Source organism: Tiliqua scincoides, chromosome 3, assembly GCF_035046505.1.
Source record: "Tiliqua scincoides isolate rTilSci1 chromosome 3, rTilSci1.hap2, whole genome shotgun sequence".
Classification (NCBI taxonomy): Eukaryota; Metazoa; Chordata; class Lepidosauria; order Squamata; family Scincidae; genus Tiliqua; species Tiliqua scincoides.
In genome coordinates this window covers 4,972,422-5,115,345 of record NC_089823.1, presented here as the reverse complement: position 1 = coordinate 5,115,345, position 142,924 = coordinate 4,972,422, and the positions used below count along the sequence as shown (strand labels likewise).

Here is a 142,924-nt window from a genome sequence, read left to right as displayed (position 1 = left end):
GGAAAGGCCACATGCCCAGGAAGGGAAGAAGAGGTACAGACAATTCGTTACTACGGACAGTTACCCTAGAAACAGAGCCACAGAACCCAGAAGAAGTTGCGCTCCTACAGCACACCTGTTACAGCACACCAAAGGGTTCCTTTGCTTGAAGGCAACTAATAGAAGGTTGTGTGAGATGCACATGAAGATGCACATGAAGTTGTGCTAGATGATCTCATGGGTTCCCACCCAAGACTCTGGGAGCCTGAGCTGATAGGGAAACACGAGCTTCTATTTGGGCCTATCCTGAGCCCAGGCAGAAGGATGTCCCCAAGATTGAGATCTGGAGGGCTGCATTTGATTACGCTCGTTCAACCTCAGCCCCAGCTCTGAAGTTCACATTTTCTGAGTTGTTTCCCCCATGGAGACATTTGCTTTTAATTAAAGGACGATATGTGAGCGCTACCAGAAATTTAATCCAGAGTCCAGTAGAAAGGACTTACTATATAAAACAGAGTTCTAAGGTAGCGATCCCTGCTCCTGATAACATTCATTCTCTCTGTAGTGATTTATAGGCCAGTAATGGAAACAGGGGATGAATTGGGCAGACCCCCCAACCCTCTCCTCCAATGTACACATACCACCACTATTGTCCCAAAGGCAAGAGGGACCAGCTGTGCCTTTGTCCACGTTTCTTCATCTCTGCAGACTGCAAAGCGCAGGATCATCTAATATCTGGGATCACCTCAGACCAAACTGTGGGGACTGTAAAGTTGCTTTGTGCTGCCCACTTCCCCGTGACAGAGGCAGTACCACAGCAGCTTTACAGAGTCCTTGTGAGGAGAGAATACTGGAGAGTGTCATTACTGGTCGTGAACCTCCAAGTTCAAAGTCAGTGTAACGCTGGATGTCAGTTGTGGAGGTGCAACAGCTAAAAGAGGGCTTTTGCCCTCAGGCAGTGGCATAGCTAGAGGGGGTGCAAAGCACTAAGTTTTGCAGGGAGCCTCACTGCGGTGCGCAAACAGCCCCTCCTGCTCCCCTTCAGAGCCATTCTGGGTGATGGGAGCAAAACAGAGGCGTATGCCTGACTCCAAAGGGGAGGGGGAGAGGTTGCTTGCACAACGGGTTCAGGTGCTTAAAAAACTTTGTGCTCCGCACCCCCTCTAGCTACACCACTGCCCTCAGGTGCTGCTTGTGGGTTTTCCCAGAGGCACCTGTGGGAAGCAGGCTGTTTGGGCTATTTGATCTGTATTTCAAGAGCTGTCTTCTCGCCCAGGAACCTGTCGAGGCCTTAAGGTTGCCTGGTTATGCCCCTCTTGAGATTCTCCCACCTAACTGTGCTCGTTTATGAGCACATGCTATGGCTAAACAGCAGGAAAAGCTCTTTACCAGAAGGACAACAACTTAATGATGGTCCAAGCTGGGCCAGCGATGCCTTTTTACCACCTCACCACTGCAACGTCCATGTTTGACTGGCGAAAAAGAACACGTTCTGAAGTGGGGGTGTGTGTGTTGAGGGAACAGTCTTGGGCCACACGTGGGGGGCTTTAAGGGTGGACGATGCTGCCTCACAAATGGGTGCTGTCTTGCTGATGACATTTGCTGGCAAGAGTGACCTTGGCACAAACACATGTGGTTGAAGGCAGTGTCTGTCACAAGTATGTGTCACCGGGGCAATCCATTATGGCTCTGGCTATCCTGGCTGAGGTAACGAACATGGCCGCCACTGCCTTGCCTGAGATTTTGGTGTCAACCCCCTAAAAATATTCAAGAATGATGTCTTCCCAACATAAGTCATCATTTTAGTTTCAGGCGTACGCACCGCAGCCTCTGCTTACGGAGATTTCGAATGCCTTCCTGAACCCTGGGCCCCGGGTAGCCTTTTGCCTCACTGCTGGCAGAGCATCAAAGGCAACAACCTACCTTGAAGTAGAACATTAAGAAGGAGCTACAAATGGACTTGAAAGAACAGGAGCCTGAGGCGGCAAACACTTTCTTGCAGCATCAATGAGTTCTTTGAAGTAATCCATATAATATGCTCCTAGATGGACTTAAAGGCTTTTAAAAAAAAAAATATTATTGCTCCTGAATCAAGTGAAGGGAAACTAATTGTTTGAGGCTTGTAATAATTACCTGCTGACCAAACGAAAAGACGAAAGAGAAAGGAGCCGAAGGAAGGATGGAGAAGCCGTGGACCGGGAATCGTTTTTCACTATTCTCCAGGAGAAATTTCAGGACTGCACCTTTTCCCCCTCGTCCCAAGCTGGCATTCCAGAAGTTCAAGAGGAGGCTTAGCAGAAAACAATAAGACTGCCTGGCCTATCTAGAGATAAAACATTCATTCCATTTCTAATTTTAGTCGACTCTTAGAATAACTCCAAGAGTATTTGAGTTATATTAGAGATGGGGGAGGGGGGAATGGTTGCACTAACTTGAATGGCAAGTTAAGCGTGACTAGCCCTTCTTTCTGGCTACACCTTAGACCTGTAACTCTTTTCTAGAAACCCTCTGTGGTGTCACCACTCTCTTTCCCCCTCTTTCCACAGACCCCAATTCAGTACCCACTTCTGCCACAGAACCAAAGGGCTTTCCCATAAGACGTGTTCCGCTGTCTCAGATCTGGTCCAGCAGGTCTATTGAATCCTGCATTGAGTTTCTCACCCTGACCAGCCCAATGTCCACATTCACTCACTGCCTCCATCATCCCTTCTCTCTCCTTATGGCTTGTTTTCACCATCACCTCTCTCCTCATCATCCCAATCATCTGTTGTCTCCTCACTACAGAAATTAATATTGGAGGCAGATGATCGCTGCTCTCAGGAGAATGAAAGTAGCATGAAACCGATCTGAAAGGAATCTGTATCCAAAAGTTATCCTCATACTTTCCTCAATGAATTTTGTCATCAGATGTTCTCTGGGTAGAGTCTGATTCTTGGATTATTTGCTGCATATTCTTCAAATATTTGTATTTATCCTGATATTTTCCTTCAATAATGAAGAATTCACGAATTCACAGCAGCAACTGTTACCCTGCACATGCCCAATCTCATCTGATCTCAGAAGCTAAGCAGGGTCAGGCCTGGTTAGTACTTGGATGGGAGACCGCCTAGGAATACCAGGTGCTGTAGGCTTATACCATAGTCTTCCGAGACTGAAGGTTGCCAACCATCTCCCTATACTGAACACTATCTCCCGAACTTGTCTGATCTCGGAAGCTAAGCAGGGTCAGGCCTGGTTAGTACTTGGATGGGAGACCGCCTGGGAATACTGGGTGCTGTAGGCTTATATCATGATCTCGGAAGCTAAGCAGGGTCAGGCCTGGTTAGTACTTGGATGGGAGACCGCCTGGGAATACCGGGTGCTGTAGGCTTATACCATAGTCTTTCGAGACTGAAGGTTGCCAACCAACAATGGAGAATTCACAACTGTTATTTGACCACAGTTTAGGGGTCGGCTACCCAAAGTCATCTGGCCTGCAAGGAGCTTGGCTGAGAGGCAAAGCCTCCCGCCCAATTTGCTGAAGAGAGAATGGCAGTTGCCTGGCAAGCACAGGGACTCCGCAAACCTGGGCAGAAGGAGCTGCCATTCCCTGCCTGGCAAACTGGGCAGGAGGCTCACCTCCCAAGCCAAGAGCCATGCAGCCGGTTGGCAATCCAAAGACATCATTGCTGAATTGCGGCCCCTTTGCTGAAAAGCCGAGGTTCCCAAACTGGAGCATCATGACTCCCCAGCCAGGAAAGCCCTGCCTCAGCCCCCTTAAGGGGCAGGACGATGGTAAAGGCAGTGATGCCCTTTTGTGAGAGGCAAAAGGGGTTTTATTTCGTTTTTTATTACCTGATGCAGCTCCAGCCTCCTGGTGGGTGTGGGGAGCCTGAAGACACTTCTGTAGAGCTCTCCAAGCTTCCAGACTGCCAAAAATAATTTTTAAAAGGCCATTTCCGGTTTCCAACGTGAAACTATCCCTTCATTTGAAAAATGTACGCATGGCCCTAATGTAATGGCGTTTAGCAGCCGACAACATTGTATAGATGGCATGTACAATACAGTGGCATAGCTAGATGGGGTGCAAAGCACTACGTTTTGCAGGGGGTCTCGCTGCAGCAGGCAAGTGGCCCCTTCCCCCAATGCCTTCGTTATGCTATCATGACCCGGAATGCTTCCGAAGGGGAGGGTCCACTTGTTTTGCCTCCGTTTTGCTCCCACCACCCAGAATGGTTCCAAAGGGGAGGGGACCTTTGCATGCTGTGGCGAGGCTCCCTGCAAAACTTAGTGCTTTGCACCCCCAATAGCTACGCCACTGGTGCATTATTTAGTAGCTCTCTAAAAAGCCATTTTCTGTCTCCAGCCTTGGACTGTACATTCTCTGAAGCAAGAGCTGTCTTTATAGCCTCACCCCAACCCTCCCCCTTGTTAGGTCAAACTAGGCAAGGTAGGTGGGAGCTCCGTGATCGGCTCTCCCACTTTTGTTGTTGTAATGGCAAAAACATGGGGTGGGGGAATGACTGATTTGATTATGGACCAAGCCACCCTTGCCAGTTTTTTTAAAAAAGATCAGGGGAGATCAAATGGTGGCTCTCCTGCTGTCCTGTCTTGTTTGGCCCTTTGTCATCATAAATGCTGTCATTTGCTGGCAAGTGAGATGCCAAAGGAGGAAAGAAGCAGGTTCACATCTGTGGCCAAAGCCTCCGATTCTCTCTTTGTAGTCCATGAAAGCTTCTATGCTACGGTAAATGCGTTTTATCTTCAAGGTGGTATCTTCCTCTCTTCCTCACGGCAACTGGTATTTCTTCTGCAGAGCTGTCATCCCGGAGAGCCTCCCAGTTCCAAGTTTAACGGCCTGCGAAAAAGCGCACAAATATGAGGCCAAATCGCTTCACACATCTGAAAGGCAGCCTCTGTCTGGGGCTGGAGAGAGGCAACTGTTTTAACAGCCACGCTGGCGCGATTAATGATGTGGGACGCGATCGACAAGGACTATCACAAGCCCTCCGAATCACCGGGGGCCACTTTGTTTTTACTATATATCTCATTTTTGAGAATTATGTTGTTTCTTCGGGTGAGAATTTAAGGAGGACAGAAAGATGTTGGGATGAATTTTCCGGAAGGTGGCTTGTTCCGACCAGCCTGCAAAACATAAAGATTGGGGCTAGGAGACCAAGGGAAAAGGTTGGTGTGTGGAGACTGAATTGTAAGTGTGCCCAGCAATATGTGAGACAGAGAAGGTGTGTTATATGGGATGGAAGTTAAGGTGGGCACTTTAATTCAGCGATTTCACAGGCCTACAAAATTGAGGGTCAGAAAAATTTTTCCCAAACTTTATGTTGGTTTGATATGATTTTGGGGTGCCGATTCCAAAAAAGGCATCTGTTTTGCCCTATCACGTCTAGTTTTGGAGATCTAGTATAGCCTCATTAGTGAATGGTTCGAGCAGCTTCCTCATGACAAAGCCATGCTGTAGGATGCCATTTGTTGAATCGGCACCCCAAATATACCCAGGAATTGGTGTAACGTTTAAGGAAGCAAAATGTATGTTGGCCTGGGTTTTCAATCTTTTTCATCTCATGGCACACTGTATTGGCAACCTTCAGTCTCGAAAGACTATGGTATCGCGCTCTGAAAGGTGGTTCTGGCACAGCGTCTAGTGTGGCTGAAAAGGCCAATCCGGGAGTGACAATCCCTTCCACACCGGGAGCAAGTGCAGTCTGTCCCTGGCCTGTCTCCCTGGCTATGGGCCTTCCTTCTTTGCCTCTTAGCCTCAGACTGTTGGCCAAGTGTCTCTTCAAACTGGGAAAGGCCATGCTGCACAGCCTGCCTCCAAGCGGGCCGCTCAGAGGCCAGGGTTTCCCACTTGTTGAGGTCCATCCCTAAGGCCTTCAGATCCCTCTTGCAGATGTCCTTGTATCGCAGCTGTGGTCTACCTGTAGGGCGCTTTCCTTGCACGAGTTCTCCATAGAGGAGATCCTTTGGGATCCAGCCATCATCCATTCTCACGACATGACCAAGCCAACGCAGGCGTCTCTGTTTCAGTAGTGAATACATGCTAGGGATTCCAGCACGTTCCAGGACTGTGTTGTTTGGAACTTTGTCCTGCCAGGTGATGCCGAGGATGCGTCGGAGGCAGCGCATGTGGAACGCGCTCAGTTTCCTCTCCTGTTGTGAGCGAAGAGTCCATGACTCGCTGCAGTACAGAAGTGTACTCAGGACGCAAGCTCTGTAGACCTGGATCTTGGTATGTTCCGTCAGCTTCTTGTTGGACCAGACTCTCTTTGTGAGTCTGGAAAACGTGGTAGCTGCTTTACCGATGCGCTTGTTTAGCTCGGTATCGAGAGAATGAGTGTCGGAGATCGTTGAGCCAAGGTACACAAAGTCATGGACAACCTCCAGTTCATGCTCAGAGATTGTAATGCAGGGAGGTGAGTCCACATCCTGAACCATGACCTGTGTTTTCTTCAGGCTGATTGTCAGTCCAAAATCTTGGCAGGCCTTGCTAAAACGATCCATGAGCTGCTGGAGCCCAGTGTGCATGGCACACTGAGAAGGTCCTAAAATGGTCAAGGTATACCATCAGTTTCTTGACAATTGAGAAGACACACCACACTGCCGGCCAGGGGCTCACATCCCCCAATGGCCCTACTAATATATGTCGGGCCCAAGCAATTTTTTCATTGGGGGATTCTAGGAAATTATAAAGGAAGCCAAACATCACAGATTCATAAAATATTTCCATGCTTTTTGGTAAATAAGTAAATTGGCAAGCACCTTAATTCTTCTCTTAAATTGCAGGCTTTTTTTTTTAATCCCACAGTTATCAGAGACCTAAAAGTTAGGTAATAAGGACAAGAGTAGCAGTGCAAGCCTAGCCAGGTTTTCTCAGAAGTAAATCCTACTGTGTTCAATGGGACTTGCTCCCAAGAAAGTAGCATAGGATTGCAGCCTAAGAGAATTATACTACTCCTAACAGATTCAAAATATGTACACGTTCAAGAAGCACAAGCTTGCTTGCGGGAAGAGCTTAAATCTAAAATATAAAAGGGAGCATTTTTATTGCCATTTTATAGGTGTTCAGAATTGGGATCGTGGCTGCCCAGTTTGTTAAATTTGCTTCATGATGTCATAGGTGCCAGCCAATCAGTGCTATGCCCAGCACTCCAACCCCCAGCACCAGCTCTCATTGAGCTTGATCCTGAGGAAGCTGCTTGACAGAGACATGGGACAGCTCCACCGTTCCAAAAATGTTTCATTTCTACTGGCTCTGCCTACTTTTCTACTCTTGAGTTAGCTACCAAAGGGGCAGCATCACCCCTTCCATCGCCATCAGAATGCCAGGAGGTTGCCAAGGAGATATCTGCTGATGGCAAAGACATCACCTCTATGTAGATGATAATATTAACTTCTCTCAGGTTTCCATCCCTTTGCACCCAGTCACAGCTGCATGCAATCATTTCCTGCTTCGAGGCACCATCACACACGGCGGCTTGGTCAACTTGCCCATCATCACATCATTTGTCAACGGACAATTTCTGACACCCGTCTTCATTAGCCAGCGTGACCGCAGGCCTCTTCTCACACCTGCTTCCCGCTGGTTTCCTCTGCACTGAAGGTGTCCTGTTTTTGGAAGGCGAAATGCTCATTTCCTTGTATCAATACTGGTCCTTTCTTGAGTTCCTGAGGCTGCCTGGTTTCCTCTTTCCCAGCTCGTGTTCCTGAGAAATGTCATCAGTACCCAATGCCTGCAAGGTGGTTGCTTTCGAGAAAGATCTCCAGGTCAGGCTGGGAGAGGCTCCTCCTTGAGACCCCAGAGAGTAGCTGCTAGTAAGAGTCGACAGTTCTGCCCCATATGCACAGCTGGCCCGTTCCTGAAGCCACCTGATGTGGGTTCCATCTGTGGCAGATTGCAAGGGGTCCGAAGGAGTGGCACATTCAGGGTGCCTTTCGCCATGAGTCTGCCGCTACTGCCACCTCTCTCTACACTGCAGCAAATGTGAGCCACCACGATCTGCTCCCCATTCACTTGAGCAGGAAGCGGATCATTAAGAACATAAGAACCGCCCCACTGGATCAGGCCATAGGCCCATCTAGTCCAGCTTCTTGTATCTCACATCGGCCCACCAAATGCCCCAAGGAGCACACCAGATAACAAGAGACCTCATCCTGGTGCCCTCCCTTGCATCTGGCATTCTGACATAGCCCATTTCTAAAATCAGGAGGTTGCACATACACATCATGGCTTGTACCCCGTAATGGATTTTTCCTCCAGAAACTTGTCCAATCCCCTTTTAAAGGCATCCAGGCTAGATGCCATCACCACATACTGTGGCAAGGAGTTCCACAGACCGACCACACGCTGAGTAAAGAAATATTTTCTTTTGTCTGTTCTAACTCTCCCAACACTCCATTTGAGTGGCTGTCCCCTGGTTCTGGTGTTATGTGAGAGTGTAAAGAGCATCTCCCTATCCACTCTGTCCATCCCCTGCATAATTTTGTATGTCTCAATCATGCCTCCCCTCAGGCGTCTCTTTTTTAGGCTGAAGAGGCCCAAACGCCGTAGCCTTTCCTCATAAGGAAGGTGCCCCAGCCCAGTAATCATCTTAGTCGCTCTCTTTTGCACCTTTTCCATTTCCACTATGTCTTTTTTGACATAGGATCATTTCCGTCCTGGCCGGGCTCCTTGCAGGCTGTCATCACACCCAGCATTTGAAACAGGAAGTCCTGCGTGTCTGGATTTGACAGCAGTGCATGAGGAGTGCTGGGGTGGGGCACAGAGGCGGTGAAGCAGAGACGTCATCAGGTGGTGTTCTAGGCTGAGCCACTCCTGCCTGTATGGACCAAGAGTCTGAGAATAATGCAGCTTTGTATAGTTTGACAACCTGAATAGCACTTAGAGTGTTGAACTAGGACTTGTGAAACTTGAGTTCAAATCCCCATTTGGACCCCCCACCCCACTTAGCTATCTCTCAGCTTACCTCCCCTCTTCTCATGTCAACCACATCACATCTCTCCTTAAATCCCTGCACTGTCTTCTGGTTCATTCCTGGATCTCGTCCTGACCTTCAGAGTCCTCCATGGCCTCCCTGCCTCTCAGCTCTCCTATCCTTCCACACTCCTGCCCAGGAACTTTGCTTTTCCAGTTCGACCGCCTTTTGCCATCTGAAGAAGTTGTACAGCTATAGAGGTGCAAAGCTCTAAATTTTGCAGGGAGCCTCAAATGGTTGGCAACCTTCAGTCTCGAAAGACTATGGTATAAGCCTACAGCACCCGGTATTCCCAGGCGGTCTCTCATCCAAGTACTAACCAGGCCTGACCCTGCTTAGCTTCCAAGATCAGACGAGATTGGGCATGTGCAGGGTAAATGCAGATAGGGAGCCTCACTGCCGCATACAAGTGGCTCCTCCCCTTTGGAGCCATCCTGGGCTGTGAGAGCAAAAGGCAACACTTCCATTTTGCTCTCACAGCCTGAGATGGCCTCAAAGGGCAGGGGCCACTTGCATGCTGCAGTAAGGCTCCCTGCAAATCTTAGAGCTTTGTACCCCCTCTAGCTATGCCACTGATCTGAAGGCCTCCCACTTTCTCCTTTCTCCCTTGTGCTTGGAACTACCTTCTGGAACACCTGTAAGATGCTTCCACATTGAAAAATCCCTTCTTGAAACCCACATTTTCTGTGAAGTCTTTGACACTACACCTCAGCCTCTGTTTCCTAAAAATATTATGTACCTGAAATAATTCATATGCTTCCCCTGTTTACACCTGCCTCCATTCCCCTTCACTGCCTTCTATTGTATCAGTTTCTGGATTGAAAGCTGCTTGGGGCAGAGCCCTATCCTATCCTATCACTGTATAAAACACTATGTACATTGAGGGTGCTATATAAATTCATCATCACCACAATGGGTGTAATGATAAAATGGGTGAAAAAATCTTGTATGCCACTTGAGATCCTTAGAGGAAGAATGGAGTGGAAATTTTAATGTTAGAAATAATGGTTAATTTTGTTGTCTTCCACACACGAACGGTATAGACTCCGGCATAACTCTCCATATGTTCCACTCGTGAGCCATGGCACTGAAAATAGATTCCTACAGTGAGCCCTGACCCAGAGCCAGATCCCAGACTCCCCCATAGTCATTAAAACGGGAACACTCGAAGGACGGAGAGTGAGAATGAGACTGACATTGCTTTGCATCTAGTTATAACTCAATGAGGCATCGAGGCTGGGTGCGAGAATGTGTGGGTGAAATTCCCCCCCCCCCCCGCCTTCGTGTTGCACAGGGGATCAGATTAGGAGGCTGTAACGGGCCCTTCTGGCCTTAAAAACACTTCACTATTTTGAGAAGGCTCTGGGAGTTTTCTCACCCACTTCAGAGGCTCTTCACCCAGCAGGTTGACTGCCATCTTGTAGATAAATCCACATTTCGAAAGGTGTCTGCGCAGTGTGCAATAGAAAATACAGGACAGAGATACATGGCACCCAGCCAGTAGACAACAAGGCTGAGCAACAAGGAGGGAGACCCTCGGAGACCCCTCCTCCGTTTTCCTGTTTTGCTTCCAGTTTTTAATTTGCAATGGTCTTTATATTCTTTATGATATATTCCTTCTGCAGCAGAGGTGAGGCTCATTCCCGAATGGGCAAGTGAGGCTGATGGCTTGTGACTGCCCAGAACTGCTCACTGACTCCGGTTTGGTTGGCAACCTTCAGTCTCAAAAGACTATGGTATAAGCCTACAGCACCCGGTATTCCCAGGCGGTCTCCCATCCAAGTACTAACCAGGCCTGACGCTGCTTAGCTTCCAAGATCAGACAAGATCAGGGATGTGCAGGGCAACAGGAGACTCACTTGACTCCGGAGCAAAGGGAAACAAAGAACCCTGGGAAATCTTCAAGGCTGGCTAATGTACTGTGGCAGAACCTTTCACGGCCAGAGCCCATGTTGCCAGATGCACCAACTGGCTATCCAAGTCACGTTCCTGCTCCTGCACCTCCCTGCCATGGTCCCAAAGGACAGGGGTACGGAAAGATGCTCTTTACACTCTCCCATAACACCAGAACCAGGGGACATCCACTAAAATTGAGTGTTGGGCGGGTTAGGACAGACAAAAGAAAATATTTCTCTACTCGGCATGTGGTTGGTCTGTGGAACTCCTTGCCACAGGATGTGGTGATGGCATCTGGCCTAGATGCCTTTAGAAGGGGATTGGACAAGTTTCTGGAGGAAAAATCCATTACGGGGTACCAGCCATGATGTGTATGCGCAACCTCCTGATCTTAGAAATGGGCTATGTCAGATGCAAGGCAGGGCACCAGGATGCAGGTCTCTTGTTAACTGGTGTGCTCCCTGGGGCGTTTGGTGGGCCTCTGTGAGATACAGGAAGCTGGACTAGATGGGCCTATGGCCTGATCCAGTGGGGCTGTTCTTATGTTCTTATGGGTCCAATCCGATTGCTACTGTCTCATTAGGGTTGATGACACTGTCGGTGTTGCATGTTGTTTGGCCCTGAAGAGTTTCTGGCTGGGAGAAGTTGTTTCTAGCAGCATGGGATGCTGGGCTGATGTTGCTCTGGGGTTCGTGTCGTCTGCCCGCCTGTGTGCTTTCTCCCAAGCAACCTGTGCATTTGGACAGACTGCGTTTATTTTTACAGGCCCCAGGACTCTCTCCTCCCATGGAAACGGATCCTGAAGAGCTGCCCGTGGAACCTCCTGCCACTGAGAGAGGTGGGGAGTACAAGGCATTCTAAACTCCGCATCACCCCAGGCTCACTCTGTGCTGGGAGGGCTCTGCGTTGAGGAAAGCCAGGAAGGAACTGCACTTCACTCTTCACAGGTGGTTAAGTGCTAAGAGTTGCTTGTTTTCTTTGGACATTTCTGTTCCGGGATCGGTAAGCGTCGCAACGAGGAACAGGAACTCGGCTGAAGGCCCGTGGTGCTCGCGGGGGATGGTTCATCATCAGAGACCACATCTTCCCTCTGATAAAACAGCACACGGAAGGAAGGGAAAAAGCTAAGAACCCCACTTCCAGAGGGGGCTGGTTGTGCAGGGGGAAGGCACTTGATGGAGTTTTAATTTATAGGGGCCTGGAAATGTTCTTGTTCATTTCAACCCAACCTTGCACGTTTTTGGCAGGCATCCGAATGTGCGAAAAGACACTGTTCTTTGGCAGCCTTTGGGGATGGCAGATCTATAACGAGACCCACCTAAGATGCTGAGATGCCTGAGGGTGGAGGGAGGCCTGGGATGTGGTCTGGTTATCAGCAGTTAACTCCTGCTGGAATCTGAAGGGTTTGGGTTAACTGAGTGCGAGAAGGCGCAAAGAGTGCCTGAGAACCATTTCAGTTTGAGAAGGTGCTGACAAAACAGCCCGGCCCAGAAGCAGACATCTGGATTTCCATGCGCTAAGCGAGAGGGACCCATCGGACACAACCACGTTTGCAGGGAAGGAAGTCACCCAAGGGCAGAGTGACGCCACTAATAGGAAGCCTCCCTTGCTCACTTTAAGCCTAGTTGACACGGGGGAAGTAAGGGCAGGCTGGGGGCCTGAAATTTGGGGGACTGAAGCCAGATGGAAGCTCTGGATGGGGAGTACCAGCTGAACATGGCTTGTTCAGTCCACATTCAACCTTTCCATGGCCATCAAATTCCACAGTGCCACTAGTTTGGTGATTCTTTTTATGATTTATTTTTATGAAAAGGCATCCCAGGAGGATGAAATTGGGAGCCGAGGCCAGTGGAATGTAGGGGTGGGGAGAGATGACTGCTTAACTTTTTCTCTTCTTGCGACGGTGCTTAGGAGATTAGGGGACGGAATAATGACTGAGTTGGGGCAGAGTGTAACGCTGTCTAGTGGGGTCACAGGATGGCCCTTGGCCAGTAATGAAAGATCTTGGCTATGCCTGGTTATTCACAGTGGAGCCTGATAGTTGTGGGAGTGTAAAAAAGGCAGAACCTTTTGAGACAAGAAGAAAGTAGCCTGTCCCCAAGGCCGGCCCAATCATGAGGCAAACTGAAACAGGCGTCTCAGGCAGCAAATTGGGGAGGGGCACCCACCTCTGTCCACTTACTTGCTTCTCCTCCTCTTCCCACTCCCTGGATGGGAAAACAAAGAGGGGGACAGGGAAGAAGGGGAAATGTGGAGCATTTGGGGCATTTGGTGGGCCACTATGAGATACAGGAAGCTGGACTAGATGGGCCTATGGCCTGATCCAGCGCGGCTGTTCTTCTGTTCTTATGGAGGGGAGAGCACTAGAGAGCAAGAGGAGGAATGGATGGAGCAGAATGCTCCATTCTGAATGAAGGAGGTCAGAAGAAAGGTAAGGGGTGGAGGGCCACCATCCCCACCCCATAGTTGGGAGTGCTGAAGGGCTCCCCTGACGTGGTGGCTAAAGACCCAACTGTACCACAAGACCTGACTGCACTGCACCACAAGACCTGCAACTGTACCACAAGACCTGACATCACTGCCCTAATGGTTCTGATGCCAAGTGGGAAGGGGTCTGCTTTCCCGGCATGTTGTGGCGCTTGTTGTACTTACCACGCCATCTACCCTCTGGCTGTGCTACTGATCAGCAACCAGGACAGGCTTCCCTGGGCAGGAAAGGGAAGGGAAAGGAGGAGGAGGAAGAGAAACCAGGCTAAAACCCATCCCCGGTGCTGACGTGGCGTTTGAGCTCTTGACAAGTGGATGACCGTGGAACGAATGAGGACACTTCTGCCAGGGGCTCGGTCAACTCACCTGACAGCCTGAACAATGAGGCATAATCTTTTCTATGGTGGACAAGAAAGATGAGCACACAACAGCTAATATTATAATGCAGTTGTACAAATCTATGGTAAGGCCACACCTGGAGTATTGCGTCCAGTTCTGGTCGCCGCATCTCAAAAAGAACATAGTGGAAACGGAAAAGGTGCAAAAGAGAGCGACTAAGATGATTACGGGGCTGGGGCACCTTCCTTATGAGGAAAGGCTATGGCGTTTGGGCCTCTTCAGCCTAGAAAAGATGCGCCTGAGGGGGAACATGATTGAGACATACAAAATTATGCAGGGGATGGACAGAGTGGATAGAGAGATGCTCTTTACACTCTCACATAACACCAGAACCAGGGGACATCCACTAAAATTGAGTGTTGGGCGGGTTAGGACAGACAAAAAAAATATTTCTTTAGTCAGCGTGTGGTTGGTCTGTGGAACTCCTTGCCACAGGATGTGGTGATGGCATCTGGCCTGGACGCCTTTAAAAGGGGATTGGACACGTTTCTGGAGCAAAAATCCATTACGGGTTACAAGCCATGATGTGCATGTACAACCTCCTGATTTTAGAAATGGGCTATGTCAGAATGCCAATGCAATGGAGGGCACCAGGATGTAGGTCTCTTGTTATCTGGTGTGCTCCCTGGGGCATTTGGTGGGCCGCTGTGAGATACAGGAAGCTGGACTAGATGGGCCTATGGCCTGATCCAGTGGGGCTGTTCTTATGCTCTTATGTTCTTACCAGGCAAGCGCAGGGGGCTGGGACAAAATGCCCCCTTCATGCTCCTCTAGTCACGGGCTGTTTGGCAAGTTGGCCATCTCATCAGAGTCCAGACAGGTTTGGTTGCAAATGCAGGTGGCTGGAGGATGCCCAGAGAGAGCAACGATGCCTGTCTCATTTGGAATGCCACAGCTTTTCAGTCCATTGACTTGGGGCTGAGTGAGAGACACGGAGGATGCCCAAGGGAAGGCAAAGACGGGTGAGTCAAGTGCAAAGAATTCCGCCACCTCCACTCTCATGCATCCTCTGTGGGGCTGCTGCTCTTTGGGCACTTCTATTGCTAGCTGATTGCCCAGTAAATTGGGCAGGCAAGAGCAGAGACTTCCCGTCATTAGAAGCAGAGAAAGCCAGTGGCATAGCTAGAGGGGGTGCAAAGCACTAAGTTTTTCAGGGAACCTCACCGCGGCGTGCAAGCAGCCCTTCCCCCTTCCCTTCAGAGCCATTCCGGGTAGGGGAGCAAAATGGAGGTGAATGCAACCTCCAAGCTATACCCTCTCTCCATCTCCACCTCAGCTCCCCACCCTCCAGCAGCTAATAGCCATTGACAGAACTATCCTCTATAATATGTCATCCCTTCATTTTCTTACTGCAAGGAACTGAGTCTAGAACTGTTTGCTTTTCACCAGCAGGTTGCTATGACTTTCTTGACAACCGTAGCCTGATCTTGTCTGGTCTCAGAAGCTAAGCAGGGTCAGGCCTGGTTAGTACTTGGATGGGAGACCGCCTGTGAATACCAGGTGCTGTAGGCTTATACCATAGTCTTTTGAGACTGAAGGTTGCCAGCCATCTCCCTATACTGAACATTATCTCCTGCTCTTGTCTGATCTCGGAAGCTAAGCAGGGTCAGGCCTGGTTAGTACTTGGATGGGAGACCGCCTGGGAATACCAGGTGCTGTAGGCTTATACCATAGTCTTTTGAGACTGAAGGTTGCCAGCCATCTCCCTATACTGAACATTATCTCCCGCTCTTGTCTGATCTCGGAAGCTAAGCAGGGTCAGGCCTGGTTAGTACTTGGATGGGAGACCGCCTGGGAATACCAGGTGCTGTAGGCTTATACCATCGTCTTTCGAGACTGAAGGTTGCCAGCCATCTCCCTATACTGAACATTATCTCCCGCTCTTGTCTGATCTCGGAAGCTAAACAGGGTCAGGCCTGGTTAGTACTTGGATGGGAGACCGCCTGGGAATACCAGGTGCTGTAGGCTTCTACCATAGTCTTTCGAGACTGAAGGTTGCCAACCACCAGCTGACTTCATAAACCGCAAGGCCCAGATTTTGCAGCTGGTTATCTATCAGACTGTAAATGCGCACACCTTTCCCAAAGCTTCCACAAAGAAGAGGAGGAAAAATGTTTCCAGCCTTTAGGTGCCAGCATCAGGCTTCCTGGTTCCCAGCCACTTTGGACCTGACCAGTGGTGCCAGTAGGGTTTGTGACACCCAATGTGGGAGGCCAGCATGTCATGCCCAGGATGGACCTCCTCTCATGTAGTGGGCAGAGCAATGCCCCAGGTAGTGGACCTGGAGAAGCAACCATTGCCCTGCCCCACTGGGTTTTTTTTTTGCCATAACTTTTGATAGAATAGGGTTATTTCAACTCGGTTTGTTTCACTGCATTCTGGATTAAATTACACATTGAATGATATACAACATGATGGTATTATTCGGAAGTTCCAAGATTTAAAAAATGTTGGCCAGTAGTGGTGTCACCCCCCCCACCAGTGCAAGTCACCTGGTGCGGCCTGCCCCCCCCACCCCTCTAGCAATGCCACTGGACCTAGGGAACAAGCCCCCCCACACACACACACAACAGTAAACTGACCACAGGATGTTCTGTATGCTCCAACTGTTTATGAAGGGCAGTCACCATCCCTGGTAGTGTCTCACAGTCTAGTGCCTGTCCCTGCAAAACCACTGTCCTTCTTTCTGCATTTAGGGCAGCGATTTTTGACATTTTTCTTCTCATGACACACTGACCTCTATGGTCTTTGCCGCTTGTGACATCACTTCCAGTTTCATGGCCACTCTTCTGAGTTCTGTAGCTTTGTTTCAAGGGCAACTGTCTGTTGTAACAAATTGTCCATCCCTAGCAGAGCAGGCAAAGGAAGAAGGATCGGAACACACACAGACTTGCTTGGGCTGGGTGTTGCGTGACCTAGGTTTACCGATGCCAGAATTTTGTCCAACTAGATGGTTGTGGATAGGGTTGCGGGGAGCCATACCTGCCTTCCGACCTGGTCAGCTAGGCTCGGATGACCAGTTGGCTAACACACACTATCCCAGCAGCTGAGCTGGCTGGAGCCTGTTGTTCATGGGGGACTGAAATGAGGAAGACAAGCAATCTATAAACCACCTGCAACGCTGCTGATTTCCGAGTGTCTCAGGAAGCTGCTTTCCTGTTTACATTGAGGCTTCCCTTAAGGGAAAGTAGGAGCCCCATCATCACATTTGCATTTTCCCATCTTCTACTTCTGATGCTGCAGAGGTGGACAGGATTTGGCAGGGCAGACATTGGGGGAATTCAACCCCAGTCTTGGACTTCACAACCTATGGCGTGCAGTCAACTTTGAACTTGGCATGGTGACAGATTCTTGCTGACACCTTCTGACCAAGCAAGCTACCCCTAAGTCCATAGGGGAGCCAGAGGGGGAGAAGAGGCTTTTCAAAGGGCAAGAGTCTCCTGCACTGCAGGACACAGACATGGTGGGATGACAGGAGAAAAAGCTGGACACCTTATTATGAACCCCCAGGGTTCGTAATTAACTCATCACCAGGATCAGATACTGCGAAGAGTGAACCCCAGTGACAGTTTTTAAGTTATGATAGATGATATGCTGGTGACAAACATGCCAGGGCCTTATTTTGGGTTTCTGCATTGCAGAAAAGAAAACAATCTGCACATTGTGGAGTTGCTTAGTCATTGCCTTCAGAGTTGCAACAAATCAGAGGAGAAATGGAAAGGAATTGTCAAAATTTGCTTGCAATGTTTTAATTTAATTTTTTTCTCCATCAGCAAAAGCTGTTTGGCTGACAGCTGAAGCCCCTGCTGCATCTCCAGAGTAGTTTTACAACCTTTGCCTCTGTTTTTTTTTTTTTTTTCCACATGTTTATACCGCCCTTCCTCCAAAGAGCTCAGGGTGGTGTACACAGCTGTTCTCCTCCTTTTGTCCTCACAACAACCTTGTGAGATAGGTGAGGCTAAGAGAAAATGACTGGCCCAAGGTCAACCAGGAAGCTTCATGGCTAAGGGGGGATTTGAACCTGGATCTTCCAGATCTAAGTCACCTCCCAAACCACTACGCTACCCTATCCCACTGCCCTGAATGGCTCTGAAGGGGAGGATCAGGGGCCACTTGCATGGCACATTCGGGCACCTACAAAATTTAGTGCTTTGCACCCCCGCTAGCTATGCCACTGAGTCCAGCTCTCTGGAGCAGCAGAGAACAAATCTTTGCCCTATCAGTGCCCACCCACCCCCCATTCAGCCTTTTCTTCTCCAAGCTAAACATACTGAATTTCCCCAACCTGATTTTCTAAGAATCCCTCCCCATTTTTGTTGCCCTTCTCTGAACCTGCTCTGCTTGGTCTGCATCCTTCAGACAGACCAAGTGTGATGCCAGAACTGGACACACACGGAACTCTAGACAAGGTCTGATCAGCATGGAATAAAGTGGAACCATGACTTCGCAGCTCGGAAGCTAAGGTTCTACTCCTGCAATCTGAAATGGCATGAGCCGTCTTTCCAGCCATATCACAGAAGCAGAGCGTGGGGAGCTCTGAGACTGAGCAGTGGGGAAGGAGATAAGGTGGTGATCAGACAGAAAGCATTTTGTAACAGGAAGGTCAGTGGCCGAGCAATCTGTGGTGAACACAAGATTGAGAGAGGAGCCAAAGCCAAGAGATAAGTTTATCTCTTCTCATATTTCAGCAAAAAAAGCCCAATTCCTTGTTTATGAGAATATGAATCTTTCCACATCTCCTTCCCTCTCTCTATGTTTAATATCAATGGCATAGCTAGAGGGGGTGCATGCAAAGCACTAAGTTTTGCAGGGAGCCTCACTTTGGTGTGCAAGCGGCCCCTCCCCTTCAGAGCATTCACCTCTGTTTTGCTCCCCCACCAGGAATGGTTCTGAAGGGGAGGGGCTGCTTGCACACCACGGTGAGGCTCCCTGCAAAACTTAGTGCTTTGCATGCACCCCCTCTAGCTATGCCACTGTGTGACACCTCCCAGCACTGTGTGCTATTCCTGGAACTTCTGGTTCAGAGACAGCGTTGCGAGGTTGCAAAGGATGGTAAGAAGCTCAGGGCAGGAAGGAGGACCTTTCCTAGCACATGAAAACTGTGTGCAGGAGCTCAGCTGGCTGGCCTGAGCCTCTTGCTGTCCTTTTCAGCCTTGCATCATGGTTTTGGTGCTGGCTAGTGGGCAGCCAAGGTCTACAGAGCTTGCGTCCTGAGTACACTTCTGTACTGCAGCGAGTCATGGACTCTTCGCTCACAACAGGAGAGGAAACTGAGCGCTTTCCACATGCGCTGCCTCCGACGCATCCTCGGCATCACCTGGCAGGACAAAGTTCCAAACAACACAGTCCTGGAACGTGCTGGAATCCCTAGCATGTATTCACTGCTGAAACAGAGACGCCTGCGTTGGCTTGGTCATGTCATGAGAATGGATGATGGCCGGATCCCAAAGGATCTCCTCTATGGAGAACTCGTGCAAGGAAAGCGCCCTACAGGTAGACCACAGCTGCGATACAAGGACATCTGCAAGAGGGATCTGAAGGCCTTAGGGATGGACCTCAACAAGTGGGAAACCCTGGCCTCTGAGCAGCCCGCTTGGAGGCAGGCTGTGCAGCATGGCCTTTCTCAGTTTGAAGAGACACTTTGCCAACAGTCTGAGGCTAAGAGGCAAAGAAAGAAGGCCCATAGCCAGGGAGACAGACCAGGGACAGACTGCACTTGCTGCCGGTGTGGAAGGGATTGTCACTCCCGGATTGGCCTTTTCAGCCACACTAGACGTTGTGCCAGAACCACCTTTCAGAGCGCGATACCAGAGTCTTTCGAGACTGAAGGTTGCCAATACAAATACAAAGTGGGCAGCCTGTCACACCCCAGGCCATCACAGTGCACAGTTTGATACATGTTAAATGCTGGTCTCTAAGTGCAGGCAGTAAGTACTGAGTTGCAGGATTGAGGTGCTGTTGAAGATGCTTTGGGTGGGGTGGGGGGCTGTGTGGACACACCTTCTCTTGATTAATTCCTTTGTGGTCTTATCCTGCCATGGGCACTTTTTCAAGTGGTGCTCCTCTTACATTTTGCTGGGCGGCAGTCCTTTTTCACCCCAGCAGTGCCTCTTTCATGGGATCAAATGGAATCATGCCACTCATCACAGGATGGGCTTCCTCTGCCTGCCCCAGTTCTGCTGCTTTCCTCCGGAGGCAGCAGGTGGCTTCATTCGGCTCCCTCCAAGGAAGAAGATTCTCAGAGAGGCAGCCTACCCACCCATTCAGCACTTCTAGGCAGGTGCCCTGAGCAGCAAGCTGCAGGGCCGGGTTTTGCACTGAATAAGGCACGAATGGCTGAGAAAACACTCTTTGGGTGCCCCAAACTGTTGGGGCTCACTTGGAGGCGAAGGGAAGACCTCCATTTGAAGAAGGTGGATGGCTGGATGCAGGAATGTGGGGCGCACGGGCGGAGGAGGCTTAACACCAAGATAACCCCTCTGTACCCAGATGGGATTCACTGAGAGAGCAAAACAGAAGTTTAACATTATGAGCAATATTTCTATATTAAATCCCCCTCCTTTACCCCCTACAATAGCTTGGTTCAGGAATAATTCAATCCATAAATCTTATCTGTGCTGACCTCCATTTTCAGCCTGCTTTAGGGCCCTTTTTTTTTTCCTAAAGCTCTGCCACATCTGGTAGAAATCTACGCCTGGGCTCACAGCTGCTCAAGGGGCTGATCCAAAACTTGGATAATAATTCAGAAAGCTTTTGAATCGAGTGGCCGCAGAGGCTCAAGTGCCCTCGGTCTGTTGGAATTCTAAACAAGCGGTTTTCTATCTTTGCCCATGTAGGAGGAATGCATGGGGGGGGAGGGTGGCACCCCCCCAACCTCCACACATGCAACCAATACTGTGATCATGGATGCATGTGTGGGGGCAGGAGCAATCTGACACCTCCATCCCCTGTTGTGACCTTCCCAGTGTGGGCCACTGTGGGAAACAGGATGTTGGACTAGATGGGCGTTTTGGTCTAATCCAGCAGGGATCTTCTTATGTTGGCTGCCTCCATAGGTTCGAACAAATTCATGGAGATTGAGGGATGGATCTAGTACAGGGATTCTCAAATTGTGGGCTCGGGACCCACCAGTGAGTCGTGACCAGGGTTACCAGATGTCTTCTTTTTCCAGGACATGTCCTCTTTTTTTAGCCTTGTGTCCTAGAAAAGAACTTAAATGTCTTCCCTTTCCCTGGGAGTGGCCCTTCAGGCAGCGCATAGCCTTCTTGGAATTAATGAATTATATGTAATAAAGTTTCAAATTTCATTAACAGTAATATAGTGTTCAAGTTAACCATATGAAATCCCTATAGAAGTGTCTTTAGCTTTTATTTGGTCATGTCCTACATTTTTCTTGGATGTCCTCCATTTTGGGCGTGCCCTGTCCTCTTTTGCAGTTATGACGTCTGATCACTCTGGTTGTGACCCAATTTTTCTGCTGCTACTGGGGGGGCACTGCTGCCCGATCACCATTATAACCACATCCCTTGGCATTTATAAATCAGGCAGCAGCCTCTAGGGCAGTGAATTTCAACCTTTTTCATGTGATGGCACACTGGCAAGGCACATATGTTACCCTTTCCTAAACTCCTGTAGCTCACCTTCAGACCATTTGTGGCACCCCAAAGTGATGCAGCTCACCGGTTGAAAATCGCTGCTCTAGGGTCTCTAAAAAGTTTGAGAACCACTGATCTATTAAGTACAGTCTCTCTCTCTCTCCTCCCCCCCCCCCCCCAAAAAAAAACCTGGTATTCACCTGACACAGAGGCAAGTCTGGACAGTCCCAGAGCAACTTTGGTTGCTTTTGCTCTCCAGCTTATACTGCAGGGCTAGGTCCAGCCCAAACCGGCCCCACTTATATTTGATATTTATCTTAAAACAGAATTATGCCCATGTAAGTCAGCAAATGTAGAAATCACTCAAAAGAGATATTTCCAGAGGGAATGAAATTTAACAACATGTTTGTGAAGGTAACTGTCTCTTTGAGAAACTCAAGCCTAGGGATATGCCAACTTTAGTGAATAAAGTCATCATGCTTAAGGAATAAAGACCATTTAAAATGAACTTGAAGCCCAGCTAGCACCAAGGAGAGCTTCATTCCCCTTTGGTAAACAGCAGCCAAGGCCAGGGTGGGAATGATCCAGGTCAGAACAGAGGGTAGGGTTCAAGCCCACTGATGTGGTCCTGATCAACTGGGGGGGGGGGGTGGTGGTGCTGAACCAGAAAATGGAAGTACAACATGGATCATTATATTCCAGGGTTCCCTCCCAAATATTCAGCTTTCATTTTAAAAGCTGCTTGGCTGTCATTCTTTCCCTTCTTGGGTAAATGGCTGGGGCAGAAGGAAGGGGAAATGCAGGAGTGGATGGCCCTGCATTGGGGGAGAGGGACAAAAGCCTGAGATCCCCATCCGAATTGCCTCCTTGACAGCTGCTGAAGCCTGCTTGGGCCAATGAAAGGCTTAATGTGTTCTTTTGCCCTTTGGGGGTCAAGTCGTCTGAGGTGGGGAGAAGAGCTTGGTGTGTAGTTGGTCTGTGGAACTCCTTGCCACAGGATGTGGTGATGGAATCTGGCCTGGATGCCTTTAAAAGGTGATTGGACAAATTTCTGGAGGAAAAATCAATCTTGATTTTAGAAATGGGTTATGTCAGAATGCTAGGTGCCAAGGGAGGGGGGGCACCAGGATGCAGGTCTCTTATGTGCTCCCTGGGGCATTTGATGGGCCACTGTGAGATACAGGAAGCTGGAATGGATGGGCCTATGGCCTGATCCAGTGGGGCTGTTCTTATGTTCTTAACTACAATTCCCAGGAGGCCTTGCAGGTCTCTTGTTATCTGATGTGCTCCCTGGGGCATTTGGTGGGCTGCTGTGAGATACAGGAAGCTGGAATGGATGGGCCTATGGCCTGATCCAGTGGGGCTGTTCTTATGTTCTTAACTACAATTTCCAGGAAGCCTTGCAGGTCTCTTGTTATCTGATGTGCTCCCTGGGGCATTTGGTGGGCCGCTGTGAGATACAGGAAGCTGGACTAGATGGGCCAATGTCCTGATCCAGCAGGGCTGTCCTTATGGTCTTACCTGCAACATTTCTGTCAGTCTGGCTGTTGCTAACAGCACAGGAGCTGAACCAGGCCAAAACAGTGGATGCCCTAAAACCTCATGCGTGCATGCGGTGGGTCTTTGGGCCCCCACCTCACAGCCCAAATCTACCTACATCCCTGGCAATGCAGTGGCCCCAGCGTGGGCTATGGTTGTACCCCACGGGGGATTTTCAGTTGCAGAAGGTCTCCTCTGCAGCATTTGTCACCTTTGAGAGGATGAACCCCAGCAGCTGCTATGGGTCAACTCAACCTATGCCTGTGATATCGCTGGCACAAGTCCATGTCGAACCATGCAGGTGGATCAGGCCTGGGAAAGGGGTACAGATGAGGTGTGCACCACTGCTGATCCCATCCCCCTCCTGGGCCTGATCCATCCACCCCTGCCCCATCTCCTCCCTGTTCTACCCCCCCCCCCATAACCCCCTCTCGCCCTCTCCTCGAGCGGGGCTTGCCTGCTCCAATAAGTCTCTGACAGTCCATCAGTGCATGTGACGTGACCTTCCCACTGGCACACTGGCTCCCTGCGCTGCCACAAAGTGCTTTATGGCACTTGTATGGCAGCCAATGCTGGCAGTATATGCGTTCCACCGGTGCTATAGGTTGGTAGGATTGGGCCATCAAGCGGTTTTCTCCAAAGCAAAGAGGGCTGCGACCGGACCGACTGAGCAGGTAAAGCCCTGGCCAAGCTGTCTGCGTATTTCACCCTGTGCAAGCAAGTTCTGGCACAGTAGCACCTTCACACCCCATTAATTACTTCAGCACCGGATTCGACTTGCAGGCTTGGAAAGAGGTGATAATAGGTCCCAATTAAAAGACCTCATCTTGCCTTTTCCGCTGCCAGTTTCCCTCAGAGCGACTGCAGCTTGACAGCTCCAGCCTGCCCCCCCAGGAGGTTATTTTTTCATTAAAAAGACACCCCCCCCCCACAAAGCCACATTTATGAAGCCCAACGTGAAACTCAGAGATTAGAAGAAGCAGATGCAGACAGCAGAGTTAAAACGGGAGCCTGGGTGCCATCCTGTCCCTGGACCCCACTTCCCAGGAGCAAAGAACCACTGACCAAGCAAGGTCGGTCACTTTTGCACAATACTTGTGCCAGAAAATGTGCTCCTCATTCAAGGGAGGGCTGCAAGAGAAGAGGAAGGAAAGCAACTTTCCTCTGGCAACGCCTCAGCCGCCAAACCTGCAATGGGGGGGGGGAGTCTGGATTACTCTGACAGATTACTGGGTCACTGTATACATTTCAGGTGGGCTCAAGGGGCAATCTTGCCAGAATCTGGAAAAGGAACCGAAAATGCAAACCCACAGCCCTGCACACTTTGTCTCACACTGGTCCTAGACAAAGGCTTGATGCACCATACAATCATAAAGCGGCATGCTCTCTTCCCACTTCCCCCAATGGTGGGATGTTCCAGGGGCAATGCTGCTCAGGTTTAATGAATGCCTTTGGAGGAAGGACTGCTGGAGAGCAGTGGTGTACTTAGACAGGGTGCCAAGCACTCAGTTTTGCAAGCACCTTAAAATGCCATGCAAGCAGCAACTCCCACCCCTTTGAAGCCATTCCGGTTGCCGGGAGCAAAACAGAGGTGTACACCTGGCTCCGAAGGGAAGGGGGAGGGGACTGCTTGCACAGGACATTCAGGCGCCTGCAAAACTTAGTGCTTTGCACCCCCTCTAGCTACACCACTGCTGGAGAATGATGTTGTCTGAGTGATGTTTGGGACACAGGTTGTGTCTATTGTCTTGTGTGCTCCCTGGGGCATTTGGTGGGCCGCTCTGAGAGACGGGAAGCTGGACTAGATGGGCCTCTTGCCTGATCCAGTGGGGCTCTTCTTATGTTCTTATGCCTTTGTAATATCTACAAATATGCAAGCAGAGCATCAGTGGAGGTAAACAGGAGGCATTCCTACAAAGCAGCCTACCTGCCCCTCACATCAGAGGCCTGGAGAGGGGCACTGCTTCCCGAAAGGGCTTTCGGCCAACATGCACGCACTCTCTCTTCCCCCCTTCCCAAGAAGCATTGAAGGGGGCTTATTCACTCTCTCTCCTGAGCACACTTCTTGAACTGCCTTTCATCAATTGCAGTTTTTACAACCTCGGGGTGTCCCTCGACCAATCCCCAACCTCACCAAGCCAAAGGACTTTGATTTAAATGGATCCCATCCCCTTTCTTCAGAAAGAAAGAAATCGGTTTCAAGTCGAGTGCCTTGGGCTTAGCCAGGCAGTGGCCCAGGCTGTCAGAGATGGGGAGAGTCGTGGCCCTTGGCCCCCAGCTTCCCCTGCTAGCCCAGCAGTGAAGGACCGACTGGAAAGTTGCCTGGGAAATCTCTCTGCTTCCAGCCAAGCCCGGAACCAGGGGGAACTCATAAATCATCTGGAAGTGAAGAGTTATGAGTTTCCTCAGACAAACACCACTAATTGCTGGGGAGGGGGGCAGTGTCGACTGTAAGCGTGAAGCCACAGAACATTCTGGGGCAGAGGGATGCAGGGACTGGAGGCCACAAAGGTGGGTTCGCATACGAGCCAAGTTACACACTTCCTATTTACTAGGAACAATTTTCTGCTACTTGCCCCTGACCCTATTTTGCCCCTATTGTTTTGCCTTTGTTACATTGTTGTTAGTGTTAAGTTGCCATCACTGTTCAGGGTCTCTAGAAAGTGTTTTTCAAAGTGTGCTCCTAGGAACCCTGGGGCCAGCAGCATAGCTAGAGGGGGAGCAAAGCACTAAGTTTTGCAGCGTGCAAGTGGCCCCTTCCCTTTGGGGCAACATGGAGGTGAAAGAACATAAGTCGTGTTCTGATGCATCTGATCAAAACTCAGCATCCTCTTTCCCACATTGGCCCTGATGGGTGGCCCGTAAGCTGGGCAAGAAGGCAGATACCTGCTCCCATGGTTGCTCCCCAGCAATTAGCATTCTGTGGCCAGCCACCTCTAGGAGTCCATTTAGTCATCATAAGAACATAAGAACAGCCCCACTGGATCAGGCCATAGGCCCACCTAGTCCAGCTTCCTGCATCTCACAGCGGCCCACCAAATGCCCCAGGGAGCACACCAGATAACAAGAAGACCTGCAAGGCTTCCTGGGAATCGTAGTTAAGAACATAAGAACAGCCCCACTGGGTCAGGCCATAGGCCCATCTAGTCCAGCTTCCTTTATCTCACAGCGGCCCACCAAATGCCCCAGGGAGCACACCAGATAACAAGAAGACCTGCAAGGCTTCCTGGGAATTGTAGTTAAGAACATAAGAACAGCCCCACTGGATCAGGCCATAGGCCCATCTAGTCCAGCTTCCTGTATCTCACAGCGGCCCACCAAATGCCCCAGGGAGTACACCAGATAACAAGAGACCTCATCCTGGTGCCCTCCCTTGCATCTGACACAGCCCATTTCTAAAATCAGGAGGTTGCGCATACACATCATGGCTTGTACCCCGTAATGGATTTTTCCTCCAGAAACTTGTCCAATCCCCTTTTAAAGGCATCCAGGCCAGATGCCATCACCACATCATGATTGATGGCCATTGATAGAGCTGATGCTCCAAAACAGGGGTGTCCAAACATTTTGGCAGGAGGGTCACATCATCTCTCTGACACTGTGTCGGGGGCCAGGAAAAAAGAGAATAAAGCTGCCTTGGGTGCCCTTCGGGGAGAAAGATGGAATACAAATCTAATAAATAAAATAAATAAATAAATTTACATTGAAAATTTGAATAAATTTACATAAATGAATGTATTAGAGATGGAACTTATGTGAATGAATAATGGTCTTGCAATAGCTCAAGACCTATAAAAGGCCTTGCACAAAGAAAGGTCAGCCTTTCCTTTGCTGCCACTGCTACATCACAGAGGTGAAACGGCAAGTAGTGGAGGGACAGTAGTGGAGGGACACCTCGTCCCACAGCTCAGGTGAGAGGTCCAACAGTCATCCTCACGTGGAGAGCAGTTGCATTGGGCCAGCACAGGCTCCAGCAAGTCTCCAGAGGGCCAGAAGCTCACTGGAGACTGGGGGCTCCCTGAGGGTCAGATTGGGAGCCCCCGAGGGCGACAAGTGGCCTCCGAGCCAGGGTTTGGGCACCCCTGTTCCAAAACATGCTTGCTGCCATAGTTGCCACCTATCACTTTCAGCCTCTACGCAGGCACCTCCAAGCAGAGAGCAGATGCACTCATCATCTTCGCGCTCATTTTTCCATGCATGCATGTACAAGACCTCTAAGGCACCCCATGGTGGGGCACAGCCTGTAGTTTCACATGCTGAGGTTCATCTTTAGTTATTTAAATAGGAGAGTTTCATAGTCCAGAGTGATTATGCTTTTCTCAGGTGTCTCCAAACTTTCTCTCTCTCTCACACGCACACCCTTTGCTTTGAAGCCAGTGCAGGACAAGCCACTAGAGAGTAAAGCAAAAACAGAAGAGCTTCAGCAGTGGATAGGAGTGAAGAGGAGGACGGGCACCTGAATCTGTGGGGCTGGACATGAGGTTGGGGCAGTCCTACAAGCAGCCCGCAGTGCTCTTTCTGTGAAATGCTAGGAGGTTTGGGCCTCACCCGAGGCAAAACTGTACCTAATGGAGACAAATAATCCACAAGGGAATAATCCTGGCTTGCACCTTCTTGCAAAAACACTCACTTGCAGTTTCCTTGTTTGGTTTTCATTTTCCCAGCATTGCCAGTTATGGATACTGTTTGATTTTGGAAGTTTAGCAGCTGGAGATGGGGCAGGACCAGAAATCCAGAGGAAGGAAGGAGGGATGTTGCATTTGGGACACAGACAAACAGGGCTCCCACTGAGAGCTTCCCCTTATTTCACGGTGACACGATAGCTAGGATTATGGCGCCACCTGATGGTCCTGGATGGTAAACACCCAGTTCACCAGCGTAGTGATAGATAGAATTGTGATCTTACATTCGCAGACAGTATGTTAGAGGGGATTCACACGTTAGCAGAAGTCTGTTTGATCCCAGTCATTCACCTTTTTCAAACCTGAGTTGTTGGCTACACAGTGCAGTTGCAGCAACAGCCTGTCCAGTGTGGACAAGGAAATTGCTTTTGGGTCACCAGATGGGAGAAGGCTCTGCCCAGTTGTCACTAGGGTTGAGTTTTCTTTGCTGCCGCCCTCACGTTCAGAAATGTCTTCACCCCTTTCTTTCTTTCTTCCTTCCTTCCTCTCTTTCCTTCTAAATCAAAAGTATTATTTTGTAAAAAGCCCTGTATGCTCATGTGTCCTTATAAACATCCCACCTCCATGGAACAGCAACGGTTGGTTGGCAACCTTCAGTCTTGAAAGACTATGGTATAAGCCTACAGCACCCAGTATTCCCAGGCAATCTCCCATCCAAGTACTAACCAGGCCTGACCCTGCTTAGCTTCCAAGATCAGGCATGAACAGCAACAACGGCTACTGTGAAGGCTACAGCCAGCCAGTGGCATAGTTAGAGGGGGTGCAAAGCACTAAGTTTTGCAAGGAGCCTCACCATGGCATGCAAGCAACCCCTCGCCCTTGGAGCCAGGCTTATGCCTCTGTTTTGCTTCCACTGCCCCGAATGGCTCCAAGGGCGAGGAAGAGGGGCTGCTTCCACAGCATGATGAGGCTTCCTGCAAAACTTGGTGCTTTGCACCCCCTCTAGCTAGGCCACTGCAGCCAGCCACCTTCAGCAGTGCCACAGCCACGACTCTGCACCTCCAGTTTTAAATCAGCAAACAGGTGTGCCTCCAAAACCATTTGCACAACTCTGCTTTCACTGTCGACACAGTCATGGGTCAATATGGACTTCCCCAAGATCCACCCATTGTGCTATGCTTGAGCGGCTCTGCCCGTTCTGAAGTGGAAGAGAGCCGGTGTCCGCCCTCCACACCTCAAGGACCTTCCCAGAAGTCCTAGCAACGGCCCCCAACTTCAACTGCAAATGGTGTCAAAGAATTACTGCCTGATTCTGGCTTGTGTAAAGTTGACGCTTCTGAACGGAACGGCTGGCAGACGCCGACAGAAAACCGATACAGTTGCAGCAGGGAAACCCAATCCAGCCTAACTGCAAAACCAGATTGCTGTGTACTTTGCAGGTGATTTAGCACAAGGTAGGAGAGCTTGGATGGGATTGCTGCAGCATTTCAAAAGATGGAAAGGCACTCCAGAGCTCCCGTAGTAGCTCCGAAAAAGGCTACTCAACAGAGGAAAGTAGCAGCTATGGTTGCAATGGCATAAAGCAGTCAAAGGAACATGGATTGGCCTTTATGCCTAACAGCCCAATCCTATTCATGTCTACTTAGAAGTCCCATTGAGTTCAATTGGGCTTGCTTCCACAACAGTGTGCATAGGATTGCAGCCTAAGGGCACAAGCCTAAGCGGGTCTACTCAGAAGTAAGTCCAACTGTATTCAATGGGGCTTACTCTCAGGAAAGTGTGCATAGGACTGTAGCCTCAGTGTCTCTTCTTCAAAAGGAGGGGTGGTCTTTGCCAATCTTTGCTCAGTTGTGCAGCCCTTTTGTGCCCTATGCAGCCTGGGGAACCCACCAGAGCAGCTTACATAAGAACAGCCCCACTGGATCAGGCCATAGGCCCATCTAGTCCAGCTTCCTGTATCTCACAGCAGCCCACCAAATGCCCCAGGGAGCACACCAGGTAACAAGAGACCTGCAAGGCTTCCTGGGAATTGTAGTTAAGAACATAAGAACAGCCCCACTGGATCAGGCCATAGGCTCATCTAGTCCAGCTTCCTGTATCTCACAGCGGCCCACCAAATGCCCCAGGGAGCACACCAGATAACAAGAGACCTGCAAGGCTTCCTGGGAATTGTAGTTAATAACATAAGAACAGCCCCACTGGATCAGGCCATAGGCCCATCTAGTCCAGCTTCCTGTATCTCACAGCGGCCCACCAAATGCCCCAGGGAGCGCACCAGATAACAAGAGACCTGCAAGGCATTCTGGGAATTGTAGTTAAGAACATAAGAACAGCCCCACTGGATCAGGCCATAGGCCCATCTAGTCCAGCTTCCTGTATCTCACAGCGGCCCACCAAATGACCCAGGGAGCAGCTTCTGAGAGGATCCAAAGAGTTGCTGTGCTGAGAAGACAGCAAGGAAGTTGGCTGCTGGGAGCTTCTTTCCCCACGTGCTGCTTTTTACAGGCCATTATTCTGATTTCACAGATATTTGCAAAAGCAGAAGCAAGAATGAACAGCCAGTAGTAAGCAGCACAAACAATCCACAACATGCAACACATCAGAGGAGACCAAACATTGTTTCTAACTCCATGCCTGTATTGATAAAGCCGTGATGACAGTTTTTCAGGCCTACACACTTGTTGGATAGAACTCTTCTGTCTCTCATACGAAAAGGACTTCACACCACGCCTAATTCACTTACATCACCTCAACATGATCACATGTATCTTGAGCTCCCTTTTTGCAAACTGTCAATGCACCCTTTTCTTTTACATTTAGGCTTTCCTTTATCACAGGGTGCACCTCTTTCATTTTGCGGCTACTTGGCACAAGTGCTTCCCCCTCCCTCCCCACAACCAATGTGGAGACTGGCCAACTGAAATGGCCCGTAGTCCACAAAAACATATGCTACAATACGTGCGCGATACTTTCAGCCAGTGCCATAAAACTCGCTCCCGTAACAGACAAATATGGCCACTGACCTGGAGGTTGGCAGGTCAGTGGGACACATTCTCCCTGGTGCTCTGTTTTGAGCATGGGAGCACTCCAAAGTAGGACCATCACCAACACCACCCCTGCAGTGATGATCACATGGTGGTCAGAAGCAGGGTGAGATCCAAAGCTCATTTCCAGGGAAAGAGACCATCTGGCCATGCCACAGATTCTCTTCCAGTGTGTTTTCCATTACAAATTCCTTTTTAAAAAAAAGGTTCAAAGTGTTACTGTTATGTTCCACTTTTATCGTTTGCCGCTTTGTGATTTCGTGAGCCTCCACGTGTAGTACGGTCTCCTCTGACACTTCATTCTGCTTGCATGTGAAGATCTGGCCTGCGAAGGGGGAAAGGAGAGATAAGGAGAAAGGAAAGAACAACTATCCCTTATTTTTAGCTGGTATGCGAGGATTATTCCACATGCTTTGGGGTCTTTCTGAAAAGCAGAGCATTTTGCCATAAGTGATGCAATAGATCTTATTTCTGGTCCACACTGTAGGGCTAATGTGACCTAATAGATGATATTTAAGCAGAGAGCTTGGAACACACTCTAGAGTGTAGATGAATCATCGATTGACTGGCCAAGGCACTTGTCCTCATGCTTTTCTAGCCAAGGTAAAATTGTAAACTGGGCAAAAGAGAAACTTTCACTGACAACTGGCATTGGACGTAATTTATGGGCGGCGATAAATATTTTAACACATCTTGCATGAGGCCCGCTGAGGGTTGTGCTAGGGCAGGAGTTTCTGGATCAAAGAGTTTAATTTCTGTTGGCCCGAATCCTCCACCTAGGAGACAAAAAATCAAGGGGCATCTCTGAAGAGCTTTGGCTGAGTGCAGCCCAGCAGGAGGGCTAGCAAATCCATCCAGCCCTGCGAGGCAAGCCAGGAGTCCTGACAGAGGAGTAGCTCACTGTGAAGGTATGAAAGTGAGAAGAGACACTTAAAGCATGTCAAGAAAGCTGCAAAAGTCCCAGTTTGAATTGCAATGGTTATTGGAAGGGCTGAGCTCACCTTCCACACCCCAATCCAGGAGTTTCTCATGGGGCTCTCCTTACCAATCATCACAACATTTTTGTCTTGCCCTTTCGCAAAGGGGATAAGAACAGGCCCCCTTCTCATGTACATCCTCGCATAGGTTAGGCTGAGAGTGATTGACCTAAGCAAGCTTCAGGGCTCAAAGGGGTCTTAGGTCTCTCCCCCACTCTATTGAAAAGAGGGGTGCAAATGTATGCATAGATGGTGACAGGTAACCCTTTTGGACCTGGTACGGCTGGCCGCCAACATGGCATATCCAGGGTTTCCTGGTAATTGGGTTCAGCCAAAGAGAGTCTGGTCCAACAAGAAGCTGACGGAACATACCAAGATCCAGGTCTACAAAGCTTGCGTCCTGAGTACACTTCTGTACTGCAGCGAGTCATGGACTCTCCGCTCACATCAGGAGAGGAAACTGAACGCTTTCCACATGCGCTGCCTCCGACACATTCTCGGCATCACCTGGCAGGACAAAGTTCCAAACAACACAGTCCTGGAACGAGCTGGAATCCCTAGCATGTATGCACTGCTGAAACAGAGACGCCTGCGTTGGCTCGGTCATGTCGTGAGAATGGATGATGGCCGGATCCCAAAGGATCTCCTCTATGGAGGACTTGTGCAAGGAAAGCGCCCTACAGGTAGACCACAGCTGCGATACAAGGACATCTGCAAGAGGGATCTGAAGGCCTTAGGAGTGGACATCAACAGGTGGGAAACCTTGGCCTCTGAGCGGCCCATTTGGAGGCAGGCTGTGCAGCATGGCCTTTCCCAGTTTGAAGAGACACTTTGCCAACAGTCTGAGGCAAAGAGGCAAAGAAGGAAGGCCCATAGCCAGGGAGACAGACCAGGGACAGACTGCACTTGCTCCCAGTGTGGAAGGGATTGTCACTCCTGAATTGGCCTTTTCAGCCACACTAGACGCTGTTCCAGAACCACCTTTCAGAGCGCGATACCATAGTCTTTCGAGACTGAAGGTTGCCAACATGGCATGGGTTCAGCCAAGGCTTGCAAAAAGGGCCCTATGGTGATGGTTCATAATTTAGAGATAGCCCTTATTAAGACAATGATGGACAAGCCCTAAGGTCACATGGGACTGTTAAAAGCAACTACTGCAGGACCAGCTCCAGGGTCAGCATCATTGAGCAAAGAGCCACTTCGGATGTCCCAGACCACATTGCCTTCATATGGTGGTGGCTTCATCTGAGTGCTTCTCTCGTAGCCCATCCAAATAGGAGGACCACCATTTGCCAAGGCCTCCCAAAAGCTGGAGCCGGCCTCAGGCAGCAGGATATATTCTTTCCCCCAGTCCCTTTCCATTTTCTTACTCATTCCTCCCACCCTCCCCCTGCCGGTTTTAACCATAGTTGGCACCAGTGTTGATTCTAACCAGTGTTCAACTTTGAAAAGCCCCAGCCAATATGGATATACAGAGCAAAAAACCTTTGAGCTATTCATTGTGTTGCTTTATCATCTCCATCCAGATTCCATGTGCATTCCTAGTTAGCGGTACATTTCCTCTGTAGGAATCTTGTAATACGAGATGCAGCCTAGCTGGACAAATAGACAAAAGAGGAGATACTGCTGAATATTAGTTGGGGGGGGGGGGGGAGAGAACAACAGTAGGGGAAGGCTGTTGCCTTGATTGTGAGCTTCCTAGAGGCATCTGGTTGGCATTGCTGGAAAGAAGGTGCTGGACTTGGGTCTCATCCAGCAGGACTTGCGCATCCCCAACATTACAGCCCCCTGTGACTTGAGTTTATATGAGCATGTATGGACCGCCCTCTTCTTCCTTCCTGTTCTAAACCCTGACCTCATTTGTTCACAATTTCCATGGATATATCAATGAGTGTTTGCCAGGCTAGCACAGTCAGCTCTGCTCATTCCTCCCTGCTGATAATTCCCAGGGCAGTACTGAGCAAAGCAACGGAAAAAAATGGACAAGGCTCTTCTCATTATCTCAGGAGCTTCCTGCAAAAGCCAGACTTGCTGACACTTGCTAGCTGTGCTCAGGCTCTCAGATATGACCCAGATGGTTGTCAAATGTCCGTGTGTCCTGATGCCTCCTGGGAACGCTGGGAAGAAATCGCCTGCAGACAGGGCCTCCGAGAGGAATTTTATCAGGGGGTACAAAGTTTTTTGGGCACCCCTTTGCAAAGGGGTGAAAGAGTGGGGGGTGGTGGTGAGGGGCAAGCAGAATGGAGGGCAGGTGGGGAGAAGGTGGAGACAGCTGGAAAAATCTTTGGAGCCCAGGTCTATCCACCCATGTGGCATCGGCAGCTGGGTACTGTAATACAGAAAAGCAAACACACTCCTAAGTCTCTCTAAAATCTTTTAAATATAGAGAATCGTGCAGAAAATTGGCCTCATCATATTTAGGCTCACACTAGAATGGAAAGTGTCCTACGCGTCCCAAAACTGAAGCAGCTGTAGTTCCACAGCTGTGTCCCTGAGCTCCTTTACTCTCCTTCATAGTAAGCAGATCTACAAGCCAAAGAGCTACTGGAGCAGGCCAGTTTCCTCCCAGATTTGACACTGTACTGAGGAGCGTCATGTATGCATTCCTTGGCCCAGCATATATGGTTTGCCAATAGCTGCAGCCACACGCTCTTGGTAGTACCCCCAATATCCCATGCAGGCAATACGTCTGAGTAGATAGGAAAACGTAAGGTCCCAGGAAATTTCTGGGCCCCCTCCTTGACCCTGTGCCTGGGTACAAATTACCCCCTTTACCCCCCTCTCCAAGGCCGTCTGCAGATGCCAAGCCCCACTGGCTTCTGTTAAAAACCAAGTGTCAGGATTTGTGCAGATTCTCATTCCTAATCCACCCTCTTGTTAAAGTGACTTACGAAAACGTTCCAAAATACGACTGCCAAACATTGACAGGCAAGCTGAAAAGATGGTGGGAATTGTGTTCTATACGAATGACAGGCTAGTACTGTCAGGTTTCCTCATCTGTGCACTTTCCTTGTGCAAATTCAAGCGTACACACTTGGCAACAAAAAAAGAGAGAAACATCAGTTTAAACCACTGCTGTCCAGCACTGCAACAGACACCAAGTGTGTACACCTGTGGGCCAGGCAAAAGTGGGTTCAATAGTGCATCCAGTTCCACCTGCTGTTTTACTTTTTAAGTACCTGCACCTGAGTGCAAGATGCGAGAATGAAGCTGCTGTTCCCTCAGTCATCTCAGTGCCCACCTCTCTCTCTCTCTCTCTCCCCCTCTCACAGGGACATTTTAGTTTCTAAAGAGACAGTGCATATTTTTTGAGATTTAAGTGTAAGTTTCACCAATACTCAGTTTTCACCTTACACACCCACTTCAGAACATAGCCCTCATGTAAGATGCTGCCTGGCTGCATCAGAGGAAGCGGTGAGAAAGCAAACTGTTTTGCCAGATTCCTGATCCAAGCTTCGCTTAAGAGAACGATGCCCACATTTAGCTAATTAGCTCCCCTTCTTTCCCCAACAGTGGCCCTATTCCTGCCCTGCACCACTGCTGGACCCCACCACCAGGGTAGCTCACCCGTTCAACCTGCAGAGGTCCTCCTTCCTCCCCCCTCCTGCCAGCAGCTTGGTCCTCGGCAAGTCTTGGGCGAGGCAACCACACACCAATCTCAGTGTCTCCAGCAGTCTCCAAAGTCCATTCGTCCATCAGTCCATCAGTCCATCAGCAGTTCCAGCAGTCCATTAGCTATTAGTTCCTCAGTCCATTAATCCTTTAATCCAGTCTCCTTCCTTCCTCACACTTTCCTCCTTCTACTACCTACACCTCTTTTCTTCCTGCAGGTGCTGCTTATATTCCTAGAGCAGCCATTTTCAATCACTGTGCAGTGGCATACTGGTGTGCCATGAGCAGTCCACAGGTGTGCCACAGGAATTTGGGAGGTCATTTATAGTAGGGCCGATGGGGGATGTGAGCCCCCCACTGGCAGCATGGTGTGCCTTGTCAATTGCCAAAAACCTGATGGTGTACCTTGATAATTTTCATGCCTTGTCAGTGTGCCATGAGATGAAAAAGGTTGAAAATCGCTGCCCTGGAGACCTCATTGCCTCTGGTGGCTGTAGCTGGGCAGCACACCCTCTGCTGAAATCCCAGGCCTTAAAGGGGCCACTGCTGACACCACATCCTATCTACTCAAGAGATCTTGTGCATTTCCATTACACAAGTCCCCCTCCAGCTTTGACTGGAACCAACTACCTTTGCCCAAGGCCCACCTGCCTCCCTGCAAATGAAATTACAAGCTCCAGCCTTGGACTTCCTCCAATTTTAAGTTAAATCATGCTCACTGTAGCCTTCTGAAACAGCAGCTGAAGGGACATTTAGCTGACCCTCCTATCACCTGAGCATGGCTAAATCCTCAGAGGGCAAGCAGAGACAGCTATACGAGCCGGATATGTGGTCCTCCAGTCCCCCTTCCAGTCCATGTTTCTCAAGGATCTCATTATCGGGAGTTCTAGAGATGTAAGTCTTGTGGCTGTTTCTGCTTTCGTTTTGGCCACATGCAATGATTCCTTCTTGCCCCAACTGCTGTGTTGATTGATGGAATATTGTTCTTCTGCTCCAAAGTGAATATCCTCCCTCCCCGTCCGCCCTGTGCCAATATGGTTTTTGTTAGGAGCTTTTCAGGTTTGGCTTTCGTGGTGCTGAACATCACCCGCCGCTTTCTCACTGCCATCTCGACGCAGCCGCTGCGCTCATTTTTAGCATGCGCTGTGCTGAATGCAAACCAGTCGGGGTCCCCTCCCCACCACCTCTGGTTTGCTTTAGAAGAGGTTTTTGGAAAAATGTGAGAAGCTGAAGAACAAAACGACAGCAAAAGTTCACCTCCTACACAGCTGGTTCTGCTGCCTTTAATGGAACTCCAGTGTGGTGCTTTCCAAGCCAATGGAATTTCTGGAAATCAAAAGCAACCCATCAAGAAGAGAGGTGCAAATACGTGAGTGTTCAGACAGATTAGATAAGTGTTGCCACTCGCATATCCTTCCCTTCCTCTTTAAAAATCAATGGGAGCAAAGAACTATTGGAAACCTTGAATCCGGCCTGCAGACCCTTCACTAGTTCATAACTAGCCCCTTGTGCTCTCTTCCAATGGAAACTAAACCTGGTGATGTTTCCATGAATTTCCCAATGCTCAGGAAGGAAACACAAAACCACATTAGTTCCAAATAAGTTCTTGGCAACTGCCCACCTTTGTTACATTGTAGCTTTCCAGCACTCACCTGGGTGAAAGCAAGAACACAGTGCCCACTTTGTGGTCGGTTGTAAAAGCTGGGCAGTGAGTGATGTGAAGGCTCAAACTTGCCCAGCTTCCAAGTTCCTCTTGACCTCTCAGACTCCAGGGGAAGAATAGCTGCCAGTACATCTGGGAACCATGTAAGCTTCTCAGGGAACTATCCAGCTACAGACAGAAGGCACCTTTCTCTTGCAACATGAGACCCCGCCTAGACAGATCAAGCTGAGCCTGCTTGCTTTGCACAATGCCCAACACTGCACTTCTTTGGACTCCACACTTACTTTCAGCTTCCACTGAAGATCATTCCTTTCTCTGCCCCCTGGGGACACACGTAGCAGCAGACCAGCTTTGATGCCCAAAGGCATCAAAACAAGTCATAGAAATGGCTGGATAAAGTCATCCAGCAATGGCAACCGTCATTGCCATTTCAGCAACTGGTTATGTTAAGAGGTCGCAAGAATGGACACAACCATAAATTCAGGACAAGCTTGAGACGCAACTGCTCAGGCACCCGTATGGCAGCATCTATGGAGCTCGCTTCAGCTCAGGACCAGCAGGAAATAGGCGCACAGAGAACGTAAGAAACAACGCCCTGAATTGTTTTAAGCTCTTGCAAGACAGGCTTGTACTTATGCCATCGCTCCCTCCCTTACTACTACGGGGGTGGATGTCACTTCTTGCTCCTCTACAAGAGGAAGGAAGTGGAAAGTTGGACCGTTCTCATCACTTCCTGCTAGTTTGGAAGTCCTGCCAGAAGCCCCACTCCCTGCTCAACTAGGGACACGCTTCCAAAAGCATCGCCACTCAGCCCTTTATGCAAGGAAAGGGACAGAGCTGAGAAGTGTGTTTGGCATGCACAAGTTTTATCCTTGGCACCCCCCCCCCCCCCAAAGAGACTTAATATCGCAAGGTCAGGAATGACTAACCCTGGAGAAGTGCTGCCAGGCTAACTAAATGACCCTGGCCTATACAGACCCAAGACCTGATTCATAAGAACATAAGATCTCAACATAAGAACATTCAGATAAGGTGACTTCTTTGCAACAGGTACAAAATGCTGGGAGCTCTGCCCATCCTGTTTGCTTCCTCAAGTGTGGCAGAGATCAAGGAGGAAAAAAGACAGCAGACCCAAATGGTGAGGGAAGCGGAGTGTGGAGGGGGCACTGCTCCTCCCCCTCTTGCTGTATGGACAGTAAGGAGGCAGAGCAGAGTGAACCTGTTCCAGTCACTCAAAGGCAGGCGATCAAGACCACATTACTGAGCTCCTGGTTCTTGCATCTCCACCACCTTTGCAACTAATTGCCGTCACAGCACTGGAGGACAAGGTGGGCTGCAGTTGCCCCCGTCTGCTTCTCGCTCACTCTCAGCAAGTGAGAAAAGGATCAGAGAGCTGACCGATGTGATTGGGTGGACTAGGGTGTGGGGCACCCTCGTCAGTTCACTGCCTCCTCCCCAACCTACCACTTCAGTCAGTCTCACGGCTGGACCGACTCTGGGCAGGCATTGCTCTATCGCTTGCCTAGGTCGGGGTCAGCCAACTAAGCCGACTGGTAGGATAGCCAAAGACAGGTCCAAGGACAGACTTCAAACAAGTGTCAGGGATGGCATTTGCAGTCAGATGTGGCTTAGATGGCTTTGGAAAGGCGCTGGACACACTCATGAAGAGGACACACTCATGGGCAGGAGGTCTGGTCTAGAGCCTCCATTTGCCTGAAGATAATATCCACAAGGTCGCCAGTTCGAGGCCACCGGCACCGTGCGACCTTGAAGCAGCTGACAAGCTGAAGCCGAGCTATTCCATCTGCTATTCCCTCTGAGCGTGGGAGGACGGAGGCCAGAATGTGAAACCAGATCAAGAAAGAAACATCTTGAATGTTGTGGTTCTTGAAAGATAGAACCTTCTTTCAATTGTAAAAATCCCTATGGGGATTTAAATCATCTGCCTATGTAAACCACCTTGAATAAAGTCTTGAACAAAGACCAAGAAAGGCGGTATATAAATACCTGTATTATTATTATTATTTATCCATGGCTGTGCTTGGGTAAGCAGGAAACCTCTGATTAGCAGCTTGAGTAATTTATCCACATCTTAACGTCATGTGCAAAGACCCAACTTCCTTCGTTGGTATCACCAGATAATGCTGGAAAAGACTTCTGCCCGAAACCCTGGGGAGCTGTTACCAATCAGGATAGGGGTGTCAAACCTAAGGCCCATGGGCCGAATGCAGCCTCCAGAAGCAATTTATCTGGCCTCAGTTATAACTGGGTTCTCTCATATCTTGAAAATACTAGCAAGATTTCCACATTTGCTCTTCTGTAAGTTGCTGCTAATGAGTTTCTATGTGAGAAAGAGAGTGCTTATTTCTGGTCATCATCTGCTGAATGACGTCACTTCCTGCTTAATGATGTCACTTCCGGCCCTCAGCAGGTGCCACAAATGCTAACTTCAGCTCTCTGTATGAAACAATTTTGATACCCCTGACAACCAGATAAGACAGCATCCTAAACTCACAGGAGATTTTCAGAAGGGTTCCTGTAGGGCAGTGAACATAAGAACATAAGAACAGCCCCACTGGATCAGGCCATAGGCCCATCTAGTCCAGCTTCCTGTATCTCACAGCGGCCCACCAAATGCCCCAGGGAGCACACCAGATAACAAGAGACCTCATCCTCGTGCCCTCCCCTACATCTGGCATTCTGACTTAACCCATTCCTAAAATCAGGAGGTTGCGCATACTCATCATGGCTTGTACCCCATAATGGATTTTTCCTCCAGAAACTCGTCCAATCCCCTTTTAAAGGCGTCTAGGCTAGACGCCAGCACCACATCCTGTGGCAAGGAGTTCCACAGACCGACCACACGCTGAGTAAAGAAATATTTTCTTTTGTCTGTCCTAACCCGCACAACACTCAATTTGAGTGGATGTCCCCTGGTTCTGGTATTATGTGAGAGTGTAAAGAGCATCTCCCTATCCACTCTGTCCATCCCCTGCATAATTTTGTATGTCTCAATCATGTCCCCCCTCAAGCGTCTCTTTTCTAGGCAGTGGTTTTCACAGAACTCTAGAGAACACTGGGATATGGGAAAAAGCTAGCCCAAGACAGCTCGACCACTTCCTGATCTTCCCCACCACATGCAGCTACCACAGGTGAGTACTGGGTGTGTTTTTGGCTCCATTCAACAGAGGCAATAATGAGGCCCCAAAGCTTTTGCTATGCTCCATCTGAAATATACACCTTCCTTGATGTGCAAGGTTTCTATTGCAGAGATGCCAGCAGGGTTTCTGGGCAGCGAAACAAATTTGGCAGAATGAACCAACAACGGCAGAAAGACTGAAAACCACTGCTTTAGGAGACAGGATGTCAGTTCACAAGAACTGGTTAGAGACACCAAGTATTTAAACACACAGCTAATTGATAATACTAAAATAGCAAATTCACATTTTATTCTCGATTCAAATAAACTATACAAAAATGTTTCTTTTCTTGCCCAAAAATATCAGCAATCTCCAAACAACTTCTACATAAAACAAACCAACAAACTAAAAACCCACCCCACCCATGTATTTGCTCTTCTTCCAGGCAAGGCAGAAAATTCATACCCTGGAAGCAAGAGGTAAATGAGCAAAGACTTACACAGAAGTCTAGCTGAACACAGAACATGTTTTCGATGCTCGTGAAATCTCGTGTATGTTTTGTTTTTACAAAACAGTTTGCTTCCCAAAAAGAGCTCCTTCCACACATAAAAGCATAAGAAGCTTCAGGGGGACATCACTTAGGTCAATGCAAAGGAATGCTGGAAGTAGCTCAAACACACCTCTGCAGTCATGCTCCTTTGCAAGAGCCATGACAGAAAGCTTCATTGACCTGAGAAGGGAGCCATTTGTTTTATTGCCTCTTTTTATCTACAATCTTTCATGTGCAGGCTTGGGGAAGTCCCAAAGGTCTCAGGGGAGCTCTATTCCAAGCAAGTGGAGGACTTCAGATTGACAGCAGTCCAGCCCAGCCCAGATGAGGCCAAGCTTAAACCATTCCAACAGTTCACTTAAACGCAGACAATTTACAATGCTTTTCTTGGCTAGGGGGGGAAAGGATATCATAAAGCCCAAGTAGCAGCCAATATGTTTTGTTCAGTTTTTAAAAACACGGTCTGTTCCATCATTTGGGCACAGGCGTGGCATGGCCAGAGGTGGTCTGTCGCAGTAAAGACTGGGATTTCCCAGAAGAAAAAAACAAAACTGTACTTTATAAGGAGGGGATGAAGGAGGAGTCTCGGCACACACACAGAGGGTCATGCTAACATCATGGCAGCCTGTCTGACTCTTCAGACACCATCTTCCAACTTCGTTTTCCAGAATGGTAAATCAGAACGGATTAGCAAGTAACAAATGGCTCACCATTTCTGGGAAGAGACACACCTAAAATGGAAGGAAACTTTGCAATGACTAAGCAACTATCCCATTCCCAGTTTGGAACCCTGGATTTTTTTTTTAAAGGCATAATAAAATAACCAAGATAAGGTAAGAGTTCGGTGGGCTTCCCCCATCCCCCACTGTTAAGTCTCTTCTGTTGGTTCTGAACTACTGGAAGGAGGGAAATCCTCTTGGAACTCGGCTTTCTCTGGATACAGTTTGATGTAGGTGTCAACCATTAAATCCAAGTCATGTTTGATGTCAACATTTATGTTAAGCAAGGCCAGGTTAATTGACCTCTGCTCAGTCAAGGTGTTCTTAAAGTAGGCCTTCAAGCGCCTGCGGCCAACCTCGAATTTCTCGTTTTCTACCTTCATGATTGGGAGGATGCACAGAACTTTAAGCAACGCATACACGTTGGGAAAATACTTGATGTCTGGCAAGTGGAGTGCCTCATAAATAGTGGTGGGAAGCTCTATATCCTTCCCTCTGTGTTTCCACTTGATTCTCCAGCAATGAAGCTCTGCAGACAGCGTATCTGGGTTGGGAAGGTCGTTCTTGTACATGTCGGCATGATGTTCCTCTGACGTATTAAATTTGAGCTGCCCCATGACGGAGGGCACTAAAGACAGACATTTAAGGGCTCTCAGGTGTTGCTCTGAGAATATGTCTTTCAATTCCTGAATTATGTGCTCCACAGCTGGAATGCTAAGTGCCTCTTTGTAGTAGTTTTCTGGGGTTATTTCAGAGTTCGCGTTTCCTTGCTGTGCTCGGCAAAGCTTCCCGGGGAGTTTAATGGGTAGATCCAACTTTACGGCCAAATCTGTGGCTTCCTCAAACCAGAATTCATGGTAAACCTCAATGTTCTCCATCACCTCGTTGAGGGAATGCAACACTGCAGTTAAACTGCTAGCTGCAAAGAAGACATCTGACGTTTGGCCCTGAAGATTCTTCCCAAAGGCCCTTGTGAAGGAGAGAATGTTTTTAACAATCACCACTATGACTACGAAGTCAAAATCTGCTAGCGTGCTGGAAAGTATATGTGCCCGACCTGCAACGGAGCTGATGGAAGCATCGTTTATGCCATCCAAGCACAGAACAAGGGCCTGCAGGAGATCAACAACAATCTCAAAGGTATCGTGCCGGCTAGTCCAGTGGGAACGGACAAGCTCTTTCAGTTCATTCCCCCTTTCCTTCAGCTCATGCCCCTGAAACAGAACAGAGATTACATTGTCCAAATCGGCTAGCAGTTGGGGCGACTGCTGAAAGAACTGGCAGACTTCTTCTATTGTTCCAAGCGCAACAGAAACACCCAGGACTGGAACAGATTTGGCCAGCCACATGTTCAAGGCGCAAGATGATGCCAGCGTATACACGGCTTGGGGATACTTTTCTAAAAGCCTTGTAGCCACGGTCTTCATCTTGGAAGCAAACCCACTGGAAACAACATAGGCTTGGCCCCTGCAGTATTCCATGTTCAAGCCCCATTTTTCTGTTATAGCAGTATGGAATTTAACAGCTAAAACTTCAGGATCTGTCTCGTAGGGCAAGAACCCAATGAATTCTTCCCTCAGGTTGTGAGAGTCATCAACAAACCTCACCAGGATGGGCAAGTGCTCCTCGCCAGCTAGATTCACCACCTCGTCCGTGATGATGGAGAAGAAATGGGAGTCCCGGACCTCCCTCAGCATCTCTTCTCGCACGCAGCTCTCACAGATCTCCAGCATCTGCTTCTGCTGGGCTTCTGAACAGTAAGCCAAGTTCACAGCTGTGGTCTCAAAGCGCTTCCTCAGGACCTCGTCTCCAGAGTTTATTCTAAACTCCAGGAGTGCTTGGAAGTTGTCTGGGGTGAAGAGGCCTTCGGGGAGTTCATCAGCACTGTGGCCATCCAATGGGATATTCTGCTTCCCCATCAGGATTAAGATTTCAAATAAAGATTTGAGATAGTCTTTGTTTTCCCTCTCCTCCTGTGTCAAAGGAACATCATCTTCCACAGGGTCATCTCCTCCTTCCTCCGTAGCCAAGTTTTGAATGTTATTGTCAACAGACTCTTGATTCATCTTTTCCTGCTCAAAAGCTTCATCAACTAGAAGGGAGAAGGAGAGAGACAGACTGAGATTCAAAGTATGATATTTATTTTTAAAAAATTCTGGTAACACCTATTCACCATTTTTAAATTAGTGAAGTATCCAAACACTCAAAAATCTGACAGCATTCCAGTGAAACAATATTGCCCCATCCAGAATAAAGACACAGTGGCCACCACCAAAGAATGAACGTAAGGATGTTCACGGGGCACAGAAATCTGCTTTCACAAAACTGAGCTCTCTGAATCTGGGCAATGTCATTCAATGCATTCTGACTCTTCATTACAAGAGTTTAAAATGATGGGGGAAAGGATTCATATGTATGGAGCCACAAGACTTCCTAGTAAAAGAATAACTTCGGAAATTAAAAAGAACTACAGGTTGGGCATCCCTGATCCAGAATTCTGAAACCCTACCCTTTCAGAAAACGGTAACTTTTCTGAATGTCAGCACGACGCCACCAGTGGAAAATTCCACACATGACCTCATGTGGCAGGTCACACAAAATTATTAAAAACATTGTATAAAATTATCTTTGGGCTACGTGAATAAGGTATGAATGAAACATAAATGAATTTTGTGTTTAGACTTGGGCCCCATCCCCAAGATCTCATTAGGTATATGCAAATATTCCAAAATATGGAAAAACCCAATATCCAAAATGCTTCTGTTCCCAGGCACTTCGGATAATGGATGCCCAAACTGTATTTACCTGTGTGACTGAAACACACACATACCCCACTGGATTACCTTAACAATGTGTTGAGAACAATAATGGGAAACACACACACACACACACACACACACACACACACCGTCATTCAACATTGTGTGGCTCATTTCAAATGAAGACTGAGCAAGCAGGCAGAAGTTCAAATCTTTGCTCGGCCACAATCTCACTGAGTGATATGGGACAGTCACTCTTTTAGACCTGCATACCTGACAGGGTTGTTATGGTGATAAAGGGTGGCGGGAAAGAGCTACATACACGTGAGTTCCCTGGAGGAAGGCCAGGATGAAAATGAAATGCAATAAAGTAAATCCAGTCCATCCTCCTAGAAGGAGCTATAACTCAAGGCCACTGCGCACACTGCACAGGATAAATCAGGGTTACCCCAAGTGTACATGCAGTCAATACTGGCTCCTGAGTGAGTGCACCTGTAAAACACAGTTGCAAACACATCAGTATGTACATCTAAAAATGTTTATATGAAGTTGTGGGCCTAAATCTTTAAAACAGGAACTTCATTAAACAAATTCTCTTTTTCTAAAAGCAAGATAAAAAGTTATAGACAACCTAACACAAGAAAGTAATCAAACATAATTGCATAGTTAGTATTTGTCTTCATTAAAATATTATCCAACAGCTGATGGCTGACAATGGGGTACAACGAATCAGAAAGGACGGCCATAATAGATGGAAAATTAGAAACATGTTTCTACCTACGAGAAAGACACTCAGTTGAGGTGGGAGGCCCTTCCACATGACATGCAGAAGGAACTCCTTTGTACAGCCATTCAGAGTTGCTTTCCAGCCTGCCTAACTTAACATAATTTGTTCAGAATCACAAATTTCCAAATCTTCTCCATCCACTAATGTGGGGTGGGCTGTTGTACTGTTTCCTGCAACCCAATAAAACAAACCTTGGCAGCTGCATAAAGATAATAATAATAATACAGGTATGATGTCGCAGCAGTGATCAATGTGGGCAGCCAGGGTGATTTTTTGCAAGAGAATCTAGAAAGCACTGGCTGAAGAGCAGCATTAGGTCTTGAGTGCAATATTTGCTAACAAAAATCAGTCTCTAGGATCCCAAAATGACCAAATGGTAGGATGGGAAAAGTGTGCCAGCGTAAGGGGCTATACAGTAAGCTGAATGAATTAAATGAAGCTTAGCTGAAGTCATATACCACCTGCTAAGGGTCTTCCATTGGGCTTCCTTGATTTCAGAATTAACAGAAATATTAGCCATGGAGGACCAGATATTCTGCAAATCCAGTGCTTTTTAGGATACATTCTACTCCATCCATCAAACCAGTATTATCCCGGTTCTTCAAAAACATCAATGACTGGAGAAGCTGGTAAAGGGTTTCACCCTTGGATGAAAGAGAGATTGATTTGACATGTGTTTCAAAGAACACGTGGCTCACCTGCTGCTTAATATGTGGCTGAAAGACAGTGTCAGAGCTACAGGTATTGGGGAAAAAGGGAGAATCTCTTGCTTACTCTTGTTGATGTCTTTCAATGAGATAACAGTATCCTAACAGATAAAGTCAAAGAACCTGCACCTTTCCCCTCCCACCAATTATAGAAGGTTTGCTTGTCTGCAAACTGTGGATGAGGAGCAATGCACATGAATGGAGAAGACCAGAAAACATTGTCTTCTTTCATAAATCCCAGATATGTCAAGTGTCACTCACAAATGTGTTTCCCAGTATAGAAATCGGCCAGTTTCTTGTCTGACTCCAGAACGAGGTAATACCTAGACCTTCTCATGGACCGACGCAGGTTGATACAGGTGCCATGATTCGTTTGAAGTCCCACTGACTTCAAACTGAGAGACCTGCAGCACAAGCTAGAACTTTCCACGAAAATCAAGGGGACTTAAGAGTGCTTCACTAGGTGAGATTATGTTCAACTTGCATGATTGCAATTGCAGAAGCACCAGTGCCTTTAATACCATTCAACAGTTTGTTCATTTAGGTACATTTGCATTCTGTCCTTCCCTCCAAGAGGGACAGGACTTCAGGAAGGCAGAGAACAAAACGCACACAACACATTCTGAAGGTATCAGAGCTTCCATTAGATTGATCACTTACTCTTTTGCTGCTTTAGAGTCCTTATTTCTTCTTCACTCTGCAGAAAAGAAAAACAAAATCTATTTTTTGATCAATCTGGGAAGGTTAACACTACAAAGAACCTCACAGAACCTCACAGACCAGCACATTTATTTCAGCAGAAGCTTTCATGAATTACAGTCCAATTTAGATGGATGGAAGGATGGTTAGCTAGCTAGATAACTATAAATCCATCTATCCTCAAATCTGGCCACAGACACAGCTGCCCCTGCCCTTCAACATCTAAGACAAAGTTCCCCTCCTCTCACATTTCCAGAACATCAGAAAAAGGGGGATCTTTCATTGGACCTGATACAAGAACCAACTCTGCAGTCAGGCATGCAGAGGACTGGGAAAAACTGGTAGAGTTGGGAGGGGGAGGCTTCCCTCACATTATGGTGGGCTTGGGAAAAATCAGAAGCAGATAATGCTAAACCATGGTTATAAGAACAAGCAGGAGACGAAACACTGTCTGTTCTAGTGGCTGTCTGCTGGTATTCATTTGTATCTTTTTAGATTGTGAGCCCTTTTGGGACAGGGAACCATTTAGTTATTTGATTTTTCTCTGCAAACCGCTTTGTGAACTTTTAGTTGAAAAGCGGTATATAAATACTGTTAATAAAAAATAATAATAATAATTTCCTTGTCCCCTTTCCCCAAGCTTGCGAGCAGGCGATTACAATCATCTATTTTTGATTTGCAGGGAACGGTGGCATTCAGGTTTGGGTCAAAATGTAAAGTACACTTTGCTGTGAAGGGGAACAGAAGGTTCTAATCTCCCCCCTCCCATATGTAGCAAGAGGGAAAAGCACACATAAGCTTGAGGCTGGTGCTTGTTCTTTATCATATGTTCATATGCAACCAGAGACTCACCCTGCGTCTGCCTTCTCAGCATACGTGAGAAGCTGACCAAGTCCCGGGAACATATGTGAATCCCTGCCTAGGACCTTACCACTGTAGAGACCACTGAGAAAAATATTTTGCACCCTTTTTAAAAGACCCATCAAACAACTGAGTAAACAATAAAGGGACACAGCCACAACTAGTAAGCAAATTAACTGCTGCCGTAGCTTGAATTTAAAGACTAACATGGAGGGATTGCACTGGAACTGTACTTTTGGGTGTGTGTGTGTGTGTGTGTGTGTGTGTGTGTGTGTGTGTGTGTGTGTGGAGAAATAGTGGTGCATCGTTAGCCTACTCTTTGCAACTGCCAACTAACATGACCAACCTGAAAATAAAGGAAGACCTACCAGCTCTTTAATTCTTTTTCTATGTCTGCTGTGTGGATTGTTCAAATGGCTCGTGAGGTCAAATATTGTCGGCACAGCATTGTCTCGCAAAACAGTTCTGTAGGGGCTCTGCAAAAGAAAGGTACAGTCTCCTGTTGTGTCATCTCTATCACACTACTGCAAATTTCTTTAAATGGGGAAAACAAGCCTTTGAGAAGGAGGGCCATTTGCAGAGGTTTTCCTTGGAGTTAGTTACAGGATGGAGCCCTCCGCAAACTGCAGACCACCCAGAGTGCATGTGGTTCACCAGTTTTTATGCTTGGGTTCTGTAAATGTTAAAAACTCTTACCCATGCCTGCAAAGCCCAAACAGTTTATGCAACATTATAACTGTGCCAAGCAGAAAGTTTTTAGAAGTGCATGGGAAAATATAGCTAGAACACTTGGACAACTGGATATTAGTCAATGAGAAATAGGTTGGTATAGCCAAAGAACAAGAAAAACTGCACACAGTATACCACTGGGTCAAACAATTTTTTTCTCTTGACCTACTGAGATATTTCAGTAGCAGACCAGCTGGAGAGGCACTCTGCAATGCAGTCCTCCTTCAGGTCCCTCTGCTGTCAGATGCATGGCAGGGAGGAAATTGTGCAAGTTCAGCTTTGGCCTTGAAGCTACGCTTGGCCCAGCATGCACCTGCTTTTAGGTTTGGAGAGAAGACAACTTCATTCCTACAGGTCTTTATGGAGCTCTGTTTTGAAAATCAGGGGGAAATTACTGCTGCTGTTGATTGGTTTTATTACGTTTATGCTGCTATCGTGAGCATTTAATACTGTGACTCTTGGGATATGTATTTATTATTCTTTTATATAGTTTTTATACTGTGGCACTGTAAGTTCTGCCAATATAAGATGCTTTGAATTCCACATACAAAAGTAGACTGTAAAATAGACAACTGCTTTTACAAGTTAGATGGACCTAAACCGTTAGTGCTTTACTTCCGCATCAATTTCACCAGTGTCTATATTTGTTCTTCCTAAAAGAATTAGAAGTTTACTATAGGAGTAAAGTCTAACGCAGTGATTTTCAACCACTGTGCCATGGCACATTGGTGTGCTGTTAACAGTTCACAGGTGTGCCAAACAAGCTTGGAGGAGGATCATATTGGGAGATGTGATTCCCCCAGTCAGGCAGTGTGGTGTATCTTCTCAATTGTCAAAACACAGAAGGTGTGTCTCGACAATTTCAGCACCTTGTCAGTGTGCTGTGAGATGAAAAAGGTTGAAAATTTTTGGTCTAATGCATCAAAGAGAATCCAGTTTTTATGCAGATTCAGGTCTGTTGTATATGAATGTAAAAGAAATCCTGCTGGGTCAGATCAAGGGCTCACCTAGTCCACCTTCTCTTTCATACAGTGGCCAACCAGTTGCCTTTAGGAAGCCCACAAACAGAGCATGAAGCCAACAACCCACGAACAACTCATATTCTTTCTTCCACAGCTTCCTTAAGGCTGGCTACAGCCAGTTTGCACATTACAGGATTCCTGCTGGGAAGGCAACTCTCATGACGCTAATGCAGACACAGCTGGAAACAAGGGCCCCAAAACACTGACAGCTTGATTAGCCAGCTTGCGCTTGTGGTAGCCACCAACTCTCTCACCCTGCAGCCCACTGGTATGCCCAGGAGACTGGAGGAGAAGCAGGAATTTCTCATTTACACTGGAGCATGGAAGAGAGCAGAAAGGGCAAAGGAGATTCCAGTTGTTTCTTAGCCTGTTTTGCTGAGGACTGGAAAAGAACCCCACTTCTCCCTGTGCCACTCACAGAGGGTCTGGGGAGAGAGGCAGGGCTTTCTCTCACTCACACAGAGGTTTGAAGAAGTTAAATCCTGAAAGAGAAAATAAGAAATAGCTGGGCAGGTGAGAGCTCAGGGAAGGGTACACATGCTGATGGGTGTCCTTCCATAGAGGTACTTGCTCCAGCAAGCATTTTTGTGAACACCTGGACAGAAATGCCCAGGAATCATGGTCATTTGAGCCCTCTGAAGGATGATTTTAATACCCAAGAAATTTTTAGGATACTTGTATGACCGAAGTTTAGGATTTGGGCAGCAACTATGTGATGTGTGTCCATGCAATACAGCAGTGATTGGCTGCAACTTCTATTAATGCACAAGAAATTCTTGCAGAAGCCAGTTCTCAGAAAGCTGCAGAGGGGCACCCAGCACTTAAACTAGAACCATATTCTAAACAATGTAGTGAAAACAAAACCAGCTGCCTGTATTTTTTTTTTGTGGGATAAGTTAACCTGCTTGGCCTCCTAAAGCACACTATTATTTTTTTAAACATTTGGGATCCATAAAAACAATTTGATTTTGAAGATGGAATTTTCCTCCAAGAGAGCTTCAGTGAGACTTTCCACTGAAATACAATATTTTCAACAGGCAGGCCCCAGGATTGCTTTTCTTCAGCATACAGTAAAGCAATTCCCAGAATGCCAACCCACCTTGCATGTTTTCATAGTTAAGTAAACCAGCAAGGCTTAAGAGCACTCAAAAGCACAGGTCAGGCACGGTCGGGAGAAGGCAGAATACAGCCTCAGCTTTTCAGTCCATTGTAAAATCAGAGAGCTTAAATATCTTGCTATCATGAGGGAGAGTCAGACAATTAACTACAGGCAATACTTCAGATTGCAAGACGTGTTCTAGTATGAGCATCTTATCCAACAGACACTCTCTTCTGTTCCTAATGTACGTAATGCAAAAAGAAAAGAAACCAGCTCCAGTCATCTAGTAAAGAGAGATCACTCCTACTTTGTCACTTACACTTCTACATATCATCGAGGTTTCAAAGTGCTTCGCGCACAGCCGGTAATGCTTGTTCAGTTGGTCCGGTGTCTTGTCTTCCAAATCTGCCCGTCGGCAGTTCTCAACCCAACGCTGACATCTGCAAGGCATACAGATTTTTAGCTGCTTGAAAGTTTAACACAGTGCATTGCATGTAGCAAGCCATCTAAGAAATCGAGACTGCATGTTTTTCAGCTAACTGGAAGTGACCGCACAATCATGCTTCTAGCATGCTTCTATTTTGATGCATTAACAAATAACAAAATGGCACTGAGCTGTAGACAAGTCATTAAAATTCAAATGCATAGAGGCCACCATTTTCTCCCATGATGCATGGAGGCCATGATGTTTCTACCAGCAGAACTCATGCATGAAGGCTGCCATGTTTAGTAGCTTTGAGTTCGAAGGAAAGGTTGCTAGCATGGCAAGCATGCTAGACTTTGAAAAACACATATAGCCAGAACATGCTGGGAGGAGATTTACATACACCTCTCACATGCTACTAGTACCGCTAGCTGAAAAACATATTCAGCCCAAGACAAAGAACCTGTTCTTATACAAAGCACTCCATAAAGGCACCAAATTCCCCCACAATGATCTTTCCCCTCTTTCCAATCAGGCTCTGCAGAGAGCAAGTAATTTGGCTACCTCTCCACACTGTTTGGGACTAGATCAGGCAACCACTCCGGATACAGAGAGGCACCAGGGTTGCTTGCCCCCAAAGGTGCTTGCCTCTCTTGCAGAAGAGATATGATGAAATCAGTGGCTCAAGCAGAACTGAGAGTTGACTCCCTAGAGGTGGATAATTCTGATACCTACAATCTTCTAGAAGTTAACCTTCAGAAGGTGTAATTACTTGTTTATTTGAAAGATTTAAATTCATCTCTGAGGACAAGAACCACACAAAGCAGCCTTTAATACAGCAATACCTCCTATAATGTTATGCATGGTGGTTCTGGCACAGCATCTAGTGTGATTCGGAAGTGACAATCCCTTCCACACTGGGAGCAAGTGCAGTCTGTCCCTGGTCTGTCTCTCTCCTCCTGCTTGAAGATTATGGGAGAAGCAATACCCAGGAGGAGGAGCCAGGTTGATGCTTTTATTGTTTATTGTTGTGATATCTTGTACTTTTATTATGGAGCTTTCTAAGCTGCTTTGGGCATTTGCTTCAGCATGACAAAGGAGGGATACACATTTGTCAAACAAAAACTGCAGGCATCTTGTTGAAGAAGATACGTACCTAGGGTAGGTGTTTCCCTTCCCAAAACACTTCCTGGTAGCAAGCAACTAGCCCCCTGATAGCCAGAACACGCCGTTTCTCTAGACTGAAAGCACAGTGCAGACAGACCACACTTTGGAATGGTGTCCTGGATTTTAACCTTTTTGTTTTATAATACTGTAAAAACTACGCTCAGGACAATACAGTGTGATAAGAAGTATTATTGATAATAAAAGCGAGGATGAAAAGAGACAGTAGCCAGAAGATCAGAGTGAGACCAGGTTTGGCTAAAAGCCCTGCAGACTAAATAGGCTGTAATGGCAAATTGACAAGTAGTGGGGGTGGGGGGAGGACCTGGCAAACATCCCTGGGGAGAGAGTCTCAGAGCTGGAGCCCCACCACAAAAAAAGCCGGTCCTCGGTTCCCATCAATCACACTTAGGTATGTCAAAAGCCAAAAGCCTGTGAGGCTTACAGTAAAACTCAGGCAGGTTATTTAGGCAAAGGAAGTCCTTAAGGCAGATATTTTCAATTGGTGTGCCGCGGATGGTCTACAGGTGTGCTGCGGTAGTTTGGGGAAAGATCATTCGTTAGTAGGGCCACTGGGGAATGCAAGCCCCTGCTGTCAGTACGGTGTGCCTTGTCAATGGTCAAAAAACTGATGATGTGCCCTGATTATTTTAGTGCCTGGTCTGTATGCCATGAGATGAAAAAGGTAACTGCCTTAAGGTAGTTGAAAGATGAAAATCACTGCCTTAAGGTAACCTGATCCTGGGGCACAGGAGGGCGGAATGCAACTCCACTAATGCAGAAAACAAAACAACAGACCTTGGCAATTAGACATTTAGAACACGTTGCATCACTTTAAGACATAGTGCCCAAACCCTTGGCTCCCAATCACTCAATTGGGGTGGGGGGAAGGGACAGCTAACTCCAAAAGCTGGACAGTCACCTGTCGGGGATACCGTAGCAGTCGCCTGCACTGAGCAGGGAGCTGGACTAGATGACCTTCAAGGTGGCTTCCAATTGGAGATAAGCACTGTTTATAGCAGTGAGGAGGCCTACAGAGGCTTACGAAGGCTTACCCTGCAGGCTTACCCTGCAGAAGACCAGCATAGACCCCCCCCCCAAGATAAGTCCAAAATCCCCTTGGTCAAGACAGCAGCGCTGCAATCTCTGCAGCACTGTCACTGCCATCAGAGAAGGCCCTAAAGGGGGAATGCCCTACTTCTGGTTCCCCTGGTGGGTTGCAACCCACCAGTATGGAAACCACTGCTCTAAGGCAGGGGTGTCCAAAGTTTTTGGCAGGAGGGCCACATCATCTCTCTGACTCTGTGTCAGGAGCCGGGGGAAGGGGGAGGAAAGAATTAATTTACATTTAAAATTTGAATAAATTTACATAAGTTTACAAAAATGAATATATTAAAGATTAACTTATGTGAATGAATGAACGTCTTGCAATAGCTCAAGGCCTATAAAAGGCCTTGCACTAAGCAAGGCTGGCCTTTGCTTTGCTGCTACTGCTGCATCACAGACATGAAACAGCAGGCAGTGGAGGGAGCCCTCATTCCACAGCTCACGCAAGAGGTCAAACAGTTGCCCTCACGCTGAGAGCAGTTGTGTCAGGCCAGTGCAGGCTCCAGCAAGTCTTCGGAGGGCCAGAGGCTCATTGGAGACTGGGGGCTCCCTGAGGGCTGCATTGGGAGTCCTCGAGGGCCGCAAGTGGCCCCAGGGCCGGGGTTTGGGTACCCCTGCTCTAAGGCAAAAATCAAAAAGTGGTGGAGCCCCTGCTTTGCATGCAGAGGGCCTCAGGTTCAATCCTGGATTATCTCCAGGCAGAGCTAGGAAAGACCTCCATCTGAGAGCTCAGAGACCTGCTGCCAGATAGCATCAGATGTACTGACTTCAATGGACCAGTGGTCTGGTTCAATACAGGACAGACTCATAACATTTTGCACAGATCTGATTTATCAGCAGCAAGTAAAAATAAAACAAACTCTCTGGTTCTTTTGTGTAGCCAGGCTAATCAAAAAGGGATCATGAATCAACAAAGGTCCTCCTACAATGGGCAGACAACCAGGCTTCAGGAATCTTATCACCAAGAAAAGTAACAGAAACCACTTATCATTGTTTGCCACCAAACACAAAGCTGGTATCACAGGCAGCTGCCCTCAGCCTGGGTGGGGGCCATCAGTTCTTAACTGTTTCACTGCGGCAGTGTTCCCTTCCACCCATGCTATCCACACTGAGTAGGGGGCTCCCTCTGCTGCTCAAAGAAAGCAGAGCTTGGTCTGAAGCGGTGGTGTTCGGAAAGATGAGGCCAGGCTGTGTGCGCTCAGATGTCACCAGGCAAGTTGTGTGGCAGCCTCTCCAACTGAGCTATTCTCCCTGGGGAGAAAGACATCAGAATCTCCACACTTCCACAATCACCAAACTCTCCCTTTCCAAATCATGGCTCATGCAGCAATTCATTTTTTTTTAGGTCGAATACTTCAAGTTCTAAAAGGTATGTTACTGTTAATAAGGAATAAAATCTGTCTCTGGGCTGCCAGGCTTCATGCTACAGGGAGGGGGTCCTCACATACATGATAGAATATTCCTCCATTTCAAAAAAACCCACAAACCTTACACATTAGTTCCCAAACGTTTTAGCACCAGGACCTACTTTTTGAAGTGACACTCTACTGAGACCCACCTACGTTTACCAGACTTTGAAAAAAGAAAATCAAGAAAGATTTTATTTTTTTACTTTTAAGTTATAACCAGAAAAATAGACCCTCACACATTTATCTCCCTATGTTTATCTATGCTTGCAAACTGCAGCTCAGCTTCTTGCAGGACAGTTAGCAGCTATCTTGCAAATTGCAGGAGCTGAGCTCTTTGCAGGGTACTTAGCAGCTACAATATCAGATTTTTGAATAGCCTCAGGGCTTGAAGCAATTAGTCATTTGATCTCTCCATCACCCTTTGGTGACCCACCAAAAAATCAGGTTGCAACCCACCAGTGGGTCCAGACCCACAGTTTGGGAACCACTGCATTAGAGCAAGCACATAAGAAAGAATGGTTCTAAACCTAGCCTCCATTCCCAACATGCTACTTTTCTATCTGCAGAGGATTTTTTCTACAGGGAAGTACTCATTCAAGTCAGTTTCAACCCACAAAGTAGAATACTATAGACTCCAGTTTCTATGGTTTAAAATACAACAATTTTCAACATTTTTCTTTTCGTGGCAAACTGACCTCTATGGTCTTCACTTCCTGTAATGCCATTTCTGGCTTCCAGGAGACTCCTTCAGGTTCTGTGGCTGTTTCTAGGGCAAATGTCTGTAGTAACAAATTGTCTGTGGAGGCAGCAGAAGAAGAGGGACAATTTGTTACTGCAGACAGTTGCCCTACAAACAGGGCTGCAAAACCCAAAAGAACTTCTCAGCTATTTTCAACCGCTATGCTACCCATGGCACATCTTTGGACCTTTTACAGCACATTGGTTGAAAACCACTGGTTTAATGTCTTAGTGAGAACCAGGAACTAGTTACCGTATTGTAAACTAAGATAAGGTTTGTGCCTCTCTCTCTCACGCACACACACACCACACCTTCCCATCTTTGCCAACTATCAGTTACACAGAGTGATTAAGGCAGACATTTTTAACCGCTGCGCCATGCCCATTGGTGTACCATGAGTGGTCCACAAGTGTGCAACATGAATTTGGGGGAAGAGCATTTATTAGTAGGGCCAATTGTGGGTGTGAGCTCTCCGCTGTCAGTGCAGTTTGCCTTGTCAATTGTCAAAAACCTAATGGTGTGCCTTGACAATTTTATTGCCTTGCCAGCATACCATGAGATGAAAAAGGTTGAAAATCGTTGCATTAAGGGGAGACATGAGTGAGACTTACAGAATTATGCATGTTGCAGAGACACACAGAGAGAGTAGTTCTCCCCCACAATCCTAGAACCAGAGGTCATCCAATAAAGAGCAAGGTTTTTCTTATTTTCATACAAGAATGTGTGCCTCTGCAACTCTCTGACACACTACAGTGTTTGTGCCCCTCAACACACCTTGTACTTTCACAAGGTTCCCTACACACTTGAATTTTTACTTTTCTTTGATTCCTTCCTTCCATCTCCTCTCTGCGCATGCGCACATATACACATGCTCGCTAAATCCCTTCTCTAACTCCCACAAATAAGGCATCTGCAGAAAAAGAGAGAAATACAGGGAATGCATATGTGCAAGTGACAGGTTGTGCGAGAGAGGTGCAAAGAAGATGTAGGTTGGCAAGAGAGAGCCTTGAATGCAAATGGCAAAATGATGGCTGTGCAGATGTGGAAGAGAATATACTCTCTCCTGCACAGGTACAGCTGCCCCTCTCCTTGCTCTCAGACTCAGATCTTTCTCCATTTCTCAGGTATACAAGCATCTCTATTCTTCATCTCTGGCCTATTTGGACTCCTGCATTGTCTTCTCACCCACATGTAGTTCATCCATGATGTGCATAAAACATTTCATATGCACACATCAACCTCCCCTCAGCACATGGGTGCAAAACATAAGGCCTGTGGGCTGGATGCAGCCCCAAGCCCCACTTTTTCCGAGTGGTGAAGACCAGAAGTGATTGTGAGGAGCTCCAGAAGGATCTCTCCAGACTGGCAGAATGGGCAACAAAATGGCAGATGCGCTTCAATGTCAGTAAGTGTAAAGTCATGCACATTGGGGCAAAAAATCAAAACTTTAGATATAGGCTGATGGGTTCTGAGCTGTCTGAGACAGATCAGGAGAGAGATCTTGGGGTGGTGGTGGACAGGTCGATGAAAGTGTCGACCCAATGTGCGGCGGCAGTGAAGAAGGCCAATTCTATGCTTGGGATCATTAGGAAGGGTATTGAGAACAAAACGGTTAGTATTATAATGCCGTTGTACAAATCGATGGTAAGGCCACACCTGGAGTATTGTGTCCAGTTCTGGTCGCCGCATCTCAAAAAAGACATAGTGGAAATGGAAAAGGTGCAAAAGAGAGCGACTAAGATGATTACGGGGCTGGGGCACCTTCCTTATGAGGAAAGGCTACAGCATTTGGGCCTCTTCAGCCTAGAAAAGAGACGCCTGGGGGGGGGGACATGATTGAGACATACAAAATTATGCAGGGAAAGGATAAAGTGGATAGAGAGATGCTCTTTACACTCTCACATAACACCAGAACCAGGGGACATCCACTAAAATTGAGTGTTGGGAGAGTTAGGATAGACAAAAGAAATTATTTCTTTACTCAGCTGTGGTTGGCCTGTGGAACTCCTTGCCACAGGATGTGGTGATGGCGACTGGCCTGGACGCCTTTAAAAGGGGATTGGACAAGTTTCTGGAGGAAAAATCCATTATGGGTTACAAGCCATGATGTGTATGTGCAACCTCCTGATTTTTGAAATGGGCTATGTCAGAATGCCAGATGCAAGGGAGGGCACCAGGATGAGGACTCTTGTTATCTGGTGTGCTCCCTGGGGCATTTGGTGGGCCGCTGTGAGATGCAGGAAGCTGGACTAGATGGGCCTATGGCCTGATCCAGTGGGGCTGTTCTTATGTTCTAAGAAGCTATTTATTCAGCCCTTGGCTCTCCCAGTATCAACTGCTCTTAATTGCTGAGCTGTGCTGAGGTGTCACTGCTGAAAGGGCAGTCTGCATGATAATTGCACTCTCCCATATCTTGAAAATCTGATCAAGATTTGTGTAAGTTTTCTTCTGTCATTTGCAGCTAATGAGTTCCTAAGTGAAAAAGTGCTTATTTTGGATTGTGACCTGCTTAATGACACCACTTCCTGCTTTATGACATCACCTCCAGCCCACAGCAGGCACCATGAATGCTATTTGGCCCACTGTATGAAACGTGTTTGATAAATGCTCTAACTCATGGAGCATTCCCATTTCTTCCTCTCTCATGTCCACATAGCACTTTAGCTTTGCCAATCACATGCCCTCCTGCACTTCTCTCAAGCACAAACCTGTCGCTCACCTCTCAATATGTGCCCAAGTAGCTGGCCTTGCTACCCACACTAGAGGGCAACCCTAGACTGAATCCCATGTGGTGCCAGGACCTAGTGTGAGATGTAAGTGTTCCAGAATGGGTAGAGAACAGGAACTGTAATGCTACCCAGTTCAAAATATACGTAACTAGCATGTTTCCAATCCACAGACCTCTCCTCCTCTCAGGGCAACCTGCATCAGCTCACCTAATGGATGGACTATCCCTAGTAAGAAGGGACCACAAGTTCCAGAACGATACCAGCATGGCTTATGAGTTAATGAAGCTATAAAAGGCCAGAAGGTTTCCTTCAGAAAATGGAAGACTTGCCCAAAAGAGGAGCACAAAAAGGAACACTAACATTGGCAAAAGACACGAAAGCGAACCATAAAGGATGTAGATATGTGGAGTGAACGGCTAAAAACACCAAGACAAACAATAAATACTCTTTTAAATACATCCAAAGCAGGAAATCTGCCTGGGAAGGGGTTGGACAGTTCGGCAATGAAGGATTAAGACGGAAGCGTAAAGAGGGTATGGAAACTGCAGAGAAGCTGAATGAATTTTCTGCATGAGTCTTTAGACTCATGAAGACTCTGGGCTACATGGGCCTGAACTGCCCTTCTCAATGAAGATGACGTTACAAACAGAAGTGACAAGGAATGAGGTTCTAGCACATACTGACAAGTTAAAAAAATCACTGGGTCAGATGGCATCCATCCAAAAGTTCTTAATTAAACTCTGTTATTTAATGTAATTTAGGGCAGGAGGTGTGATCTGGAGGTTGAGCTGTCACCTTGCCTGAAAAAGCTAAGCAAGATCAGCTGCTTGGGTGGGAGACTGAGAAGCCCGGGCAGAGGAGTTAGCAGGTAAAAAAGACTAATCTTTGAGAAGCCATCTGAAGCTTGGCTGCAGCTGCCTGCCTGTGAGAGGCCTGGAAAACGCAAGAGCCAATAGCCAGGATAACAAATGCACTATGAAGACAAACACCAGAAATGGAGGGTCTACAAAAGTGGTTCCCAAACTTTTTAGCACCAGGACCCACTTTTTAAAACTACACTCTATCAGGACCCACCTAGGTTTACCAGACTTTTAAAAAAGGAGCTCTAGAAAGAAGTATTTTATTATTTATTTAATTTATAACTTTATAAATTAATTTATATATTATTTATATCACCATAGAGACTCACCTATAGTAGGTGAAATTTTTGCCAAGTAATCAAACTCCAATGATCACTTCGCCTTATCTCCAGGTCCATCAGAGGGCAGAGCCTTCTGAAAACTCTGAAAAGTTTCTCCACTACAGACATCTTAGTTTCTATAGTAACTTTCCTGGGAAATTCCAGCCAAAGTTAACCTTTTATTCTCCTGCAACCTGGTTCCTTTTTGCAAATGCAGGCATTTGGCAGAAGTCTTTTCTGTCAATACCAGGATGGGATCCTCCTTTCCATTTGAAACAAAGTCCCAGGCTACAATTCAGTGCACCATTACTAAAGAATAACTGCCATGGAAAGCAGTGGGTCTGCTGCTGAGTAAAAAGGGTTGGAAATATCTCATCTCTCTGCTGCGAACTAAACTGCACACTCTCAGTTATGTGTTCTAAGTTGTATGTTATATGTAGAGCTTTGAGCTTAACACACCAGACACCTTAAAGGTGGATTTGATTCATGGATCTCCTGCAGTGGTTCCCAACCTTTTTCACTTGCATATCCCTTGGCAGCCCATTTCCGTAAATTGTACCCTTCCTATTAGCAAAATGTTGTAATTAATAATACAAGCCCTCCATATGAAAACCCAGACTTCATGTATTCATCAGAGTGTTTTCTCTTTTTACCTGTTTGAAGAACAGAAAACTCTGCCTTTGCACTGTTTTGCACCAGAAGTGTCCTGAGAAATTCTGGGTGATTGATCACTTTCCATATTATATTCAGCATATTCAGCTTTTTTACTGTGCTGGTTTTCAATCACTGGTGCATACATGAATTGATGACCAAAAACTAGCTATTGGTGAGGCTTTCACAGCCAACTAGCTACCTCCCTTTCTGCCTTGCTGGCCCTGCAAGCCATTCTGGAGCATGACCTACATAATGCCATTCTTTTTCAAGTACCCCTAAAGGTCCTGTTGAGTGCCCCTGGGGGTACATGAATCTTAGGTTGGGAACCACTGTTTAACTGGTATGTTGTTTACAGTGTACTTACAAAAAGGTGGTGAAGACCAGAATTTAAAAAGAATAAAAATGTATCTTATGATCTTTTACTATGTTTTTAATAAATTAGAGACTGTACAGTTCTTAGGAAACAATTAGTGGTAGTTACTTTTCAGGATCTGGTCTTCAAGTAAAATCAGACAAAACTATAATCAGACAACCCCCAAAGTTTAACCCCCGACTTATCAGAGGGTCACAGAAAATTCCACGATTTTTGGCTCAAAACCTGCCCTCAACTTATCTGTGGGATTGACTTATAGGCGAGTATCTTTATAAGCAGCAACTGTTACCCTGCACATGCCTGATCTCATCTGATCTCAGAAGCTAAGCAGGGTCAGGCCTGGTTAGTACTTGGATGGGAGACCACCTGGGAATACTGGGTGCTGTAGGCTTATACCATAGTCTTTCGAGACTGAAGGTTGCCAACCAACCATATAAATTTATACATTAGTAACTTTTTTCTGACTACAAGGCTATATTTACACATGCTTGCAAACTGTAGGAGCAGAGCTCTTTGCAGGGTAATTAGCAGCTATGGTATCTGATTTTTGAATAGCTAACTTAGAACTTAGAGCAATTAGTTATCTGATCATCCCATTACCCTTTGGCAACCCACCAAAAATCAGGTTGTGATCCACCAGTGGGTCCTGACCCACTGTTTGGGAACCACTGGTCTCTGAGATTCTGACCATCACACCTCAAGGATGTTGTAGAACTGGAAAAAGTGCAAAAGAAGGCAAACAAAATGATCAGAGGGCTGCAGCACCTTCCTTATGAGGTAAGGCTGCAACATTTGGGATTTTTTAGTTTGGAAAAGAAACTATTAAGGGGGCACCTGAGATTCACAAAAATATTTGGGATGTGAAAAAGAAATTTTTGTCTCTTACATAGTACAAACACCAGGGATCATCCAATGTCACTGACTGACAAGAACTTTCAGGCAGGCAAAAGGAGGTATTTCATCGCACAGGACATTTCTTGTCTGTGAATTTGTTGCCACAAGAGGTGGATGACGGCCACAAGTTTGGACAGCTTTAAAAGGAGATTGCACAATGTGATGGAGGAAAAGGACAGGTCTATCAATGGCCACGAGTCATGGCAACTCTGGGCCCAGTGGCAACATGCCACTATATACCAGCTGCAGCAGTGCAATGGCAAGGGTGAAGTCTGCCTTTTTATCCTGAATGTGGGCGTCCCTGAGGCAGGTGATGGGCCACTATAAGAAACAGGATGCTGAACTTGAAAGGCCCTTCTGTGGAAGGCCAAAGGCCCTTATTTATTGCTCACATTTTCATGCCACCCTTCTTCTAAGGAACTCAGGTTGGTGTATATGCTTTCTCCCCTCCTTTTTTCCTCACAACAACCCTGTGAGGTAGGTGAGGCTGAGCATGTGGTCCAAGATCACCCAGGAAGCTTCGTGGCTGAGTGGGGATCTGAACCCAGATCTTCTAGTTCTAAGTCCAACTCCGCTACAGCCTTCACATGATCTTAACCACAAAACCAGCCCTGCTTACACACCCTGGATAGATACATGCTGCATCCATTCAAGAGTTCTGGCAGGCCCCACATTCTTTCTACCCTTACCTTTGCTTGACAGACCCACCCTAAATACATAATCTCCATGTTCAGAATTGCATCAGCCCAATGAACAGATCCTGGGGGCGAAAAAGAAGGGATGGCTAGTGCCATTACACCATGCTCATGAGCAAGTTAGGGATGGAGGCAGAGTGTTGGTGTATGTGGTACTCTAGTCTCACCCAACAAGTTAGTCCTTATCAATTTCCTTCACGCTCACAGTGCTATACAAGCCTGTTCAGTATCAGAGAGACAGCCATGCACCATGCACGCATACCGCACACAGATCTTCCGCTCTCCCTCCAACACAGATGCACTCCTGTGCTTCAGTCGTACCCTTAAGCTCTGCATCACCCGTACTTTCAGGCTTATCACACCCACATTGAGTTAAGCTTCCCCCATAATATCACCTCCAAACCCTATCGTTTACTTCTGTTGAACTTCAAGAGTGACCAAAGCCACTCCCTGAGAAGTCCAAGATCCCAAAGATTTATAAGGCCGCAAACTTGCTGAAAACAAGCAGGTTTGGATCAGTGGATAGAGCAAGACTCCCTCAGAACCTCCAAGTATGCTGCCCCTGCACCCTCCGGAGCAGTGTTCTTCAACCTAGGGGTTAGGACCCCAACAGGGTTTCAAAATCTCAGTTGTGGGGTCGCAGCAACTTACAGAAATGAAAAAAAGTTGAATGCCACAGGACTAGAGCACCACCAGGTAAAGGGAGAGGCATCTGGTGCACCCCTTCAGGTACCAGGAGCTTCTGCCCCAGTCTTGCTCAAGTTCTTAGCAATTGTGCTAAAATAGCTTTCACTAGTGCCAGGCTGCTTCATAATAATTTCTTCTGTTCTGTCTAATAAGAATGTTTGATTATAGTGAACAGTGCTGGGAGGGCATTACAAGGGCAGGGAGTAAGCAACAACAGGAGATAGGGTTTTGGGAGGGGGAAAGAATTGAAAGTGGCGTACCCAGTCTCATACTTTATTTATATATTGGGGTCATGCCATGAAAAAGGTTGAAGACCACTGCTATGGAGGAAAAGTGTGACACCAATGAACACAGTAGTGAAAAGAGATAGCAAATGACTCCTGGACAAGAACCAACCTTCAGACGTGCATAAACCAAGCAGATAGAACCCAAATAAGGTACCACACACGCCTATGTGCACACATCTGCCCAAAGGGTGCAGCAGCAACACACACGGACATGTGAACCTGCCCGGAAGCACATAGTGATTAAGCACCCAAACCATCCTCAGTGCTGAACTATGTACTGCCCAGAGAAAACCAAACACATGTATGAACATGCCCTTCTGTGTACGGCACCAAGGAAGCCAATCGTGCATGTGAATGCACCCTTCTGCGTACAGCACTGAGAAAGCTAACTGCACATGGGAATGCGCCCTTTCTCATACGGCACCGAGAAAGCCAACCATGTGTGGGAACACACCCTTCTGCATATGGCACGGAGAAAGCCAACTGCACGTGGGAATGCAACCTTCTGGGTATAGTACTGTCATGAAGGGGGGGGGTTTGATAGTGACCACCTGCTGATCCAGGGCAGTGATGCCTAGTCAATTTCTCAGTCCTTTCACATCCCCCACTTCCAATCAGTTTGGACATGCAGCTTGGTGGGACAAGGCCTGGTAGATCTAGTCCACTGCCACCAGCCCAAGAGGTGTGGTACCCACAGGGGTTCTCTGGGCAAAGCCCCTCCCAGAGAAAGCCATATAGGATTGTTAGGATGCCCTCACTCTGATGTTGCACCTGCAGAACAGGGAGGCTGACAAATCCCCTGATCCCAGAACAGGCAGAGGTTTTAAACCAAAAAGTCTTATTAGGGGATGAGGACAAAACCACATAAACAGACTTGGTCCCTCACAAGTTAATGTTCCCTGAGTGGGGCTGGCCCTGCAAGAAAGCCTCACAGGAGAAGGCCCTGCTGGACTCGGCAGAGAGCCTGGATCCACTTGGCCTGGCCTGAGCTGAGGGGACAAGAGCTCCCCACATTTGGAGAGGATAGACCTGGTAACACTTGGCCCTTTTCTAAGTCCCTCTGGGACTCTCCCTGCCTGGCCAAGTCTGAAGCACACAGAAGAGAATCTCTGCAGGCTTGGGGGTCTTTCTCTGGCTCCATCTCCTCAACTCTCTGAATGGCTGGCTGTCCCTGGAAGATGCTCCCTGGGGTGTCTGGTGGGCCACTGTGAGACACAGGAAGCTGGACTAGATGGGCCTTTGGCTCTTTCTTATGTTCTGAAGACGAAGCCCCTCACAACTGGAGAGAGAATCCTCCATACTAACCACAACCGGACCATTATTTCATCACAGACCCCGAGGAAGAAAACCGCACGTGTGAACGCACCGTTCCGCAACCACCGTTCCGTAACGTGTACTGCTGAGCGTGTCTTCCCACGTACATCCCTGAGGAAGACAACTGAGAGTGTGAACACGCCCTTCCGTGTATATTCCTGATGAAACCAACCACACGTGTAAATATACATACAGTACATCCCTGAGGAGGTCCACTACGTGTGTGAACACAACATTCTGTGTACATCCCTGAGGAAGCAAGAATGCGCATGCAAAACGCACCCTTCCGTGTCCATCCCTGAGGAAACCAACCACACAAGTGAACATGTCCTCCCGCATAAATCCCCAAGGAAGCCGAGTGCGCGTGCTAAGGCACCCATTTGTGTACAGCCCTGAGAATGCTAAGTGTACTGGTGAGAGTGCCCTCGCGCATATATCCCAGATGAAGCCAACCGCATGTGTGAACTCACCTTCCTGTATAAATCCCTGAGGAAGCATGTGTAAAAGCACCCTTCTGTGTACAGCTCTGAGGAAGCCAACCGTATTGGACAGCGCGCCCTCCTGCGTGCATCCCTGAGAAAACCAATCACGTATGTGAATGCGCTCCCCCGCACACATCACTGAGGGATGCAACCGTGTGTGTGAATGTGCTCTCGCACATACGTCCGTGAGGAAGCTGAGCGTGCATGCGAATGCACCCTCCTGTGCACAGCCCCAAGGAAGCCATTCGTAATGGTGAACATGCTCTCTCACATACATCTTTGAGGTAGCCAACAGCACATGTGAACGTGCCCTCATGCGTACAACCCCGAGGAAGCCGACTGTGCGTGCGAATTTGCCATTCTGGCTACAGCCCTGAAGAAGCCAACCTTACTGGTGAGCATGCACCTTACTGGTGTACATCCCTGAGGAAACCGACTGCACGTGTGAATGGGCCCTCCTGCATGCGTCCCTGAGGGAGCCAACTGCGTGTGTGAAGGTGCCCTCCTGTGCGCAGCCCTAAGGAAGCGCACTAGTGAACGCACCCTCCCACATACAACCCTGAGGCAGAGCACTGCACATGAAAATACGTCCTTCCATATGCATGCCTCAGAAAACCGACCATGTGTGTGAATGCAACCTTCCGCACACCTCCCGAGGGAGCCAACCGCGCATGTGAAGGTGCCCTCCTGTGTCCAGCCCTGAGGAAGCACACTGGTGAACACGCCCTCCCACATACAACCCTGAGGCAGTACACCGCGTATGTGAATGTGCCCTTGCGTGTACATGCCTCAGGAAACAGACCACGTGTGGGATCGCAACCCTCTGCACACAGCCCTGAGGGAGCCAAGCACGCGTGTGAATGTGCCCCTCCACCCGTGCGCACGAACACGCGTGCCTGCCCAGAGGCGCACAGCGGTCAAGCACCCAAACCTCCTCGGTGCTGACTATGCAGAGCCCAGGGGTGCGCACGTCCCCAAGGAAGACGCCTGCACGTGTGAACGTGCCCTCCCACCCGAGTACGCGTGTCAACACGCGTGTCTGCCCTGGAGCGCACAGCGAGCAAGCACCGCGCCCTCGTCGCGTGCGTGAGTGCCTGCAGCCAGGGACAGGCACGCGCACGTGTGAACGCGCCTCCCGTGTCCAGCGGGGGACGCGTGTCCGCCACGAGGCACAGGCGTGCGGCGCCCTGCGCGGCTCCGGCCATCCGGGGCGAACGCGCGTCTGCGGCGCGCCACGTGTGAAGGCGCCGGGACGCGCGTGGCGCGCGCGGGCACTGACCGTGCGGGGTCCCGCGGGAAGCGGAAGAAGGCGAGGTCGCTCTGGGTGCTCTTGCGGGTGCAGTTCGGGGCGGCGCAGAAGTTCGGCATCCTCGAGCGGCTCCGGCCGGGGGACTCGCAGGCGCCGCCGCCTCCTTCCCACCGTGCACCGCGCGCCGCCCCCTGCTGGCGGCAGCGCGCGTGCGCAGGACGCGCCCCTGCTCCCGCCCCAGGGGCGCAGAAGGACGCGCCGGCCGCGCGCCGACACTTCCGGCTCCCACGCGGGAGGGAGCCCGGTGCTGGGGGCGAGGACCGGGGCCTGCGGCCTCCTCCCAGGCAGGCGAGGCAGGGCCTGCAGCCTGAGAGCCGTCCCAGGCAGGTCTACTCGGACGCAAGCCCCATGAGAGTCAGTGGGGCTTCCTCCCAGGGAAGTGCAGACAGGAGGCAGCCTCGGAGCCCCGCCCTGTGCGCGTCTACTCAGAAGTAAGCCCCAGTGCAGTCAGTGGGGCTTCCTCCCAGGAAAGTGTGGAGTAGCGGGCTGCGAGACAGCAGGAGGGAATCTGTACCCCAGTGGCTCTAGCACCGGGACCCACCTTTCAATGTCAGGACCCACCGGAAGTGACGTCATCAAGCAGGAACCTTTTTAAAAATCCTCTGCTGCAATCCCCCAGCAGTCAGTCCCATTGACCGTCAGAATCCAGGCCCAGCACATCCCACGGAAGCATCAAGTGTAATATATTAAAGTACTGTATTGTCATGAACGGGGACCCACCTGGAATTGGCTCACGAGCCGCCTCGTGCGTCCCGACCCACAGTTTGAGAAACACTGCTCTATGCAGACGCCTCTCGGCATCCTCCCATAACCGGGACTCCTTGGGGAAAACCTTGCAGGCTGAAGTGGCACAAAACCATCTTGACAGGGAGACAGTACAGAAACCTTTGAATGTTTACTCATTCAGGTATTCTGTGGGATTTACTTCCAAGCAAGGGCCCAATCCCATTCAGTTTCTCAGTGCCAGTTCAGCTATGCCCACTGGGCACACACTGACTCTTGTGGGGGGGAAGCAGTCACAGAAGCCTCCTTAAGATATAGGAACATTTGTTCCCTTACCTTAGGGCTACACTGCAGCAGTTGGATAGGATTGAGCCCTCAAATGGCTATGGTTGCACCCTTATGGGGTGGACACTGAAAGTTCTGTTCACTGCCCCACACTGAAATCATATCATCCAGAATCATCCTTTCAACACAGACTTGGAGAAGGAAGACCACCTTTTTTTTTTTTAAGCAACCGATTGGAAATCGTGATTTGAATACAGAAATAAAGTGAATTCCTCATGTGGAGATCTATTCTGGGGTTTAATATTCCCCTTTCCACCTATTTAAAATGTTGTGATTTGAATGTTTTGACTTGCAGCTGTTGTTTTAACAAAGAGACCAGGACAAAAATTCCCCATTTTTGTTTTTTAATTAACATGTTAGTGATAAAACTCCCAGACAGAAGTCTCCTGGAAACAGCTCTTCGAAAATAGAATATCCAGAGTCAATCCATTAAAAACACTTTTCCTGTCTAGTAATGAGATTTTAAGTATGTCCGTGTTTTATATTAACTGAGAAACCCCTTTCACATTTGATAAAATCCCTCTCCATATTAGGACTCCTTATTTATATTTAAACCATTCAAATATACGTTTACGGTATGTTTTTCTAAAGACCTTTCCAGATGTGTACATATACATACATATAATGTTTTTCAGTGCATTGGGAGGTCCAGAGGCGCACTGCAACATAATGCAAAAATGCATAGGTTTTCTTTTGTCTTCAGGGACTCAGAGGAGGGAGAAGGATTCTATTAGATGGGTCTAGGAAGATAATAACTGTCAGCAGCATAGCTAGAGGCGGGCAAAGCACTAAGTCTTGGAGGGAGCCTCATCACGGCATGCAAGAGACCCCTCCCCTTTGGAGCCATTCCATGTGGGGGGAGCAAAAGGGAGGTGTTTCAGGGTGGGGGAGGGCAGGCATTCCTGGGGGCAGGCAGGGAGCAGGAGGTGGGGCCAGGATCCAGCGGTTATGCCAGATCCTAACCTCATTCCCAGGCAGCCTGGGCCAGCTCCGGACTGCTCAGATTTGTGCTACCTCTGGAGGTGGTCCAGATCCTAGTAGCCCCATTGGGGCTGCAGTAAGGGGGTAAGGGGAAGCGATTCCTCTTGCCCCAGTCTGAGCCACTAAGCGCCTGAACCTTGCACTGGAAACAGCGCAGGCTTGCTGACCTGCCTGTTCCAGCACAAGTTAGGAGTGCACTGTTAGACCTCTTTTCTATAAACCTGTCTATCACTGATCATTAGCCAATGGCAGTGTACCTCTGAATATCAGTCTTAACTACTGTTAATAATAATAATAAGAGTGGCACTTACTTGTTTGTGAAAACTGCACAGGGGGCACGGTCAGGAAGCAGCTGACTTGCCTCCTGCTCAAGTGAGTGGGAAGCTGATCAATGAGGCTTGCATCCATGGTGGGCTGGAAAGAGCTGGCAACAGACTTGGGGTGAATTCACCATTCCTCCCATCACCCTCCCTGCTGCAAGCCACATCAGGATGCCTCACAGTGGGACCACCCCTATGCTGGCCATGCGGCCTTTCTGCAATGATGCTGATTTCAAAGTATGTCTTTCCTTTCCAGCCTTATGCTGAAGTTTTCCTTCAGGGGGGAAAATGGGGCAAAAGAAGGGAGTACTTGGAGCTCCATCGTCATGTTTGCAGGATTGTTAAACACAAACAAAAGTATCCTTGGGAGGCGGAAAGTCAGATGGCAACCTCAGTTTGGCATGTTTGATCATCAACACCCACATTTGTGATACTCTCTTGGTGGAAAGGATATTATTGGTTTCATTTTCTCAACTCAAGCAAGGTCTAGCCATTTGTCCGACCAAGAGGCAACATGGAGCCTTGAAAAATTACTGCTTGGAGAGGGTCAAATTGTTCTCCCTGGACATGCAGCAGTCAGCAGCCAGAACCACAGATTAAGAAAGTCATTTTACATGACCAGCGAGACCACAAAGGCAGGAACAGGTTTGTTTACAAAAGCATCACCACACACTTTGAAAAAGGAATGATTGCCTCCTTTTTACAACAGAAAGCATCAAACTATACAGTACGTTAAATGTGTGCTGATCAAGTTCACTGAGAATAGGAGGGCTTTAATGCTTCTCCCACACATCCTGGTCCCAATCTGGATTGCTCCCTTCCCCTTACAGCTTCTGTATGATAATGGGGGGGAAAGCCTTGATGTACACTTCTAGAAGCTTTATTCTGTGATGGTATATAGAACCGCCATGCGGTGGAGGAGAATATCCAGATTGTGACCCAGTTTGCAGGTCCAGCTGCCATTTAACATTAAAAATAATTACACCTTGCAAAACATGTCCTTATGTGATGCTTGACCACGGTGTTGGCAAACACCAGCAAAAGCCAGCCTGGTGAAGGAAGATCAACAATGTCCCTGAAAGACAGTTAGGGTACAATCCTAATCAGGTCTACTCAGAAGTAAGGCCTATTTTGTTCAATGAGTTTTACTCTAAGGAAGGTGCCCCAGCCCCGTAATTATCTTAGTCACTCTCTTTTGCACCTTTTCCATTTCCACTATGTCTTTTTTGAGATGCGGCGACCAGAACTGGACACAATACTCCAGGTGTGGCCTTACCATAGATTTGTACAACGGCATTATTATATTAGCCGTTTTGTTCTCAATACCTTTTCTAATGATCCCAAGCATAGAATTGGCCTTTACTGCCGCCACACATTGGGTGGACACTTCCATCGAGCTGTCCACCACCACCCCGAAGATCTCTCTCCCGATCTGTCACAGACAGCTCAGAACCCATTGTTCTGTCAGATTCCCAATCCAAGCCTCACTTAGGGAACTTATGCCCACTCTCAGCTAATTAGCTTCCTTTCGTTCCCCAACAATGGCCCCAGTTCTCTACGGCAGTACTGCTAGACTCCACCACCAGGGTAGCTTGCCTGTTTAAACTGCAGGGACCCCTCCTCCCAGTTCCTAAGGCAGCAATGTTTCCAGGTATAGCAGCACACCTCAGGTCTCCGAAGCCCTTAGTCAGTCTGTTAGTCAATTAGCCAGAAGGTCAGCCCACATGGCAGTGTATCCAAGTCAAAGTCCAAAGTCAGATTCCAGGTAAGTCAGTCAAATCAGTCAGAATATCCAAGTCAAAGTCCAAAATCAATAAGCTGAGTCACAGACCGAGGTCAGATTCCAGGCAAGTCAGTCAGAGTATCCAAGTCCAAAGTCAATAAGCCAAATCAGTCTCCGCTCCAACCTACACTCCTTCTACAACCCACCCCCACTTCCTGCCTCAGGTGCTCCTTATATCCTTAGGGATCTCATTGCCTTCAGTGGCTGCAGCAATCCCTTTGCTGAAAGGCCAGGCCTTAACTCTTAAAGGGGCCACTGCAAACACCACATTCTACCTCCTTGCCAGATCTTCTGCAGTTCCAATACACCCATTAGCCTATATGTGAACCCATTAGCCTTTCCAAAAACACAACCAGCCCTCCCCAGAGGAGCATGGCCCAAGAAAGGAGGAGATGAGAGAACCCCAACAAAAGGGCAAAATTGTTCTGATACACTTTTTGGATTCCTTATTGTACCTATGCTCCTTGGAGGAAGGATGGTATAAAAAATAAAATCAACGGACAGTCTGCCCAGGCAAGTGACTAGCAACCCAACTTTATCCAAGGCTTTGTTCTTTCCTAGCTCTCTTCCACTGTTGAAGTATTATTTTATGTTCCCCATTCACAGTGGTGTCACAAGGGTTTGCGTCACCTGGTGCAGGAGGCTAGCACATCACCCCCTTGATGGACTTCCTCCCATTCAGTGAGTGGGGCAATGAACCAAGTGGTGGGCGTGGTTGCCCTGCTGTGCTGGTTTTTTGGCGATACCTTTTGATAGAACACAGATATTTCAACGTGGTCTTTTTAATTGCATTCTGCTGTAAATTACACATCAAATAGTATATAACATGATGGTTTTATTCCTACAGATTGTGATTTTAGTGATTTTGGTCAGTAGGGGTGTCACCTTACGAATATCTTATTGGTTCCATGCTGTGTAATAACATCTCATTGGCTCTTCAAACAATCTGTCTTTGGCTGCAATCCTAACCATTGAACAAAAGCCCCATTGAACAAAATAAGACTTACTTCTGAGGACTTACTTCTAGTTAGGATTGTTCCCTCATTGATCCATTTTGAATTAAGGAAATGTACTTTTTTTTTTTACATAAGACAGTTGCATTTTTGTTTTCTGGTTTTTTGTCCATAACTTTTGATACAGTGGAGATATTTCACTCCACTTTTTTCATTGCAGTCTGCTGTAAATTACACATCGAATGATATATAACATGATGGTTTATTCCTACAAACCACAATTTTGGTCACTAGTTCACATTACCCCCCTGTGCGCATCACCTGATATGGCCCGCACCCCCATAGTGACATCACGCCTTATTCACGTAATTGTTCTGGACATAATGAAGACTTAGACCCCACAATGCACACCCAAATAATAATTTCAACCTGCTGTTTGAACTGAAGCATAGAAAAGGGGGTTATGAGGGAAACGGATCCTCTGCTGTGATTCCCAGAAACAAGAACAGGCTCCACTGATGTCTTGACGACAGTTCTGAACCGAAGGCTCACCCGGGACACCGTGGACTGCAGTTGCTCAGCTCCAGAATTCTGACAGATGCTTCCTTATTTTATTACCTTTCCTCCAGGCTCCATTAGCATCCAGGTCCCTGCAGCCTTCACAGAGAATCCCAAGTCAGCCATTTCAGTGGAAAAATATTGCCTGAGTCGAACCTGGTCTTGAAGGGCTGTCAGCAAGATTTTCTCCTCTCTTGAAATGAGCATCATGCGCTGCTCTCAACTCTTAGACCTTCCATGGCTAATGTCTCATCAGAAATGGCTGATGTCAGCACTTTGGACTGGATGAGGGGGGAGAAAGAGAGAGATTTATGCATGGAGTCTAATGATGAAGAGAGAATTCTTGGCATTGTCCATGTACTGTCCTTCTCTCCCTGCCTCCTCCAAGGCTCTCCGCCATAGGGAGACTGACAGCCTAATCCTAACCAACTTTCTGGTGCCGATGCAGCCCCAAGGTAAGGGATCAAATGCTCCCTTACCTTGAGGAGGCCTCCATGACTGACCCTCCATCGCAGACTGCAGCATGCATCCCTTTGACATAGCTGCATCAATGCTGGAAAGCAGTGGCATAGCTGGAGGGGTGGCAGAGAACTCAGCCTGACAGGGAGACGGGTGAGCGACCCCTCCTTTCAGAGCCATTCCCGGCGGGGGGGGGGGGAATGGAGCCGATGGATACAACATCTCCATTGTATCAAAAGGTATTTGTATTGGCAACCTTCAGTCTCGAAAGACTCTGGTATCGCGCTCTGAAAGGTGGTTCTGGAACAGCGTCTAGTGTGGCTGAAAAGGCCGATTCGGGAGTGACAATCCCTTCCACACCGGGAGCAAGTGGAGTCTGTCCCTGGTCTGTCTCCCTGGCTATGGGCCTTCCTTCTTTGCCTCTTAGTCTCAGACTGTTGGCCAAGTGTCTCTTCAAACTGGGAAAGGCCATGTTGCACAGCCTGCCTCCAAGCGGGCCGCTCAGAGGCCAGGGTTTCCCACTTGTTGAGGTCCACTCCTAAGGCCTTCAGATCCCTCTTGCAGATGTCCTTGTATCGCAGCTGTGGTCTACCTGTAGGGCGCTTTCCTTGCACGAGTTCTCCATAGAGGAGATCCTTTGGGATCCGGCCATCATCCATTCTCACGACATGACCAAGCCAACGCAGGCGTCTCTGTTTCAGCAGTGAATACATGCTAGGGATTCCAGCACGTTCCAGGACTGTGTTGTTTGGAACTTTGTCCTGCCAGGTGATGCCGAGGATGCATCGGAGGCAGCGCATGTGGAAAGCGCTCAGTTTCCTCTCCTGTTGTGAGCGAAGAGTCCATGACTCGCTGCAGTACAGCCACCACCCGGGTTGTTGCCCTGCCCACTGCATGGAAGAAGGTCCATCATGGGGTGACATGCTGGCCTCTAGCACTGGGTGACACAAACCCTAGTGACACCACTGCACAGCAGTGAACTCACAGTGTCACCACAGGGTGCCCCTGGTGGCACTGTGGGTGTCTCTCGTCTTCTTGGTTCTCCCAGGTGGTGCCTTCTTGGATTGCGTGAGATCCTGTACAATCCAAGTTGGTGGTGCCCAGGCAAACAAGGAAGAAGACACCATCATGAAAGAACGGCACTGTGACCATGACAGTTTGGAAACAGCTGCACTGGGAGCAGTTACCCAAACCTTACCTAACTAGAGTAGGGAGAAGGAAAAACCTGCAGGGTCAGACCAAAGGCCTCTTTCATCCAGCATACTGCTTCTCGCAGTGGCTAACCAAATGGCTCTGGGAAGTCAAGAAGGCAGCCATGAAGACAAAAGCCCCCCATCTTTGTTGACCCCCAACAACTGAGATTCAGGTGGATACTGCCAAAAGCAATAGGCAGAGTTTCCGTGGGCCACCACGACTAACCGCCAGTGAAAGGGTCCATGATGTTGGACTGTAAGTGCAAAACTATATAGATCAGGGACATGCAGCAGGTGGGGAGGCAGGTGAGGCAGAGCCTCCCTACTGGAGTCCTTCCAAAAGCACTGCTGCCTTGTGAGGTGTGCAAGGACTCACAACCCACGCACTCTGCTGGGGGTTGGAGTGGCTTCAAGCTGCTCCACTCTCCTCAGACCTGCGCCTCCTCTGGAGCAGGCACAAGTCCGTGGAGATCCATAGGGGCCAGGGCGCCTTTCCCATACATGAGGGGAAAGGTTTCCCCTTGCCTCTGGCTGAGCTGCCTTGGGCCCCTATCCTGCGCTAGACACAATGCAAGCTTCTTGGCTTGCCTGTTCCAGTGCAGGGTAGGAGTGCGTCCTCAGGGCACAATCCTAACCAGGTCTACTCAGAGGTAAGTCCTATTTTGTTCAATGGAGCTTACTCTCAAGAATGTGTGGTTAGGACTGCAGACTAAGCTCTTTTCCAGGACAGGAGTCTAAAAAAGAGGACATGACCTGGAAAAAGAGGACATCTGGGCACCCTGCGCTTTGGGATCCAGAAGTGGTAGGTAAAGGGGAGCTTGTAGAGCAGTCAGATGTTTATATTTTATTTTTATTTATTTATTTTTATTTTTAAAAAATATTTATTTTATGTGTATCTATTTATTTAATTCTTATCCCGCCTTTCTCTCCGAAGAGCAGGCTCAGTCATACACAGGCATTAAAATACATACACTATAAATGCATTAAAACAACATTAAAAGCGCACTGGTGGCAGAGCAGCATTATGTGTTTTGTTTCATTTTATTTAAATAACTTTATTTATTCAATTAATTAATTAATTAAGAGCTTTTGTGTTGGCAACCTTCAGTCTCGAAAGACTCTGGTATCGCGCTCTGAATGGTGGTTCTGGAACAGCGTCTAGTGTGGCTGAAAAGGCCGATTCGGGAGTGAAATTAAGACCACCAATCATATTTAATTAATTAAGAGCACCAATCACAAGAGCACCAATCACATTTAATTAATTAATTAAGAGCACCAATCACATTCAATTAATTAATTAATTAAAAGCATCAATCACATTTAATTAACTAAGAGCACCGATCACATTTAATCAATCAATCAATCAATTAATTAATTAATTAAGAGCATCAATCACAGCACCAATCACATTCAATTAATTAATTATTTTTTTAAAAATACATTAAATTTTAAATAAATTAAATATCAAATAAATAATTAATAACATTAATTAATAATAAATATGAAATAAGCCAATTATTAAGATACCAATTAATATTAATATAATTATTATAAGTAACATATTAATTAATATCTTAATGATTGATAATTAATAAATAATTCAGTTAATATAAATAAATAATAAATAGATAAAATTAATTAAAAATTAATAGAAATAAAAGATAAATTAATAGATAAATGCAAATACAAATGCAGCGCACTGGAGCTCACGTGCTTCCCCCCTCCCGCTGTTCCCGCGCGCGGCTCTCCTCCCCGCCCCCCGCCCGAGGGGCTCCCTGAGTGCAGCAAGAGGCCTTTTCCCGCGTCCCCGCGACGCCCCGCCCACCCGCTCTTCGCCGCGCGTCGTGACGTCATCGAGCCGAGCGGAAACGGCGCGCTGCCGCCGGCCCCGAGGACTACGCTTCCCAGAGGGCGCCTCGGAGACCGGGCGCATGCGCAGGGCGCGCTTTTGCGACTGCCATCTTGGCTGCCTTCAGCTGGCTCCGCCGCCGCCAAACAAACGCGAAGGTGCCTCTGCGGACGCGCTTCATGCCGGCTCCGGCGGCCCGCAGGCAGGTGGGTCCCTGGGGGGGTCCCGTCTTCCTGGGGGGGGGCCTCCCATCCTGGCCACTCTCGCCCAGGGGTGAGCCCCGCTGGCTGTGGCGGGACCTGCTCCTGAGGAGACCCGCGCAGGGCTGGGCTCGGGCTGCGCTCCTGCCCACACTTACCCGGGAGTAGGCCCACTGACTATCGTTGACTTACTTCTGAGTAGACCTGTCCAGGACTGGGCTCCGGGGCTGCCGCCCTGGCCGCACTTACCTGGGAGTAAGCCCCGCTGACTACAATGGCACTTGCTTCTGAGTAGACATGCACAGGATCGGACCCTCAGGCTGCCACCCTGTCGCCACCTATCCGAGAGTAAGCCCCATTGAGGCTAATGGGCCTTGCCTCTGAGTAGGCGTGCCTGGGGTTGGGCTCTCGGGCTGCAGTCGTATCCACACTTACCTGGGAGTAAGCCCCGTTGACTGCGGTGGGGCTTCCTTCTGAGTAGACATGCACAGGCTTGGGCCCTGACTGGTTTCCCCTGTGTGTGTGCGTCTCCCTTTCCTCCTCCCCACCTGGGCCCCTCTTGGGGGCTGGAGGGACAGGCCTGTGTGCAGGTCTGAAGGTGCCTCCTGCCCTTCTTAGGGGGGAGGGACGGGACACTGCTTAGCCTGCCCTTCTTTGTATTTCTGGCTTCCTGGAAGCCTCTCTCTCTTTGGGGGGGGGGGGGGCTCTGTGTTGCCTGAAGCAGCTTTGGGTGCAGTTGCTTCTCTCTTGGGAAGGACTTAACATCTAGGAAATATCACCCCCCCCCTTTGAGATGGGCTGTGAAGTTGATGATGATGATGGAGTTCTTTATTTGCTTGCTTTGCCTTTCCCCTTGTTTTTGGAAAGGGCATTTGGTCAGTGGCCACTTGCACTCACTGCCTGCCTTCCACCAGACTTAATACCCCCAGACTCTCAAGACTTAACGTCTAGAAAATACCAGCCACCCTCAGGTGGGCTGTGACCTTAATAATATTAGATGCCTTTAATTGCCTGGTTTGCCTTTGGTTAGTGGCCTCTCTCTCTCTCTCTCTCTCTCTCTCTCTCTCTCTCTCTCTCTCTCTCTCTCACACACACACACACACACACACACACACACACACACACACACACACAGAGATCTACTCTCACTTGCACCTCTACCTCTTTTCCTGTTCCTCTAGGTCTCCCCGCCTCATGCATTCCCTTATCCTTTAATATTTTTGTGCCTTAGGGCACCATAACAGCTCTCCTCTTTCCCCCATTGCCTGGCTGCTGCTTTATATTCATCTGTCCCCTCCCCCTTTTTTTTATTCTGAGGGTGGGATGGAGAGAGAGAAATAATAACCCACATTTTCCAGCTCCTCTCTTCCTCCCCCCCCCCCATTGATTTAGGTGTCTCTTGCTGGTTTACATGTCTTTCTCCCTGCCTTGCATTTTTCTTAGGGAGGAGAGATGCCTGTTCTTCCCACCCCCACTGATTTGATTGATGGGCTCCTTTTACTTTTCATACCTTTGTGTACACTCGCTTTTTTCCCCCTTCTCCCTTCCTATGTATGTGCACGGTCAGGTGGAGCCATTTCTCTCTTTCTTCCCCCCCCCCCAACAATTCCTGCATTCTTCTCCTCCTTTCAGTCCCTTTTCTGGCCTCCGTTAATGTGTGCTTTTTTGTTGGCAGTGGATCACATCTCTGTTTTCTGGTCACCCTCCTGAATTGAGGGTCCTTGAAAATGCCCCCTCATGACTCTAGTGTCACCTGTTCCCAAACCCATTGTTGTACATTTAGGCATTTCAGTCTCTTGGGGCAGGCCATTTTGAATCTCCCTCTCCACAACACAAAAGCACTAAGCTTTCTTACTTAAAGCTAAATTCCATTGAACTCCATGTGCTTTGCTCCTAAGTAAATATACCCAGATCAGGCTGTGCAGGAGTTGCAAGCAGCCTCCTCTATTCTCCTTCCTCTCTCGCTCCAGATCAGTATTTCTACACCTGGACAGATGTGGCATCTGTAGTTTGGATTTCAGGTCCTGGATCCATTGCCTTGTCCCGATATAATATTGGCTTGCATAGCACAGTGCTGCAGCATGCAGTTGCCTAAGGCTATGCATACCATCCTTGCACACCCGTCCTCATCCCTTTTTTTCTGTGGAGGAGAAGGGTAACACGGAATTTGGAACACTAGGAGTAGAACCTACCTTTTATCAGCGAGGTTAATCAACTGAAGCTTTAGTTGACTAATTGCTGCAAGACTCAGAATTAAGGGCATGCTTGTTGAACTTCTGATGCTGTTTTTGTTCCAGTTGCAGTAGGAAACAAAGAGAATGCTAAAGATGACCTTTCCTTTGCTGCATGGGTGGTAGCTTTTGTTTGAATTACGTTCTCCCGTGCTTCCTCCTTTGTGTTAAAAAAGAAGGCTTTGGTAACAGATTTGTACATTTTATACCCTACTCTGTGAAAATGCATGTGATTATCTCAAAAAACCTTTCTCTGTTTGGCAGTGCTAGGTTGGAGCAGAGAGAAGTCCGTCCTTAGGCGTTCAGCAGTTATGGTTTTGCCGTGCCAAATCTGAATGTTTATCCGTGCCCTGCGGGCCTCTTGTCTGCTTCCGGATCACAACATACGTCATTGGGAAAACGTGCCCTTGCTGGAGCCAAGTTGCTTTTTGGGTGGCAGTGTGGGGTGTATATTCATTCATTCATTCATACTGATGACAGGATGGATAATGTTGAGCAACTTAGTGCTTTGCAAGAGAATCGGATGTTACTTAGTGATTGCACTGCCCATTTAGAAAATAAGATGCATTTATGTGTGGATGTGGATTTGATGTTTATATAGCTCAAGGGTGACTTCTATGCACGTGGCTGAATTTAACCACTGTGCCAATTACACTATTCTGTGAAGCAGCGTTCTGGCTAGGCTTATAGTGGGGTGTGAGCACTGTGAATTTTCCTTACAAAAACACTCAAATGCTATGGAAGGTGTGTAAATTATGTAGATTGAAAGTACTGTTTGCATTTTTCCATAGTGTTTTTGACAAGGGGAAGAGCAAAGAGCTATCAGAACATCACCAACCTGGCTACTGAGATTTAATTATGTTTTGTCTCATACTTTCAATCTCTTTATGATCAGGGGGGCTAGAACAGTGGTTCCCAAACTTTTTAGTACCAGGACCCACTTTTTAAAATGGCACTCTATTGGAACCCATGTAGTTTTTCTAGACTTTTAAAAAAAGATCTTGAAAGAAACATTATTTTTATTTATTTATTTTTTACATTTATATCTCTATACTTATACATGCTTGCAAACTGACGGAGCTCAGCTCCTTGCAGGACAGTTAGCACCTGAGCTCTTTGCAGGTTAATTAGCACTATCTGATTTTTGAATTATCTCAGGGCTTGATATTTCTATCACCCTTACGTGACCCACTAAAAATCAGGTCACGACCCAGAATTTGGGAACCACTGGATGAGAAAGTTAATTTTTAAAAGACTTGAGTTGTTGAACTGTGCATCCCCAAACAACATTTGCAGTTTTATGAAAGTGCAGAGTACTTGCAGCCCTGTGGTTTAAGTAATGAAAGTTCCCAGTGTGAACAGTGTTCCTTGTCTGTGGTCTCTTTTAAATTAAAACTCCCTGTGACTTAAAACGTGCTTCCGACTGGTTTTCCTTTATTAAATAGGGCAGCTGCTGCCATGTTCTCAGCTTTGGGAGAGAGTCTGGTAGCCTAGCAGGGATGGTGAGCAAATGAACCTCTCTGCTGCAGAAAATTGTGGGGACCCAGCCAAACTGGGAGCAGTGGGGAAAAGACGAGTGTGCATCATTTTGTGCTCATTTCTATATGGGAACATTTGCAGCTATTCAAGCTAACACCATGGCTATGAGTTCTTTGGTTTCAGGCCTTATGTACTTTTCAGCAGAATCGAAGTACAAATCAGTCTGTGTCCAGGGGATTTTTTTAGTTCTCAGGGGTTGTATCGAAAGGTTTTCTTCCTCTTGTAGAAGGTGGTCTAATTCTGTGGAATGAAGGAAAGCTTCGGATACAACCCCCGTCCTCCAGTTTCAAACCTAACAGCAAGGAATGGGGTGTCTGCACAATTCTAATCTAGAAGATGAAATGTGCAGTCAGTGTTTTCTTTCAATTGTTGCAATGCATGTGGGAATGGGTTTACTTCAGCCTGATTCTTCATTGAGTTCCACAGTGAGCAACTGCAGCTGGCTGATAGCTGAAGATGGAACCTTCAACATGCCCCTAAAGTAATGGCTTTTGAACTTTCAAAGTTCAGGGTAACAGCTTAGTGTCTTCTAAGGTAATCCTGAATGCCTGCCATGACTCTCACTCATTCCTGAGGATTCACAGGCACGTTTGAGATTGTCAGCTCTTGTTAAGCATGGCACTGTTCAGGTTCTTTGGATTGTACTATAGCCCTATGTGAGCTAAGAGTGCTATCTCAAACACTGAGGTGGCACCTTGCGTTGTGTGGGGGAAGGTCATTGGTAATGTACAAAGCTGTCTTTCAAGAATGCTAGACTGCCATTGCCAGTCTCATCAAGGAACGTCTGATAAAGTTTTCAAGCAATAGTGAGGCTTTTCCAGAAAAAAAATGGAATCGTAAAAACTTATAGTGCCCTGAATCAGTTAGGATCTGACATATTTACTTATGTTTGGCAACCAAAACTGAGCATTTACATGATGTTTTAATATTCGTTGCTGGAAAAAAATCAAAGTTATTTACCAATCAAAGTATTTGATTAGGAAAGGATTAAAAAAAAAATACCGTAATGTGGGTTGATTTTCATTTTCAAATAAACCTAAAGATCTACTGGGTAATTCCTTATTTGAATCCTTGTATTCATCTTACACTCTAACATGCATTTCTCTTTTGTAATTTTCTTGAAATTTAAGAAAGTTGTTCAAAACATTAACACACTCAAAGATGTGCATGTGTGTATGTGTGAGAGAGAAAGATTCCTTGTTCCCAAGCCATGGTTTCAGTGTAGATGAGGCAGCCATCTTGCCAAAGCTGAGCAGATGTGGCTCTGATTGGAGCCTAAATGGGCAACTGCCGGGGTCTCCCATGCGTGCTGCCTTGAGTGGCATCATGGAAAGAAGTCAGGGAATCGATGTGATGTAATAAAATGTTTTGCCAGTTCTTCCCATGTGTTCAGTTGACTTGTGAAGGAGTGGGCTCCTGCCTACCGACTACCTGTGTTCATCAGGAGATGAGAATGGGCTTTCAGTTGGGAGGGAAAGGGCTATGGACACACGAAAATTGTGAGGAGGGATTGGGACAACCAGCTATGATCCATTCCTTGTTGATTATCTGGGTAGAATATGAGAAGTGGGCTATAATCACCTGTAAAAAGATAAGTGCCTAATTTGAATGGCGGTGTATCTCTGTATTATGTAAAAACTTTATTAAATAATTCATTTTTAGAACTGGAAAATGTCCTGTGTAAAAAAATATTGCCATGGAAAACCTTCTGCCCCATATCACTGCTTCCAAATAAGTCCAGTATTTCTTGAAAAAAACATTTTGAAAATCAGTGAGTGAAAGGGTCAATAAGGAAAGGAGAACAGTCTGGGTAGGACCTCTGCCTGAATGAGGTGAAGGGCCTCTAAAACAAAGCGGTCCACCATAAGGGCATCAGAGTTCTTTAATAGCAAAGGCAGGTGGAGGACTCTTTACTCTGCCAGCTCTCCAGGAGTCTGGTATGCTTGTCAGTGAAGGCAGGATTTTTCAAGTGTTTGATCTACTTTGAGCAAACAAATTTTGTGTAGACCCATCTGCCAAGGTTTTAGGGGCTCTTGTGCTCAGTCAAGACCATTGTTATAATTATTGCTGCTGTTTTCATCCCGCCTTTCCTCAAGGAGCTCAGATAATGTATGTGGTTTTCTCCCTTTGATCCTCACAACAACGAAATGAGATATAGGAATCTTTGAGGCTGTTCAGCTTGGGTTTTCCTGGGCTAAGTGACTAAACTCTAGCCACTATTCTGGATCAGCAGGGCTCTTCTTGTGCTAGTTATGCCACATTTAAGGTCCGTCTGCTCCAACATCCCATTTCCAGCAGCAGTGAACCAGATGTCTGAGTAGTCCGCAAAGAGAACTTGAAAGCAGTGGCCCCATCCCTGTTGTTGCCCTTCAACAGTTGGGATCTTAAGACCAGAGATGTGCATCCTTGCAATGTAGAAGTTTCACGTAGCCCTTGTGGTGAAGAGCCATTGACAGACTTTCTTTCCTCTTCCGTGAATCTTTCCGTAAGAACATAAGAAACATTGTGCTCTATAATACTGTTTAAAGATGGTCTTGTCTAGTTGCTGCGCGCATTTTATATGTGGCATATATATGTCTAATTTTCCGTTTTAAGAATTTTTATAATTATTGAAGCTTTCCCTAGAATTTTGCAATAAAAGCCAGGAAAAACTATTTAGAATACTGTTGGCATCAGTTTAAATGTGCTTCACATTGTTAGCTGTAAATAATGGATAACTTAGAAATTAGTTTCTTAAATTAGGTTAGAATTGAACATTGTGGTTCTTCGCTGTTTCTGTTCTAATAAATTTATACGTCCAATGTTTGACCAGATTTTCACTTGTCAAATGACCAGCTTTGTTTTTAAAAACTTCCTTTATTTTTTTCCTCATAACATATGACATCACATGAACACAAGAGTTTGTCTGCTCTAAGTGTACACACCTATGTGAAAGTTAGATTTGACATAAAATATAACTACAGTGAGCCCTCGGTATCTGCAGGGGATCAATTCTGCAGACACCCCCTGCGGATACCAGTATCCGCTAATAATGACATCTGCAGGGGTTATGGCTCTACAGAACTTACCTAGAGGATGCGTGTGGCCTCCCTGTGCCTTGGAACACCTCCTGGACACAACTGGAAGTCACTGGCATGAACCAGAAGTGGCTTCCAGTTGCATTTGAGCAATGGTATAGCTAAGGCATCTAGAACCCAGGGGCACAAAAAATTTTAACGCCCCCCCATAAATAAAATAAAAAAATTAACACCCCTCCTTTGCATCCAAGAGGTGGTCTGAGGCACAGGAATGTAGTGTGGCTTTCCTGCACCGCAGGAGGCCTCAGAAACGTACTTTCCGTTTCCGTGAAAATTGGAAGTACCTTTCTAAGGTCTCCAGCTCCACTGCCAGGGGTGCAGATTGGCAATTCCTCAAGATGTGTTGCCCAAGACAGTGTACCCCTTGCCCTCTCTTAGCTACACCACAGTATCCGGGAGGCCTTCTGCAGTGTGGGCTTGGCATCCATGGATAAGGATAAATCCATGGATAAGGAGGGCCCACTGTAATGAAAAATTCAGAACTAAGGAGTGAAACCTTCTGTCTCTTTGTTCTCAAAGTATGCTTGGATCAAGAAGTCAGGAATTGAAGCACATAAGTGGAAGGTGGTCTGTGAGAGCCCAAAGGCACACTCCTGTAACACCAAATTGTAGTTTTATTTTGCTGTGTGATGACTTGGCTCACGTGTAAAACTTGTGCTCTGCATGATGAAGGCTCTGGCCTTGATCCCTGGTGATCAGTTAGCAATACTGTGAAGAGTTCATAGAGAACCACTGCCAGTCAGATAGACAGCATTGTACTTGATAGATCAAAAGTCTGACTTGGTATAATGCAACTTCATTCATAAATTTGAGTCATTTACTCTTGTGATCCCAATAGAAGTACAGTATAAACCATTTTGTTTGAATCACTTTTTTCAAGTGGTTAACAAATGGGGAGATTTGATGTAAGCATGGGCACCATTTTCCCTGTTCTTGTGCAGTTTCCATGTGATTTGAGAGCCTTCCCATTATTGTAATGTCCTGTGCTTTATCCAACCATAGATTCTGTACTAGCAGAACAATTCCATTCCAAAATCCAGCTGCAGCAAGTTCTGTTCCATCAGAAAGTACCCCATTTTTGGTCACCTTCTGATTAACCATTAATAAATATCTGCATGTTAACTGAGCCTCTCCAGTTGATGATGGGTTCTTGTTGTGGCCTTGGCACTGAACCAGTCACTCATTGTTTGCAAACTGAAAGACCTCTTTTAATAAATGCCCTGGGGTGGGTGGATGAGCCTTATCGGAGTGGTGGTGGTGCCTCCTCCTCAAGGACGAGCTCACAAGCATTTACTGTAGGTGCGTACAGTGAACCCTCAATTTAAGATATAGTAAATGATGGATAATGTTTACTTCATTAAAAACTACTCACCTGTAGTGCACGCCTGCATTTTCACACATGCCTTTGGATTTCAAATCAAATTATCCATTCAGTCATGTCCGACCCTTGGCGATTCCATGAACCAGCTCTCTCCGTGATTTCCGATCTCATACAGCTTCTTTTAAGTTGCTTTATATTTTGGCTAGGGTCTGCTTTGATTACATCCGGCTAACCCATTCTTTGATGTCCTCATCGTCTTTTGCCACTGACCATTCCGAGCATAACATTTTTCTCCGATGATGTTGACCACATGACATGACCAAAGTAACTAAGGCTGCAATCCTAAGCACAATTTCCTGAGAGTAAGCCCCATTGAACAAAATAGGACTTACTTCTGAGTAGACCTGGTTAGGATTGTGCCCCAAGCCTGAGTTTTATTATTTTGCCTTCCATTTGGACATATCTTCCCCATTAGTCTGTTAAATCAAGCATTTGCTGTATTGATCTGTTTTGACAAATTGAAAGAAGTGGAGACAATGAAGGCGGGGGCTGAAACTCCCCAGTTACAGTCTGCATAAAGTTCCGCAAGGTGGCTATTCAAAATAGAACCAAACAATCATGGAAGCCCCAAGCACCTGCTTCTCACAATATGGTTTAACTGAACAAGACCAAGCTATGATTGGAGTTCTTGGTTTAAATCGTGCCTCTACCATGAGAACACTAAGTGGTACTAACCTGCCTTGTAGGATTGTTATCCAGATTACTGAGCCAGAATAAATGGTGCTTTGATGACTTGAAATGTGAAGTTCTGTTATCATTGGAAATTTCTGTGGTTGGGAAATGCAAAATGTACAATCCTTTTCCTTCACCTTTCAACAGCAATCCTTGCTCTAACATTTCCCTATTGCAAGTTCTTGGCTAGTTATAGCTGCTCTTGAGATCTTTGTCAATATTTCCCTGTGCTTATGTGCTTTTGCAGGGAGGCTGAGCTCTTCAGGAGCCAACCAACCAAGGAACAATGCCTGTTGTGTGGCCAACCCTTCTGGATCTCAGCAGGGATGAGTGCAAAAGGGTCCTTCGCAAATTGGGTATGTCAGAGACCCTTCCTTGGGTCTTTGTTGTCTCCTTTGCTGCTGTCATGTCTGTTAGATCTGGGTCATGCATATGTTGATTGCAGAAAATAAGTTGCTTTTGAGCTGGTCTACACAGGAACAGATGAAGTGATGGAATTCTGAGGCAATAGAATGGGCTGTACTAGTTGGTGTAGCATACAGCTTAAACATTTTTATTCGAGTTTTCTTTTTGCTTAATATACATGCAGTCTAAATTGTTCATTGAGGGGCTATTGTTGCGTTTTGCACCAAACTCATGTTCTAGATAACTTTAACACCAAGGTACACGAGTTCAGATTTGTCCATTTGATTTTGTGGCTCCACATTAGTGAAATCCAGTGTGCTCTTTAGAATTATAGTATTATATCTGAAATCTCACTTTGCAGTTTTTTAAACCAGAGATTAGACCAAAGATTTCAGGTGTTTCCTATATGTAAACCTGATTTATGCATGAGTGGAAGCCAGTCAAACTTAGATTTGAGTGGAGAGAAACAGCCAGACGATCACATTTTAAAAATTATTTTAGTGATAGACATGGTTAAAAAAAAATGATGCAAGTGCTGCCCTCAGCTTACAGTCTGATAGACATCTGACACAAGAAAAGGAGGACAGGGAGAGGTGAGCAGGGCAGTTCATGTACTTTCTCTAGATCATGCAACTTGAGAATTACTGTAAGGAAGCAAATCCTGTGGCATCCAGTAGCCTTATTTTTGAGTAAGCATTCTAAGGTGTGCAAGATTGAGGATATATCCTAGCCTTGCACATACCTTCTACCTGCTTCCTTTCTTGTTCCCGAGCCAAAAAGAGTACTATAACACTCTCCCAGCTGCCTTTTCTACCTTTTAAAACTAGGGAAGTGGAGACAAGCCCTCTTCTAAGCTTTCTAGTTTTTCAGATTTAATCTTAATTCTTAGGAATTTAAATTTCTTCTTTTCCCCTTATAGAATTGGAGGCATATGCTGGAGTTATCAGTGCCTTACGTGCACAGGGAGATCTCACAAAGGAGAAAAAAGACCTCCTTGGAGAACTTTCCAAAGTGCTTAGGTAAATCTTTTTTGTCTTTTTGTTCATATTTATATTCTGCCTATTTAGCCCAAAAGGGGCAGCTTGTGGTAAAATAAGATGGTACAATTTGTAAATACTTGAAATAATAAAATAATAAACATTTTTCACTGTATTAAAATAGCAGTCAGTGCCAAAAGAAAACCCCTACAAAAACACACAGGTCTGTTGTTCCTAATCACTAGCGGCTTGATTGGAATAAAAATGTTTTTCCCAACTTCTTATTCTTTAAAAGGTAGAGTGGGGTTTTTGGTCCCTCCTGTGTTAGTGTTCCACAGAACAAGTGCCATGATCAAAAAGACCTGCTTCCAGTTATCTTTGGTTGAGGGAATTTGAAGAGGAGTCTTGCTTCCAGAATGTCATGTTTCTCTGCATTTATTGCTCTGGCATCTTTCAACAGCATTTCAACTGAAAGACATCGGGCTGAAGTTCGGAGAGCAGTCAATGATGAACGACTGACGACAATTGCACATAAGTAAGACTAAAATCCCTTAAGTTGCAAAAAGGTCTATCCTTATGGGTGTCCTTTTCTTTAGTATTTGGTGTCACAACTGTCATACACCAGCAATATTTTGTATTCTTTTTTTAGGGAACAAACCCCAGTGTTTTGGTTTTAAAACAGAATCCCCATGATAAAATAGCAAAATAAAAATGCAGTCATAGCACTTACACCTTAAAAGCAATGAAGTGGGAAGGGAGCCAGGTGGAATAAGCCAAGCCAGCTGCTCTTTGAAATGAGAATGTTTTTTACATAGCGGCAGAGTTCTTTGAAGGGGCCATATGATGTTTGAGAGTTCTAAGGGAGAGTACCATAATGGAGAGAGCCCTCTCTCACATGTCCACTGAGTAGACCTTGGACACGATGCAAGAGGGCCAAATTCAGTGGTCAGATGGGATTGTTTGGTACCTCACGTATATGGTCTAAAATTTTTAGTGCTTTAAAGATGGGGCTCTCTCTACCATGAAGCAGACCACTTTTGGTGGCAGATTGTGGGCTGGTTCTCAGGGCAGGACAGCAGCCACTGAGCAACGCCCCCCCCCCCCCCCCGCAGAAGGTGAAAAGGAAGGAAGGTGGAAGGAAAGTGAAATGGTACCACACTTCCTTTTGCCTTCCCATAGAAGGGGAATAGATCTGAAAGAAGGAAAGAATTGGGAGGGGGATTCTAATGAGGAGGCGCCATTCTTTTTTTGGACAGCGTTTTCCAGCCCGAGCTCTTTTTTTAACCAGAGACCCAGGAGACCGAGCTTTCTGCATTGAACACATGTGCAGTTCCCACTGAGCTATTGACCTTGACCAACTTCCCTACTGGATTGGTAGTACTGAGCAAGCTGTCTTTCAAGGAAGCTCAGCTGCCATGACTACTGTATCTCATTTGAGAAACCCCTGATATGTTTGCAAAACTTCTCAGAACACAGTCTGAAAAGATGTGCAGTACTAAATGGTGGAAATCAGTCAGTTAATTGAAAGTTTAGTCCAGGACAGGTCACCCCACTTGATGGCTTCAGTAATTGCAGACAAATTAGTTGTGATTAGGAAGACATAGTCTGGTTGCGATGAAACAGAACGCTTGCAGAACTGCCTCTCTCTCTTCTAGTATGTCTGGGCCCAACAGTTCTTCTGAGTGGTCTATTGAAGGCCGTCGGTTGGTACCTCTGATGCCACGGCTGGTTCCACAAACAGCTTTTACTGTAACAGCAAATGCTGTTGCCAATGCAGCTCTCCAGCACAATGCATCACTTCCATCTCCTGCAGAAACAGGGAGCAAAGAAGGTGAGGGTATGTTGTCCTTCTCTTTGAATATTGGGAATGGGAGAAAAACAGCTACGGTGCTTGAACGGGTTGCTCTGGTTAGGCTCAGACCTTCAAAGCTGTTCCTTGTTTTCCTTTGAAATGCCCCCAAATAGGACTTTGATGTGAATCGATTTGCAAACATTTTGGTTGAAAAGCAGAATGATAAAGATGGTGGCATCCAGAGTGATGCATGAATGAAAGCACACCCTGAACGCAAGCTTCCTCTGAGAATATTCTGTTTTCCTTGAGCCCTTGCGTAAGTGGAATTCTCTCGGGATGTTCTTGGATTCACATCCAAGTGGATGTGTAAGTGGAATTCTCTTGGGATGTCCTTCCATTCACGGAAGCACCACTCTTGGATGTCACACGATAGTAATTATTTCGGGCTTGGAAATATCCGTCAAACATTTTTCATTTGGATTCAGTTCCCTGGATTTCAGGTTTCGTGAAAAAGCCACAACCTGATACCAAACTCTCTGTGAATCAAGGTAATGATTTCCCACCTCTTTAAAAGATATCCAGCAGCTAACTATGAATAAAAAATTTAAAAATAGCAAACTTTTTTAACATACAACAAACAAAAAGGTCATAAGAAGAAAAACACACCTGGATCAACAGGAGGGAGTAGTCCAGCGTCCTGTTCTAGTGTGGTGAACCAGATATCCCAAAGGGAAGCCCACAACCTGGCCTTGGACGCAGCTGTCTTGTCCTGGCCGTGGAGGCTGGCATTCATTCAAAAATATCTTGGCGTTGCTGCAGAAGAGTAACCTTTCTGAAGTTAATTCTTTGTTTATGTGTGAACCTGCCTTATACAGCTGCACCATATGGGTCTGTATAGCCCATTGTACAGCAGTATTGTCTGTTGTTAGGTTGTTATGAAATGACTACGTGGGTGCTAGTAGTCATCAGTCACTGTTGGTGATCCTGCAAGTTGCATACTGTACAAAATTTTTGCTTTTACGTACTTACTGAAAGTATAATACAATTCAGGCATTTGGGAATTTGGTACCAATATAACCTACCTATAACGTTCCTGTGGATCACTTATTTCTGTGGTTGAACTCTTTGGATGGACTGATGGAAAAGAGGGATTTGGAAATGTTTATAAAGTTGCTAACTGCTGCTAAAGTTTGTTGCCTGTTATAGGGAGGAGAATCTAGCTCCTATATTCGAATGGCTCCACAAATTGTGAAGTAGTCTTAATGTCAAAAACAATGTATTTTGTGCAAGGAAAAGAGCCACGGATAACAAGGAGAACAATTTATTCAGAAATGATCTACTTTTTTTGCATTTTGGAACAGTCTTTAGATTTTAGAAATCTAATTTTAGAAATGGGCTATGTCAGATGCAAGCATCTGAAGAATTGGCAAGCATTCTTCACCTTTCCATATGCCCTACAACTGGAACTCTCTTCAGAGGACAGAAGGAACATCGGAAAGCATGAACAAGGATAAATTTTAAATAGTCAGCGGGAGGGAAAGCCCAGTTTAAATCAAAGTTGCTGTTATATGATTTAGATCAGCCATTTTCAACCACTGTGTAGTGGCATACTGGTGTGCCGCGAGTGGTCCACAGGTGTGCCACAGGAATTTGGGGGTAGGTATTAATAGGGCCAGTTGGAAATGTGAGTCCCCACTGGCAGCATGGTGTGCCTTGTCAATTGTCAAAAACCTGGTGGTGTGCCTTGACCATTTTAGTGCCTTGTCAGTGTGCCCTGAGATGAAAACGGTTGAAAATCACTGATTTAGATACTTGTGTTCTCATTGGTTTATTGGTATTAAATATGATTATTGGAGTCTGATCTGGTTTCAGGGATCAGGTAATTGCCAGGCATAATATAGGGGTAGAAGGTCACCCAAAGATCTGTCGTTGGTACTTTTGCTGGTTCCTGGCCCCCAGAGAGCCATCGTAGCTTTGTATACTGTCATGCTGTATGATGTCTGAGAACGGTCCTTCCCTCCACAGTTTTCACTTTACAGAGAAAGCTGCCTTTCACAAGGTCCATTTTAAGAGATATGTTTTAAGTTCAGATTTCATTTAATTTGTGAGAAAGTTGCTATAGTTGAAACCTTTTTAAAAATCAGATATGTATTTTTATTCACTTTTTAAAAAATGATTGTGTTTTTAATCCACACTGATACAGAGGGCAGTGGGAAAACCCACTGAGGTTTTTCCGGGTGCACCTTCTGTTTAATCTGCATTCCATAGAAATGTGTGTTTTGGGTTAGTGGGAAGGCTCCTTCATTTTAATGGGGCTGAACATGTCCCCAGCAAAACGTTCAGGATTATGATGTTGAAAGTGTGTCTGGGACCGGAAAGCCGTTATGATAGCATGAGGGCCAAAATATTCTGCGCTTCAGTTTATCCAGCAGGTGCCTCTTTTCCCTCTCCAGTGGTGGTCTGCTATTCCTATACAAGTACCACTTCAACACCGACATCCACCCCAGTGCCAAGTGGCAGCATCGCAACTGTGAAATCCCCCAGGCCTGCCAGTCCAGCATCCAATGTTGTTGTTCTGCCAAGTGGAAGTGCTGTCTATGTCAAAAGTAAGCAAAAACTGTCATCTTAAACTCTTGCAGAAACAGGAATGAGACCAGCATCCAGAGAACTACTTAAGGTGTGCCCCAAACCTTTGAGCAGCAGACTGTCCATCACAAACTGTATTTGAGAGCTTCCTCTGTCTAAGAAAGTGAGAGGAAACCTGTTTTGTAGCATGGGCAAAAGGTGTTACTGGTTGAAAGAGTGGGTGTGTGGAACTAGTTGTGTGGTGCTTTGATTCAATCCCAGCCTTGCATTTGGGTCCAGAGGTGCCTTCCTGCTGGCTGGAAGCCTCTTCCACTGGGCAAGAATGAGAACAGTAACCCCAAATCAGCAAACTCCATCTATTTATGCAAGCTTTTTTCAAATCCTGGTTTATGTGCCACCTTTTGTCTTAAAAATTTAGATGCTCAGGATGGCTCACAAACAATACAATAGCTAAAATACAATGAAATAAAAACATTTTAAGATGCAGTGCATATAAAGTAGCAAAATGAAAAGAGGGAAGCAACCTCTGGGGGACAGAATACACCACTAGGGAGAAGGCCAACTTGAACAAAGTGGTCCTCACTGAGTTGTAGAGTTGTGGCCCTGCCATAGAGAAGGCTTTTCCCCTCAACCTAGCCTCAGTCAGTGGCAGTGCACTTAGCAGGGCCCCTCCAGACAACTTTGGGGACAAGTCATTGAGTACGGGAGGAGGCCATCCTTCAAATACCAATATCCCAACCCAAGAAGGGCTTTAAAGATAAAAACCAGCATCTTGAGTTGCATTGGCAGCCAGTGTGGCTGCAGGAGCAGCAGTAAAACAGTCAATCCACCATACCCTCTCACAGACCGCTATATTCTTCACTAGTTGCACTGGTTGGTCATCAAGGGCAGCCCCTGTTCAAGCATGTTGCAATGCCTCAGTCTGGATAGCCCCAGGCTTGGGTGACTGTGGTCAGGTCAGTCACGTTTTTATGACCCACTGGAGTTTGTACAGCTGTTATGTTGCTTATTCACCACCTTTCTCATGCAGTGAAACACCTGCCATTAGCAGTCATGAAGGAGAGTTTATAGAGCAATACAAAGTCACTACTTGGTGTTCTGGAGATTGAAGCCAGGATGGTCAAGTTACTCATATGCTTTTTGAAAAAAAAGATGTATTAGTGTCATTTTTGGGTTGTGAATTGCCTCAGGCATCTGCATGAATCTGCCCAGGTGTTGAAATTTTCTTCAGAGGGCCTCTTGCAAGTGTCCTCCCCCCCCCCCCCCGGATTAGATGGGTGGTGACCCCTGGCAGAGCCTTCAGTGTTGTGTTGCCCCATTTTTGGAACACTCTCCCTAGGGAAGCTCACCTCATAACAGTCTGACTATCTTTTTGTCACCAGATGATGGCTTTTAATTCACAGACATATTGTGGGTTTTAGTTGCAACTGTTGTGTGAGCTTGTGTTCCACCACTGTGTGGTGTGTTTGTTCATTGAGTATTGTTTTATTTCTTGTAAAGCATTGTATAGGGTTACCTAAAGTGATGCAGAAATACCACAAAGAAATCCTTTAGAGCAGGTGGAAAATAATTTAGAATAAGGTATTTGGCATAGAGAGGGAAAAATTGAAACTGAAATGCCCATGTTCTTAAACCAGTTAAACCAGCAATTTCTTCTCCAGTTCAATGGGGTGATCAGATGCAGAACTAAGGAGTGTGTGTCATTGCAGGTGTGAGCTGCTCAGACGATGATGAGAAGCCCCGCAAAAGGCGCCGCACCAACTCCTCAAGCTCCTCCCCCGTCCTCCTGAAGGAGGTCCCGAAGGCCGTCACACCGGTGACCAAAACCATTACGGTGCCTGTCAGTGGCAGCCCCAAAATGAGCAGCATTATGCAGAGCATTGCCAACTCTTTGCCACCCCACATGTCCCCAGTGAAGATCACTTTCACCAAGCCGTCAACGCAGACAACCAACACAACAACTCAGAAGGTAGATGAGGGTGGTTTGTGTATATGTGAAGCTCATTTTAAGTCAGTAGTCCATAGCTTGGGTGGGCAGAAGGTAGGTCAGGATTTACTGGTAGATGTCTGGGTGACTTGTCATGCCGTAGTAATGTTTTCTGACTCCTGTTAGAAATAGCAATAACCAATTGACTTGCAAGCTTTTCAGAACACCCCGACCCACTCACTCTCTTGTGTTAATTACTGATCTCCCAACCTTAGTATTCCTCACTGGTAAAATATTTTGTTTGGTTGCCTTTCACCAGGTGTTTGTACAACCCTACTTAATGTATTGTTGGACTCCCTTATCTGTAGTAATAGTGAAGTTGGCTGCAGAGGTGGAGTCTGAGGCTTGGGACCAGTGGCACAGTGAGTGTCTACTCAGAAGCAATCTCCCTGAGTTTGAGGGAAGTGACTTCCAGGTGGATGTGCAAGAATTGTGCTGAAGGGGAGGGGCAAAGACTGGCTACCAGAGACTTTGGCTGGGCTACAAGGCCAGCCAAATTTGTGGGTACCCATTAACTAGTACTGATTATCTGCTGCTTCAGTGCCACTTTTTGGCTTAGTCATCTTTAGGGGGATAGTCACATGGGCTTTTCCAGCCAATTGAGTATTTCCTAGTAAATATCATAACATTGCAGTGCTCTATATTGGATCAGTTTTGGTTATGCAAGGGCTGTGGTTTCTAGATTGGCATTGTCCTTGCTCTGAATTGGTAAGCTGTTTTTACTCTGTTTCAGAGCAGTCTCCTTCCTTACCCTGTGTGAAAGGGCATGTGTGTATTTCTGTGTGTTTGGTACTTCTGAAAGCTTCCATAAGCACCTTTCTCTCGCTCCTCCATATTCTTTTTTAGATCAGCTTGATGTAAGATAAATAGGTCCTTTTTATTCCCTTCCAGGTGATCATAGTAACCACATCCCCCAGTTCCACTTTTGTGCCCAACATCCTCTCAAAGTCTCATAACTACGCAGCTGTCACCAAGCTTGTCCCAACATCAGTCATTGCCTCGACCACGCAGAAGCAGCCAGTGGTCATCACCGCGACCCAGTCCTCTGTGGTTAGCAGCAGCACCAGCGCAGGTAGCTGCTGTACTCCATCCTCCACTCCAGGCACTGTTGCTGTGACCACCGTGGTGTCGTCAACACCCTCAGTAGTTATGTCAACAGTAGCACAAGGTGAGTTGTGGGCTGTTCTTAAAAAATGCATTGTTGGTTTGAGAGAGTGGCATTAAGTGCTGAGGGGAAGGAATTGGGGCTCTCAAACTGGAATGCACACACAGTTGTCTTATTATACAGTTGGCCTGCATCTTACTCACACTTGTGCGAATTCAGCTGCATGTGCTTGGTGAACAAAACAAGAAAGGCAACAATTCACATAGTGCTGGGTGATTTCACCCACCATTCCACTTACTAAATAACATGCCCTGGAGTGAGCCTGAAACCGGAGAGTGAATCTATTGTTTCTTCAATCTGTCTTAGTTGCCTCCTACTCTTGTAATTGTTAGCGACAGTATGCGTTTTTTGTATGCAAGAGATTTTCAGGGTCATTTTGAGTATTCAGTACACTATTTTAGGTTTACGCGCTGACTCTGGAATGTAACCCTTTGCGTAAGATTTGGACTGACTGTACCCTAGTCCCCTTCCTGATATGCTAGTTTTCTGTGTGCAAGGGTTTTTTTTACCATGTAGATTGTAGAGCATTCAGCAGGTTGTAATTCTCCAACTATAGTCTGAACTGGTACAGTCCAGAAACAGGGCTTGCCACCTTAGTTGTAAAGCTACAAGCTGTAGCTGGTTTGATTTAAAAAAAAAATTCAGTAGACTGAAAGGGCATTTCTAAAATGCAGGCTTTTAAAAACTTTGTTTGCTATAACTACTCAATAACTGCAAGTAGAAGGCAGCATCTTAAAAGAAGCATTCTCCGTTCACTCTCTTAAGAGGAAATGGCTCTTCCGTGGTGAGATGTGATGTGACACAAATGCACCTTTCTAATAAATGTGTTTTTTTCTTACAAAACCATTGTTTATGTTTGCATTAAAAGTAATTTGATTATAGGATCATGAAGGTTAAACAACTAAGGACCCAATCCTATCCAACTTTCTAGCACTGGTGCAGCTTGGAGGTAAGGAAACAAATGTTCCCTAACACTGAGGAGGCCTCTGTGACTGCCTCCCCACCAAAGGATGCAGCACACACCCCATTGGCATGGCTGCACCGGCCCTGGAAAATTGGATAGGATTGGGCCCTAAACTGAATGTTAGCACTGCTCGTCTGGGAGTGGCCTAGGCCTGGATCATGAAGCTATGTGCGGCTTGGTTGTCATAAGGAAAACTGCCTGAGCTGTTGTTTAAAGGCAAAAGTGGTGTGAAATGAGGAGCCTGGCAATAAGCTTCTCCCGGTCTTCTCTCTTCCAGGTGTCTGCACATCGGCCATTAAAGTGTCATCAGCCAGGCTGCCTTCCCCCAAGAGCTTGGTGGGAACACCCACCCAGATCCTAGCACAGTTTCCCAAACAGCAGCAACAGCCCTCCCCCAAGCAGCAGCTACAGCCGGTTCAGCAGCAGGTGCAACAGCTGCAGCAGTTAACCCAGGTTTCTTCCGTCTCCCAGCCGCTGCCACCACAGCAGCCACCCCCACCTCCACAGCAGTCTCCTTTGCCACCAGGGATCAAGCCCACCATCCAGATCAAACAGGAATCGGGTACTGGTGAATGAATGTGCTTGTTTTAACATCTAGAACAGGAGTGTCAAACTCATTTCATGCAGTGGGCCAAATAGCATTCATGATGCCTGCTGAGGATCAGAAGTGATGTCATTAGACAGGAAGTGATGTCATTAGACAGGTCAAAACCAGGAATAAGCACTCTCTTCTCATTTAAGAATTCATTAGCTGCATATGATAGAAGAGAAAATACACAAATAAGGGAGAGCCCAATTATCAGGCGGGCCACCCTTTCAGCAGTGACGCCTCAGCATTGGGGCCTAAGGTTGTGCTGATCTGTTCAGTCTTAGTTGTGGTGTTCTGTTTTTGTCCTGGTGCCATATGCAATTTAATATGGAGGTTTCTGTTACTTTATTTTTAGTGCATGTTTAGTATGTTGTGAGCTGGCTTGGGAGCCTCCCTTGGGAAGGGAAAGGGAAATGGGGGCATTACACTTATTATTTATGTAGACTAACCGTAAACTGCTTCCTCCTTAGGTGTCAAAATCATTACTCAGCAGGTTCAGCCCAGCAAGATTCTACCCAAGCCTGTCACAGCTACCTTGCCCAGTAGTAGCAATTCACCTATTATGGTAGTGAGCAGTAATGGGACAATCATGACAACGAAACTGGTCACAGCCCCCGCTGGTAAGTCTTCCTAGGCTTTGTGGGGGTGTATGAAACTCATACATTTGCAGGACTTTGTGATGATCATGTAATTCAGGATAGTTAGTCCTTAATGCACTTTCATTGTTCTCTTGTGGTGTTAGTCTCAGTGGCTAAAGGAAAGGGGAAAAGAAAGAGGTATCCTTCCCTGCTTTGATGCAATAGGGTCCATACTCAACCAGTACCTACTGAAGGGGAAGGCATCCTCATCCCAAATTGTGTTGATCCTGGCAGTGTTGTCTTGGTGTTGAATGTCTTGCTTGGTTGTCCTCACTGTGCTCCATATCCAAACTCTTCTGCAAACCGAGAACTTTCTTGCAGCCATCCTGGATATGCAAAACTATAATTGCTGCAGTATTTAAGGTGATGGGCCGGGAATCCTGTATTATGGAGAGCTTTGGCAATGTGCCATTCTCAGTGGCATGTGAATGTTTTGTTCTAAGCTCTGCTGACTTCTGGTCTTGGTTTTCCTCCATCTAGGGACTCAAGCGACTTACACCCGTCCAACGGTAAGCCCATCCATAGGAACGCGCATGACTGGCACTCCGGGAGCTGCCACTTATGTAAAAACCACCAGCGGCAGCATCATCACGGTCGTCCCCAAATCTCTGGCCACGCTGGGAGGCAAGATAATCAGCAGCAATTTTGTTTCTGGTAGGGACATGAGAATCACCTTCTTTCTCAAAACACCCAAAGCAAAAATGGACAGTTGAGTTATTGGGGCTGCAGCTTGGCCTAGTGGGGGCTGTTACTTCCTTGTCTGCTCAGTGAGGGTCTCCTCTTAATGCCAGCAGTGGGATGAAAAAGCCATGCATGTATTTTAAAGGGTGAATGGGCAGGTGTGGGGGCAAAAACAGAACCCATGTTGATGTGGGGATAAGACTATTGCAAGAGGGTGTTTGTTTTCCTTTTTATTTGATGGTGTTTTTTCCTCTTTCCTTTATTATAATAATAATTTTTTAAAAAGACTGTTGCAAGAGGACAGTGCTGGTAATAGCATAGCAGCTAGGATGTTGACAGATGAATTGGGGAGTCTCCAAATCTTACCTGGGTTGTGAAGGTGGCCATAGGAAAGCTATGCTCCTTCTGCAGTGTGGGAGTACCTTCCAGGTTGTTTACAAGGATTACAACAAGATAATATATTAATACTCTGAAAGCGTTACTAGTATTAATTTCCTGACCAGTAATAGGAATCAGACTCTTAAAATTCCGCATACTTTCACATGATCAAAATGTTTCCTTTGTATGCATGAAATCCCTACATTGATGAGAGTTTCCTTGGAGTCCCTTGGTTTGTAATCTGCTTTCCTCCAAGCATGAAAACTTGGGTAACGTGTACATGGTTGAGTGGAATGTGAAGGGTGTTCTCAAACTTATAGCTTATTGACATTTCTAGCTTGTCCTATAATTAGAGGGAGCGCCAGTTGAGAAATAAAGACCTGACCAAAAATATATTGGAAAATCCCCGATCCTTAAAACTTAGTCTTAGCTATCCAAAGCCTAAGTAAGAATCAAAATCTTAGCCACTACAAGGCCTAGCAGGCCTCCAGAAAGCATTTCTCCTGCAGCCTCGTGATGACTGCCTAACAGGCACCAATTTGTCTCCTTGCAATGTCTGCATTGACACTTGATGAGAAGTTATGGTTCACCACTCCGTGCTCTAGCCGTTGCAGGCCTCCCACTTTGTTCCAGTGAACTCCTAGGCTTTTCTGCTATATCTTCCTTAGATTTCAAGAGGGTGCTGGGTGCGTTTCAGGGAATTTTCAAGACATGAGAGAGTCCAGTTATACAAGCCACCCTTTCAGTAGTGCTGCTTCTGTCGAGGCATCACGTTGCAGCTGAGAGATGCTCTGTGAAATGATGGCTCAGCAGAAGTGGCGCTGCTGAAAGGGTGTCCTGCATGATAATTGGGCTCTCCCAGTGTCTTGGCAGCATCTTCTCTCTCTCACCCCTTTTGGTCTGCCCCTTCCCCCATAGCCTTGCTTGGCTTCTGAGGCCTCTATTCATCTCTCCTGTCCAGAGTCTTGGCAGAAGCAACACTGTTGAAAGGGGGAGGCTTGGGAAAGCCCAGTTATCATGCAAACGATATCATTAGAGTATGCCCCTGAATCTTGTTCAAAGCACAGGGAATTCTGTGGCAGCCCACCTGGGTTCCTCAGAAAAGGAGACTATATGGAATGTGATCTCAAAGGCAGAAAAGCATGGGAGTCATTGCAGTAGAATATCTCCCCATTTGGAAATGGGGCTGAAGCTTGGTGGTTAGTGCACTTGCTTTGCACCCCAGGTTCAACTCCTGGCATCGCCACATAAAATAATCTTGCGTACGAGTGATGGGGAAAAGTCTCCGCATGAAACCCTGGAGAGCTGCTGCCGGAGTAGGCAATACTGTGCTCAATGAACTGGCATAAAGTTGCTTCCTACGTTTGCATCCCTGAAAATAGAGCAAAAGATAAGTCCAAATCTCCATAGACACCATTTTGGATGCATTTAAAGCAGTAACTCCCAGATGCAAGCTAAGGTGGCACAGTCTGAGATATAAAGTATTGGATGCTCATTCGCACAAATGAGAGTAGGACTTGCCTTCTCCACAAAATTCTATACTGGAATGGAGCGCTTTTAAAGAGAAAACAAGTTGTGTTGCTTGTTTGAACCGTCCCTGTCAGCACAGCCAAAGGATGCAACTAGACAAGACAGTGGGAGTTTCCTAATGTTTGCATTAAGCTTAAAAGATGCTGGGAACTGCTGTACTGGGGGGAGGAAGTGCTTAACCCTTTCTCCCCTGTACCATTGTTCAAATAAATAGTTGACTCCCATCCCATTTCCTTTTCCACCCCATCCCCCAGTTTTAGAGAGTTGGTTTTAGATTGAGAAAATGCTGCAAGGGAGAAGGTTAACCTCCCTTGTTGTGGTGTACATCCCTAATCCTGTCAGTCTCTTCTTCCCTCCCCCTTCTCAGCCTGGAGTGCTTTCATCTTTCTTCTCCAGCATCCAGAGGCTGGACTTTAGAAGTTTCTCCAGAACACTTCCTCTTCTCTGCCAACCCTGTCCCACAGCAGCCTCTCACATGCCAGAAAAAGCCCCTTCAAATGGTCAGGGATCCACTAGATCAGGGGTCTCCAAACTTTTTGGCCAGAGGGCAGCATCAAATATCTGGCATGGTGTTGAGGGCTGGAAAAAAAAATTTAAATATAAAATTTATTTAAATAAATTAGAGATGGAATTTAGATGAGTGAATAAATGAATGAATGGGCTCATTCATTCAACCTCTCTGGCCCTTGAACACCCTCCAGACGCAACCAGAGCATAGTTCCAGTCATGTTTGACCAAGTGGGCCAGAGGCTTTCAGGCTGGCTGTGGGCCAGATAGAGGCTTGCTGTGGGCTGCATCTGGCCCCGGGCCGGGGTTTGGAGACCCCTGCGCTAGAGCATCAGGAACCAACAGAAGAGAAAATTGGCATAGACTGCACTTCAGGTGCACGAATGGGCTTTCTGAATCCCAGCCCACATGTTACCAAGAGACTTGGGTCTTTCTTAACTGTTCCCTAGATAAAAGCAGAAGGTGGCCCTTTCCTTTTTAAGAGTCTAACCCAGCAGTTCTCAAAATCTCAGGGAGTTTGAGAACCAAGGCAGGTTGTTGCAGGAGACGGGCAGGATTGCACTGCTGCCAAGTATAAGGGAGGTGGGGGTTTCTACTTACTTACAGCCAGCTCCAGCCTGGGGGGGGGGGTTTAGGGAGCCTGCAGACCCCACTGCAGTGCACCCCAAGCCTCCAAACTTCTGTAAAAAGTTAAAAAAAAAAAAAACCTACTTCGGTTTTGTGACAAAAACAGGAAGTGGTTTTTTTTTACTTTTTACAGAAGTTTGGAGTGCGCTGCAGAGGGATCCACAGGATTCCCAGCCCCCCAGGAGGCTGGAGCTGGCTATAGGTAAGTATAACCCACCCCCATCCCTGGCAGCAGCGCAATCCTGGGGCTTGTATTGCTGCCTTCTTCCTTTAAGGGACCTGAGACAGGACTTCTCGGGCTGGGGTGTTGCGATGCCCCAGTTTGAGAACCTCTGGTCTAGCCTCTTCAGGACAACATGGGTTTTTTGTTTGTTTCTTTAATGGAGAAAATGCACAAGAGTTTCATAGTAGCCACTAGGTTGTACATAGTGGGTTTACTCTGTACCTCTTTGCTTCTGCTGCCCACTTCCCACGGTTCCTGTGCAGTGAGAGCTAACGGGTGTTACAGCTTAGCAGCTGTTTGTACAGTGGCAAAGTGGTGTTGGTCTGGGAGTACAGGGTAAAGGAGACGTCTTTTGGGCATTGATGATGGGATTGTAGAAATTGGGGTTTACTCAAAGAGTGGCAGATTCAAAAGAGGGTAAATGCTGGGGAGAGAACACTGTTCTTGGTAGAGGCATGTTAAGTGTTGCACCCACAGGGGACCTGAAGCCATTTTTTCTTATGGTTAAAACGCTAATCAGTTGGGTGTCATGCTTTTGTGTTCTGTGTCCCTCTCTTGTTAAAACCTCCCCCACCTGCCAGCTGGCATTTTTTCCAAGCAAATATCACTGTTTGTCGACCAAGCTGTTTTATTTTTACTTTTTTTAAAGGTAACTCCTTGATGAAGACCTATTTTCAACAAAAAGGTATCCAACACTTCCAATGCTCTAGTAATTTTGTATGAATTCTACATGATTACCCCAGAACTCCAAAACACTGATTTTGCTGGTAGTTCACTGGTAACTAGAAAGTACTGGCTTGTCCTGCACCTCTGAGAATAACATTCCCTCTGTGTTAAATTTTATCTTGCCTTATGAGAAATGGGATGCCTTACTTGGAAAGTTGCTCTTCATTCCTGTTTTTCCCTTGCTGCAATAAAACCTGGCATATTAGTGAAATTTGTCCCTGGGCACCTTTGCAGACTCCATAATGCAAAGTTTTTGTGCACTATGGTGCCTGCCTTCAGCTCTTGCACGTGAAGGGTTCCGATGGAAGGAGTTGGCCTGCTTATGCTGTACTGTGCTTGCGTGGATTTGTTTTATTAGGTAGATTTGTATCCCTTTTTTTAAGAGCCCTCTAAAGCAGCTTGCAGCATTCATAAATTGCAGCAGATACATTAGGAACCTTTCATTTACTCTGAAACACAAAAACAAGCCAAGCAGGTGTCCGATGTCTTCACCTGCATTTTCGTTCCTCGCCCCTGCTCTCCCAGTTTCCTTCCCCCAGGGCAGTTAGTGTCAGAAGGCCCTGTGCTAGGGGAGGGGGCAGTCCAGCCAGAGGAGGGGCAGGTTCCTGCTTGCCTTGGTTATATAATAGATGGGGAAGCTGTTCTGAACGGGGGAGCTTCCTGGGATGAAGCGCAGCTCCCATGTCTGGGGAAGAAACGGGACTGTATCAGGTGTTGGTGTTTGTGGTGATCATGGTGCCCCTAAATTGTGCCGGGATAAAATCATTTAAAATGGAACGTCATGGGGCAAACCATTGTGGTAATGACACATCATCACTTGTTCTAACCAGATCTCTTTTCCTTTCCACTTTCTTTTTAAGGCACAACGACCAAAATCACAACTATTCCCGTGACGTCGAAACCTAATGTGATTGTTGTACAAAAGACAACAGGAAAAGGAACCACCATTCAAGGCCTTCCTGGCAAAAATGTGGTCACGACTTTGCTAAATGCAGGGGTAAGGAGAGCTGTGACAGCCAGGCCCTAGTGTTGAAAATCAGAGTTGGAGCAGAACTGTTGAGGGCCTACTGAAAGTGTGGTGACTGCTACATAGAGGCTCCTGTAAGCCATAGCAGTGATGAATTATGTGTGTGCAATTGAATCCACACACTGTGTGGCTTAGCAGATGTTTTGGCTCTTCTGTATGAGTTGTACTCTAAGAATGGTCTAACCGTGTACACAGAGAAGACTTTGACATGTACTGGCTGTTGCCCCGTGGAGAATGTCCATGTAATCTCTGTGTGCTCACAGTGACATGTGCACCAGGTTGTCTCACAATGCTTGTTTGTCTCCTGAGGCTGGCAAAAATCAAGTCCAAAGTAAGGTCATTTAGGCCAAACTTTAAAATGAGCTCACAAGTGCAAGCCTAAGAAGATTTTTGCTAACCTGCTTTCAGCTTGTATATAGTGAGAAGCCAGACAGCAAGGCTGCTTCTGTTTAACTTCTCTCCCACAACTGCCTTCCTCCATGGTCATTCCACCTGGTCATTGTAACAGTTATGTCAGAAGTGATACCTGAGCATGCTTGTTTTTCGTCTTCTCTTCCATCGTTTTTCCTTTTGGGCCCTGTCTCTTTTATTACATGCTGCTATTTTACCTTGTAAACCACTATGAATGCTTTGGCAGGAAGGTGATATATAAATGTAGCAAAAAGTGAATAATATCTACCATAGCCATTTTGAGGAACCAGTGTTTGGGAAGAAAGGCAGGGTACAGATATTTAAATAAACACATTTTGTACCTTGCCTACATGAGTATGTAAAATCTTGTTTGAACTTCTTTAAAAATATTCATGGGTAAAAATTGTTTAAGGATTAGTAAATTTTTTAGAAAAATGGGGATTTGACTTATTTATTTATCACATTTTAATACCCCCCTTCCTCCAAAGAGCTCAGGGCGGTGTACACAGCTGCTCCCTCTCCTTTTGTCCTCACAACGACCCTGTTAGGTAGGTGAGGCTGAGAGAAAGTGACTGGCCCAAGGTCACCCAGGAAACTTCATGGCAGAGGGGGGATTTGAACCTGGATCTTCCAGATCTAAGTCCACCTCCCAAACCACTACACTACCCTGGCTCATCTCTTTTCTTTTGGGGGATGATGGTGTCATCTACTAGGTGGTGGGGCATTGATGCCTCTGTAGGTGCACCACAGAGCAGATGGCTGTAGATAATTCAGACAATTAAGCCAGGCAATTCAAGAAAAGTCTTTTAAATTGCATTGACATGTGACATGGGGAGCTTTCTTACCTTTCAGTTATCTCATGATTGAACCTGCAAACTTTGTCTGCAGGGAGAGAAGACAATTCAAGCTGTGCCAGCTGGAACAAAACCCGCCATCATCACTGCCACCAGGCCCATCACCAAAATGATTGTCACACAGCCTAAAGGGATAGGCTCTGCTGTCCAGCCTGCCACCAAAATTATCCCAACCAAAATAGTGTATGGGCAGCAAGGTAAAACACAGGTATGCTTGAGAATCTTTTTCTGTCCTTTTTCTGTCCCGGGTTGAGAGTGGAGGGGGAAATGTGTTTCATCCGCTCCAAGAGGAAAATGCATGAAAGATCAAGAACTCCTTTGCACAGTTCTCATATCTTCCAGTTGTCATCTTGCATTAAAAGGCAGGTCAGTTTTGAAAATCTGATTGGAATAACCTGGGTGTGTAAATGCCCAAGCTTAAGTCCTAAAATGAGGCTTTTCCCCCTGTCTTTCTCTGTCTCAGGTCCTTATCAAACCAAAGCCAGTAACCTTTCAGGCGACAGTTGTGAGTGAGCAGACAAGGCAGCTGGTCACAGAAACTCTGCAGCAGGCATCCCGAGTGGTGGAGACAGGGAGTGCTTCGCTGCCAGAGGTGAAAGAAGAACCCCAGGTGTACACCGACACCAGCTCTTCTTCGACCGAATCCTCACAGGGTTCCCAAGGTTAAATTCCCTCCCTTCCAAAGGGTTTGTTGGGTGTGTTTTCCAAAGTCGCATGACGGTATGATGATCTGTCCCCTTTTGAATTTAACATTGCACGTGTAATGGAAGTTTAGTTCTCGGGGAGGGTGGAAGGTAAGACGAAACTCCAAGTGGGACTCTGGAGCTTTTCTACGTTCCTGACTGTTCCACATGCTCATGAGTTGTGGTTTGATTGTGCCATATTTTGCTTGGTTTTTAATTTATACCCCATTTTTCTTACTCAACAGGCTCCAAAGTGGCTTACAACTCAAATGCGCACAATGATAAAATTATAGTATGGTAGCTAGTGATAGGTGACTGACCTAAGACAGGGGTCTCCAAACTTTCCAGGAGAAAGTATATCTTACTTTCCACATCGTATATCTTACACATTTTCACGGGCTGCAAATTTTTTATAGGGCTGTTATCCAGTTTTTTATAGGGCTGAAGCGAGTGATGCTCAGCACACTGTTTCTGTCGGATCTGTTGCAAAAACCCCTTTGTTTCTTTGTTTGTTTGTTTGCATGTACAAAACTGACTGTTCCCCACTGCAATCATTTTACACTGTTGTTGAAAAGTCAACATGCGGAAACCTTAATTGTTTTATCGGCAGGGGTTGAATAACTCTGGTTTGAGGGTCTTAAAGCGTATGGCCCAGGTGACTGAAAATGAGGGTTAACCAGTTGGACGCCACTTTGACTGTATGGAAAGGAGTATGGTGTACAGAAATGTACATGTTAACTGTCCGACTACACGGTTGGAAAACAAATAATTTTAAGTTGCTAGGGACCGGATAATATGTTGTAGTGGGCCACCTGTGGCCCCCAGGCTGTAGTTTGGGACCCCTGACCTATGGTCACTCAGTGAGCTGTAAAGGCTGTCAGGATCTGAACGTGGATCTCCCCACTTCTAGGCTGACACTTGAGACACTATTTCACATGGGCTATAATGCAGCATTTTGTGCAGGTCAGTCAGATGTGGCCTTTCACTCTGAAGTTACAAACAGCCACTTGCAGCTATTGCTGTTTTTCAGTGGCCAGATTTCCTGGCACACCATGTCTCTTCTATGATATGCAAGTACATGTAGTGCTGCTTATGGCTGTTTGGTGGTACTGGCTGCCTGGGGTTGAGTGTTGGATTTTTGTCTTGTTATTGTAAGGAAGCTATGGCAGTCAGGGTTGGAGTGGGAGTGGCCACCAGGATCAGCAGAGTTTGGGCCAGGGAGAAGGATAGCAGAGTCTTTTAATATGCCCACTGTGCTCCGTGGACCTCGTGTTGGAGACAGGTACTTCATGTGGGTGACACATGAGTGGTGAGCTGGGTCTGTTGCATGGCAGAGATTGAGACAAACGTGATTTGACTTGGGGTTCCCCAACCCTTCTGCATTTCAGATTCGCAACCTGTGGTTCATGTGATTGCATCTCGAAGCCAGGATTGGTCAGAACACGAGATTTCTGTGGACTCGAGTCCAACAATTATCTACCAGGATGTCTCCAGTGAATCTCAGTCAGCCACTTCAACAATAAAAGCACTGTTGGAGCTCCAGCAGACAACAGGTGGGTAGCTTTTGGTTTGGGGGGCTCTCAAAGTGGAAAATGGACAATGCGTGCTCTTGGTCAAACTCTGGGAAACAAAATTGTTGAGGCAGACTTGCATGCGGTACTCATTCAGTATGTTGGCCTTCCATGCTGTACTCTTTTTCCGGAGTCATTTTTCAAATTAACTTCCCATTATTTGTTCCCTTTTTATTTGCCGGTGCAGTAAAGGAGAAACTGGAATCGAAACCAAGGCAACCAACCATTGACCTGAGCCAAATGGCAGTTCCCATTCAGATGGCTCAAGAGAAACGACATTCTCCAGAAAGCCCTTCTATTGCAGTGGTGGAGTCGGAGCTAGTGGCTGAATATATCACCACTGGTAAGTCACATGAGATACATCTGCCGATCTGACTTGGCTTGGTAGAGAAAGTCCTTCTGGGCCTGTGTTTACATACCCTGCAACTATATATACCCTGTAACTACATTTTTAAATTTATTCCTTCATCAGAAAGAAACCTGTGTAGGCAGAAAGCTAGCCTAGAAAGGAGAAATCTTGACTGAAACTCTGAGAAGCTGGGTTTCTACTTGCAGGGAATGTGTTTCTTAGAATGGGGGATGTACACAAATTTTTCAGATATGGTGCCCCTCCTGTCTGGAATTATATAGACAATTCCACAATTTTGGGAGTCACAAACTCATTCTTCTGCAGGTGTACTGGCCTGGATGGTTTTAAAAAGAGGAAGTAGGTTTAACCTCCATGAATTTGTCTCTTGAAGACTATTAACCTCATAGATTCAGAGCAGAACACCCAAGCTCTTGGGGAAGGTACATCTGTTTCAGCCCCTTCAGTCAGTTGTGGCATAGAAGACCCACAATGGAATTTCCAAACTTTTTAAAAAAAACTTTAAAGCAGCTGGGGTGTGTTGCTGACTTTTGAGCAGCCATGCTGCTGGGGTTGCAGCCCCAGTAAGGGGGTGCAGGGAGTGTCAGAATTGTGCCTGTATCTTTTTTTCCCTGTCTAATAGCTTTGGGAGGTGGGATAGCACGTGATCAGGGAAGTCCAAACAGTCCTTAATCAAAGAGGAGGATCACAACCACACACGCAAAATCTTTGTCCCACTTCCCACAAACAGGAGATACTTGATTGTGTTGGCAAGTTTGCTTGAGCTGGTTCATAAAATACAGAAGCATTCCCATGACAAAGATTTTTATCTATATGTTAGGATCAGCAAGAAAAAGAACAAACCTTAACAGCTCTCCTTCTGTGTGTGTGGTTAAAACAGTCCCTCTCCCACTGCTGTTCCATTCAAAACAGAGCACTTGACAGCTTCCTTTGATGTTTAAAAAATAAATACAATCAGGAGATCCAGATATCCAGGTTGCCTCTGTTTTGTCTCTGAAAAGGGGAGAAGCAACTGGGTGTCATGCCTTTGCCACTCAAGCTCCCCAAGGGCATTTGGCTGGCTGCTGTTGGAACTAGCATGTTGAAAGGTCATCTCTAGCAAGGCAAAGCTTGCTGTTCAGTTTCCCCCTGCTGTATGAAGTTCCAGTGATTTGCATATTTCTCTGTCTTCGCCTCTGAATGTTTGCAACTTGATCTAAACCAATAGCTGGTTAGGCTTTAGAGCTAACACCTGCTGGACATGAGCAGAGCAACTTGCCTCTTCTCTTAGCTCTAACCTTTTTGTCTATCTGCAGACTCAGGAAGACAGCACTGTATTGGTTCACATTCGGAAGAATTTCTCCAAAACCACATAGGTTAGATGTTTTCTTTCTAAAGGCCTTTTAAAAATTGGTAGAAGGTATTGGAGGTCCTAGGATCACCTGGTTAAAAACACTTTCCAGCAGCACTGATGCAGGACAACTTTGAAAAGAGTGCATTAAGTTTCATGTTTACATTGGGGTGGCTTACATGTGAATCGGCCTCTGTAATGAGCAGAAGCTTCCGGGTAGCTGTGGCATCTATCAAACCCAATAGCAGCTTGGAAAGATATGCCAGCTTCGTATTCCTCTTAGCCTAGTATCTTATGATAACAGGAAGGAACAAACAGTTGATTTTGCTGTGGCTTTTTTTTTACTGCTTGATGATGAAGTCAGACACTACTTAATGGCTGAGTAAGCAAGCAGGCAAAAAGCAGCAATAAGGCAGGTGTGGAAGAAGGCTCTCTGCAGGTGCCTGTACCAACTGTTGGAATTGATAACTGCCACAGTCACCCAGAGGCTCCTGACCACAGGAAAACTTGTTCATACAAGCCTATCATCCTGGGGGTCATCGTTGACGCTTTGTCTGAGAGAATGAATCTGGGGGCCCTACAGTGTGTTGCTGCTCTTGGTTATGGGGAGTCACAATTTTTCTCAGAAAATAATTTTGCTAACATCAGAAAGGTGCCTACTCACAACTAACACCAAAGTTCTTCTGGGTCTGTTGGTACCCAGAACGTTTTGTGTGGCAGAGTGGGATGTTGGACTCGATGACCTCCAAAATCCCTTCCAATATGGTATGAGTTAAGCAAAGCAAAAGGGCCATCTGTTCACTGCTTTTCAACAAAAAAAAAAGTCATGAAATGGTTTGCATAGCAAGAGAATTTGGGGTGGGTGGAGGAAATTATTCATTAATTTGCTCATCTGTACGCACTCTGCTTTGCAGTTGTTCAGCTGAGTCGGTGAGTTCTAAGGAATGATTGTTGACCCCTTCCGCTTTTTCAGTTAGCCATCGATCCCAGCCCCACCAGCAGTCTTCCCAGCCCCAACGGACCTTGCTGCAGCATGTGGCTCAGTCACAGACAGCGACGCAGACATCCGTTGTGGTTAAGTCCATCCCGGCGTCCTCCACAGGGGCCATCACCCATATCATGCAACAGGTCAGCTGCGTTCTTCCTCAGAGGTAGTCTTTGTGCTCCTGGAAGGTAGGGAAGTGACCACTCATCTTGAGCAGGCCTGCCTAGTGAGGTGATGCTAGAACTCAGTATCGCCTCAGAAAATTGGGAGGAAACTGTCTTAGGTATGACTTTCAGCAGTTTCCCCTCTCACTGCAGCCCCCCATTGCTACATCCCCCACTATTGCAAAGGATCCCCCAGAACATCAGTCCCCCCAAGAGCTGTTTTGAAGGAAGGCTCAGCAAGCTGCCCTAGTTGCATACGTGCTGTAGCACTAAGCATTCTACTTAGGATAGCGGTCCCTGATTTATAAGTAACTTGGACGTAGATTTGAACTTGTATGTTCTTATTCCCATTTTAATGGCATACAGTTAGTAATTGGCTTCTTCCCCAGGTCAACGCTTCACTTCTGTCTGTTCCTCCCGCCATTATGTATGTACCATGTGTGAGTCTGTCTGCTCTTTGGTGGACCCCTGGCAGTTTATAAAAACAAAAATGGATCTGACAAGCTTTAATCTGATCACTCTGGTCTGCAGCATTCTGGCTGTAGACAATTCTTCCTTCCCATTCCGAGTGCTTGCTGCCCATTCCCTGCCCTAGTGCAGGCTGTGACATTCTTCTTGCTGGTGGTTGTTTGGTTTCATATTTTCACACCTCTCCTGTGTCTGTCAAGGCCCTGAGCCACACGGCGTTCACCAAACACAGCGAACAGCTTGGCACTGAAGAAGGTGAAGTAGAAGAAATGGATACCTTGGATCCTCAGACTGGCCTCTTCTACAGATCTGCCCTGACCCAGTCACAGACCCAGAAGCAACAGAAGCTCACTCAACCTCAGCTGGAGCAGACACAGCTGCAGGTCAAGACACTGCAGTGCTTCCAGGCAAAACAGAAGCAGACCATCCACCTCCAGGCAGATCAGCTCTCCCACAAGTTGCCGCAGATGCCCCAGCTTTCCATCCGGCACCAGAAGCTTGCCCCATTGCAGCAAGACTCGTCACAGCCCAAGCTGGACCCCCAGCAGACTCTGCACCACTCCATAACCCGAGAACGGCAGCTTCCCACCTTGGTGGCCCAGCCCCAACAAACTGTTGTTCAGGTGCTGGCAGTGAAAACAACGCAGCAGCTGCCCAAACTGCAACAAGCACCCACAGCCCCCAAAATCTACGTCCAGCCCCAACCTCCCCAGGGCCAAATGCAGCTCTCTGCCACTTCTGAGAAGCAATCAGCGAACCAGGTAAGCGGCTCTTGGCAAATGTGTACACCTGTGGGCTGGGCAGAAATGGGTTAAAATAACATTCAATATGCAGTAGATTAAAGCTCTTCTTTCAGGAGGCAAAGTATCTTAAAAAGCATGTCTTAAAAGGCAGGAACAACGGATGCTTCACTGCCCCTCTACCAGCAGTTAGTAGCATGGTCACATCTGTCTCTTTAGGGAGGCTGTTCCACAGTGGAAAGGGTACCCTTGCATACGGACAGTCCCTGACCCCCTGTCAGTGGGAGAGACCTTAGGATTTACTCTAAATGTTTCAGTCCTGCTTCTCTTGCACTAACTAGGTAGCTCAGAGCAGCTTACTGCAGAGAGACAGAAGTAAATAAGATGATTTCAAACACAGTGATAACAGTGTAGTAGAATGATTCCGAACCGTTTATTGCTTTAGCCTTTCCCCAAGCTCTCCTTAATGAGCTGCAAAAATAGCTAAGTCTGCTATTATCTTAAAAGCAAGCCAGTTTCTCAGCATGAGCTTTTGTAGACTACATTCCATGTCATTGGATGAAGCAAAGTCTTTCACAGACAGGTCTATATGCACACACTAGAACAAGGAAAAGCAAAGCAAATGTCAAAGGGGGTCTGAAGGGGCCCTGGGATAAAGAAGCACGCATGACGACCATTTGTATGTCCAGCACAGGGGCCATTCACAAGACCAGTAGTAGCAAAGCAAGCAGTGTTCCCTGAGGCCTTTGCATGGCACTGGAAGGCATATAGAGACAGAGCTATACAGAGCTCTCCAGAGACCAACTTTCCAGTACGTCAGCACCGCAACTGGAAAGGCTCTGCTCTTTGTGCCCATTCAGTTCCATTGGCAAGACCCAGAGCAGGTCCTCAGCTGTTGGATGGAGTGTATGAGTGTGCAGAAGGCTGTCCTTAAGGTGTTGTAGTCCATTTTTAATGACAACAAGGAAAAGCAGTTTTCAAAGGCCAACTGAAACAAGGCATTAGCTTCCCCTCCCTGATAGCTTTCTGAAAAGAAGCTTGGCAGAGTTTCACAACTTCAGGGCTGCTGCAGGAAAGCTCCTGCTCCTAGCAGAGGGGAACATGGCCGCCTCATAGGATGGTTTTTGTGGTAGGCCACGGCAGAGGATCTTAAGTTGGGGGGTGGGGGAAACGGGACAGACCCAAATTAGAGGAGATATTTCCTGAGTTTACTGTGTTTAGAGCTGTTTGAGGCTTCAACGGTAAGGGTCCACACTGAGAATTACATCTGGAGCCAAACTGGCAGGTGAAGTGCGACTGTTCATCAGCGCCTGTTAGCACTTAGACTGTTGCCTTCTGTTGCTTAGACTGTTGCCTGAAATTTCAGAAAGGATGTCGGAGCATTGAGTGTGTGCCTGCGAGTATTAATTTAGATCTGAGTGTGGAGGGAGAAGATGGAGGGTTTGAGCCTCTATTTAATAATCTGCATCTATATAGTGCTTTCTAAAGCTCAAAACGTGTTACTAGTTTGTCATTCCAACCACAGCCCTGCAAGGTAGTTCAGTATTGTCTCTGATTCGCAGGTGGTGGGCTGAGCAGCTTGCCGAAGACCCACCTAGTCAGTTTGTGGTAGAGGTGGAGGTGAGACTTGAACTGAGAACTTTCTGATTTGCAGCTCAGACACTTGGCTGCTGTGTGCTGCACCGGCTATACTTGCGGTGGCGGTGCCTGCTGAATGCAAGGGAGAAGAATCGCCTGTCATGATGTAGCTGTTGGTAGGGTGGAGCCCCGTCTATCTTGCAGCTTCTTTTGGATGCTTCTCGATGCAGAACTTCGCAATTGCACAGATTGCGCCCTAATTTTTTCTTTTTTTCTTTTTGTTTGTTCTTTTTTTAGGTATAAAGTTATTGATTTTCGTCCCCGTAATACCCTTTTTTAATTTCTATGGAAATAAAGACGAGTGCCCGGCGGCGGTCTAAGGATCTCCATTGTACGTCTTCCTTTGTAGTTTACATCACCCTCGGCTTAGTAACTTTATGTCCTAGAAGAGCAATCTCATTTTCCTTGGGAGGGCAAAAACTGCAAAGGAGTGAAGGAAAATGAATTAGTTAACCAAAAACATTGTCTGTTTCAACCACCAGACAAAATTTATAGTTTTTTTTTTTAAAAAAAGCTTTTGTCCCTAGGCACTCTGAACCTTTTTGAAGGGAGGATGAACAGGGCAATGCTTGGGGGGTGTAAATCCCAAAGGAAAACGGGACTGCTGTGACCTAATTTCGAAAGCGGACCTCGAGCAGTCTGGAAATCTCTCCCTTGCCTCGGCTTCCGATTAGTTTCCCTTTTGGCTGCTGATTATTTTGTGTTAACCCCCTGAGTCTCTTCCCCCATAGAAGCTGTTGCTGGTGTGTGGTTTTTTGTTTTTTTTTAATGATGTAGGCTTAAGTAATAATGGAAATGACCTGCCTGTAACATGCACAAACCAAATTTGATTTTCAGGTGCACCAGCCCATAATAACCCAAGGATCCTCTGTTACAAAGATAACTTTTGAGGGGCATCAGCCACCCACCGTGTCCAAGGTGGCCAGTGTCAGTGCAGTTCCCAAGCTGGCGCCACCCCTTCCGAGCCTCTTCCCTGCTCAGGTGCCCGCGAAGACAGCGGTAGCGGACATTTTGAAAATGTCCATGATGGAAGCTCAGATTGACACAAGTGTAGACCGTATGCTAGTGGACCCCCCAAACAACAAGGCCTCTCCCGCCAGTAGCCTGACTAGCGAAGCCGAGTCCTCGCCTGCCTCTGTGCTGCGGGTGGCCACCGTAGGGGCAGCAACCGCTGTGGCAGCATCCGTCCTCCAGCAGCCCAAGCATTTAGACTCTGCTTCCAGCCCCCCGTCTTTGTCAGAGAGGAAACAGACTGTCGCGGCAACACCGGCAACCAGCCAGTTTATACGGATCCAGAATATAGCCCCAAAGAAAGCAGAGGAGATCCCTGCAGAGATCTTAATTCAGGTAAGCTGTGTAAGAGACCCTGAATGTACAGAAATGCTTTATTTCGCAAGAGGGCTTCAGTCCTAAACATACTGATGTTTGTGTGCCGGCTTAGGTTCATGTGTAACATGAAAACTTAGTGTAGCTCAACAACGACTTCATGTTATGTCTATGTATGTATGTATGTATGTATGTATGTATGTATGTATGTATGTATGTATGTAGCACTTAGAAGAATCCAAAATGCTTCATGTTTTGGTGTAGTAATTCCTGCACACAACCCTATGATCATTATAATATGATATTAACCCCATCTGCAGATTTTGGGTTTGGGAGGCCATCCCAGGAGTTCACGACAGAAGCGATACTGTAAACACAGTTTGATTTTTGGTCATAATTCAGCACCAAGTGAGATGAAGAGAAGGCTTATAATCGGATCTTCCATCTCTTTCATATTTTTTTTAAGCAGCAGTGAGGAAGGAGCGGAATACAGAAAACCCTCAGTTTAAAGGACCTCAATTTAAGGGACTTTTGAAATAATGGGCAATTTCAGAGTTTCTTTTAAATGCCATTGCAATTAAATCAGTTATGTCAAAGCAGCTCTGTAAGGTAGCTAAGTGTGGAAAGCACTAGGGGCAGTCTTGCCTAGCCTCCAGGGCTGGTGCTGGAGCTGCTGCTCTCCATTTTGTTCTTGATCAGGATGCTCTTGGCATGGAGAGTTCCTCAGAAGTGAGTTCCAGTGCATTCCACTTTCTGAGGAACTCCCTTCCTAGCGAGGTCCCAGGAATTGAAGATATGTCTCCATTCCTAAGCACCCTACTTGAGGGCAAAATGGGGAGTGGCATCTCTAGCATTGGGCTAGAGGTAGGCAAACTTACTCCCTCCCAACCATTACCTGCCCCTCCATCTGTGCTGCTGCTCCTTTTTCCACTACAGTGTCCTTAGAGCACGCTGGTGGGGAGCAGAGCGGCAGCACAGATGGTGCTTCTAAGGTTGAAGTTTACAGGATTAATCCATTGGGGGCAGTGTTTACTTTAAGGGGTCCGAACCAGCATGACAGCATCTCTGGATGCTCAGTGAGGGCATCACTTCTTGGAATTCTAAGCTGGGCAGTTACTCAGCTTAGAGGGAACACTGATGGGGAAGGGGGTATTCAAATTTACAGGACTTTTGTCGTTGGCAGACACCCCTTCTCCCTGTTAGTCCATTAAATTGAGGGTTTGCTGTATGTTTTTCCAAGAGGGCAAGAGTTCCTGGACGGAAATTTTAGTGGAGGAATAGTGCCAGGAAGAGTTAAACTCCTTCTCCTCTCCCAGCACTGTGGCCATAATCTGAATCTGCCCCAGCTGCTGTTATAATGGGTGATGCCAGAGATTGAACCTTCGGCCTTCTGCATGGAAGGCGCATGATCTACTGGCATGGAAACAATTGCAAACTGGATGAGCGTGTCAGAAAAAAGAAAACAAAAGGCAGCAGGCTCTGTCTCTTGGCCACTGCACTACAGCAGCTCCCTTGTGTAGCCCTGGGAAAGACCATATGGTGCTTGCAGAAATACACCTTGCAAGAAAAGCCCTCCTGCTTTGTTGCAACCCCCCTTAATGCACAACATTTTCTCCCCTTCCCAGACTATCCCCCAGTATTCTGTTGCATGCCACTCCACCTCCAATGTTGTCGTGGAACCAAGCGGCCTTCTGGAGCTCAACAACTTCACCAGCCAACGGCTTGATGAGGAGGAGACTGTGATGGAGCAGGATGTCGACAGCAGCACCGAGGATGGGGCCGAGCCAAGCCCCATGCAGACTTCTGAACAGTCCTAGAGCCTCAAGGACGCTGGAGTGCACTTTAGAAAGCAGACGGACTTGGTGGTTGGCATCCAAGGCACCCTCGCATTGCTCTTCCCAAGCACTTTGCCTGCCAGAGGCATTTGAGGGGGACCCTTCAAGCATCGGTGCATAAATGAGACTGTATCGGTGAGTCAGGGTTGTGAAACGGTTTCTGAGAAAGATGGTGTTGCTGAGCTGGAATAAACTGACGACAGTGGAATGTATTTCTTTAAGCAAAGAAGAAAAAAGAGAACACACAGTGACTTTTTGTTTTTAAGGTGAATTGAAGGGTGCATTGATTTTTTTGTATGACATTCTAGACTGACTCCTGAAAACTTCTCAGTGAAAAAGCAGAATGAAACCGTGTCATAAGGAAGATGTCCGCCATTTTTTTAAAAAATTGCATGTCAAGTCTCTAAAACCTGTTCTTCATAGCACTGGGAAAGCCCCTGAGAAGTTCTGTCTTGAGCCTCTTCTCTGCACTGTCGTGTCTTTTTGTTTTTAAATAAGCTTTAAAAATTTGGCTGGGTATCTTGATGGTGGTCATCAATGTTCAGGAATACTCAGAATCATGAGGGAACACTGTGAGGGGCTTCATAGCAAGGAAGCATTTCTGTCTTTTTCTTTTCATCATGCATAGATGAAAATGTTGGAGTCCCAAATTGCGAATATTTATTTATTCAATTATAAAGTCCTACAGCTATAATTCCAGCTTATGCTTTTGGTCCTGTTAAACAGGCCAGTGAACTTAGACTTGACTTATCCAAACAAAACGGTTTCATCTTTAAGCTGTGGGAGGAGAGCAGACCATATCTCAATGTAAATGGTTTCAGAATGAGGGCATTGATCACATTTTCTCTCAAACTCGGGCCTGGGTTGAGACCTTCAGGAATTACTTTTTTTTCTAGTGTGCTTTATTTAAAAAAAATGCACACAACTTTCAGTTATGACTGGGAATTTTAAAACTAAAATTTGCTGACACCTTTATAGGTTCTCTTTGTTTTGAGGTGATCCTTTTCAGCCTTACAATTTTGGTTTGCACAAGTAATATGTTGAGGTTTTCTGATGGTTAAAGCACCCAGATTAAAAAAGAGAGGAGAAAACAGTCTCTTGTACATTTTGGTAATGAAGACATTGCTTTTTTAAAAAGACAACTGTATATAGGAACAAGGTTTTTAACTGTTTTTGTATAGATTTCATTATAAATAAGCATTTTAAGATTTTTGATGTACCCTGTATATACATTATCAGCTGAACTGCCCACTTTTTAGTGCTGAAGTACTACTTTAAGTAGAAACTCTCTGAAGGCTCTAATACAGTTTTTGTGTCGATATTTTCTAAACTGTGATTTTATTGTTGGAAAAAGTAGTTGTAATTAAACAGCTAGAAAAAAGGAAACACTCCAGGAGCTGAAGTACAATACCAAAACCCTTCCATTGTCCTTTAAGTATCATGTGTGTAACACTTGGCTATCCTACAGGTGGTGCTGTTGGCCATCCTTTAGCTTCTGTTGGCTGTTAACTTCTTGATAAAAGTCTTGCTGACTTTTCCCTTCCTTCTGACTCTTTGTCCCAGTGTGACAGTCCTAATGATTTGGTGATGCAGTGGGCCTTGTTGTGCATTGGGTGTGTGTGCTTGTGGCTTAATGAAACCTGCAGTCCTTCTCTAGATGCTTGGAAAGAGCTGGTGATTGTTGTGTGGATCACGTAACAGTCCTGACCCAGAGCTGGCAGGTGTGTGCACAGCCAGCTGAGAATGGAACTCAAGTAGTCGCTGCAAGGCATGTCCCTGTTATGTGTGCTTATCTTCCTTGCTTGAATGAAGTGGCTGCATTTTTAACAAGAAGTTTACAAGGTTTCCTGCTCCTGAAGTGAAATTGTTTTGTTCCATTATTTATGTACTGTATATCTTACAGAGAATGAGAAGTCCTTCCTCACAGGGGCAATCAAGGTGAATCTGTTGTTAGACAACATAGCAGAGGAAGGGAAATGGAGGTGAGTAAGCAGAGAGAATATGCTATTGTTACATATGCTTAGTTACCAAGGGCGGCATAGAAAAGGTGGGTTTTGAGGAGAGATCACAGGTGATCTAGGATCAGGCATAAAGGAAGCAAGGGAGAAAATGGTCTGCAAAGCATAAGACTTTGACAACTGAGAACAGTGGAGCTGGAAAAGTGAAGGTCATGGTTAGACATGTGCAATATGAGAGTAGAGACAAAGTGAGGACAGGGTGGAGGGTTTTGAAAGGAAGAGTGAGAAGTTTGCATAGGATCCAACAAGGCACAAGAAGCTTGTTTAGATATTTAGGGAGAGACATCCTGCATTTCCATATACTTAAACTCTGCTTCGCAGCCATGCTGGCTGTCAAAGCAGCTTCCAATTAAAATTCACACATGTATACAGAAAAATTAGGGATATGTTGGTGTGTGCAGGTGTTTCTCTTCTGGCATTCGGCCAATGCAGCTGAGGTTCCAGGCATAAGGTTCCAGGCCTGAGGTTCCAGGCTTCTCCTGCATAAGACTCCAGTGATCCAGGCTGACCAGAACCAAGACCACTTCAGCCAATGGGACCAACATTGCCTGGTGCGTGTTCAATTCCTGTGCCCAAAGATTTGAACTTGTCTTTTGGCCAGCAGGTAAACTATTGAGTAACAAAGATAATTTCCCTCTGTCCTAATTCTGTTCCACACACGGGCAAATTTGAGGAGACACCCACTGTCATCTTGTCGTGGGCCTGGCCTCACGCTGAGGACTCTTGTGTTTGGTGAAGGGGGATGCTTGTGAGGAGCCCAAGTGTCTAGGGTTCTATCCTTGATCACTTCCCTTTCCTTGACCAGGAACTGGGAACATTTCAGCCAGAAATATCTTCCTCCGACACTTTCTTCCCTATTTGAGTGTGCTTATGAATAATCTGAGCCTTTTGCTGTGATATTGGCTAGAAGAGACTTCAGTGATCCCCTCCCTTTCCTCGAGGTTCTCGCCCAAGAGGGATCTAGGGAGGGAGACTGCTCTGTTGGCCCACCTCTGGATGCCATTCTTAAGTGCCTGGACAGGGCAGGAAGGCACTGAGGTGCTCTCTGATGTGGAACTCATGAATGAAAGGCTACTGGAGGGAGATTTGCGCCTGTGTTGCTGTTTAGAATTGCCACTGGAATAACTAAGGAATGCTTTTTGTGGACTAATCCTTTGTTTCGGCACTTCAACAAACCATCAGCAGCAGATCTGATCTTCTGGGAAGTGTCTCCTCTGGCTTCCTGGAAGCAGAAAATTCTGCTTCCTGCAGGCTTTATTCCTCTTGCTTCCTTTTGGGGTCTGATTTCTTCCCTAGCTCCTAGGTGGGGAGCATCTTCAGCAGCTTGAAATCATAATTGTTGAATGTTGTCCTGCCTTTCTTCCCCAGCTCATGGGAGGAGGAGGGAAATTCTACTCCATAAGCCCAGCTGGAGTGGGGGAGGGGGGATAGGATGGAGCCACCCCCAACTCCCTGAATGTGTCTCTCTCCTCCACCCCATGTCCCATACTTGTATCCCCTTTCTGAGAGAAGGAGGAAAAATTTAATTTTTCTCAATAGCATAGAGTGCCAGGGGGAAAAAAAAACCCTACTTACTAACCACAGGACTGGGAGAGTGGGGTAGCTGTTCTCCCTGGAAAGGTATGCTAATGCATAGACCAGTGGTTCCCAAACTTTATAGCATTGGGACCCACCTAAAAAAAAGTTTCACTTTACCAGCCGCTCAGGTTTCTGCAGCTGTAATGGTGATTAGGCAGCCGTGCTTCCCCCAAGTAGCAGGTTGTTTAACCTCTGATACACATAATCTAATCTGCCTTTTCAGTTTCACAATCCACCATAAATTGGGTTGTGACCCACTGATGGGCTGAAGACTTGCATTTTGGGAACCACTGGTTTAGACCATGACTACTGCCCCAGGAAAAGGTGCCATTCCGAATGCCCTACACAAAATGCAGGATAAATGGGCAAGAGCTATGCGTACACACATCACATATTTATTGCATTTGCCATGGAAAGTACCTAAGTTCAGTAGAACAGACTTCAAGGGAGAAGGATGGCTACTCTGGGTTTCTAGGGAAAGTTGCTATGGCCAGGCATATACTTATAGCAGGTAAAGGTGGCAGAGGCCTGGGGTGATAAAACAGCTTGTGTCCTTTCAGGTGGAGGGGAATCACACTTCTGAACACTAAAAAAAAAAAAAAAACTCTCTGCAAATCAAAATCTAGCATAACAAAAGAAAATGGGCTGGAATCTTTATGTTTGAACCCGGGGCTTTCTGCGTGTAAAGCATGCGTTCTTCCACTGAACCACATCCCTTCCCTTTTCAAAAATAGTAGCTTTCCCCTTTTGCTGAAAGCAAGAAGCCAAGTCAAGGGAGGTCAAAGACAGGTAGTCAGGTTGCTCTGCTAGAGCAAAAAGAAAACTGAGACCGTAAAATATTTGTTGCAAACTTTTGAGTTACTCAGAAACTGTCCTTGGGCTGCATGTTCACAAAGAAGCAAATGGCATAAAGGAGTTACAGAATCAGAAAAGGTGCTTTTCAAGGAGGACACTGGGGTGAAAAAGATCTCCTCAACAGTGCTGTATGTTTGCTTTCCCATGGTCAAGTGGTGAACAAATGCAGCTCATCAGATGGAAATGTGTATATTTAAAAATGCAATTGAAGTATTTTTCAAGAAGTAGAGTCCTGTGTGGTGGATCAACACAGGCCCATCACAAGCCTAGAATATGTGATGGGGTTAATGCCCATGTATGTGTGTGCACATGAGTTCCTCTGGAGCGCATTTAGAGTCTATTCAAATGTTGGAAGTAATGGATAAAACAAATGGAACTTGAATCAATGGCTCCTGCCTTCCTGGTATCCTTTCTGTAGCATTCTTTAGCTTGTGAGAAACGGGCCCAGGTTATCAAACAGCCGTTTCCCTATCCCAGAACCCTGGTCCTAGAGGCAAGCACAAGAATAATGTTTTCATTTTTAAATTTCAGATTTAAAGGAAATGCAGTTTTCCTTATATTTACAATGCAAAAAAAAAAAACCTGTGACACCCCCAAAATTGTAATTTTTTTTTTCTTAGATAGAAGCTGGGGGAGGTCCATTTTAATTCAAGTTAACAAAAAAGAAAACATTTCTTTACTCAGCAAGTAGTTAGTCTGTGGAACTTCTTGCCACAGGATGTGGTGATGGCATCTGGACTAGATGCCTTTAACAGACAGATTTCTGGAGGAAAAGTCCATCATGGTTTACAAGCCATGATGTGTATATGCAACCTCCTGATTTTGGAAGTGGAATACCTCAGAATGGCAGATGCAAGGGATGGCGCCAGGATGCAGGTCTATTGTCTTGAGTTCTCCCTGAGGTATTTGGTGGGTCACTGTGAGATACAGGAAGCTGACTAGATGGGCCTATTGGCCTGATCCAGCAGGGCTGTTCTTGTATTCTTAAGTCAGAAATCAAAGAGCACCTTCTCCCCTGCATGATGACACAAATCCAACTTTTGTGTGCCTTCCCTGCTGTTGCCTGGAACAAAGGAGAGATTGGGATTTTCCCTTGTGGAACTCCCATGTCACATTTTACTCTGGCCCTGTGTCTTATGTACATTTGGCTTTGTGTCCATATCGCTGTCATGATATTTTATACACTGAACAAAGGAGGCTCTTGTCACAATACAGTTGATCACCTGTTTCTTACCTAATTCTGGATAAAGCAAATGGTGATTTCCCTTGATAGGCCACAGTGTTTATGGCAGGGGCCTCACAGTGAGTGGGTGGGTAGACTATTGTGTACTGTCTCTCCCCCACTGCAGTCCTTCCCAGAAAGTGGGAACGGGGCAGCCAAGAAAAACCCAACCACCCTTGCAAAGGCCAAAGACCTAGGATATCAATATAGGCATGGAGAAGGAGGCCTCTCCGGAAGGGATAGCAACTGAATGTTATCTGTTGGCTTGGCTGTAAAACAGGCTCTTGTGAAACATCTATTTAAATGTTGGCTGTAATCACTTGGCATGTCACCTCTGTAATATAAAAAGTTAATTTGTGTCCGGTTTGAAAAATGCTCTGCAGCACCCATAAGCCATAGTACAGTGGTTCTCGCACATTTAGCACTGGGACGCACTTTTTAGAATGAGAATCTGTTAGGACCCACCGGAAGTGATGTCGTCATGACTGGAAGTGACATCATCAAGCAGGAGAATTTTTAACAATCCGAGGCTGCATTCCTACCCAGGATTAAGTCTCGTTTACTGTCATTGTTAAAAGAATATACATTGTAGCTTGTTTAAAAGTACAGGTCTGTAACATATCCCCAGATGCAGTCACATACCATGGTAGATCAAGTCTAATCTATTGAAAATAAAATATTGAAATGAATGGGGGCCCCACCTGAAATTGGCTCGCGACCCACCTAGTTGGTCCCGACCTGCAGTTTGAGAAACACTGGTTTGGCCTGGACTAGTGTAGGACAGACTTGCAGCTTGGCCAGTACTACAAGGCAGGGTAAGACTTCAGCAGTGGTTTGTTTTCAACTTGATGTTCCTCTAGGACAGCAATTTTCAACGTTTTCTTTCTCATGGCACATTGACCTCTATGGACACCTCTTGTGATGTCACTAGCAGCTTCTGGGAGACGTGTCTGGGTTCTGTGGCTCTTTTTCTAGGGCAACTGTCTGTAGTAATGTAGCATGTGCCCTGATCTTTCTCCAGCTTAGAATTGGGCAGAGTCCAGGCTTGCAGGATCTGCCATGGTTCCATTTGGAAAACGCAAGTGTAGGCCAGACTATTGCCAAGCCAATTAATATCCTAAGCATGTGAGGGGACAGTCAGATGGAGGTGGGCATCGCATCACCTAGCCCACCACTTGTGGTTGGTGCTGGACCGTTGGCCTGAGAAGAGGGGTGTTGCCATCTCTGAAATGTTGGCTGGTGTGCAGGTGGCCCGTGTAGCTTCTACCAGGCAGAATTTTCAGGCTTCCTGGGGGAAGTCCAACATCAATTTTCCCCTGAAGTATTTCAATCACGTGTTGCTAATTTGAGAAACATCCACTCTGCAGCCTAATTATAGCAGCCGCTGTGATTTCCTCTGTTTGGATGGTGACGTTGCTGAGTTTGGTTCACCGTGGGGGCTGATGCCGCTTCCTCCTGGCCTTCCCTGAATGGTTCCTCTCCGCCAAAGTGCTTTGAGTTCAGCCGAGTCTCATTTTCACTCTGCCACTTCTGCTATGACTGGTACCGCTGACTCTGTTGTAGGTTGCGTTTCTCTGACAGACCACATCAAAGAGCCCTGCTGCTCGGTGAACTCAGCTTAAACAGTCTAGTAAGTCGAGGCTGGGGCAATTTGAGCATTTTCCATACCCTTACGAAGAGCAAATGAGCCCCCCCCCCCAACGAAACAATGTCAGTTTTCTGCTTGGTGTTTTCTGTGCTCCTCTTGCCTTTTTCATTCATATATCAACTTAAAGATCATGCTTTTCAGACAAGGCAACAAAGAGAGAGATCATGGAAGAATTGACTGGCCTCTTCTGTCTTCCTGTTTGCTCAAGGGCAGCTGAGACCTGGAAAGGGGGCAGCAAAGGGCAACCTGGGTAATTGGGGGTTGCATTTGAGGAGGAGGTACAATGTTTGGCTGGAATCCTGCGCACACTTATATGGGGGTAAGTCCCGTTGAATTGAATGGGACTTGCTTCTGAGTAGAGATGGACAGGCTTGCACTATGTAGTGAAAAGATGAGGGGAGCAGGTTGATATAGTTACGCAGGGATTTTTCTCTCAGCCTCATACAGCTGAATGGGTGAGCAACTGCTTGAGGATAGAAAAAGGAAAGGTCTCTACATCTGCAAAGGATGCAGTGCTGACTGGGTTTCCATAAGGTGAAAGGGGGATTAGACAAGCTCATGGAGAGAAGGTCTGTCAACGGCTGGTAGTCATGATGGCTATAAAGAACTTCTATGTTCCAAGGCAGTGTACCTTAGAATACGAGACACTGGTATATAAGGTCAGCAGAGGGATGTTGTCCTCATCGCCTGCTTGTGGGCATTCCAGAGGGAATCTGGTTGGATACAGTGGAAAACGGGAAGCTGGATCAGATGGGTCTTTTGGTCTGGTCTAATGTTTGAGGAGATCAGTTTGCACAAGGAAAGAAACAGCATTGAAGACAGAGGGTTTCCAGCTTCTCTGCCAGCTGTGCTTCAAAAAGCAGCAGGACTAGCAAGCAACAGCAAGTGGCTGTGGGTCCTGGTTCAGGGCCAGATGCAATATTCTGATAGGATGACCATATGTGCATGCTTTCCTCTCCCCCCAAATGGCAGCCACAGGGGCCCTCGCTCCAGATCATTCCTGCGGTGGCAGGAAAAGGCCAAACCTGCTCCCTGACCACTGTGGTTTCAAACTGGCTTCCTTTGGCTGCTGTTTAAGTGGGGTACCGGGAGAGAAGAACTTTGCAAGGTCAGTTATGTGTCTGATTGTCACATGGAGTTTAGCCCCCTAGTGTTGGAGGCCATTCAGAGACAGTGCAGGCAGAAGGTTGCAAATCTCTGCACCTCCTGCCTGCCCCAAGTCGACACATGGACATTATCGTCCTTAGTCCTGAGAGTTCAGGGGTCTACTTGTCCGGTGCCCACCCTGGCTGGTCTCTGCCACTGCCCTGATCACAGAGCACGGACAAGGGATATTGCAGTGCAAGTATTTTCCGAGTGGTGAAGACCAGAAGAGATTGTAAAGAGCTCCAGAAGGATCTCTCCAAACTGGGAGACTGGGCAGCAAAATGGCAGATGCGTTTCAATGTAAGTAAGTGTAAAGTCTTGCACATTGGGGCAAAAAATCCATACTTTACATATAGGCTAATGGGTTCTGAGCTGTCTGAGACAGATCAGGAGACAGATCTTGGGGTGCTGGTGGACAGTGCGATGAAGGTGTTTACCAATGTGCGGTGGCAGTGAAGAGGACTAGTTCCATGCTTGGGATCATTAGGAAAGGCATTGAGAATAAGACCGTTAATATTGTAATGTCATTGTATAAATCAATGGTAAGGCCACACCTGGAGTATTGTGTCCAGTTCTAGTCGCCACATCTCAAAAAGGACATAGTGGAGGTGGAAAAGGTGCAAAAGAGAGCAACCAAAATGATTACTGGGCTGGGGCACCTTCCCTATGAGGAAAGGCTGCAGCATTTAGGCCTCTTCAGTCTAGATAAGAGGCGCCTCAGGGGGGACATGATTGAGACATACAAAATCATGCAGGGGATGGACAGAGTGGATAGAGAGACGCTCCTTTTCCTCTCGCATAACACCAGAACCAGGGGACATCCATGGAATTTAGGACAGACAGAAGAAAATATTTCTTTACTTAGCGTGTGGTTGGTCTGTGGAACTCCTTGCCGCAGGATGTGGTGATGGCATCTGGCCTGGATGCCTTTAAGAGGGGATTGGACAAATTTCTGGAGGAGAAGTTCATTATGGATTACAACTCATAGTAGGTCTGTGCAAGCTCTTGGTTTTAGAGGCAGGCAGCCTCTGATTGCCAGATGCGGGGGAGGGCACCAGGACGCAGGTTGTGTCTGTTGTGTGCTCCCTTGGGCATTTGGTGGGCCATTGTGAGACACAGGAAGCTGGACTAGATTACCCCTTGGCCTGGTCCAGCGGGGCTCTTCTTATGTTGGAATGGATTGACCTTTGCTTTCTCTCAGCAAAACATTTAACCACTGGATCTGTGTTTATGAACAAGATAAGGAGAAACCAATCTGTGATCAAAGCAGCCACAGCTGCTAGTTTTGAGGTCTGGGGGATTCATTTATTTCTCCCTGCGGTACTAATAGAACATAAGAACATAAGAACAGCCCCACTGGATCAGGCCATAGGCCCATCTAGTCCAGCTTCCTGTATCTCACAGCGGCCCACCAAATGCCCCAGGGAGCACACCAGATAACAACAGACCTCATCCTGGTGCCAAATAGAAGTTCAAGGGTTGTGATTTATATTGGGGAAAGGGCATGAGATGAAAAAGTTAAATTTCCTCTCCCAGTGGACCAGTCACTTTCCTCATTTTCAAAACTAGCTGTGATCCTGATCCAGAACTCCCACATCACATCAGGGTGGAGCTTGCTCTCAAGCAGCCAAGCATAGGATTGCATCTCAGTCAATTTCTGTTTGGAAAACTCTCCCTGTTGCCTTTGGGAAGCTAGATTTTTTTCCAGCTGATTAAATCCTTTGGGGGGGGGGGGTTCTATTGCCTCAATAACACTTCAGTGCTTATTTGTGAAACTTTCACTGTCTGGGAGACTTTCTGTGGACTGTTGTGTTTGGAAAAAGTGACGTAGGGCTTGCTTTAAAAAAAAAAAGCCTTTAAATAACTGAGTATGGGAAAATGCAGACCCCTTGCTCCAGATCATGGGAGCTTTCAGAAAAAGCAGGGCAGGTACCTGCGAAAAAGCTGCACTTAACTGGCCGGTGTTAAGTGGCATAACTGTTGAGGAGGACAACAGGGTGGCAGCCCTTGATTTGGTGGGAAGCATGTTGTGCTGGTAGTGCAAGGAGAGGCTGCCTGCCAAACAAGTGATTTGCATTTAGATGGAGCCTAAACAAAGCCACTGAGCAGTTTGGTGTTTGGAGAGGCTTCCCAGCCTGAGGACTTTGGATAGGATTTGAAGGCAAAGTAGTCATATTTGTCTCATTAAAGCTAACTAATTAGGGCAAGGATCACAGTCAGCAAAACACAAGCAGTGCTTGCCAGTGCTGGATACGTTGGGGGCCAAACTAGACACAGCGTGGGCAGCCCATGATTGGAATGTCTTCCAGCACCTTTTTCAAGAAGCAGCCACAGAGAGAGAGAGAGAGAGAGAGAGATTTGGGTGGGGGCCACAGCCTGGGGGTGGAGGCCTTAATCCCTCCCTGCACTGATTTCTTGACTTAAACCCCATGTCTCCAGTTTCTGCCATCCACAGAGGAGGAAAGTTAGGGACGCAAGTGTGCCATTTTAAAAAATTCCTTCTGCATCAGCTATGGGGGTAGGGCAATGTGGATTTGGGCTGCTGCAAGGGGAGGGGGAGATCGCCCTTGCACTGTGGACGATTGAAAAGGCCCTCTGGGAAACTGATTCCCTGACTGCTGCTTGACTTCCTTACCAAGCCTCTTGCGATACCATTTTGCACATGCACCAAATAGCCCTCCAAGCGCATGTCCCCAGTCGGTACCCACACGCCTGAATCCTCCTATCCCCTGCCCTCTAGCTGCTCCAAGGGGCTATAGGGACTTTTTTGAAAAATGCATTTAAACTACAGGGGAAAAAAGACACCTGCCTTTCTGTTTTCCTCCCTTATGCTAGGTTTTTACAGGACAGATCTTGCTTTCCTTCCTTCCACTTTGTTTTTCTCCTGATATTTGGAGAAGTATCCTAGGAAGTACCAGCCATATCTAAAAATTCAAAACAGGGTGGAAATAAAGCAGTTATCTCTTGCTTTACGGGGAGCAAAAGGGGGCAGGTTCTCTTCCTAGGACTGGAGAAAGCAGAGAGCTATGCTGCACTTTGCAAAGCCCAGACCAGAGTGTAGAAGAGGTGGCACAAGAGAAGTAGCTTCTCCTCCAAGAGGAGGGCTTTTGCTGGAAGGGCAGAACTGTTTGTTCCTGATGTTCAAGAGAATGGATTTTTTAAAGCCTGAAGAGAGTTCTGAGCATATGCAAAGTATGTTTCCTCCACCAAAAGGAAGATTTGTTAACTATGTTGGTTTTATGAACTTTTTTAAAATTAATCCAGGCAGCATTCAGATGGCAGACATGTTGGTTGAAGACAAGAACACTGCCTGAAACCCCTTGTAGACCAAACTGATGTTACACTTCCCCTGCTGAGAATTACAGGTCAATTACAAAAAAAAAAAAAAAAAACAACCCTACTTAATTTTCTTCAAAACTACAAAAGTCTGCACTTCAGAGAAATCTTGTCTCTGATAACAAGTTTGGGGGAGATAAAACTGCAGCTTTGAAGAAAAATTGGTCATGTTCTTGGTTCCCCAAGCTGGTTACGTCTTTAAGACATTTCTGCCCAACATTGCATGTACACAACAGGGATTGAATGTGTACACCTGTGGGCTGGGCAGAAATGGATTAAACTGCTGTCGTGCTTTCATTTTGCAACAGATTTGCACCGCTTTGGAAATGTGGTGAGGCTGTGACCTAACTCCTGCATGCCAAATTAGGGCCCAATCCTATCCAATTTTCCAGCACTGGTGTAGCCACAATGCAGCCCCAAGGTAAGGCAACAAATGTTCCCATTCCTTAAAGAGACCTCTGTGATTGCCTCCCCACCACAGGACGCAGTGCATGCCCCATTGGCACAGCTGCACTGGCACTGGAAAATTGGATAGGATTGGGTCCTTAGAAGGGTATTGAATAGAGGGTTTAGGTTTTATGAGGAAGAGGATGCATGGGGCATGAGGAAGAGGATGCATGGGTGGAATACTCCCCTTGCGTGCGTGCACCCCCCCTCCCCCAATATGGACACCAGCATGGTCTTAAATTAGAAAATAATCCTTTGCACTTGCATGTAGTGGATCTCTGTAGTGGATGGGATCCAACTTACCATTCCATTTTTCTTTGAGGGCTTCATGTCATTGGTTTTAAGAGAATATGTCCAAATGTCTTGTATAAATAGCTTCAGGAACTCAACCAAGGTAGGCACTCGAATAGCAATAATAAATGATGCTTCGTGCCCTCAAAGTAGATGATAAACATTGTGCCCGGAAGCGGAATTCCTGCAGCCATGTCCCGATTCCCAGGCTTATTGTTTCTATTTTGAGAGATGTTTGTTTTTCTCAGATGTTGAATTTCCACAACACATGTACCGGGGAATTTGCAGTGTATGTATGTAATGACCTGGTGCAGAACCCAGAAGCGCCATCACAAGAGGCAAAGACTATAAAGAAGACTTTAGGGGTCACTGCACTGTGTGAAGAAAAATGTTTAACATTCCTGCAATATACTTTACTGTTTTTAGCATATGAGAGAGCTGTACATATCCTTGGGTTCTTCCAGTAAACTCCCAGTATATGGCACTGTTTGTAGTTCTGAATAGAGAGAGACAGGGCTGCTTATGGAATTTTTCACAGAGATCTTACACCTGGAAAGGGACTCTCCAACAAGCCAAAGTTGACCTTTTTATTCGGAGGCCTCTGGACATCAGCTTGAGCCAAAGCACCATGCTTAGGTCATGCTCTTCTGGTCTGCACACAGTCCAATAATACATGTGCCCATATCCATGTTGGGCAACCATCTGATACATAAAGAATGCTCTTCAGTGGTTCTCAAACTTTTAGCACTAGGACCCATGGTTTAGAATGAGAATCTGTTGGGACTCTCCAGAAGTGATGTCACAACTGGTAGTGATATCAAGCAGGAAAATTTTTAACAACCATAGGCTGCAATCCTACCCACGCTTACCCAGGAGTAAGTCCCATTGACTATCATTGTTAAAAGCATATACATAGTAGCCTGTTGAAAGTACGGATGTGCAACATGTCCCCAAATGCAGTCACATACCAGGGCAGCATCAAGTCAAATGTATTAAAACTAAAATATTGAAATGTATGGGGACCCATTTGCAATTGGCTTGTGACCACCTAGTGGGTCCTGGCACACAATTGAGAAACCCTACATAAGAACAGCCCCACTGGCTCAGGCCATAGGCCCATCTAGTCCAGCCTCCTGTATCTCACAGTGGCCCACCAAATGCCCCAGGGAACACACCAGACAAGAGACCTCATCCTGGTGCCCTCCCTTGCATCTGACATTCTGACATAGCCCATTTCTAAAATCAGGAGGTTGCACATACACATAACGGCTTATAACCCGTGATGGATTTTTCCTCCAGAAACTTGTCCAATCCCCTTTTAAAGTCATCCAGGCCAGACGCCATCACCACATCCTGTGGCAAGGAGTTCCACAGACCAACCACACGCTGAGTAAAGAAATATTTTCTTTTGTCTGTCCTAACTCTCCCAACACTCAATTTTCGTGGATGTCCCCTGGTTCTGGTCTTATGTGAGAGTGTAAAGAGCATCTCCCTATCCACTCTGTCCATCCCCTGCATAGTTTTGTATGTCTCAATCATGTCCCCCCTCAGGCGCCTCTTTTATACAACTTATTGTGTGTTGCGGTATGCCACACCTTTCCACTTTTCCCGTTCACTGGAACTGATTGGCAAGAGCTTTGGGACTGATTAAAGGTGGCACTTCACACAGTGCATAATTAGTCTGTGGAATTCATTGCCACAAGGCATGGTGTTGGGCACTAGCTTGGATGGCTGGACAATAGCATAGGACAAAGTCATGGAGGACAGGCCTAATCACTGGCTACTAGTCATAATGCTTAAGTGCTGCTTGTACTTCTGAATACGCAGTTTTAGGGAAGCAGTGGCGGGAGAGGTAGGCACTGCCTTGTCCTGCTTGGGGTATTTCAGAGCAAACAGGTGAGCCACTGTAGAAACAGGATACTGGATTTACTGAGCCCCCTTTGACATGGTCCAGCAGGACTTTTTTTATGGCCTTGTTAGCAAAAAAACCTAAAAAGTGAAAGATGTGGCAAGCTGGGCCTGCGCCAATCTTTGCATTGATGTTAGAAATTCGAACAAAATTGCAGAAGACTAGAAGCCATGGCAGAGAAGCAGCAAAGGAACAGAGTAGGGAACGTCCTTTCATTCCTTCCAGCCTCCTGCTGGTTGCATTACACATACAATGAAATCAGTGGCTTGACACAGGGTGAGTCAGTCACACTGGCGCAGATCTGCAGGCCAAATCTGGTTCAACTGGATTTTTATGCCAGATCCAGGATTTTTCCGACTCACTTTAATCCTTCTGCTGAAGTCACCAGAAATCTAAAAATGGAGCTTAGAAGGACCTGACCCCACAGGGTACAGTTATGCACTCAGTTACACACTCAGCCTTTGAGTATGGCTGGCCACGATGGAAGCCGTGACAGCACAGAGTTGCCCTCAAGACTGGAGTAATTCTGAGGGATCTTGTTCAACGATTCCAGATATGCCAGGGCCATTGGACATTGTTTTTCATTCATCATTTGTTTTAAAAATGGAGAGGTACATTCGTTGCCATTCATTTGCACAAGCAATGCCCCTTTGTGTCGCCCATCCCTCTGTTGAGCTCAGGGCAGTGTCCAGGGGTGCAGCTTGCCCCATCTGCGCTTTGCACCCACTTTGTGATGTAGGTCAGGCAAAGAGAGTGACTGGCTCCCTGGCTGATCCTGGACCTCGCTTGCTAAATTCCAGCACTCTAACCACTGTGCCACACTGCCCATTTCAGCTCTCACAGGCACCAGAGATGCTTATTAAAATTACATCTACTGAGAACAAAATTCTTTTCTGTGCAAAGGGAAAGTTTCTACGGTACAAGAAATGGAACATTTTACAAACAGGCCACCACGACAATTTCTTTGCTGTTCTCCATCATAGGTGAGGCAGATATGTCGGCCCACACTCTCTCCCTCCTTCCTGCCCTGTGCTTTTATCTCTTTCTTTGAATGAGGTTAAATCAGTGAGCCACTACAAGAGTTAATAGTTTTGCGTGCCCTCCTGGATGACACAGATTTTCTGAATTAAACCCAGATGGAATGTGGTGGTGGTAGTGGTGAGGTCCACCACCATCACTACACATGCATTCCTGAATAAGATTGCCAACCCCTCCAGGCTTAGTTTTGAGTCTCCAAGAAATGGCAACCCTAAGTGACTACTGAAATAAATCCTGGAAATTTTAGTGGGGGCCTCCAAAAATTTCCAATATTACATCATTTGTATTTGGGGAAAATATCTCCAGGAACGGCTTAGGTCAGCGTTGGCAGCTCTTGCTGTCTGAGTGCAAACGCCAGTGATGATTTGCTTGTGTGAAATGGCCATCACCACAGGTCAGATGTAAGGTTCTCGGGTCACAGGTTCTGACCCAAAACTGAATTGAATTTCAGCTTTGGGTCAGAAATTGAACTCAGGGAGGAGGCAGCTGGAACCAGCAGACGAAGGGGGATAGACAATTTCTTACTACAGACAGTTGCCCTAATCCAGGGCTCTCCAAATCATGGCCTGTGGGCTGGATCCAGTGTTTGTAGAAAGCTGCCCCCATTGTGAGCTGTGCTTACCATTTAGCTGCACTGCCACTGCTCCTGACACCCGATCTGTGCCACAGGGCACTTGTGTTTGCCCGGAAATCCAGGGGCAATGCTTGTTGGGGTGATGGGCAACAAATACGACTGCCCAGAGCAGCCATTTTCAACCACTGTGCTTTGGGACACTGGTGTGCCATGGGTGGTCTGCAGGTGTGTCTCAGGAGTTTGGGGGAGGATCATTTGTTAGTAGGGCCACTGGGGAATGCGAGTTCCCTGCTGTTGATGCAGTGTGCCTTGTCGATTGTCAAAAAGCTGATGGTGTGCCTTGACCATTTTAGTGCCTTGTCAGTGTGCCTTGAGAGGAAAAAGGTTGAAAATCGCTGGCCCAGGCCATCAGTAAATCTTGGGGTAGCAAACTGGACAGATTAATCTTGTTCATTATGGGCTATACTTTTCTCCAAAGGACTGAATGGCAACCACTTATTTAGGAGAAAGTAGTGGGGAATCACTCAGAGTATTAAGTGGGCTAAACGTGCACCCTACCCTTTGTGATCTTAGCCCAGCTCCTTTCCAGATAGTACATCTGAATACTATTTCTTAGGCTGCAGTTGATGTACAAGTGAAAGGGAGCTCAGAAAGTGATGTGAATATGCTGACTTTTCTTTTTATATTAACGTTTCTCCATAGCATCTCAGCACATCAAATCTTTCCTTCTCTGCTTGCACATCTACCTGCTCTCCACTGTTACCACTTTCTCCTGTGCCTAAGGAATGAAGGGTGCATCCACAGAAGCAAGCTTCCGTACTCCGGAGACATCCCTTTCCCAACCTCAGCTGGAATTAAAATTAGATAGTTCCGTGCAGTGTTTAGTATTGTGTGATATTATCCAGTGTGCTCTTACAAATAAGTCCAGTTCAGCACAGGTGCCCCTGCAACATTAATTAAAAACTTCCTGCTTGCAGGTAGTGTCTCTTTCATGATACCCTGTTCAGCATGATGGGGGAATTAGTGACCAACTGTCCCCAAATTCATCACCTCCTGTTTCCCAGTGGACATTTATTTCCATCAGTCCCCTAGCTCCTGGCATTTTCCCTGTTAACCCTGAACTATGGCTTAGCCTGAGAAGGCGCTACCAGACCCAAATGTGTGTTTGGCAGGTACCCTGTGTGGTCTTATACCCTTAACTGCCCTGAATTTTCAGCTATGGAAATTCCCTAAGGAAGACTGAGTGTGCGCCAAGCCTTGGGCAGTATTACTCTCTCTGTTCCCACTTTCTCCCTGAGTAGGCTGTTGCTGACTCACGCATCGTACTCCCAACTATCATCTGTTTCTATTACTGGAGCCAGACGTGCCCCAACAGGATGTGAGCAGCGTCTATCTCTCTGGGATGAGTTTTGTCAATAGAGGAACAGGCTGCCCACCCCAATTGCAGCAGCCACTGGTGGAAAGCAAAAGGATTAATGTAGCATTATTGTTTGATCTAATGACATATCCCAGGGGGAACACAGTTTAGACTGGGAGGAATTGTGTCTGATATCATCGTGTTCATTTCCTACAGATTCATCTGTCCGCTTGGGAAAAAATGCTGCTTAAAAAGTCTTCCCTGGCAGAGGTTCTCAAAGTTTCTTGATCATGCCTCTGACCTTTGCAGCAGGGGATATGTGCCAAGAGCACGATGTGTGATGATTCCCTCTCCTGCCAGGGAAAAGAGGACCCAGTTCCCAGCCCTTGCATGGAACTGAGACCCTCCCCAGTTCCAAGGGCATGTGCTACAGCAGTGTTTCTCAAACTATGGGTTGGGACCCACTAGGTGGGTCGCAAGCCAATTTCAGATGGGTCCCCATTCATTTCAATATTTTATTTTTAGTATATTAGACTTGATGCTACCATGGTATGTGACTGCATTTGGGGAAATGTTACAGACCTGTACTTTTAACAAGCTACTCTGTATATCAGGGGTGTCAAACTTAAGGTCCGGGGGCCGGATGGGGCCCACAGAAGCTTTTTATCTGGCCCTCAGGCTCTCAGCTGCTGAGCAGGGCTGACGTGGCACTACTGAAAGCACAGTTCGCATGAAAATTGGGCTCTCCCACGTCTTGAAATATGAACAAGATTTGTGTGTTTTCTGTCATTTGCAGCTAATGAGTTCCTAAGTGAGGAAAAAGTGCTTATTTCTGGTTATGACCTGTTTGATGACATCACTTCCTGCCTAATGACATCACTTTTGGCCCTCAGCAGGCATCAGGAATGCTATTCGGCCCTCTGTATGAAATGAGTTTGACACCCTTGCTGTATATTCTTTTAAAAATGATAGTCAATGGGACATAATCCTGGGTAAGTGTGGGTAGGATTGCGGCCTAGGATTGTTAAAAATTTTCATGCTTGATGATGTCACTTCTGGTCATGACTTCACTCCTGGTGGGTCCTGATAGATTCTCATTCTAAAAAGTGGGTCCCGATGCTAAATGTGTGAGAACCACTGTGCTACAAGGTTTAGTTCCTACTCCATGAGGCAGAATTCAACAGATTTATGAGGTCTTTGTAATTTTTGTTAAATACTTGGGGACCAGTATGCTTCGGGGGAGGGCAGAATATAGGCTTGAAGGACCTGCCTCATTTTTTTACTGAAACCTCAAGATTCACCAATCATAACCAATGTAAAATAGGGATGGAAGGGGGACTAGAAACACACTTAAGGAGCAGGTACTTATCTATACATGCACACTTAGTCCAGGAATTTGTTTTAAACCCCAGAGCTCAACCCACAGTCCTTTCACACACTCTTGGTTCTCCTTCTTGGCTTTCTGAAAAGCTCTCTTTGTTTCTTTGGGTGCTTCTAGAATAAAAAACCCTCTAGCTCTGCCAAGGTAATGTATTGCTTTTCCACAATTAGCCAGAATTGGAATTAAAATGGAGTTTCCACACAAGAATTAATATAGTGCTAACAATGACCAGGCCAATGGCCAAGCACCATTCAGCAAAGGCCCCTGACAACCTCAAATAAAAGTTTACTGCTTGCAGGTTCAGCCCATTTTATTGCTTCCTGTTGAACTCAGAGATTAGTCAATTATTGCCCCTTGAATAGCCTTCCTGTGAATTGCCACGTGTCAGTTATGCTTCCCTATGTGTGTGGGCGCATGCAAGCATCAATCGCACATCCTTTTCCATGTGGGGATGGCAGAGGCATAGATAGTGACCAACTGGACAGGGAGTGTAGGAACACATGCGCTATCCTCCAATTGATGAACTGGTTTGGGAGCTACGTGCTATTCTGTATGGATCACCATTTTTTTTTTAGACCAGTCTAACAGGCTTTATATCCTATTAAGTATGCATAGGATTTGAGCCTTAACAAATTCTAAGATTTCTTGCCAAGGTATTTCAGATATTTGGTGTGCCTGACCATAAATCTTTGCTCGTTTGTCCAAGTAAGACATCAAATCGGGATGTCCATTGAAATTCCTTGAATTCCAACACACAAAAAGGTGAAAAGGATTATTGGGCTATGACTGGCCATTTCTCAAACATCTTCAAAACATTCTCCAAACTGCCCCTCATTCTTTCTGTAAAGTAGAATCTCTCGTTCCAAGGAAAAACAGAAACCAGCAAAATGCGGGTTGCCCGGACTCTGGTTGCCTCCTGGGTAGGAGAAGCGTGAGCATTTTTGCAACTCACAGAGAATGTGGCAATAGAGAGACTTTAAAAAACTAAAAAGTACTTATGGACATCCATGTCTAAGGATGTCTTTGGAACCAGGGGACATCCACTAAAATTGAGTGTTGGAAGAGTTAGAACAGACAAAAGAAAATATTTCTTTACTCAGCATGTGGTTGGTCTGTGGAACTCCTTGCCACAGGATGTGGTGATGGCGTCTAGCCTGGACGCCTTTAAAAGGGAATTGGACAAGTTTCTGGAGGAAAAATCCATTCCGGGGTACAAGCCATGATGTGTATGCGCAACCTCCTGATTTTAGAAATGGGTTATGTCAGAATGCCAGATGCAAGGGAGGGCACCAGGATGAGGTCTCTTGTTGTCTTGTGTGCTCCCTGGGGCATTTGGTAGGCCACTGTGAGATACAGGAAGCTGGACTAGATGGGCCTATGGCCTGATCTAGTGTGGCTGTTCTTATATGTTCTTATGACGCATCTTGGACTCAGGTAAAAAATATCCCAAAACCTAATTTTCTGTACACATCCAAGGGCCATAGGGCTGCAAACTCGGTTCTCCCCCCCCCCCCACTGCCATGTCCCCAGCCACTATTTTGTGCTTTCAATTTCTTGTACAAAAGAAAATATTTCTCAGACACTTGACACCTGCCCATCTCTGATGGGCCATGGCGACAAATATTGGACCCTGGATGAGGGCGTTTCATAGCAGGTCAAACTGGACATGACTCGAAGCGCATGCCTGCATTTTTAAAATGTCAAATATCAGGCAGATTAGGGGCTGCCAGAGATCACGACCACAGCAGAATGAACAGCGTTTAACTCTTTGTCCGCATGGTCCCAGTTCAGATCTCCCCCTCCAGCTGTGGGGAAAAATCTCCCATTGGTGTCAATGGGAGCTTTTCCTTTGGCAAATATCAACCACAGTGAATGAACTAACCACGTCAGGGAAATGGCGGGGATGGGGTTAAAGTCCCCTCCTGCAAGGTTGGGGACCTGAGGCAACTGCAGCACAGCATTTTAAAAAGCAAGCATGCAGAACGGGTGGATGCGGGAAGCATCGAAAAAGCAAAGTGCAGTTTGGGGAAGACTTTGTCTTACATGTTAGATATCTGACATTTTAGTTCTGATGCATGTTACAGGAATGCTTCCATCCCAGACATATTCGGAAGTGAGTCCCTGAGGAGAACGGGTGTGAAAAGTGCCTTTCCTTCAACTTTGAAGCTCTTTGGGGAGATAAAGTGGGGTAGAAATTTAGTAAACAAATAAGCAAGTAAACAAAAATTTGTCCTGGAGTCCAGTAATGGGAGAGGGAGCTATTTGTCTAGGACACTTGTCCCCTCCCCACAAATGTAGTAGGCAACCTTCAGTCTCAAAAGACTGGTATCGCGCTCTGAATGGTGGTTCTGGCACAGCGTCTAGTGTGGCTGAAAAGGCCAATTCGGGAGTGACAATCCCTTCCACACCGGGAGCAAGTGCAGTCTGTCCCTGGTCTGTCTCCCTGGCTATGGGCCTTCCTTCTTTGCCTCTTAGCCTCAGACTGTTGGCCAAGTGTCTCTTCAAACTGGGAAAGGCCATGTTGCACAGCCTGCCTCCAAGCGGGCTGCTCAGAGGCCAGGGTTTCCCACTTGTTGAGGTCCACTCCTAAGGCCTTCAGATCCCTCTTGCAGATGTCCTTGTATCGCAGCTGTGGTCTACCTGTAGGGCGCTTTCCTTGCACGAGTTCTCCATAGAGGAGATCCTTTGGGATCTGGCCATCATCCATTCTCACGACATGACCGAGCCAACGCAGGCGTCTCTGTTTCAGCAGTGCATACATGCTAGGGATTCCAGCACGTTCCAGGACTGTGTTCAAGATCCTCCCCTCCCCACATCGCTTACATGAATCCATGGTCTTTTGCAGCCTGGGGTTTGGTCAAAACGCAGGAATGGGCTTCCTCCTGCAGGCCAAAGGGGGCCCGTCTAGTCCAGCTTCCTGTATCTCACAGTGGCCCACCAGATGTCTCAGGAGCACACAAGACGAGACCTGCATCCTGTTGCCACTTCCTACATCTGGCATTCAAATATAGGCTACTTTTAAAACCAGGAGGTTGCATGTACCCATCACAGTCTGTAACCATAAATAAGTCCAATAAAATCCCATTTTAAAGGCATCTAGATCAGGTTCTGTCACCACATCCTGTGGCAAGGAGTTCCACAGATTCAGTGGCGTCACTAGGGTTTGCATCACCCAGTGCAGGATGCCAGCGCATCACCCCCCATGCAGTGAGTGGGGCAACACCCTAGGTGGTGGGCGAGGTGATGTACCACCACTCCATGCCCACTGGTTTTGGGGCTGTGCCTTTTGATAGAACAAAGATAGAACACATTCTGCATGAAATTACGCATTGATTGATATATAACATGAAGGTATTATTCCTCCAAACTGTGATTTTAGAGATTTGGGTCACTAGTGGTGTCACACACCCCTACTAACACTTTATCGCAGCAGTTCTCAAACTTTTAGCACTGGGACCCACTTTTTAGAATGACAAATCTGTCCAAGACCCACCAGAAGTGATGTCATGGTGGAAGTGACATCAGGCAAATTAAAATAAGCATAAATAATTAAAGTAAAACAAATAATTAAATAAGCAGAAGCCAGCCCTGTTCCACCAAGTGAATTTCCTCTGTAGCCTGCCTGCAATAACAGCCTCCCTCCAAAACCAGTAAGGTTTTCAGCCCTACCCAGTGCCCAGTTCAATTTAAGAACTTATGTTTAAACCAGATCACTGTCAGGATCCACCTGGCTTTGCAAGTCTCAAAAAAGTTCAGCTTATCAGCTAGTGAAGCCTCTGTTTTGATCTTATTTAGTAGGGGGAGGAGGCTGCCTTCTGGAGTATTTGTTGAGCTGCAGTTCCATCAGATCCAGTTCCATCAGATCCATTCTGGTGGCTTCACATTCCCCTTTGCCTGGCCTGACCACCAGCCAAGGCACGTTTGCTTACTCGCGAGTAAATGTGATTGTGAAGCTTAGTTTTGCTTTCCATAGGGCTCAATACATTTGTCTGCTTGGAGGGAGGGACTTCCTTCTCAGGTGTTTTTGGGGGCTGCATTCATTGGATCAGGACCATTCTGGTGTCGTTGGATTCCTCTCAGCCTGCCCTTTCTGATGGACTAAGACAAGGTTGCCTACTTGCAAGTAAACGTGCGATACAGCTCAGTATCCTCAGTACAGCTTTCCATAGCGCTCCATGCATTTTTTGTTCTCCAGTTTTTTGGCCATAACCTTTGATAGAAAGGAGCTATTTCACTCTGGTTTTTTGCATTGCATTCCGCTCGAAATTCCACATCCAACGATATATAACATGATGGGGTTACTCCTAACCACTGCAATTTTAGCATGTCACCCCCCCCATGCGCGTCACCTCTCCTGTGCGCATCACCTGGTGTGGCGTGAAACCCCTGCACCCCCTAGCGATGCCACTGTGCAGATTAATCATACGCTTTTGTCTGTTCTAACTCTCTAGTGGATGTCCTGTGTCTCATGCCTAATTTTATGCATTGCTTCTTATAAAGCAAAGCAAAGTCTACTAGGTGTTCAAGCTGCCGTCCCCTGCAACGCAGCCATGAAACCATAAAATAAGGAGCAATGCACACTCAAAACCTTCTTCAGCCTTTCTGTGCCCATCTCCCAATTGTCTTCATATCCCTTGCCCTGCTTTGTCTCCAGAAGGCTGGATTTGTCATGGTTTCCCTGATAATGGAATCTCTGGAGACCAAAGTTGCACTCGACTAGCCACAGAGCCTGTTGCCTACACACCAGAGCAGACCACAGGCTCAGCGCTCTGGTTTCATTCATGTGCAAGGAGATGTCTTCAGACCTCAGTTGATTACGACATTTGTTGGGCAGGCAAACGGAGTTTATTACACTGGGATGACTGAATGCTGCTTCAGAGGTTTGGGAAGATGATTTTCCAAACTACCATCACATTTATTTTCTTTTCTTATAAACTGGATTCATAATACCCCATATTCTAGTTTTTTGAAAGGTTTACACAAGATGATTCAGAGAAGATGCAATATGTGGGGTTTGGCTGACTGCATTTTTGTTTGCACACATCATAGGGCCTGCCTGATCCAGGATCAGTGGCATGCCTAGAGGGGGGCAAGCGGGGCAAATGTCCCGGGTGCTGTGACTCATCCTCCCATACGCCAAGAATTGCTCCAATAGTGGCTCCTCTCGGTGCTGTTCCCAGCCATGCCTGGGGCCACCTCCCTCTCCTTCCCTTTAGGTTTTTTGTTCCTCTTTACCTCTGCAAGGGTGGGGGACCAAATTGTATGGTCTGCCCTGGTCCCAGGGAGCCCTCAGGAATCCATCCATATCTATCACTGGTCTTCTCTACGGTCTTCACCTCTTGTGAGGTCACTTTCAACGATCAGGAGACTATTCTGGGCTCTACAGCTCTGTCCTTAGGACAGCTGTCTGAAGTAAGGAATGATCTGTCCCTCTTTGTCCAACGGCTCTACAGACAGCTGCCCTAGAAACAGAGCCTCAGAACCCCGAAGAGTTTGCCAACGATTTGCAACTATGCACAAACTGTGGTCAGCACACCTGCAGACCTTTCACAGCACACTGATGTGCTGTGGCGCACCAGTTGAAAATCACTGACCTGCAGGCTCCAAAGGCCCTCTGTTTACAAGCTGCCCAGGTGCTGCAAGGCGAGAAGCGCGCAGCCCTGTTTCTTGGGTAGGTGTCCTTGAGCCTCCCAAGATACCATCTGACGTTCTGCACATGTTCTCTCATACCGGGGGCTGCAGGAACTTCCTCTCCACAAATAAGGATTAGAAAGCTCTGGACATTTATTGTGCTTCCTCCTAATAACCGCCTGGCTGCCATTTCCTTGCGAAACCAAAGATTCGGAGGGGGTTTCCCTTCCCCCTTGCCAGTGCCCTATTCCATTTCCGGTGAGTCCTCCTCACAGCCCATGACTCAAGGCACATTCAGTTTCATGCCTCAGATTTGCCTTTCTATTTCATGCCTCTCCAGACTCCCTCACTGATATCATGTACCAGGTAAACAGGGGAACTGACTGCAAACTCCTGCATTCACTTCCACAGATTTCTGAGTGGGAGCCAGCCATCACTTTGATAATCATGGCTCAATCTCCTACAAATGCAAGTCCATTGAGATCCACAATCTTTCTCCAGCATACATAGGAAAGTTGCATTTTTCTTTTTAACTGAAACTATTAAACAATTTATCCCCCCCCCCAAGAAAAATAGGATGAAAAGGTTATACTGTATTGCCAACGTCAAAACACACAATCAGAAATATACATCCAAATATATAAAAATAATTAAAATAACTATAAAGTAAGATAAAAATATGTTTTGCATTGAAGAGTTATCAGTTAAGGTGGGCTGTTGATTCCTCTGTTTCGCAAGGTCTGTTGATGATAGATTATTATTATTATTAATTAACAGTATTTATATACCGCTTTTCAACTAAAAGTTCACAAAGCGGTTTACAGAGAAAAAAATCAAATAACTAATGGCTCCCTGTCCCAAAAGGGCTCACAATCTAAAACGATGCAAAAGAACACCAGCAGACAGCCACTAGAAAAGACACTACTGGGGTGAGGTGGGCTAGTTAATCTCCCCCTGCTAAAAAGAGGAGCACCCACTTGAAAGAGTGCCTCTTATCTCTCAAAGTATTTACCTACTGCTCTTTCTAAGTGACCTCTATGCTACTTCTATGTCTTGTAGCAGCAAAGCAGCAAACGTCTCCTGTTTTTTGTCCTTAACATCGGAGAGTCTATTTTCCCTGGAATGGAGACTTCAGTTTAATTAGCATGGCTAGTAGCACTTGACTGATGGACACAGTGGTGTAGCTAGAGGGGGTGCAAAGCATTAAGTTTTGCAGGGAGCCTCCCCCTCCCCTTCGAAGCCATTCCAGGTGGTGGGATCAAAACGGAGGCAAATGCCTCCGTTTTGCTCCCACCCCCGGAATGGCTCCGAAGGGAAGGGGGCTGCTTGCACACCGCAGTGAGACTCCCTGAAAAATGTAGCCCTTTGCACCCCCTCTAGCTACGCCACCAGATGGACACATCCTCTGTTTGGGAATGACGTCTGCCTTAATGTTTGCTCACTTAGCACTGCTATCCTAGGATGGCCAATGATCTGCGTAATCGTAGTTTCAATAGCCCTATTTACAAAAAGCAGAATAGAAAGTAAATACAGGGATATATGTGTAAAAATCCAAAACCAAATAATCTGTCTGGGTTTGTTTTGAGAAATACAGCTAGTGAGACAATAGTTTTGAAGTACTGGAAGTGGACTTTGAAATGGCAGGGTCTCCACCAAGCTTAGATTTCCAAACAGAAGTTAACCCCACAGAACTGATCTTATGCACGTCAGGCTGTTCATACTAGGCTAATCCCAGTGCGCTCCTTAGCATGATGGACTAGAGCAGGGGTGTCCAAAGTTTTTGGCAGGAGGGCCACATCAGCTCTCTGACACTGTGTCGCGGGCCGGGGCAAAAAAAGAATCACTTTACATTTAACATTTGAATAAATTTACATAAGTTTACATAAATGAATATATTAAAGATGAACTTATATGAATGAATGAAGGTCTTGCAATAGCTCAAGGCCTATAAAAGGCCTTGCACAAAGCAAGGCTGGCCTTTCCTTTGCTACCGCTGCTGCATCACAAATGCGAAACAGCAAGCAGTGGAGGGAGCTCTCATCCCACAGCTCGCACAAGAGGTCAAACAGTCACCCTCACGCTGAGAGAACATTGGGCCAGTGCGGGCTTCAACAAATCTCTGGAGGGCCAGAGGCTCATTGGAGAGTGGGGGCTTCCTGAGGGCCGCATTGAGAGGCCTCGAGGGCCGCAAGTGGCCCCTGGGACGGGGTTTGGGCACCCCTGGACTAGAGGGTAGTCAGCAATCTACGATCTGTGGGCCAAATCCAACCCACCATCCAAAGTCACTCAGCAGTGATGTAAACATCAGTGGATTGCCTCAGACTCGAGTGGCTTCAATGACTTGGATCAAACCCAACTCATCAATAAAAGGCGCACAGACTCGACTCGACTTGAGATTTGTATATTTTTAGCCTTGGTTCAGTAACATAATGGGTGGGTGGGTGGGATGGGGGACAGAGGTTCATGGGTGGGTGGAAGTGGTGGGAAAAATCCTTCCACCTTTGGTTTTTCCACGTTCTTTCAGAAAGGGTTTGGCTAAACCCTGAGGTTTTTTTTCCCCAGGATTTTTTGAAAAAGCTTGGACAAAAAGGAATTCTTTAGGCTAGGTTACCTGGGAAGAATTCATCCATCACTAGATTATATTACTCGGTTATAGGAAGGGGAGACATACTGGACAGGCCCCTCGGTCAAAAACCTCATGTCCACAAGAAGCTGGCCTGTCCGGGGAAAGCCTTCCTGATTTGCTAACCTTGCACATATAAAGGTAGCACAGCTTCCCAATGCACAGTCTTCTCCCCACCATGTTCTAAAGTGGTACAAACACAGAAGGGCTGTACCACATTATTATTTTTTTCCCTGTACATCAGCACCTAATGTCCAGGAATCCCAACAGCTGTAAGTGTCTGGGGCTAAAGAACCTCTCCCCAGGATCTCTCATCCCATGACTATAAAATTCTGGAGAATTTGTGCTTAACACAAAATGAATGCAACAAAGTCACATCCAAGGCCATCCCTCCTGCCTGTGTGTGATTCACTCTTTCCTTTCTTTTGCAAGCTTTGGTGAATCAACCCTGCTCTGCTTGGTTAAACACTCTATTCTCCTGAACTGGGATGGACAATTTATCTTTAGATAAAGACTAGTATGTTTAGATAACTTTAGAGGCCAGCATTCCCAGCCAATGTGGCCTGAGGCAACTGCCTCATTTGGCCTCATGGATGAGCCGGCCTTGCACACAAATGTTATTGCACCAGCTGCTTCTAGGAAGACCTTGAAAAGAAGGTCCTAATACACTAATACAGGGTGACTCAGCTCTTGAACTGGCAGTCTTAAAAGCCAGGAAACTGACTGAACTTTAGTACAATAGAATTCCCCAGGTGGTTATATGTTCCCCTGTTTAATTACTCTGTAAAATTATCATTTTATATTTCTGTGCCTTCAGCATCTGCCTACTGTTTAAGGCATACAGATACACTACCAATTTGTCTCTCATCCCACTGGGATCCACAAACAGCTACTGGGGGGGGGCTGACTGCAAGGGGAGGAAGAATTCAAAATCTCCTTCTAGCCCCCCCCCCGTGCAGTTTAAATCCCCCTCTTTTATAGGGAGTCTGTTGGCAGCAATGGCACCCCAATCATGACCCATGGATTTGTGACAATTATGCCTAGTTAGGCCCTTAAACTGTGGATTGCTCAGTGGCATAGCTAGAGTGGGTGCATAGCACTAAGTTTCGCAGGGAGTCTCACCGCAAGTGGCCCCTCCACCTCCCCTTTGGAGCCATTCTGGGCCGCAAGAGCAAAACAGAGGCAAAATGGAGGCGGAGGGGCTGCTTGCACTCTGCGGTGAGGCTCCCTGCAAAACTTTGCACCCCCTCTAGCTATGCCACTGGGACTGCTTGTGGCCAGGAGCTCTCCTCTCAATCAGGGGGCACCCACCACAGTTCATTTACCTGTCACTGTTTCCTGATGGGTTTGTCAGAACATCTTTCTAAATGAATGAAAACCGAATCCCTAGAGGCTGAACAGGGACTCGAGTCCAAAGCTGGATGTGTGCAGCCCCAACCTCCCACGCGCCCACGCTGCGCGCCGTGTTCTGGTTTGCATTTATTGTTCACTTTGGTGCCCTCGTAACTGCTTTCAGGAATGCTCAGATTTCCTGTCTGTCTTGGGGGTTGTTTCAGCAGAGCCGCCTCTTGGCCTCTGAGCTGATGTGTGGCTCCCAAAGTGAGCCCTGCAGAATTGCTGCCTCTGCCCCAAGACCAAGCGAGATATCCTTGCATCAGGGCAAGCAGGTTTTGAAAGCACTGTGGTCTGTGATCCAGAGCTGCTCCTCAGGTTCAGATGCACAGACAAAACCTAAGTGGAGTCCTTTCGGGTATGGTTGCATTCAAGCAACAGAAGTGTGTGTTTCGACTTCAGGTCAAAACAGGAATTTGGGGGCTTAATTTGATTACGCGCTGCTCCAACTGATATGATCCAGTTGCAAAAGTTCTGGATTGATTCCAGGTGCACTCAACCTGTCAGTTCCTGGGTTGGGCTGCTGGCCAGCCGTTCCTTTGTCAGGCAGATTACCGATTACTGGCCCCGGGTGGTCGATTGTTGCTTCAGTGGAAGCAAATGACTGGGAGATGGCTGGTCATTGCTCCAAGTCACCTGTTTTCAAACAGTGTGCCATGGCAGATGGGTGTGCCGCAAACGGTCCACAGGTGTGCCACAGGAGTTTAGAGCACAGCGGTTGAAAATGACTGAAAAACTCATCCAGATTCTGTGAATTGCCCATGGTTGTGTTCTTTTTTCACCTTCTAGCATGCTTAATCCCCTGGGGGCTGGGGATAAGAATAGGCCCTCGGTTTGGCTGTACTTGTCGTAAGAGGCGACTAAACAGCCACCGGGTAGATGGGACTCGTCAGCCTGGGAAGGCAGCTCATCTGAGAGAAGGAAAACTCTGATCCCAAACCTCCACTGCCTTGTGGCTACATCCAGTTATGGAAAAGGCTTCAGGAGTCAACCTCAAGGCAAAATCCGGAGCCGGAGTCCCTGAGGCAGTTCATGGCTGAACACAGTCACGTTCTGGCAACTCCTGCGACTCCGCTGGAACCAACCGTATTGGCCTCTGCCTTTCCATTGGACCATTTCAGCGACGTGGAGAGGGGGGATTTGCTGCATGGGTAACAGCCTATCCTCCATACCTACTTTGAAAAGCGGTATATAAATACTGTTAATTAAATTACCCAGGCTTTGTGCACTGGAGAGGACACTCTGTTCCAGAACTACCATTTAGAGCGTGACACCATAGTCTTTCGAGACCGAAGGATGCCAACAGCATGCTTAGGTCACATTTGTTTTTCAAATTCTACAGTTCCAGTAATTTAAAATGCAAACTCGGAGCTAGAAAAGTTGGCCACCTCCATGTCTATGTCAGGAAAATGGTGGCCTCCATAGTGTATGGTTACAATATGGTGACCCCCCCCCCCATGCAATTTATTCCAATGATGAAATGCCATTGAGTGTCCTTCATTGGACAGAGAGGCGGGATATAAATCTCTAAAATAAAATAAATAAATACATTTTGTCATTTTTGAAAATGGAAGCATGTTAGGAGCTTGCTAGAAACTCCACTTCTACCTATTTTCTATCTTTAAAAAAGGACACAGCCTGTCCCTCCCCTGGTTCTGTCTCCTGGAAGCCCTCCAGCTGACATCACAAGAGGAGAAGACCAGAGAGATGACCATAGAGGTCAATGTACCCTGCAA

The 142,924-nt window shown here is 46.7% G+C and overlaps 2 protein-coding genes and 3 pseudogenes across 10 annotated transcripts; 3 read left to right on the top strand and 2 right to left on the bottom strand.

Moving 5' to 3' along the window:
• Window positions 1-2,990: 2,990 nt before the first annotated feature.
• LOC136646758 (5S ribosomal RNA) lies at window positions 2,991-3,110 on the top strand (annotated as a pseudogene).
• Window positions 3,111-9,222: 6,112 nt separating this feature from the next.
• On the bottom strand, window positions 9,223-9,340 carry LOC136646632 (5S ribosomal RNA; annotated as a pseudogene).
• Window positions 9,341-40,241: 30,901 nt separating this feature from the next.
• Window positions 40,242-65,403, bottom strand: THAP12 (THAP domain containing 12). 3 transcript variants are annotated; one of them, XM_066622404.1, is made up of 6 exons: window positions 65,275-65,354; window positions 63,984-64,086; window positions 50,177-50,297; window positions 47,376-47,483; window positions 46,108-46,144; window positions 40,242-43,286 (listed from the first exon to the last, which is right to left on the bottom strand). In XM_066622404.1, exons 2-6 carry the CDS (start codon window positions 64,082-64,084, stop codon window positions 41,344-41,346), a joined length of 2,310 nt encoding a protein of 769 aa, XP_066478501.1. In that variant the 5' UTR covers window positions 64,085-64,086; window positions 65,275-65,354; the 3' UTR covers window positions 40,242-41,343. The 3 variants fall into 3 exon arrangements, with proteins under 3 accessions (XP_066478501.1, XP_066478502.1, XP_066478503.1); XM_066622405.1 differs by lacking the exon at window positions 63,984-64,086 and having other exon boundaries at window positions 65,275-65,403; XM_066622406.1 differs by lacking the exons at window positions 63,984-64,086; window positions 65,275-65,354 and adding an exon at window positions 63,505-63,566.
• On the top strand, window positions 59,908-60,027 carry LOC136646981 (5S ribosomal RNA; annotated as a pseudogene).
• Window positions 65,404-74,594: 9,191 nt separating the features above from the next.
• EMSY (EMSY transcriptional repressor, BRCA2 interacting) lies at window positions 74,595-114,285 on the top strand. 7 transcript variants are annotated; one of them, XR_010794143.1, is made up of 22 exons: window positions 74,595-74,674; window positions 83,816-83,924; window positions 84,893-84,992; window positions 85,411-85,485; window positions 86,606-86,787; window positions 89,196-89,348; window positions 91,038-91,297; window positions 92,207-92,483; window positions 93,722-94,012; window positions 94,504-94,653; window positions 95,152-95,325; window positions 99,267-99,302; window positions 100,204-100,340; window positions 101,670-101,843; window positions 102,099-102,297; window positions 103,707-103,871; window positions 104,077-104,232; window positions 105,552-105,611; window positions 106,560-106,714; window positions 107,404-107,964; window positions 109,819-109,912; window positions 110,419-110,495. XR_010794143.1 is itself a non-coding variant. In XM_066621829.1 (22 exons), exons 2-22 carry the CDS (start codon window positions 83,855-83,857, stop codon window positions 112,722-112,724), a joined length of 4,065 nt encoding a protein of 1,354 aa, XP_066477926.1. In that variant the 5' UTR covers window positions 74,595-74,674; window positions 83,816-83,854; the 3' UTR covers window positions 112,725-114,285. The 7 variants fall into 7 exon arrangements, 6 of the variants coding, with proteins under 6 accessions (XP_066477926.1, XP_066477925.1, XP_066477924.1 ...); XM_066621829.1 differs by lacking the exon at window positions 109,819-109,912 and adding an exon at window positions 112,533-114,285 and having other exon boundaries at window positions 86,606-86,781; window positions 93,722-94,006; window positions 110,419-110,928; XM_066621828.1 differs by lacking the exon at window positions 109,819-109,912 and adding an exon at window positions 112,533-114,285 and having other exon boundaries at window positions 86,606-86,781; window positions 110,419-110,928.
• Window positions 114,286-142,924: the final 28,639 nt, after the last annotated feature.

What these genes read in the sequence shown, in the direction of transcription:
- THAP12 (XM_066622404.1), bottom strand. Translation starts at nt 64,084, where the DNA reads ATGCACGCAGGAGGGCGCGCTGTCCAATACGGTTGGCTTCCTCAGAGC. An exon ending in TCAGGGATTTATACAGGAAG is followed by an intron (nt 50,298 to 63,983) that starts GTGAGTTCACAC and finishes TATGCCTTGCAG; the next exon opens with ATGTCAGCGTTGGGTTGAGA. An exon ending in CCTCGATGATATGTAGAAGT is followed by an intron (nt 47,484 to 50,176) that starts GTAAGTGACAAA and finishes TTTCTTTTGCAG; the next exon opens with AGCCCCTACAGAACTGTTTT.
- EMSY (XM_066621826.1), top strand. Translation starts at nt 83,855, where the DNA reads ATGCCTGTTGTGTGGCCAACCCTTCTGGATCTCAGCAGGGATGAGTGC. An exon ending in GGCAGCAAGGTAAAACACAG is followed by an intron (nt 101,844 to 102,098) that starts GTATGCTTGAGA and finishes TCTCTGTCTCAG; the next exon opens with GTCCTTATCAAACCAAAGCC. An exon ending in GGCTGAATATATCACCACTG is followed by an intron (nt 104,233 to 105,551) that starts GTAAGTCACATG and finishes GTCTATCTGCAG; the next exon opens with ACTCAGGAAGACAGCACTGT.